We start from the raw sequence: 144,179 nt of genomic DNA on the forward strand, positions 1-144,179 counted from the left end.
TGTTTAATGTACAGCATTTATTCTCTGCACACACGCTGTTGCACTACCGCTCCCCCCGTCGCCATGAGACACTCCCTTGGCGGGAAGCTTCACCATTAATCAGCCTGAAGATAGCATAGCATGGGCTAGTTAGCATGCAGGCTAACAGGCTAGCAGGCTGAGTGACTCCATGGAAAGCTAACCTGAAACGGCTACCTGGCAGCTTTGAGGCTGGCCGTGTCAAAATGGGGCATTCAGAAGTGCTAGCTGTCATTGGGGTGGCGATGGGTAAACATGTTTTCGTACGAAAGGAGGGCGAGGCCACCGTTCCACTCATGTGGAAAGCAGCTCCGGTTTGTTTTCTCATGACCCTGCAACATATTGGCATGAAGTTTAGTCACCGCTGAGCCAGATGGCCAAGCATCATGGTGCATTGTAAATCGGGAGGTGGTGGAAAAAGGATGAAAACAGTGAAAAAGTCTCTTTCCTTTCAACATATTTTTTTTCCACCTTGTAATGTGATGGCCCTTGGTCAAAAGGAAATTATGTTTAGCACAAACACGAACATGGGATAATACGGCGACAAACTCAAATATCTACAAATGTCAACAGGAGTTGTGATTGTTAAACAACAATCCCTTTAACAAACAGCTTAGGAAATAAGACGTCTGAAAATGCCACTGTCTCTTTGTGTTTGACATTCCAGTATACATCATCTTTCTATTTATTTACAGATAAAAAAAGGAATACAAAATCTCGTCAAAGTGGCTTGCTAACGAGAGAGAGAGAGAGAGAAAGAGAAAAAGCTCACCTAAGCTCCTCTAATATATTTGACAGATAGTGGATCTCTGCTTTTGGCAGTCATCAATTGTCTGCCCGAGGGGAAGGTCAGTAACTCATCCCCCCTCTCTCCTCTCCTCACCGCCATTTTTCTCTCCACAAGTTACAATGAAACGCACACATGAATCCATTATACAAGGTAGACACATTCACAGACAAATATAGTTACACACTGCTTTATTTTCACAGCCTTAGTAGCAGAGATACTGTGAACGAGTCAGATCTGCGAGATAATGAGGCAATGCTTGAATCTCTGGTGCACTGTAGTATGTAAGTATAGTTTTCGTTTAGTTTGCATACAGAAGTATTGTAAACAAAACATTCTATCTAAATGTCATGGAAATGTAATGTCTGAATGTGCCCATCTTTCTCAGAAAGCAGTCCAATGACATTCAGAGAACATTTGGGATTCGGCCAAGGCCTTTTGACTGAATGAAAAGCTATGTTTCAGACGAGAATTAATTAAGTCTGGGGTTTTTTTTGTCAGTGAAGTTCAGGCCTTGAAAAACGAAAGACAGCTGATCTGCTGCAAAAGGCAAATATATTCCAAATGAATGCAACTGGAAATTTGAACTAATGTCACAGAAGAAACGAAGAAATTAACTGGAATTGCGGGAGCTTTGCATATATGATGCAATGTTGTGTCAGCCGAAAATAGAATGGGAAATTCTACTGTCCACACCTGATGAGCATTAACAGTAACGCACGTTACATGTCTTTGCGTGTTTGGATGCAATGTTCTCTCATGTTCTCTCAGGCCTATTTCTCCTCGAAGACAGTGCCCTACTTCTACCTACCCAAGTAGGGAAAAAAATAAATACCATTCGAAACCATCAGATTAAAAACAGGAGTCAATCCCAGGTTCAATCCCAGAGCCTTTGTCATCCCTACCCTCCTCTCGGTGTGCGGCTCCCCAGACAAGCCGCTGCAGCAGTGGCTGAGTCTCTGACTCAAGTATCATTAAGGTGGCCTGTTTTGCCCAGATAAGTGCGACAGCGCCCATTATATTAGCTGGCTCTCAGCGAAGCCGAATTATAATTACCGCTGGGTTCTCTCTGGCAGTGTTGTCACCCCCCACCATCCCTCCCTCCCTCCTGTCTCTCCTGCATGTCTCTCCTGGTTTAGGTTGGAGCCGCTAGCCTTGGAGTGGGTGGAGCTGGAGTGTGTGTGGGGGATATGGTGGTGGGGGGGTGGGGGGTGGGGGTGGGGGTGATATTCAATTAGTACACCTGCCCCCACTAAAGATCCAGCACTCACTCGCTAAATCACGAAATCTGACACCGTTGATGTCGATATTAATATTAATATTGCAATTAATAACGTTATTGTAAGAGCTTGTGTTAAGGCTGATGATGCATCCTGAATGATCAAATAGGCCTTCCTTCTACCGCACCTCCTGGGCCACCCAACACACACACACACACACCCAATGCTAGGGTGGTTAGTGTGCTAGCCCAGAGAGTAAATCTCTGGTGCCCTTCAGTGGGGCGATGGTGACATTGGATTGGAATACACCCTTTAGTCACAGATGCGTCCTGGCTATAGGGAACTGGACACTGGATTAATTACTATAAATCATCTCAAACAACGACTGCTCCGACTGTTCTGTCCCGCTCTCAGACGTTCTCACATTTTATAAGCCCTACGGCCAGTTGCAACTCGTCTGCTTCTACTGTACAGACGACAGCCCATATTTCTCTGAGGAAAGCTAAGATATCACTATCACATCTTTATGTTATGCTGTAAATCTCCAGATTAGTTGTTTGGGAAAAGAGATGGCACTCATCAAATTGGAGAGAGGGGGACGGAAAAATACGATTGTAAACTTGGTCAACGGCGACAATTGGAACATAAGTCATTGGTATATTATAGTTGAAGACGGTCTCTGTCATATAAATGTCCACCCCAGCTCTGGTGAAAGAAAAAGAATGTAATTTTGCTGGACAATGTATCCCCCCAGATGTGAAAGCATTTTATGGTTTAGTGAAAGAAAAGTCCATGATTTGCTATTTACAACAGAACATTTAACACGCAAAACCATGAATTCAATCTTGGGGATTTGGGGATACTTCGGTCATATTCTAAGATGAACCTTTCAGTTGGCCTACACAATGAAACAGACCTCCACTAATATGAAGTTGAGATTATTTAGAAAGGAATTGCAAATGTTAATATTTTGGGGGGAAATCCACTGGGTCGGAGACATGTTGAATTTTTTTTATCTCCTCACACGCAACGGCTTGTAAATAATTAAATGAATGAATAAATAAGCGTAGAAATATAATCGGTGCTTATGCTCATCGGGGGGTAGATGGGGTAGAGGGTGGATTTGCCGCATGCCGATTGGCAGGGGTGGGGGTGGGGGGGGGTGGGACATGGGTGGCGAAGGGGAGGGGCTGGAGCCTGAGTTGGAGTCATTTCGTTTATTATTATTATTATCTACTGGTGTAGGGATTTGTGGCATGGAATTCCGGACTGACTTTGACCTCCCCAGCCCTGGACCAGGGGTTCGTAAAGCCTGGATCATCCCCTCTAATCCGCTCTCATTAAGGATGAGCTGCATGATAGCGCCCCACCACCCTCCACTGGCCTCCCCACTGTGGATAAGTGGCAGCTTTGATGGCAAATTTAATAAATTACTGCTGATCATTGCGTGTGTGCCACTGCTTGGTAAATAAAGTCCCCCCCATGCACAAAAAACCTTGACAATAGCAGCGCCTTGATGTGGGACATTAGGTTGATCAAGAAAGTTTAAGCTCTGCACTTGGAAGTTAAGGAACGATACTGTACTGTACTGTTTTCAGAGATGAAGAAGATGAGTTGAGCTGGGTTCCTCTCTGTGTCAAGGTATGATGATAGTACCCAGGTGTTATGGTAAAAGTGACCTTTAATTGCCAAGTAAGTGTACACAAAGTAAATTCCTTGTTTGTGTACACTTACTTGGCGATTAAAATGTATTCGGGTTCGGATTCTGATGATGATAGTACCTAGGTTTTATGGTAAAAGTGACCTTTTTCTTGCTAAATGTACGTGGATTTGAATCCCAAATCGTAGTAGTAGAAGCAAATACCGTCTAGCAGGTCTTAGAACATAAATACAATGTACACAATGGGAAAACTTTCAGAGACAAGGTCGCTGGCTACTTACTAACATCAAACATATCCCCTGTGGTGAACAAAAACAATGCACCGGTACCTTTCCCTCAACTTCCTGTCTCTAAAATAACGTCCTCTCCGCGGGGTTCTTCTTAAATAAATTACAGCTATGCTATCCTCCAAAGATGTGATCTCCGTTCTTGAGCAAATTAAAAATTTAGGCCCATTTACCAAGGTGCCCAGCGTAACCTGAAACAATGTGGTGGAGAGGCGCAATATTTAATCAGCGCTGTGTCACATCATCCCTTTGAGTAATGGCGCTGGTCGCCCTGTGCCTGGCGAGTATTCTGCCCAGGGGGAAGATGCAAGAGTTTCCTCCAGGTGTAATTGATCTATGAGCCCGTTTTATTTTTAAACCCCATTCCGACGCCTCCACTTCTTGAAATGCAAGTCGCGTTTTTTCCATAAAGTTTCACCACGGGGCCCGTCATTTAGATGGAGATGAGTTAGGTCCTCGGTTAATTGTACTCGTTTCTTGTTGTGCCTGGAAGACATGATGGATTTAAATATCTCTCCTGAGAGAAGAGTGATCAGTGTTTTAAATGCTCGACTTCACTGGGAGGCTGGTGTTAAGAGACGGAGGACTGATTTGTAAAAATGGAGGCGATAGGTCAATAAAAAGCTGAGGATGTTTAGTTTGGGTAGAAGCTGGAATACGAAACAAACACTCTTTTCATTGTTTAACGCTCCTCTGAACAACAAATCGGGTGTTGCTTCAGCTAAAGCATACATACAAACTGACCCTCAATTTTTCACAGAATAATTTGTTCTTAAAAACCAAATGATGCAATGTCAGGCAGTCAGAAGCGGCAAGTTACCTACGATGTATAACACCTGCTTATTAACATTCAATAAAGCTTTAATTAGTGTACAAAATTGTCTCTGAAGTTTGCTCACACTCCATCAATGCAGTCTATTTACTGGTTTTTCATGGGATGAAAAAAAGTTAATTAGGTAGGAACTCATTACAAAAACATAATCCGAAAGAACAGACACAGTGTGGAGTAAATGTCTTCCGTTCATTAAACAGCCCGCTAAATAAATGAGATCAGGAGGATGCGGTTTAATAGACTCAACCTCACAATGAACCCGAGAAGGAGTGTATTGTCGTTTGACCTTCATTAACTGTGTCTATTCATCCCTTGCACTCCAGCGATAAATCAGGAAATGCATTCTATTGTTGCTTTGGCGAACAAGAAATAATGTTTCCCCAACCTACATTTTATTAGCTGTGGTCTTTGCCTTTTAACGGTGACCACATTCTGGAGGAAAAGGCTCGTCTAGAATCAATTAGGGTTGGGGAGCGAAGAGAGGAAAAAAAAAAAAAACGCTGTTAGCGGATATTTTTTTTTCTTTTCGGCATTCAACTCCCACAATGCACCTCCCAGGTGTGGCTGTGTGAGGTCACACCCCTCTCTCCTTACATCAGTTGGAGAGATAATGAGGGGGGGGCTAGCTGGGGTTGTGAAAGCAGTCCTCTGGTGTTTTCAGATTTCCTGAGGGGATGTGTTTTGCTTCATTGTTTTCGCTGCGGAGGCATAGCTGGATTAACCGAATCAGAAGCTTAATCAGACTTGAAACACCAGAGGCAGTGCCGGTGGCCTCATCATCCGGATCCAACAGGCATGGGAGGGTGGGTGTGTGGGTGTGTTGGGAGGGTTGGCAAGGAGATGCAGTTCCCACACCCTTTTGGAGTTTTTTTTTCCAGAGGGCTGGGAGGCAAGGGGATTTAGACGCTCCCAGTTGGCCCCAAGAGCTTTCAAGCGAGATTTCTACCAGCAAACGTCTCACTGTTGTTCAGATGAGCTCTTCAGAGGTTATCGCCGGTGCTTTCCGTGTGCCCACGTCGTGCCCGAGCTCCTTCGTGAGGTGGAGGGATCGGGTGTCGGTAGGTTACAAAATGTCGACCTGAACGAGGACATCTTGTACTGCATTGTTTGGCAGTCACTATCTAAAATATTTGGGCGACCTCACACAACACATTTGATCCATCCTCCCATTCACGTAGAGTACATAATTAAGTCCTAAATTCTTAGTCCTAAAGCAAGTCCAGCCCATGTTTCCCCAAACAAAAATCCCCACACACGAGCCACCTAAATCCTAAAATACACTCTCTCAGCAAGCCAGAACTTTACGTACTGTGCCCAACCCTGGCTTGGCCCAGCCTTAGTCTCTGTGACACCCTGCCTGCTTCTTGCCCCCACCAGCATTCTCGACAGCAAATCTCCGAGCCCTCGCTGCGCTCTGGCATCAGGGCATCAGCCCCCATTAAGGGCAATCCGGCTTCTCCTTGGGGACTTAGAGAAGCGATGAGCCGATTGCCCCCAAACCGGAGGAAATTAGCTTTCACAGGGCAATGTTAATATAAAAGGGGATCAAATTCGAAAAGAAAATGCTGTACAGTCTTTTTTCTAATCTCACCCCCCCCCCCCCGCCCCCCCCCCCCCCACATGGTTACAAGGGCCGATCCAAAGATGTTCAGGGAAGGAGAGAAGGAGATATCCGGCCTTAATCTGAGTGGAATAAACACATAAATAAAACACATAGGAGGAATAAACCCTCCCATCTGTCCACCCCTAAATGCTGACGCATCTAATCGTGGGATTGGAGCTCGCCAATGACAGAAAACAATCACAGGGCGTGTCAACGTTAAAACGTCAAGGGCAACCATCGGCGGTATACACACAGTAGTCCAACGTAAGTGTAGCTACTTTGTGAAGTATTACGCAGAGTATTGAGTATTACATTAGCAGAGGGTCTTTGATTAGAAATAAGATTCATCCATGTTTGGACTCAAAGCAACCGAGCTTGGGAAAAAAAATCCTCCATCCTGCTCTCCTCCACCCATTCGAAATGGTATGGGCTGTGCCGTGAGGGGGAATCATACGCTGTCTTTTTATGGAGGCTTAATTGTGTGGGGAACATCGTTTTTCAACCACAGCCTCACTCTGCCCATCCCCACGAGGTGCTCTTCTTTAAAAGTAATCATTATGTTTTCGAAAAAGGCCTCTGGGCACACTAAAAATGCAACCGCGTGTCCGCCAGCGAACAGCGGCACACTCCAGAGGTATAGCACACGTCAGAACACACCCAGACCAACACGGGATGAACCCAAGGAACCGGGCGAGGGGAAACTTGGAGCGGGCGGAACCGCTTTTTGATCTTGCAGAGTCCCTTGCGATTTATCGATCCTGGAATCTCATCAAGGCCTCTCTTGAAGGAGTAAGTAAAACGCAAACATGCAAAGATCAACTTGTTTTTACGGCTGAGTTTTTTTTTTTTTTTTTTTTCTCGCTCACCGCCCACAGCTCTATTTAAAGATGTGTATCTCTCAGCATTCAATCTGAACGCACTTAAGGAGAACAGAGAAGGCTAGGCAAAAAACACTTTAAAGACTAGCAGGGATGCAGCTAATAGCCTTCTGATCAGACATCTTTTCATCCCTGCCAGATTATCTACAAATTCAATAGCAGGTCTTCAAGCAGGAACAAAAGGGAACATTCTGCGTTAACCAACCCTCCCATTTGTAAAATCAAGGTTCATTAGATTTGTGTCTGTCCCCTATCATAAGTTGAAACGCAGGAACCCGATATAATGACGTAAACATGTTCCCGACTGCCTGGCACTGGTTCAATTGTTCAAAATGTGACTTGAACTCATTCTGAGGATGCCATTGACAATGCCTTGATAAATGGGCAGTCAGGTGGCTGAGCGGTTAGGGAATTGGGCTAGTATTCAGAAGGTTGCTAGTTCGATTCCCGGCCGTGCCAAATGACGTTGTGTCCTTGGGACACAACTTCACCCTACTTGCCTAGGGGGGAATGTCCCTGTACTTACTGTAAGTCGCTCTGGATAAGAGCGTCTGCTAAATGTCTAAATAAATAATAAATAAATGACCTTCACGCCAATTTCCCATAACCAATACCGTGTCTGGAAGTTTTGGATTATATTATACAGACTGTATCAACTCACAGTTAAGCACAAGATGTGTAAGGCATTGTGGGACACGTAGTATAAACTGTGGGAGATTGGAGGGTGGAGTCTCATCTGGAAACAGCCACTAATCCATAAGCCCTACAGTAGTTTAGATATGATAGGATTTAAATTGTGTATGTATATAAATGATAGAAATGATACGGGTGTACTTCCCAGAGCCCAATCAAATATATATTTTAAGGATCTAAATGCTGTATGTAGGTCAGAGAAATGCAAGATGAACCGGGATGAGCGACGAGCAGTTTGACGGGGGGCCTCGGGCTGTGTGGATCTTCCGCCCAACAGGACTAGTTATCACCTGTCAGAGCCTGCTGCATATCACGCGCTGCGACGTGGGCCCTGAGAGAGAGGCACACTCAGCCGACGGTGTTGAGCGTGGCTACGTCAGGGTGGCTGTCTCTCCCCGCCAGCCACGACCCTTCATCACACCAGGGCTGGTTTTTACCTCGCGACCTGTCATCACGGCGAGGTAATATAAACACGCGTTAGCGAAAGGGTTGGGGGGTGGGGTGGGGGGGCCTCCGGGCGAGCTGCGTGGGCGGGGGGGGGGGGGGGGGGGCAACCTCTCTCTTGCTGGGTTGGTTGGTCGAGAGAGACGTCGGCTCGCAGGGCCAACGAGGTTTTCGAGCAGAGGCCATGCTTCCTCTGAAGCTGCGAGGTTTTCTTGAGTCACGAGGGCCTCGATGGCACGGACATGACGATGACGTTGCGTTCGTGGATTATGCACGGGGGACAGGCCGGCATAAATGAGTTTGCGGGTTGTCATGTTACCAAAATGCGTTTGCCACGTACCGTAAGCGGAAGTGTATCTTCCGTCTCCACGCTTGCATCCGCGTGCTTGCATCCGCGTGCTTGCATCCGCATTAGTTACCCATGTTTCATTCATGGGTAACTAAGAGGCCCCATGCTTGGGGTACGGACATAGCTTGTCCACTAGCTACGGACCTGTTCGGCTACAGCAGCAGGAGCTGCCATGCTGATGTACAGTAGCGATAGCATCGCGGCTATTGTTAGCTCCAGCCTGACCCCCCCCCCCCCCCCCCCCCAATCATCATCATCATACACACCCCCGCTGCCTTGTGTTACACTATCCTATCCTCCAAGGTTGTGACGAGAGGCCATCTCTAGCAGGGCCTGTCTCTGTCCCTGGAGGAGGGTGGCAACAGAAATAGCCTGCCTCACCAGGAGGAGGGGGGGGGGGGGGGGGGATTGGTGTGGGGGGGGGGGGGGATTGGACACCTTTCCCAGAACCCAACTGAGAAACCCCTGGAGGGAGGCGCCACTGAGCACAGTGGGGAAAGAGGGGTTGGGGAGGGGGGTGTTGGGGGGGGGGGGGTGTTCGGTGGGTCAGGGCAGCAACAAGACCCAGATAAGAGGATTATAGCGTTATTATCCACCCTTGGGGAGGGGGGGGGCGGGAGGGGGGAAGCTGCTGGGGAGGGGCCCGGGGGAGGGGAGGGAGGTTTTTTGCTCCCCCTCAGGGGGCGGATGAGACAGGGTTTTGAAAGGGCGGGACCCCGTTGTTGTCTCTCGTCTGACGGAGGCCAACTGGCGACATGGTGCGAGGACGCCGGGGTCGAGGCTTTCACGCTACCCCCCCCCCCCCACCACCATCACCCCCCCCCCCCCCACCCCGCTAAATACAGGCTTGTGTGTTCTAACGCCGGCCTGTGAAGGAGGTGCGTGGTGGAGTGGTATGACCCCTGTGTCTGTTACCACCCCTCCGGGGAAAGGAGTAATGGAAGTGCCTTAAAAACCTCTGATGTGCTCGTATACCGATATCGATTGAGAAGCCACCAGAAATCACAGCCCAAGTGAGGTTTCTGTCACTTCTGGAAGGGTCAGATCATCGGACTATTTAGCAGATGCCATTAATGGGCACAGACACACGAAACATCCAAACCTTAGGAGATTAATCAGGAGAGGCAAAAATGCTCAATTTCCTCATGGGCTAACTCCATATCTCTTATCCCTAATCTAACCAATGCAACTGTCAACAGCGGGAGATTGGAGGCTTCACTCCGCTACCATCGAACAGGAAGTTCCAGTCGAGACATCAGAAGTGTTCGATAATTACAGCCATTCAAGCGGGCCGCTCACGTAACAGCCGACGAGCGTTTGCGTGTGAATGGCCGTGTGCTTAGGCGCCCCGCCCTGTGTCTGTATGAGAAGTGTCCCCGCACGCACACGTGAGTGTGAGCGTGTGCGTGCGTACTCTCTGCACACAGCAGCGCCCCTCCCACATGCCTCCACCGCTGTGCCGAGGCAGACCGGGTGGAGAGAGGCTCTTTCACGGCTGAGAGAGGGCAGGAAGTACCTCGCCGGCAGGGTAGCAACAGGCGATGAGAAGGCCAGCCACAGGGGAGATTCCCCAGAGCCACAACGGCAACCGTCGGGCTTAACCTGCCTCGGTTATTCTACCCCCAATTCAATAGACCAGGTTGCGTTCAGAGCCCGCAGCACTTTCCTGCCAAGGAATCAGGTGTGGGGGAAAACTTCAACCCTCTTTTTGTTTTCTCCCCTCCGGCCAAACTTCTCTCTAAAGGAACGGCCTTCGTTTATTCCACGACTCAAAAGGCTCACCGGCTAACGGGAAGTTGGAAGCAGAGTGAGGCAAGATAGTATCCAGAACAGCGGCAGCCAAGGTTATGGAGTGCGGGACTGTAAAAAAATGTATTAGTAGCTTGTGATCGAGGGCTGATGAGAAAGAGCTTTGGTTGAAAACGGAGAATGTGGCAGGTGAGATGTGAGTTCTGGTGGTTCCCACGTCTGGGTCAGTGCCGTCGATCTGCAGCGACCGGAGAGATATTACTGAGAACTGTGTCGAGAAAATGAAATTTCCTGTCTTGCTTTTACAAGACGTGTGACCTTTGCCCTCTGGGTGGCTCTCGTTCCATTAGTACACACACACAGGCATGCACACATACACACAGGCAGACATACACACACACACAAGCACTCACTGTCCAACAGTCAATATATTCTGAAGAATCACCTCCCCTGGGAACTAGTAGGCAATCTGCAGCGGTCTGTGGCCCAGTGCAATGAAAGAGCTTGTGATTGCATTCGACCGTGCCTTAAAAAGATGTCATACATCAAACAGCAACAGATAAAAAACCATCTCGGGCACGTTAATCAGTGTAGTGACTCTCATGGCCACACAACCATTTGTCTCAATATTATGAATAGGGCAGCCGACACTGTCTTTCATTAAAAAGCCCAGATGTAAATAAGTAGATAACAGTGTTGTGGCCACCCTGGCGAATATGCTCCCCCACATTAGAACCCACCGGATCGCCGGGTCCTGCCTGGTTTTTATCATGTTATGTGTAGATCAATGTGACCTTGAGAGACGAGGGTGTTTGATGCTTCGTGTAAATGTGCGTTTGAGAGGCACATTTATGAGTGTGTGTGTACCCGTGTGTGTGTGTGTGTGTGATGCGGTTGTGTGACGGCGTCCGCACACAACCCCTCTCCTCCCACGCCGCCGGGTGACTGTGTGGGCACCAAGCATTTGCATTCCCGGTCAACCGCGGCTGAGCGTCCCTGCTTTAGCTGACATTTCTGCTCGGATGTGCTCCGTCATCCAATGAGGCGCCTGAAAAAAAGCTAAATCACGATGACGCTGACCCTTCTCCTGACCTTTGCTACCCCCGTAACTGCCTCACGATCAATTTAGGAACACGGAGCACGATCACCACTTCAACGATCACCACAGATACAAGCGGAAAGATCAATAAAGGAACAAGCAATTTCACCTCACACACTCCCCGAAATGCTAAAAGCCACTCGAGAGCCACTTTGACGGGCCTGTGGCTACTTAGATAACAGCTCAGATCCTATCCTAAGGCTGGAGAGGTATTTTGTTTTCGTGCGTGCTGAACATTTCCATTTTGCCAATGCGTCGAAAACCCACTAAAGGCCGTGCGTGTTGAGATTGGCGTTTGTTATTAGCCTGTAGCTCTAGCAGCTGCTAGCTCAGTGCTCGTGGTTGTGTTTGTTTGTTCCATGTGACCAGACATTACACTTAGTCCATGGAGAACACAAGGTCGTGTGCAGCGCTTGTACGGTGGCTTGTCCAGTCTTTGTTCAGCGAAACGGCCCGAGGCATAAACATGCATAACATGCCATGACATATCAAGACCACCATCTGTTAAAATGCCCTCTACTGTATACCTAAGCGATGAGGTCAGTGCACAGTATGACTGCTATCAGTCAGGTCAATATAGACTCCCAAGGCCTCACCCTAACGCGAGATCTCAACCCATTCTCCTGGCCACAAGAACAAAAAAGTGTACCGCAAAGAGACAAGCGCATGAGCGGTGACGTCACGAACGGCCAACCCGCGCACAAAGAAACGGACACGCTCTTCCATTCCGTCGTTCCCAAAGGCACCACGTCCTTGGGAGATTCCTCGAGGCCCCTGCCGAATTCCCCCTCTCCAGCTCATCAAAGCACTGGAGAAGGCTTCCTTCTAATTGCTCGCCAACTGGCACCGCAGAGAAAAGCCTGCTGTCTTCCACCCAAGGTTGCCTGAATGACAGGAAAGAGCCTCTGAAAAGCTGGGGGAAGGAATGACAAGAGAGAAGAGGTGGAGAGGAAGGTGAGGACTCTCTCCTTCAGAAGTGTACTCCTTTCTTCTCGCGCGCTTACCTCCCCCCTTGCTCGTCCTTCCGGCACTCTCTCCGCGTCTCCCTCCGCCGTCGCTCTGCTCACCCTCTCGCTCAGTCAATCATTCATTGGGTCGCTCGCTCGCCTCCTCCATCTCCATCGCTCTACCTCTCCCTAATAGTCGGCTTCTTTCCCTTTGCTCCCTGACCCTCTCCCTACCTCTCTCGCTCTCGCCGTGTTCGCTCGCTGCCCCGTCGGAGAACAGAGGGAGCTAATGCTGTCTCTGAATTATTAATCATCCGACAACAAGGAGTCGGAGGAGGGAGGAACTATCTGACGGAAGGTCAACTCTGGGGCTCGGCGCACCAGAAACCAAACCCCGGCCTCGCTTTGCTCCCCTCCTCTCCCCTCCTCTCCCCTCCTCTCCTCTCCTCTCCCCTCGCTGGCACAGAACACAGCACGCAGAGAGCCCTCGGGCACCGAACTGCAACGAAATATGTGCTTATCAGCCAAGTCGAACGCCCACTGCGATCCGCAACGCGAAGAGGGGGAGAGGAGGAGCCGGGACTGTCTAATAGGACAGCGTCCTGTCGTTTTTATTGCAGTTAGCTGCAGGTCACACGGGGAACTGCCATTCCGGAAGTGAGTGAGAGAGAGAGAGGGGGAGAGAGAGAGAGAGAGAGAGAGAGAGGGGGAGAGAGAGAGAGAGAGAGAGAGAGAGAGAGAGAGAGAGAGAGAGAGAGAGAGAGAGAGAGAGAGAGAGAGAGAGAGAGAGAGAGAGAGAGAGAGAGAGAGAGAGAGAGAGAGAGAGAGAGAGAGAGAGAGAGAGAGAGAGAGAGAGGGAGAGGGGGAGAGAGAGAGAGAGCGCGAGCTGTCAGGGATGTTAGTTTTTAAGCACCTTGAGGATTATTCACGACGTGTTCTTTTTCGGAAATGGTGAAAACAAGCCACAATGAGAAGCTTTCTCGCTCTCGTAAGTCATTTCCATAGCAGGAGTTGAACCCGTCTCTAGGCCACGCCAAACTGAAAGTAGGGCAGACCATTAGTGATCACAGCTAAGGTAAACTCTGCGCTTTCTCCCGGGGCTGAACCTAAACACAACCCAGCCATCGTGGCCCCCTCGGCGCTCTCCCAGGGTACAGCCTGTGATTAAAGACCGACTGGGCACGGGCGGAGGGGGGAGTTCCATCTAACCCCTTCACCCTTCCATCACTCCCACCGCGGGCGACACACATCCATCATGATCAAGCAGAGATGGGAGACAAGGGGGGGGGGGGGTGGTGGGGGTCGAAAACACTCAATGCCAGACACGCATTAGGGACATAAAACCAACCTCTTTAAAGGGGGTATCTGTGGTGGTGATGGAGGGGGGGGAGGGTATGTGTAGCCCAGAGTTAGGAGACTTAATAAGGATGGGGGGGGGGGGTAGGTGGGGTTCCCATGGGAACGGGGGCTTGTCAATACACTCTCCTGTATCCCAGGGCAGCTCGAGACCAGCCATCCATCAGGCCTCAAAACACACCATGAGGCTGGGAGACCAAGCTGGATGATTAATGCTGCATGCGCATGGGTAGTCTTTGTCTTGAACATGTGCACGCACACACACACACACACCTAGATACCACACGCTATGAACTGGACTGGAGGCTAGCTGTGGCGAAGAAAATTGGCTGGCCTCCACCTCTTTCTTAGCTCACCTCTGGAACTGAAGGATATTGACAAATGAGAAACGACAGCAACACTTTGTCTACGCTTCAACTATAAAAGGCTTTGATCAGTTTCCAAGCAGTGTCGGTTGTGGGGAATGGTATGGAATCCTGTATATCTGTGTTACACTCACAGTCACAACCAAATAACAGCCCCACTTAACTATTGTGAGGAACTATAAAGCCATATTGTGAGGAACTATAAACCCAATCTGGCAGTTTTATGACAAAGTAAAATGATCAGCAGGAAATCATTAAGAAGCTTCAATATAGAACTCATAACTCACAAGACTCACACACTACAGAACCTAAGTAAGGTCTATAATCTTCTTTTTTTTTACCACATAACTGTCTAAAGCAATAACCTAACTTGATTGCCAATCATCCTGCCACTCGTCATACCGAAACATTATTTCAGCAGTCAAGCTGTGCACAGGCAACAGCTTCTTGGACAGGCCCCTAATGTTTTGCATGATTACTTCTTACCTAACGTTTACAATGGTGACTGTAGATTCGGCAAGACCATTAAAGGCCACTGAACCATGCCTTTGATCCTGAAAAACACCCCCACACACACACACATAATAGAAGTCTCCTCTGGCACAATTCCGTCTATCAATCTACCTTTAATTACAAATTTCAGAGGCACATTAGAAGGGTGCGTGCAGTCCAGTGCTTCATCATTCACTCAGCGAAGGGGTTCGTCATTTCCAGAAGCAGTTTCTGGGGGTTTATTTCCGCCCCCACCACCAATAAGGAAGTCAATAGGCTTTTTCTTAGAGGAGGGGCATTCATACAACCACAAATCAATGAGGCCAGCGTGGTGGATGTCTAAAAGGCACCGCTGGCAGATATAGACAGGTTAGATGAGGCTCCGGCTGCAGATGGGGTCATGTCGTAATGTAGAGGCACTCACTCTGGACAATGCCGCGAAGGATTATTATCGACTAATGTACGGGGGAGGATTATGAACCGTATAGGGGGAAGGAGACATCCATAATCTGGTGTCATGTGATTCCCTTCTTTATTGGGGGAGGATGAAGTACCATCATCTAACCTGGGAGAATACAGATCTATTTTGGTGTCTGCCTCACTTCGAATTCCCCTCCTGACCTTGAGTAGTCAGAAGTATGCTAACGATATCAAAGAATTCTGTATTCAGTCGCCAGATGCTTTTCGCCAGGCATGAGCGCAGATTTGATGACGTTGCACCGTAGTGTGGGGGGTAACAACCTATCACATACAGTTAAGATCTGTCATACCCCCCCCCTCCTCGCCGCCCAGGTCAGGAGGGAGGGAGGGAGGGAGGGAGGAGGAGGCAGAGTCTGGGCCCGGCGTCCATGTCTGTTAGGGGCTGAGGCCCCCCCGTCCCCCGGGCCCTGGGGGGGCCCGCGTTGGCCCCGCGCCGACGGCCCCCACGCTCAGCCTGATGCAGGGTACCAAGGGGGCATGCATGAAATCCTGTCGCAACAAGGGTAATGATGTCAGAGCCACTTTATCTCACCGTGGAGGGATGGGGGTGGGGGGGCGGGGGGGGCGGTTCTGGAGTGTGTGCTTCTGTGTGTGGGGGGGGGGTCTAGCCGAACCGCAAGTCGGCTCTGACCTTGGGTGGGGGATGGTTACGGGCATGTGTGTGTGTGTGTATGCGTATGATGGGTGTGTTGATAATCAGAGTGCGCTTAGGAAGGAATGCTGCTCCATATTCCTTTCTTAGCACCCATTTCTCTGTAGCTGTGGTCCTTTCTCTCTCTCCCTCCCTCCCTCCCTCTCTCTCCGTTTCTCTCTCTCTATGCATACATTGTTATCTTACAGACTCATCATCCATTATCATTGACATCATCCACTTCTATCTCTCCCGACTCCCATTCTGCTCCTGAGAACCTCTCTCTCCCTCTCCCTCCCTCCCTCCATCCCTCCCCCCCCTCTCTCTCTCTCTCTGGCCTATCTCTACCCATCTCCATCTCAAGACACATCCCTCTAATGGATTGAAAGTCTTGAGGAGAACCAACAGTCATTTAAAGATTAATGTCATCCCTGATATTTTGAAGGACAGTCTGACCAGGCCGCCGGTGCTGTGTGTCTGAGAGAAGGGGTGCGTGCCCGCATGTGTGTGTGTGTGAACGGCTGGGGCGTCTGACTAGAGAGATAGGACTTGCATGTGTCAGCTCTTCCGAAATGCCCTCCTCATTATCGGCCATTAGACGACGACAGAGGGAGGGAGGATGGGGGCAGAGGGGGCCAAGCCATGTAGTGGGGAAGAGGAGGAGGATAGGACTGGTGGCCCACATAGGAACATTCGACGCTCTCCCCTCTCTCCCACACCACCGCGGAGCACTTTTGTCAATTAGCCCTCCTCCCTCCTTCGAGGAAGTGGTTCGGCTCTTGAGTAAGCCTTCTCTCTTCCACTTCCTTATGAGACACAATTAGAAGAGAGATCTCGGCGCTGTAAATGAAGGAGAAAACAAGCTGTTCGCTGATGCCAGTAATACAAAGAAAGAATCCTGCTCCGGCTTCTTAAGCCAAGTATTAGAGAGAGAGAGGAAGGGAGAGGGAGAGAGAAAGAGAGAGGGAAAGAGAGAGAGGGGGATGGAGGGAGAGTAAGAGAGCCAGGGAGAGATATGGAACGCGAGCGAAAGTGAAGCAGAAGAAGAAGAAAGGGAGAGGGAGGGAGGGAGAAGAAGAGAGAGAGAGGGAGAGAGAGAGAGAGAGAGAGAGAGAGAGAGAGAGAGAGAGAGAGAGAGAGAGAGAGAGAGAGAGAGAGAGAGAGAGAGAGAGAGAGAGAGAGAGAGAGAGAGAGTTAAAGCCCACACAAGCGTGTTTGATCTATGGGCTTGCATCTGATCAGGGGAACACAGTTTGGAGAGGCGGGCCGCAGAATGGATGGCCTCCGTGCTTCTCCACACAACCATAAATTAGGGGCAAACTTGTCAAAGGCGAGAAAGAAAGACATGGGGTAGAGTATGACGTAGAGGCCCAGCAGGCTACAAATAAGACCTGTGGCACGATATACTGTGGGATCCATTATGCTGTCATAATACGTAGTAGGGGGGAGGCGACGTCCGTCACAATAACGTGCAAATGACAGTGGAAACAGCTGTACTCTGGAGTGGCGCGGTTCCCTTGTCGGAGGAATACGAGTTTGAATAATTAGCACCCTGTTTGTGAGTCGCTTTGGATAGGAGCCTCTGCTAAATGAATCCATGCGGATGTAATCAAGCTTCATCGCAGACGAAAACCTAAATGCTAGAAAAGCCGCCATGTGTAAAAGAAGACAATATACTGTATCTCACGTGAACTTGAATGTGTTTTTTTGTCTGTGTTGAATTTGCATAAGACGCGAAATAAATAAAGTTCAAATGCTGATTATTGCTTAAATGGTTTTAAGTGTGGGGTAAATGAAAAACTTCTCCCATGGATATCTTAACGTTCTTGGTTCCATAACAGAAGTAGCATGAAAAAACAAATACAAACCTGCTTTGAATTCGAATGGCACCGCTAGTTTTGAATGATCATGATAAGCTGGAATTGGACACAGGCAAAAAAAGAAAACAAAATGGCCATTCACATGGACAGCTAATATAATGATCATGTTTCACTGCATGACACATTAGGTAAGAAAAATTCTATATTGAGCATAGTCACAGAGCGGCAAGACTGGCACTTCACTGCTCTGTTAGGAGTAGTGTGGAGGTTATGCATGCCAGGCTGTCATGGATGAGGGTGGATGAAAGACTGGCATGTAGCCTTATTCTGTTTTTAAATAATGTGTATTCCTCACAGAAACCTGTCAGTTTGTATTTACAGCTATCACCTGCAAATGAGAGACATGTTTATAATACTAGACAGGCAATAAGTGGTCACTTTACTCTTCCTCTACCCAGAATCAATGCACTTAAGAAAACAGTAATGTACAGAGCCATTGCATACTGGAATGTGCTCCCCTCATATGTGACTCTAACACGAAATAAATGTGATTTCAAAAGGAAACTTAAGGCAGCTATAATTAGAAAGGAAATTATAGTAGATTAGATTATTATTTTAGGTATTTAAGGGATTTTAGGTATTATTTTACTTTTAATGTAAATGTTGTTTTCTAAGTCTGTGTTTTTGTGATAATTGATCATGCTGTACTGCATTTTATGTATTTATATTGTATTGTAATATTTTTTGCCTGGACCCCAGGAAGAATAGTCTCCACCATGGTGTAGACTAATGGGGATCCTTAACAAATAAATAAATAAGTCACGACAACCTTTTTTAACTCAGGTCTCATGGTGCCTTGTGGAAATGACATTGAGAAGATGGAAAAAACGAATTTTCTTCAATATCAAACACAAAACTACACTTCCATTTGCCACACAAAACGTATCTTTGTAAAAAAATTATAAGATGACCAAAATCATTTCGGCTTCTATAGCTGTTGAAAATTGTGACAGACCAACCTTCAGGGTTTCAGTTGAGAGTCCTTTCAATCCGTTCATTGGTACAAATGGAAGGATGCTTTGTATATCAATTTGCTAATACTGTACAGCCTAATCCTGGGTTTAGGCGCACGGCAGAGAATAATGATTATGCTTGTAAATACAGGTCACAGTGCAAGGATATGCTGACACACACACACACACACACACAAACACACACACATTTCCACGCACACATTCACATTCACCAGTGTACACAAATGCACGGTACATGCATGCACAAACACATCAAACAATCCCAAAAGCACACCTCTTCCGTGTGAATTGCATGCATTATGGTATGCAGATATACAGTATGTGCCCACACACAAACACAACTACACACAGACACACACACACACACACACACACACAGAGCAGAAGGCCAAACATTCCACACTTATATTCCTTCATGCTATTGATATGAAAGCATTAGAAGCTGAGAGCAGGGTCTGATAAATATTTAACAGGCTCTCTGATGTTGATAATTGCTTTCAGGTACAAAAGACAAAAACAAAGTTAACCGTTTAAGGACCATGAGGTTCAATCTGCAGGGTGCAAGTGCTTTTCAGGGTGGAGACCAAGGACACTCATGAAATATACATAGCAGGTGACTACTGCTTCAAACCAGGTTTGGCATTAATAGACAGTATAGATATTATGATGTATCATACTGCTGTACTGCATAGACCACTGACCATCATGCAGAAAGACAGCTACAGTAATGGAGGATGCAGTCAAGAAACAAAAATCAGCATTGTGTATTCTCGTGTGGAAAACACATTTGAATTGCGGTTGCATTCGCAACGTGACCCTCGACACCCAGTCTAGTGTCGTTTTAGAGATTTACAGATCCCCCATCGCCCCACTCGCCGAACGCTCTGCGAGCGGGACACAATTACTCTCTTTCAGTTCCAAACTTAGAGCTCGAGGCTTCGCCTGAACTTTAACAATATGCCCGTGTCACTCAACAGTGACAGTGTACGTGGAGAGACAAAGAAGGAAAAAAGGCGGAACGTATTGACCCCAGTTCTCTCTCCCTCACCTCGTCTCCCCATTGAACACATCAGCGACGAGAGCTTCTGAAGTGCAGCTCGGGAGATGACAAGTGGAGGAGCGAGACGGGAGAGGGGGAGAGTCGAAAGGGAGATGCAAATGGACGAGGAGAGGAAGACGGAGAAGAGAGCGAGAGGAAGGGAACCGACGAGGGAATGGACTGGAGGAGTGCACTGAGGGTTGAGGAGAGAGAGAGAGGGGGGGGGGGGGAGAGAGACAGGCAGGAAAACATTGCTGAAGAAAAGAGATTTCTCAGAAACGAATAAAATATTTGACTATATTAGATGCTATGCATGCGCCTGGCCGGAGAGCAAGAGTTGTCTTCGCCTTTCAATTAAAAAGTACAACTCGCTGACTTCACAAAGGTGTACAGAGTGGAGGGGTCTGCTATCCGCTCCCCACACGTGGTGACTCTGCCTACGTGCTGAGTCATGCGTCCACAGGCGACTGCTGAGGCGCGCAAGGCCTTCCTCTTTCCTGAAAAACCCTCCTCTCTCGTCTGAAACGTCCTCTTCTAAAAAAACGAAGCACTCGGATGAGGGCACCTGGTTGCCCTGCCGCTCTGCTGACAAACCATATCTCTGTGGAAAGATGAATCAACATGACGAACGGGCTGCTGCTGAGAAATTGACAGTCCGATTTGGGTTTTGTCAAAGGTCCATGTGATTTATTTTGGAGGGGGCCATATCTATTACCAACAAAGCAACAACAGCAAGTTGGGGCGATATGGGGATCCTAAAGAGTGTCTTGCATCACAGCACCCACCCCCTCACCTGCACACACACACACAGACACACACGTCCACACGCACAGCTAAAAAGAGAAAACCAGCTTCCCCTTTGGTTAACTCCACTACATTACCACAACTCAACGTAGCCAGAAAGATATGAATTAAACAGAGGCCACTTCCTCTTGGAAACCAACCGCCCAGCACTTAGCTGGGAGGTGGGTCATAAACAACCTCCCGCGTTTGTCACATCCTTTTCGCGCCAACAAAGCAACAGCAGAAATAAATTACTTTGAAGTTGAACTCGTTCCTCTGAAGCATCGTTCATGGTTTGAGTCAGCTGGCATGCAGCAACAACTAACCAACCGACCAACCAACCCTAAATAAACAGATTTTTTTTGTTGGGAAAGTACAAAACACTCCCAGGTTTGACTTCATTAACTTAACATAGAAATAAGAGATTCAAATGGGTGCCAGGAAACCATGTAGTCATGTCCAGAAAGAACCCAGAGACAATACATACCGTTTCTCTTGAGATATAGGTAGCGTGCTTCAATAATGTACAAGTGCCGGGTGTTTTTTGACAAATCCCTGGGTTTAGAAACCTTCCGGGTATGTAGTGAAGGGTATGTGGTGGCTTCTATTCTTTCAATCATCTTTGTCTCTCCTCTCTCCCCTCCGCTCTACCTCCCTCCTCCCTCTCCCAACTCCACACCTGGGAACCCCACCTTTGAATTCTCTCCATCTCCAGAATAACGAAATTCCTGAAGAAAAAAAAAAACGGTCAATTCCTCGCATGCCATGAATTACAGAGACGCATCCATCTCCCAGCAGTGGACAGATTGGACTGACTTCCCACACACAGAGTCTCATGCCTGACAGAAAGTCCCACCCACACCTCGATAAGAGAGGCAGCCATCTTGGATGTTTGACCATTAGCTGAACACTGTTATCCAAGGAAATTATAGTAGATTAGATAGCCTTGGTACCCTTTCTTCATGAGACTTGAGCTTTTCCTTTAAACAGGAGAAAACGAGAGAGAGACAGGAAGAGAGAGAGAGCTAGAGAGATAGAGAGGGAGATCCCTGCTTTTCTCCTTCATTCCATTCATTCCCTTCATCCTTTCATTTAACATTCCTCTCTACAAGAATCACCCCAGCTGGGAACTTGCAGTAAGAGCCTCTATTGAACCGGTTTCTGGACAAAACACAAGTTTGTTAATCAAGCAAAGGCACCACAATGACTAAAATCCTATAATCAATGGCTCTAGACAAACAATAAATCCTGTTTGGATTTAGCCACGTACGACAAGAGGGGGAAATCGTTCAATTCAACAGAACTCCCCCGATAGGAGATAATTTGCTAATAGGTACAATGGTGCACCATTAAACCAATCAGATTGAGTTGAGGCAGGAAAACAAGCTTGTTTCCAAGATGGCTGACAAAACAAAGGGACCCCATGACCTGCAATTATGTAGCAAGATAGCTTTTATCCACAACTCTCTGAGAGTTCCCTCAGTAGTATTAACAACTACAAAAACGGAACAGATATTCCAACTCGAGGTCGGATTGAGGAATTTGGATTCCCCCTCATGTATGGATCGAGGCTGAAAGCCTAATAGGACCTGGGAATTACATTTCCAAGGAGGTGAATCTAACAAATGATGGGAATGGGGTAGACAAATCCATTTGGGTTCTTGAAAGCTGTTTGAGGAGGTAATTGGAGAATATGGACTGGTACAACAAACGGAGCTCATTCAAGACAGCACTGAATCTCCACTCGGAAAATACTGTTTGCTGAAGCTTGTCACCATAGCTTTCTTTATCCGGCAAATTGGGCTGACATGTTTGAACTAAGCTCAATGGCAGACATGCGATCAATAGCTGGTGACGCTTCTTACAAAGAGCCTTCCCCTGCTTCCTTCCCTATATCCACCAGTACTCTTCATCCACCTCTCTCTCCTCCTCCTCCTCCTCCTCACCTCCCTCAGTCCCTCACTCCCAGGTTTCCAGGGGTGCCTTGTTGCATCCAGACGGAAGCTAGCACAGCACTCTGCTGTAAATTATTGACGAGGCCCACATGGCAGTCTAAATGGATTATTCTTGGAGAGATCAATGCAGGGCTATGAGGGTTTATCGGACCTGTAGATGAAATGTACAAGGACACCAATTCTCTATTCTCCTCGTGCCTTGGGAGTCGGCTCTCGCCTTACAGCCTTAGACCACACCAAGACAAAGTGAACGGCACACCTGAATACCACGTCAACGCACAGCGCAAGTCGCTCCAGGCCCCCTGAATTAAACATAAAGGAATTCGAGACAAATATGAATCATTCATAGATATTACACAGGTAAATAAAAGATGCTGGGGATGAGGAAGCTAGCTATAATAGCAAACAAACGAGATGAGACAACACAGTCGTTCCTCGTGTTGTCCAAGTACATCATCCTCACATGGCCATTGCCTGGCGCCAAGCGCGGCGGCCGACTGGGTTGTCATGACGAAACCCAGGGAGGTGAAATGTGACGGTGACCTTCAAGAGTTACGACCCGAGGGGCCATGTGGCGCTGGGCTGGCTAACAACCCTCCAGCCACTTCCTCCGAGACCCATGCCCGCCTCAACCAATCAGCAGGCACCTAATTGTCTCTGTTCCAGAAGATAATCAGCAAGGGGCTTTTTTTTCTTCTTCATTCAGCCTTTGTCATTTTGGTTGATTGGAGGAGAGGGAATGAGGGATAAAGGGAGGATAAGGAGATAGGAAATAATATGTGAGCTTAACGTCGTTGTGGTCTCAAAATGCTACAGTAAGTGGAGGAAAAATGGAACTGAAAAACATTTAATACAAAACAAAATGCAATCCATTACCCTTTTCCATTTCTCTTGTTACCTCCCACTCCTTACGGGCAAAAGGCCAAATTTTAAAAAGCTGAGTGCTCTGCGCCACACAGGATCTGTTTCTCTCTCCAACGGAAATCAAGTCTGGAATACAGTACTATGCACACACATAGTACACACGGTTTACTGTGTTCCTCCCTTGAAGCGTGTAACCTTCACGAGGGAGTAAGGCACATGCAATGGATACCGTTCCTACAAGCAGCAATCAGTTAGTTACTTCATCAAAGGAATGGCTGTTTGGCAAGTCTTTTCATCTCAAAGTGTAAAATCCCGTCAGTGTGATGTCACAGGGGTGTTGATTGGCGAGTAAATATGTCAGGTTCGAGGAAATGTGGGAGAATGGAATGATTTGGGTCTCAAAGGGTAGACCTGTTCCACTGGAACTGAGAAAAGTAGCCCCGTTGGAAAAGATGGACCTGTATACGATAAAAAGTGATGAGCAGGCTTGCATACTTCCACTGTAATTCTGACAAAGCATGCTGTATAAAACCAGGGCAGGTTAGGAAGCCTCGTCTCGGTAAAGATAATACACTCCGACAAGGCCGGCTTTTATTTCATTTATAAGCAGGAAGTCCTTCCAATGGAGTTGGCCTGCTAAGTGTACCTTTGAAAGCAGTGTCTTTAATCATTACACAAGGGGCTGGGATTTCTCTTCAGTGATGCCACCAATCCCCAAGCCAAGCCAGGTTGACCCTTCATCACTCCACGCATCCCCCTCGCCATTTGGAGCGACTGAGAGGGCCTCGAGGCGACGCCGATCCTTGCGAAGGGTGTTCTCCATCCCTCCCTCTCCTGGGAAAGTCTGAGACGTCTCCGCTTTGCTCCCGAGCACCCATCCACTCCTCCCGGCAGCTCGACTTGTACGAGGAAACGCGTACACGTCAAACCCATTAAAGTGTCAAGGCGCACGGGGGCGGGAGGGGGAAAAAAAAACGAGGCCAGAACATTTCATGGAAACTCGTGATTGGCGGCGTTTTCTTTTTTTTTTGCTCTTCGTTCCAGCGGCCGCGTACTCCGCGGAACGCCTCGAAGGTCCTCGGCGTCGGGGGGGCCGCAAGCGGTGGACGCTACTCCGGTGCGTTAGATTGCTTTCTCTGCTCCCCCCCCCCCCCCCCCCCCGAAAGTTCCGGAATACATTTGCATATGTGCTTTTCGGGACCATATGCTTCACGAGGAGATTTACAACGCAGTAGGACAATGTTTTGGCAGCTCCGCCATGTTGCACGTTCCCCCTTGCCTCCTCCAACTCGGTGACCTTGTCCAGATTACTCATACACGTCGAGCTCCACCGGGGCCAGGTTTTGGACATCAACCTTTTCCTTCAGCCTGGCTATTTACATTTCTTGGAAACAAACGAGTTGAGCAAATGTGTTTGCGTGAGGCTTGAGGGGATGTAAGGGAGAAGATGGTAAATGTGTGTGTAGGGGGGGATATATTCTGACATTGACATTTTCCTACTTAGAATTTCAAATTCTGTCACTAGCAGAACGGAGGGGGGGGGGGAAACTCGACTGTTTATCTTGAGGTGACAACTAACAAGCTCTCTCCTGGTAATTAGACTGCAGTGCCTGCACAAGGCGAGGCGCTCTGTAAAGCTTAAATCATCATATATTTCTGGCTTCATGCGCCCCGTTCCTCTACCGGCCGCATCCATTTCCATTTCGACTGCATTAATGACATGGCCACACGCATGTGTGGTGGCATGTGACAAGACTACAGAATGGGACTCATCTCATAGCTCATCTCAAGTGATGAAGTGTATCTCCGTGTGTGCGTGTGTGCGTGCTCCGGACACGGACACACACACACTGGTGCTTATGTATTCCATATGTCTGCGACTACTATGTGTGTCAAGTGTGCTTGTATGTAAATACTGGGTGTGATTGTGTGCGTGTGCGCGCGCGTGTGCCTAGAGCCATTTTCTAGCACCATCAATGACAAGGTGGTGTGATTTAAGTGCAGGTCTTGAACAGTAAATGAATGCCGCTCAGGCATATCCACAAGCCCTCTCTCTCATGCATAAGGAATCCTGCTTGAGTGATGCTGTGAGGCTTGCAGGCACCATACTTAACCTACCCGGCAAGCAGAGGCCTCGTGCAAGCCCAGTGTTTATGATTGACCAATAGCCTACCCAGATCATATCGAATCAAAGACGTTTCCCCCCGCGCAATGTCAAAAAGGGCTTTTAAAAATGCTCATAGATGTCAACATCCAATTACCACCCTAAACCCTTCAGAGAACCCAAGGAAAAAGAGCCGACACTGGCTGGGAGAAGAAAAAAAAAAAGAAGAAAAAAGATGTGCTTCTCCTCCAACCTATAACAGTGCTGATTGTCCATGGGCCTCTCAGTCCATGTCCAACACAGGTATTTGATTGTGTGTGAACACACATTTCACGAGGGCACGCTTCATAAAGCATGTTCAGGCTATTAAGTCTGGGAGAAGGGGCTGTCTCACGGCAAGCCAGTCAGAAAACTGAGCTTCCTGTCGGGATTTCTGTCTGTTCAACTTGGCACAGGCATACATCTTGAGACATACATCTTCACGTATAATGTTTTATTTGAAACCCACAAAAAATAACAGTGTAGGGCAAATGACCATCTCAATAGACATTTTAGGTCTCAAAAGCAACCTTCAGACACAGTTCAATCGAACTGTAAAGTGTGAAGTGGCCGAATACAGTCAAATGCGGTGCAAGATTTGGGGTTCCCTGAAGCCGCTGCAGATGAGAGGCAGGAACGCTCTATTCTCAGAGAGGCCGAGGGAGAACAAGAGGCGTGGTCTCAATCTCGGTTTTTTTTTTTTTAAGAAGAAAAAGAAAAAAACTACTCGGAGAGTACCCACCTGCTTCTTCCGTGCCCTGATGCTTAAGGCATTCGGAAGAAACGAGTCACTCCAAATTTCTCATGTGACGAGGCGTAATGGGAAATTGTAATACACAGCAACATCGTAAATTGCATTACATTACATTGCAAAGCAAACCCGTGAGCCATTTTCAGGCATCATAAAAAAGCTATAACGAAGTTACCACCTGTACAAAGAAATGAATAATGCCATTTTCTTTAACAGTCTAGGCCAAGGCGAGTCATCGTTCCCAGTTTGATTTTATATTTTGTAACCTTACAACAGAACCGTTCTGATCGAAGCAGCAATTACGCACAAGGAACATCGGATTTGGTGAAATAATGGCATATTGCGATGACTGAACGTGTAGCTCTATAATTATATTTAACAGGTTCCACTTTAAGTCTTTGTGTGTATGTCGACATTCTGGAATTGAACGTATGCTATTCGAGAGTGGTTGATTGGGGGAAATTATTCAGATGTTTTGTACACAGAAAAGTAGTCGTTAAAATGTTCACTATTGGAAAAACGAAATAGCTTTGAGGGGATAACCAAGTATATTTAGCTTATTGTTAACGTCGTATAGCCTAATGTAGGCTTATCGTTTTTAAAAGTGAAGATATTTACATGTGCGCAATGTGGTAATCTGGTGCATAGCCCAACTAAGATTTCTTAAATTTTCCGTGAAAAAGGCTCTCCCTCAAATTTAGATTAACACTTACGCTACTAAAGATATTTCAGAGGAAACTACTACTTGATTTGATCAATATCAAACATCATAGTGCCTTGAATAACCATACCTCTCGGTCTTCTGGTTGGAAGGGGTGGTACAAGCCCAGGGTGTCACCTGCAATCTCAAACTCAGAACCACCAGTCAAATCATGACTGACTCCACCTTTTATTGGATCCTTATCGAGAGCACCTCGAAAAATACACACCATGCGTAAAAACAAAATCCCAAAGCCGACACGAATGTCCGAAAGAACGACCAAGCATGGATAGCATCAATTATGACAAACTGCAAATGTCAAGTATTCAATACAGGCATTTTTCCAATCCCTACCAGATAAACTGACATCGATAGGCTGTTTGCCATTCAACCGCCATTCAAAGGAAATGTTGGCTACCAGGTGTAGAATTACAGTTTTAATCGATACTAAAACGTCCTGTCTTCCAAGGGGTAGCCTATACATATCTGCGGACAATATTGCAAAGCATTAGTATCTTATAGGACCATATCTACGTTAATGAACACTCCCATTAAGATTGCACCTGCTACACGGAGTACCCCCTTATAGAGATGATGGAGAAATGCATTATTGTCCAAGCCCGCAATCGGTTACTTTCCTCAATCTAACAAAACACTCGCGCTGTTCTTTCGATTTTTCTGTAGTGTTAGCAAATCAGGATAGATGTGTTAAATGGAAAAACTACCGATATATCCCTCAAATGCCAATAACAAAGTGCATGATTGGTTACTTACATCTTTGTTAGAATAGCTCTGTCGTCTAACGCACACGACCAAACAACCTAAGGCTATATTTGTATTTAATCATACATTTGGGATCTTTGTTAAACCCCGTACAGTGGCTTTTTATGATTTGGATATTGGACATATAGTTCAAAACACGCTCCTTTGCGGTGCGGCGCTCTTTTCCGATACCCTGCCTTGTCTTGTGTTGACAAGCATCTTCTTAAGAATTGTAATGCGTACTGTAGGAGACATTCTGTGGCAGCTTGGATAAGCTTCTTGCAGTATTCTTGAGAGGTGCTCTTCAGCTTGGCACCAGCCTGCGCGTAGCCTCTCTCTGCCTGCTACATTAACAAGTATGCAGTGAAGCCCTATCCAGCACGGATACACCACACATCCCACGGCAAAATAACCAGTTGAAATAAGTGTTTTTACTTACTTCAAAAAACATATCCAAGCATATATTTTTTTTTAACCCTGACACAAATGCAAGTGCTCTTACCTTTATAAGTGATGGAGTTGGTCTTTTTGTTATCATTCAGCATATAAAACCACTCACATCTTCTTGTTCAAAAAACAAATAAGCAGTAATCCCGTATGCCAGTGTCCTGCGACAGATCCAAGAGAAGCGCTTTACGTCTAGCGGTGAGTAATGTTTAAAATCCCCCCGATAGCGCAGGTTGCTCGGGCGCGTGTGATATCGCAGGACTGTTCCCTCAGCCGCGCTTGGAGAAACCACAGCTGTCCGCGTTTGGAGTCGCTGGGAGGGGGGCGGTGGTGGTGGTGGTGTGTGTGTGTGTGTGGGGGGGGTGATGTCATAGACACCCCCCTCCTTCTCCTCTCGTCCTACTCTCTTTCCACCCACCCCTTTACTCGCAGCTCCCTCCTCCCGGTCCCCCTCCCATGCGCTTCGGTCTCCCCCCTCCCTTCCTGTCGTCTCCTCTTGACGTGATGAAGTCATACAGTTACCCACGCCTATCTGGTGGAACCATCCAGTAGCATCTTGAGCATCCTTTCCCGGGATTAGAAATAGGAAAGGTAGCTCGTAAAACAGACCAATACACGAGAGAGGATTTGATGGCAACCGCCCATTCTGGTAGTGCGGACATTGCGGATTAAAGGGATATAACATAATATGATGTTACTCGCTATTATCTACCCGTCACTGAAAGGTAGAGAACATATTTTAATTAAAGGTGCAGATAACGTGAGGTTATCTTTTTTCCCTCTCCTTTTTTGTCTTGCAAGTGAAAACATTTATGAAACATCTTTTGTGTGGTTTATCTTCATTTTGGTTCATAACCAAATCTTTATGTAGCCTATACTTGAAACTAACACGAAAGCACACACAGACACACTCCATACACACAAACACACACACACGCCATACACACACACACACACACAGGGAATATATCATTGTGTCAGATGCCAACAACAGCTCCCTTCTCCTAAACTTAGTTGCTGATCCCAACAGCCTATGACTCCTGTGTGGCATTCCATCCAAGCACGAAGGACTGCTGCAGTAATGAACTTGGCCCAGTCACTGTAACTAGCCTACATACCTATCAGCCTTCTCCACAACACCGCACAGACCTGCGCCTTCTCTTTCCGTTGAATAGTTTCTGTTCAATATGGATGAGGGGACCGAGGGTCCTCATTAAGCCCACAGTGTAACCTCCTGAAGGGCCCGCCACTGAGTGACCTTCCCCTCAGCGTACTGGTGGGAAAGTAGCGGCTGCCTCAACACTCCAGTGCCCTCCGTTCCTCCCATCTCTTCTCCGTGCACTCGGTTCTCTCCCTCTCCAATACCCAATTATCCTCTCCCAATCTCCTCTCCTCCCGTTCGCCCCTTCTGATCCCTTACTCTCCTGCCTTCCTTCCTCCCTTCCTTTCCCACCTTCCCCAAACTATTCCCGGTTCTCCAACCTTCGGCTGACCCCCTTCCCGTTCGCCGGGCCCCGCAGCCTCCCCCTCGCCCAGCCGTCCTCGCTTCGCACCTCCAGCGCTGTGTGTGGGAAGCGCTCGTGTCAATCAGGACCCGCTCGATGAGAGCTTTAATTAGACAGGCGGAGAGATCGTCTGTCACCCTCGCGACGGTAGGAGAGAGAGAGAGAGAACGGAGCGCCAATCACGGGCGCCGTCGTCGTGACGGGAGGTGGCGAGGCCGCCCTGTTGATTGGCGATCGCGGAAAGTGTGATCTCGCCTTAACGCGACGTTACATGCTTTGATTGGGACCGGCGACAACACAGCTCTTAATATGGCGATGTTCAGATGAAAGCTGTCAAAACTTTTCTCTGGAGTGTTTTTCTCGTCGCCCGGGGTGGACTGGGGCAAACAGACAGCTAGCTAGCTAGCCCAGATGCACATGTTGGGTTAAATGTGAAGTCATTATCCGCTGAGATCGCCATGTGCGATAATAGACATTTGATTCATACCAACGTGGAGACTATAGTGGACTCTCACCTTCATATCACACGGTGTGGGTGTCACATTCAATAAAAATCTAAATGGCTGCATTTCCAAACCCTTTTCCATAATATTTTATCGGAACAGAAAAGCTAGTAACGGAAAATAGATATAGATTAAGGCACACAATGCACCATTTGTACATTTTGTGTGGTCTCACAATCAACTAATCAGGATAAGACTCAAAATAGGATGGAGATGTTTGATTGAAGTCTCTATCCAAATGTGACAAGGTTTTCACTACATAATCAGAGGGAACATCACAGATGTGGAGGAATAGGTTACCACCATGTCATCATCACCCCATCAAAGATAATACATCGAATCCCACACAGAAATCCATGCATTTTTGAATAATAATAGGCCCATGAATGACAGCAAACGTAATGAGACCAAACATATTTTCGTCCGGTTTCAAGAAAAATATCCATCCTCCTTACGGTGCCACCGTGCCAAAATAGTCTTTGATTATTTGATGCTAAGCATATTATGTAAACACCGTAGGATTCAACCAAAACGGGGAACGCTTCGCACATGTCACCTCTTTTAAAGGCACGTTCCAGTTTATTTGACGACCACCGGACACTTTTGGGACATCGTTTCGAAAGTGTCAAGTTTTTTTGTTGTTGTCACAAACCAATAGCAAAACTGAGATATGTCATCAGGTGCAGCTGGTACGCTACATTTAACTCAACACTTTAAATCATCATTTGACACGGAGCATGAAAAAAGGGGATATCTTTCTCGGTCTACCGGTCTCACAAAGCATAGCTGAAGCATACTTGTGACGTCGCCAAGTCTAGAAGTACATATTTCCGCCGCCGATAATCCGTCCCAGATTGAGTATACTGGATGGGGACGCAGTATTTAAGTGAATCTAGTCTCCAGACTGATCAGGAGCAGAGAGAGAGATGGCACAGGAGCCACTGGAGATGATGAAGGTGAGTTTTGAAGTGACATTAAGTACGGGAGGGATGCGAGAGGACAAATGGCCCAGAACGTGGGCCCCTATAACTGCTGTACGACTGCCACCGGGGGGGAGAAGAAACCATTGAGGGCTTCTCGGCTCATTAGGTTGAGGAGTTCTCAGAAGATGAGTCTCTGTGTGGGTGTACGCCAACGAGAGCACTTTGATGTCCCGACAGGTGGAATCCATTCTCTCTCTCGTTCTCTTCCCTCGCCGTCATAATCCCTCTCTCTCTTCCTCTACATTCCGCTCACTGTCACTCACGGTGCCTGATAAACTGAGTGGCGAAGGATATTACTTCTTTTTTTTTTCGCTCCTTTTCGCCGCTCTCTTTTTGCCTTTGCTGTGCGTTGCTCGCTCTCCCTCTCCACCTGCTGCCAGGGCTCTGTAAGGATATCTATAGCAACAGCCTGACACTGCACACGGGTGGGCGTATGTGTCAACACACCTCAGACAGAATAGGAAAGACGATTCCTGCACAACACAAAGGTATCTTCACTCCAGTCCATGTTTCCCCATTCATATTATAGCTCTAATTCCGATGTGATGCAGTATTGTTTTATAATACTGTATAATCCTCAAATTTGACAGGCAAATACCACAGGGAAACTAAGTGACAGCCCAGTTCCTAGTCCCCCCCCCACCGCCCCCTACACCACAAATAAAAACACCTACAATAAACCCGTGTCCAAGCCGATGCTGGTCCTGCAAACTGAAAGGATGATCACAGCTAGGTCATACTCAGCAGGTCCAACCAGCCCCCCCCCCCCCCCCCCCCCTTTGGAGCATGTGGCGATGATGCGATCCGACTTAACCTGGGTGAGGCGCGGCACCTGCGAAGGAGGAGGGGGCGGTGGGGGCGAACACCTCGGGAGGAGGCCTCTGGTGTCCCGGGTTCGCGGGCTGCGTTCACTCCCAGCCCACTTCAGCGTCATCAAGATCTCGCCAACTCCGAGGTTTCATAACGTCTCTGTTAAATCTCTCTCTCTCCCTTTTCTATCCTGAATTTTCGATCCCTGTCAGGTATTGACATCTCGGTGTTGCCTTGCCTTGTTCAGGAGCCAGTTGCTACGAAACGAACCCTGAAACAGTTGATTAATTGTATGTTAAATGCGAAGACAATTGGAGACAGCGAGATGGGGAAAGATTGTGTCCCCCTGGTTGCTTTTCTACGCAAGCCCCTGTCAGCTTTCATGTCGAACATGTGTTTGAGCCGTGTGCTAGCAGGCTACGTGTCAAGGCTTACCCACGTGTCTGAGCAGGCCAGATGCCCTCCAGTGCTCATATCCTCAGTTCCACCTGTCACCATCCTTCATACTGTGAAGTAGGGCAACAAGCTGCTGTGTGATTGGTGAATTCAACTGTCAGCCACAGCTCTCTACTCAAACAAGAAGAGAAACAGAGCACAGGTAAGTACATATACCTACTCTGACGTGCACATTTAAAAGGCGGTAAGTTCCGGCTGTTCCGGTGTGCAACCTAGAACAAGAAACAAGTTGAAAAGGAGACTAATGAGGATGGAGGGCATGCGTCAGGAGATGCACGTCAACAATAAAAGCGGCCTGTTAAGGATCTATGTCTCGCTGGCCTTTTCAGGGGCCAGCGAGCCAAATGGCCCAGCGCATCCCAGCTGCTGAGAGACAGAGATGGAGCCGAGAGATATCCATCAGAGGCTCACCGGTTGACGTGACGATAACATCTGCTGACTGGCTGTGCTGTTGACTCTCGGAGCTCGCAAAAACACGACACTCTCCTCGAGTGCGCCGCCGCCGCCGCGGAAACATTGCGAACGGTGAAAGAGGGGGTTCGTCTTCGGAGGTGTTTTGGTTTCTCGTGAGGCTAACAGTGCAGGGGGGTTGAAAATGGGAAGCAAGGATGCGAACTCACTAGACTCTCTCTCTCTCTCTCTCTCTCTCTGCACGCACGCACGTAATAGGCACACAGTACGCACGCACAAGCTGTCCACACACACACACAATTCCAATTCTCAGTTCCTGCCAAACCTTGTTTGTTCCTTTCCGTTTCCCATTGTTAGAGTCAATATTCCCGTGGATCCGTGAACACACAAACACACCAGCAGAGCTACAAGCTCGCTTCGGAAAACACGCATGCACCCACAAAAACCAACACACAATATGTACAGTAAAAATGTCCCCCACAAACACATACAATATCATCGTTCGACACTGGTCATAAGGTCTTTGCCATTCCCTCAAAGACAACCGCCAAGTAAGCGTGACCGCTCATCAGTGATGGGCCGTGACCCATCTCTGGAGAGTCCTGACAGCTGTGCTGTTGGCTGATATAGGCGCCTCTCCTCAGGTGATCCCAGGGACCTGCGCTATTACATGGCTGCCATGTTGGTGCCAATTGAAAGTGGCAGTGGGGGCTCGCCTAGGAATCCTAATCATGATGGGTAATTGGCAGCCGGTTCAGACACTTTGTGCATGGGAGAAAGAGGTGTGCGTGTGAGTGACTGTACGTGTGTGTGTGTGTGTGTGTGTGTGTGTGTGTGTGTGTGTGTGTGTGTGTGTGTGTGAAAAAAAAGGAAAGAGAGAACAGTGTTTGTAGTTTAACAGTTGTTGCTAGATGGGCCATGAAGAAAAGTAAATGAGAAAGTGAGAGAGTGGCAAAAGGTGAAGTGCACCAATTTGAATCCTGTTTCAATTTTCCTACAAATAAAACCCAAAAAACACCAAAACATTCACGTGGGGCTCTTATCCAACGCAAGTGAAGCACATTACCATTTTATATAACGCAATAACTTGGATCAAACAACTTCAATCCGGAGCTTTTAAAGAGGTCGCAAGATCTAGACCTACTTCATTCTTTGTCGAGTGCCAAGGTCGTTAAATACACACGCCTATGAGACAGAACCACGCAGGCGTGACCTCGAGGTTCAGCCAAAGATAACAATCATTGAAAACGCCAACAGGCAAAGCAAGCGCGAGGCACGGAGGGATACATCAGCGCTAACCAGACTGCCAAGAGAAACCTGGTCCTTCTCAAGATGCAGGCACTTCTAAACACTCACATGGAGAACAAACTGTATACACAGGCCCTCCTCCAGACCAACACCCTCGTGCCCCTCCATGTTGCTGTGGTATCTAGTAGGTGCTGGGCATTGCAGCCTCCACTGAGAGTTTGTTTTTCATCGCTTGCCCTAGCCTGGTGCGCAGCTAGGCAGACGGCTTTGCGTGAATGATGTGCATGGACGTGGGCGTATCACGTTGTCCTTATTGTGCTATCTCGTTCAGTTTGAGAAGTCCATACCGATGTTGCTAATCCATGAATGCCCTAGTGAACAGAATGACAAACTCACGCTGTGGGTGTGAATTGTTTTCCTATTGGAGGCGGGAATGTGAAGCTGCAATTACACAAAAGTATCTATCTCTAGGTAGGTATGATAGTTAGGAACAACGTGAAGGAGGAGACACATGATGGCGTATGAAACCCCTGACTAACTACTTCTCCAACAACATCGAACGCACTGACTTCCGCCTAAGGGCCTTCCGAAGGAGTTGTAAAGATCATGACCACACTGATGCTGGCTGCTTTTTTTTTTACGAGGAAGTCTAGACATGCCCTTTAGAATCAACGATTGAAGGGGGAAATTAAGTAACTTTTGGAAAGGCCCACTGTCATTGGGAATTAGAGTGAGAGTAAGAAAGAGAGAGAGAGATTGTAATACATTTGAGTTCAAGTAGGGTGAGGATGTAAAAAAGGCAATTTCTTAGATTTTAGTTTGCACTGCCCCTGAAAGACGTTCAACGTAGACAACTTTAAAGGCACTTTTTCAGCAGACACACACCCCCAACCCCCCCCCCCCCCCAAAAAAAAAAACCCCACTGGTGACCTAAATTGGGCCTCGTCCCACAGACAGGAAGAAGTTAAAGTACCACATCCTTACACCACCGAGGAATTAACCCCCCCCCCCCCCCGAATACCTGAGAGGAAAATCCCTGAAAGAACAACTTGACTTTTTCTCCTTAAGAGTCAGATATATCTGACATGTCGGCGGATTTTCTCTGCCTCTCCCTCAGGTGTCAGAGCCCTGCCACGAAGCCTTTTATCCACTTTGACGCTAAGGCGCATTATCATACTGCTGCTATTCCAGGGGAGAGGATGAGGTGTGTGTGTGTGTGGTGGTGGGGGGGGGGGGGGGGGAGCAGGGCCAGGGTGGGTGTCGGGACGGAGTCTGTCACACCAGGTGGAAACGTGTCTAATGGGGTGATGGCCTCACCAACGGCTGGGGATTCAGTCATTCACATGAGAGCATCGAGACTCACCTTTAATAAAAAGCATTTGTGGCCCACAGATCCTTCTATTGCTAAAAAAAAAAAAAACACTCCCAATTTTTTGCTTCAGCGAGGATTGTGAGAATGTCGGAGTCTAGAATTGGTACCCTGAGGACATTTATCATTTTTACGATGCAAAACATGTTTCACATATATGTAGGGCTGCCTTTAGTGTCTATTAAGAAGATTAATACGGAGCTTGTATCCAGCTCAGTACAGGCTTCAGTGGAGACACAAGTTTAGCGTGAGTGTGTTTGAGCTATCGCCACAGTCTATTTTACACACCACTAGCTTTCGATGAACTCATAAAATTACAATGCAGGGTCTTTCCCTCGATAACCCAGTCTTTCCACCTCTCCCCATACCTCCATTGCCTCTGAAACTCATTTGAATTCATGACTTCTTCTCCCCTCCTGTCACAACTCCAAAATAAAACAACTGTTCTGCTATAATACATTGTCAATATCACTGAGTACGTATGCTCATCAGGACTGAATATTGATCCGCGAACGGTTTGCTTGCACATTTTTCAAAAAGCAGTTTAAGAAGTCCCACAAAACGCTTATGATGATATTTGGTTAAAAAAAAAAAAAAAAATCTCCACAGGGGCATCTCAACACATCCATTTGAGATGACCTTATAAGCTTCAACATCAGAAAGCTTGATGGATCAGACATGATGCCCTACACTGTCAGGAGGTTGTGGATCAAACCACAAAACTGTCGCTGGCTTTGTCAGCCTAATGGCAAAATGGATGATGAGGCAATGTCAACAAAACAAAGACGAGAAGGCATATTGGAAGTGGTAGTTGGCAATCCTAGCCAGAATGAGAGTGACCAGACAGATCCAACAGCGTTTTCGGAAGTGAATGCATGCAAGGCTAATGAGCTTTCTTCATTGACTCACTGTCTGAAATGTCCTTGGGTGAGGGAAAATAAATAATTACGCTCAATCTCGCCCCTGACTCTGTCGAGCTTCCAGGTGAGTGGGCTGTGGGCTGTTTTGATCGTATTCTGATCATCTCAAGGCACTCATAAAATGAGTTACACTAATGCCTTACCACTGCGAGGTCAAAGAAATGTATACAAATAAACGGGAAAGGTATTTACCCCCAGTGCTGTGCTAATGACAAACAGTAGCTGTGTCTGGTCAGTTAAGGTCAAAATAGAACGTTAAAAGTAGTAGTAGTAGAAAAGTTGTAGAATCTACACCTATTTACATCTGCTACAGCTCATTTAGGCATGCTTCATAGTATCAATCATGCTTGGTTCACAATTTTTACGGATATTTGAAGGGAGCGGGTTGGATATTTTTAATCGAGTCAAACAGAAGCTAAAATAGCTAGCTTCGCAAAACTTGCCTAACCCAGCATTAACTTTTCAATGCAATCCTTATGTGCAACTGCATTAGCATCCGTATATTTTCAAAATGGCCGTTTGACGCTCCCTTCATCTTGCGATGCCCACAGATGTCGGATCGATTTCATATTATCGTCAAACCTTTTATATGTATCGGTTGCTATCGAGATGTGAAGTTTATTTAGGCAAACATGACCAAATATTCTCAAACACATGAGATACCCTGCCTTTAAGCACTAACCTTAAAAATATGCAGCAGTGTAGGCCTAAACCATGTGCTACAGAACTTTGATATTGGAGCAAAACCAACTCCTGGAAGGTTGATCCCAGGGGTAGGTTCAATCTGAAAAAGGTGTGCACCGTTTTGCTTCTGTTTACGGGTTGAACCACATGTTTCCTTCAAACCACGTGTGAAAAGGTGTGCAATGGGCTTCAATGCCCGTTTTCTCTCATTTGGTGTGTGAGCGTTACCCAATCAGCAGCACCGTATCGGCCATATAAACCCTGCCATATTAAAAAAGGCAGTTTGCAGCCGCCATATTTGCAACGCACGCCTTGAAGTTAACGTTTTGCATCATTTTGTCAGGGCTGAAAGTGCCCCGGGTGTCCACTGCATATAAACAACACAGGCAAGGTTTTATTCAAGTTATACATGCTTCCGACTTTGGCAAAATGTAGCCTAGCCTTAACACATCACGTTTTTACAACTCGATTCCAGCCAAATGCTTCAGCAATTTCTTTATGGAAAGCCAATGTTCTTAATGTTTCATCAAAGTGCATGCCAATGCACAGGATTGGAAATTCTTGTTCTGGAAACCGCCCACGGGATATTTCACACAAAGAGCTGGTGAGAAAAACAATGGTTACTGTTACTGATCAGTGGCAGTTCTATATCGAAACAAATGTCGGATTCAAAACGACTTAAAATAGACTTGTAAATAGGAGAATGACTTGAATTGTTATGCTGTGCGATACCTTATATTATCTCATATTCCACTTCTCTATCACCAGTTAGACCGAATAGAATGCAGGTCCATTTGAGTTGTTAGGCCTCTCTGTTCACTTGCAGAGTTTGACCCACCCTGTCTTGAAGGTGTCTGAAAGACATAAATCTCTCCAGAAAACATCTATCTATTGGTTCATGAACCAATAGATGATTCGTGAATCATCAATCCTTAACCACTGCTGATCCTCCCCTAGAACATGCCCAGTGACTGTAAACCTCTTTAATTACATTCATCAGGCTTCCGCTTCCTTCTCCTCCCACTCCTGTTTCGACAATGAAAACGCTATCAAACCCCACAGTGAAGCACAGAGAGAGCGGGAGGGGAGAGGCGGTACACACAGCAGCCATTTCCCATTCGTTCCAGTGGTGCTTTAGCCAGAAAGACGCTCCGCGACGCGTGCTCCGGGTAATTACCGCACCCTTGTTACCCAGCGTGATTCCGTCGACGGGGTCCTGACGGATCCCGCGCACACGCTCTCCCCAAACGCCTGCCCGCTCACGTGCTCACGCTGGCTCTCGGGCGCCCCTTTAGAGTTTGTTCATTATTCCGTTGATCAGTGCTTACATCCTGTCTCGCCTTGGGTCATAGGGGCCCCCCCTGTCTTTCTTTCAGGTGAGGGACTGTGTGAGTGTGAAATGAAAAATGAATGAAGGAGCATTGCTTGTTATTAAAACTGAGACTGCAAGTTATGAGCCGAGAGAGAGAGAGAGAGAGAGAGAGAGAGAGAGAGAGAGAGAGAGAGAGAGAGAGAGAGAGAGAGAGAGAGAGAGAGAGAGAGAGAGAGAGAGAGAGAGAGGAGGGAGGGAGGGAGAAGAAAAAGAAGATAGTGTACTTTGGGAGTGAAGCAGGGATAAAAAAAAGGGTTTGCAATGCTGGCTTTAGGTAAGTTACATCTCTTTACACAACCGGAAGGGGTTGTCAAAGTAACAAAACATGACCTGAGTCCTGACACATTGGCTGACTGAGAAAAGCTATTGAAACATTTCCTTTCTCTAGAATGTATTTGCCCAGAAAGATGACTGCCTGACACGAGTCCAAATGAAAGGTTTAAACATAAATATGTGGAATATCACTGTAACAACAGCACATGTACAAAAGATGAATTGCAATGGTATAAAACCGGAGAACAGAAAGGTTAGCACTCTGTTATACAGTAAACGAGTCATCTCATTTGTATGGGCCTGAAAATGAATATCTGAAATTTAGTTTAAGATGTGTAAACACTTGTGTGGGTGTGTTTTTAACTGGCAAGCTATGTCGTTCTTGAAGATAAACAAAAGCAAGAAGTTTCAATATTGCTTTAGTCCTTGAGAACTTCTGTGAGAGTTCAAACCAGCACAATTTCGTTAGCTACGACAGTCACACTAAAGCACCATCAGCGAACCACAGAAGATATCTCATCGACTCAAAAACGCCTGGCAGAAAACGTTGGTCTCTTGTAGTCATAAACTCCAGCTCTCAGACGAAGACGCCATTTCCATCCTGTGAAGTCCTGCTCTACTCAAAGGAAAGGGCGTTCCTCCGTAGCCATCGTTCAGAAGACACTTGATCCATTTGGAACGCCTTCCTCAAACTGAGTATGCACTGATACAAACAAGTATTTTGTCATAATGTGTACTTATGTCTTACTTTCAACTGATGACCTTGTCTTCAGTCCCAGATGCATGCAGTAAAGGCATATTGTCTCTTTGAATTTTCAAAATGGCCCTTGGGTTGAATTACAAGTTGTTTTGGTGGCCAAACACCAAAAGCAGGCCTAGTACTGCCATTAGGAGATGTATACATCTAGAAACATCTTTAGCAACATATCCCCAGGGGATCATTTAGTCATGTCATTGGCAGTGCAGGGAGACACTGCTCTGCCGGATTTGATGCTAATTCGTTTTTTGGCTACTATTCTTTGGCGTGAATACGGATGACGGATCGCTTTATGTACTTTTCGAAGCGTGCCCAGTTGGTGCTTGGATCATGTCAGTCGCAGTAAGTTCACACACGATAAAACGAGTGCAGATATTCGGCCATATGGTATATTACTATTTGTTGATAGACTACAAGGTAATTCCCACCAAAGTGGTCCAATCCATGCTACCCTCAATGAATCAATTTTACAAGGCAAAAAAGCTAAATGAATTTACCGCATGTATAGTGTATGATGTATTTGTAATTGGGTGATACAAGTCTTTTGGATTGCGTACAGATACAACTGGTATTGCATTTTCATAGTACACGTTCGGCCCGTGCTTGCTATTTGCGCTCAGTGCTTCAAACTAGGGCAAGGGTGTGTGTGCATGTAAGGATGCCCCTCAAGAAGAATGCTCCTCCATTCAGCTCTTAAAGAGTGAAAGGTTACGCCTCGAAGACGGAACGTAAGCTCGTTTACAGCCGTCTCAGCTTTGACTCAGTGCTTCTCTAGCTCGCTCGCGCTCTCGCTCTCTGGCTCTTATCACACTCTCTCTCTCTCTCTCTTCTGCTTTGTTCTGTACTCGGTCTCACCTTCTGGGCATCATCAGCCCTTCTAATCCATTCCCTCACATTAAGTGCTGCCTCCACCCCTATCTGGCCTGCAGCAAAGCACTCGCTATCAGTCGCCCTGTTCCCCCCCCCCCATGTCTTCACAGCCCCTTCTGGTGGCCAAGACAAGATGAAGGGGAAATCACCCCCTCCAGGGCCATCATGCTCATGCTAATTTGGTTTACTCCGTGATATGAATGGCGTCTTTTTTTGCCTTTTCTTCATGGATGTTACAACACAACAAAATAATACGATTCCCCTCCCAGCTTCGTCCCTACATAACATATAAGGAAAGTGGCTGATACAATTGTAGAGTTTTGTATTGATTTTAGGTTTGTTGCCATGAATTGATGTGTTCACTGAGATACAGCTGCACTGTAAAGTCATGAAAGCAACCCGTGGTTATTGGAATGGGTCTGTGTCGCAGTAACAAAAGTTCTCTTACATTAAGTGTTGCTTAATGTTCTTAGCCAGGGAACCTGATCATTTAATTTCAAAATACATGAATCTGTCATTTTCAATGAGTACATTTGAAGTTGACTTTAAGTATACCAATTGTGTAGATCCTGCACAGTGGAAAAATATATTATGTAAATGTATTCCGCTCGAATTTAAAGTATTTACATTTGATTTAAGTAACTCTTTCTCTGCTTGGGTACTGAAAGGAATTATTGCAGTGTGTCATGAACAGTGTGACAGGAATCAAAGAGAAAGGGCTTTACCTTTTACCAAAAGAAGACACTGGGGAACATGACTACCTGTATCCGTACTGTGCAAATATTTCAAGTAAAACTCTGCTTTCCTTTACGAAATAAAGCAATTATTGGAGTCCAGAACACCAAATGAAAAATCAATTCCCAGTCTACAAATAGGTCTTCAACAGCATACATCACAAGCAGAGGTGCCTGCTTGAATTCTTCCCTCCAACCTGAAAAGCAAAGGCAGTTTTTGGTAACGTGGATTCAGGACATAGACACGTGCTGCATCTGAAATGCCTTCGATATCAAATCACTGTTTCATAAGAGAGTTAACAGTGGTCGCGAAAGAGAAAGGAACGTTTTGACGTCCACACAACCCTCTGTCTTTCCCATTTAGGCATGGCAGGAAGAACTGATGAAATGAGAAAGAAACCATTTTTTTCAGTGATAAAGCAAACAGGCCAACGTTGAATCGCTTTGAAATGTATTGCATTCGTTCCATTGAGTGAGTCAAATTCACTCCACAACCTTCCTCTCCCTCACTCTTCTCTTCCTCATTCATGCGACAATGTGTCAGGTTTAGCGTAACCTTTGAGAATCAGGAACAATTAGGGCAGGTGGTAACTCTCTACAGAGCTCTAATGTTGCCTAAGTCTAATGGAGCTGTTCCTATTTCCAAATCAGAGAAAGGTTACAAGTTGGCCTAAAGAAATAAATTGCAGACTAACTGGAGTTTTATCTTGTGCTGAACCTTACAGTAGGCAAGAATACTGACTGGATTCCCTCTTTAAATCCCTGAACGATAAGAAGCCGGTCAATAAGTAGGGGAGAAATTGTCAAAATACAATGCCATACTGTGAATCCTTCAAAACTATTGTCAGCATCCTTACCAAGCATGTCAAACGTACAGACATCTACTTAATATTATAGCCACAGTTCACTCCTTCAACTGTGAAATCTATCATTAAGGTTTCCTCCGGAACAGTACTTCCTACTGGGACCCCCACAGTCCGGGATCCCCACAGTCCGGTGAGCAAAGTCAGTGAGTAGTTGCAATGAAGGAGTCTGTGTTGCCACATTTTTCGTTTCGGTGCTTACACATGTCTGTCATCATCTGCTGCGTTCTCAGGGGGCCATAAAAATCCTTTCTGAAGCGGAGACGTCTGCGCTTCAAGGTGAAACGTCTCTCCAAGCCGCCTCCGTGTATCATCCCTCGTCGGCGTTTCAAAATGGCCGCCTCTTCGGCTTCTGAGACGAGCTCCCCTATCGCCGCCTTTTCCCCTTTTTGTCTCTGAGGATTACAGAAGGCCGTCCACTTTCCACCTTCGCTGTCGCTGCCTGTCAGCCATCTTCAATCTCATCTGCTCGGCCATCTCCAGGCTGCTGATTTAAAGGAGACCTCCGCCCCACCCCCACCAGTGTCTCTTCTTGCTTCCTGACAGTTCCACTACACAGCCTTCCACACCTCCGCTGGAGGACGTGACGGATCACATCCTCCACAGGCCCGGGCCTCGACATGCAATGCAAACATGCATCCATCATATGTAGAGGTGTGACAGAACGGTGCAGGGGGAGGGGAGGAAGGGGGGCGGGCGGGCGTTTTCCCGGGGGTAAGGGGGTGCCATCGCTGGCGGGGACGGTACAATAGAGGTTTGGGAGGGGGGCACCGAGAAAATGGACGAGTCCTTTGGCGTTGGAAAACAAAACAGCTTAAATGTCATGTTCTTCCTTCTCGGTTTCTTATTTGACGTTCAGAGCCGGGGGGTCTGATTGAGGGTGGAAATGATTGCCCTTGAAAGCTGGAGAGCGTGTTCCATTTGAATGCAGGGCCCGCGCTGTTTGCTCAACCATGTAAGGATCCCGCCACCCTCCTTGACGGCTGCATTAAGATAATAATTACCCTCGGCTTTCATCGAGATATCGCACATTCGGGGAGAATGCAGCTGTGTGCGAGAGTCAACAATGAACACCAAGGTCCACAGATGGAGAAATAACTTCCCTCGGACAGATTGCAGCTGTAGCGAGTTCATGCATCAGTAGACTCAATTATAAACCACCCCACCGATTCCTACAACTTGATAAAAAAAAAGGGAACAAAACTGTTTACTTTCCCCCTGTCAAGCAAACAGCATTTAAAAGATGCCACTTATGTATTCAACATTCTGTCATGGACGCCTGCATGCACATAGGGTAATTATGTAAGTGGTTTTGAATCCTGTTTACCCAACTTTGATAGATTTGATCACATTCCGAACAGAAAGTTGAGGGGCTCCACCACGAGACTTGCCGCATGACCTTGCGACTGTCTCGTCTCGTTCTGAAGTCAGACACAAAATGAGAACGTTAATAACTGTTTATCTTTCGCTTTTTATCCCCCTCAGTGTTTTACCACAGTGAACATTTGAGTGTGTGAAACATTGAATTGCAGGGCTCAGGTAATACTAATGGAAATATAGACGATAATGCAAGATTTTAGTCGAGTGATGCTCGACTGAAAACCGGCGTTATGCTGCATCATGTCCATTCACCAACTGTATCTTGAAATAATTGTTGATGCACCATTTCCCAAGAAGAGCAACCTTGAGTGATATTTGTGTCGATCATATGTTTTGATAGAGTTGTGTCAGAGATGAAGGAAAGCAGTTTCCCTGCTCGAAGATGAAAGAAAAAAAGAGGTTAATAGAGACAGGAGAGGAGGAGAAAGATGGGAACGAGACATGGAAGATGAAAGCAGACTGGTGGTGCACCGGGTCAGGAAAGGGACTGGGTCGGTGATGAACGAGGGCATATGAGCAGGACACTGTCTAAGGCATAGGAGGAAGGCGATGGGTTCGCTTCCTTGCTCACTGGACGCACGAAAACTGTTAGCACATCTAGCCAAGCACAATATGCAGAGCAGCATGACTGCGTATAGCTCAGGGCTCGAGGACTCGACTGTAGATCAAGAGGTCGCTGGTTCGAATCCCCCTCTGTGTGTGGCTTTAGACTGAAGCGTCTGCTAAAGTAACACATTGTAGCATCAGCGACAGTGCTAGTAGTTCCTAACACAGCTATTAATAAACCTTGAATTGGCCCTTTCACTTATCTAAATATGATGAACACGTAAATTTCTCTAATCCAAGACGTTTCAATGACCTGTCTCCGTAGTGGGGTTTATGCAGTACAGCAGCCGACTTAATTTGTCATAAGCGGCTCTCAACCTGACAACAGAGCAGATGCATTGACGCACTGCAATTTAAGAGAATGATAATCGTCTGAACAATTAGCAGCCTCTCAGACAACGTAAGCATAATAATCTTTACTGTTCCAATTATTTTGTCACCGAGTGGTTTAAACGTCTAGGTCTAATTTCCTTTTTAGAGAGGGATTTTACTTAGCAATTAATTACCAAAAAATGACAGTTGAAAAAATAAATGTTAACGAATGTGGAAAGATAATAAAATACCTCTGCATTTCATATGGCTGCTGATTTAAATGTTCGGGATTCAAATTAATTTTCGGACATTCCTTCGTACTGACATGGAATAGGAGATATTTATGTTGATACGCAGCCCTATTGGGTACACTCAGGTTCACCGGATAGCCTTGACCAACAATAGTTCAGGTGACTTTCTTCTAGAAAAAGCAAAGCATGGTAACTAGGAAAGAAATGGAGATGGTTTGGAGTTTGAAATCAGGTTCACAACACAGGTTTATTGTCGCCCCAAATGTGCTGCACTAGGAAGAGTGTTTTAAACCAGTTTTCCCAAATTACTTTCAGTTACAATACGGGAAGTGTGTACTATACTGTAGGTCTAGGTCTCTCTACCTCCATATCTATTATATTAAGGCAATGTCTTTTTGTGGACATGAATATTGTTTATAACATAGCGAACGCGATACGAAAAAAAAAAAGACAGCGAAGATTCATACAAGAAATGAATGTTGACGAACTGATAACCAAGATAAGGATTTAATTGCAAATGGAGACATTGTCTTATCAATTAATTTGTATTCCCTTTTTTGGTAATCACACCCTTTGATGGTACATAGACGGTGTAGACAATACAGATGACCCTCGACAGTGAGGTGGTGCCAGTGCAATTACCTGCAGCTCGGAATCACCAGGACGACTGAGATGATTGTGAATTTCCAGAGGACTGAGGGCCCCTTGACTCCTGTTGTCGTCCAGGAAACGGAGACTGGGACCTGAGCGGGGACCCACAAGTATCGGGGAGTACGCTACAGGATGGAGTGGGCCGGTAACACCTACTACTAGCTACTTCGACGGAGGCTGACGTGAGCAGCTCACTGCTGCACAGGTTCTACCGGGCTGTGGTCACCATGCTCTGCGCTCTGGTGGGTTTGGATGCTGGCATTAAGGCGGGCGAGGCCAGCAGAGTGGAGAAAACGAATCAGGAGTGCAGGCTCTAGTCTGCGGGCCTAACCTCGGCACCCTGGCAAAGCAGTGGCAGAGGCAAGGACATTTTCCAAGCTGCCAGCCGTAACGGACAATGCCTCCTTCCCCCACCCCCTCCACGGCACGGTTGTCGAGAAATGAATGCTGTGAAGCAGGGCGCGAAACTGATCACACCCCGGTGTCACATGGAACTACTGGACGTCCGTCCTTCCAGCGACCATCAGACTGGAGAATGTCTCACTGTGGGCCAGAACACTGGCAGGGCTGAGGGAACACCCTCCACCAATCATCCCCTAACCTGGAATCTACCTCCGTGTTGCCATTCTTTTGTATTTACTTCTATCTCGACACTCATCTGTACGGTGCGCTGGTTCATGCTCTACGTTAGTGGTACTGTATGTATGGCGCCGGTATTGCATACAATGCTTATTATTAGTTATTGTATGTGTCACCTGTCTTAACCTTTTATGCATTTTCTGTGTTTTACCCGTGTCACCTGTGTCTCCCTGTGTGTCACCTGTGTGCAATATGTTTTTGTACATATGTGACTGTGTGTGTATTAAACCTGTACTTTTACATGTTTTGTATGCGATTCATGACCACTTTGCCCATTTCTATCTGTAATTAAGGGATCCAATTAAACTTGTTTTGGGGCCTCAAAGCACATTGCTTTGAAATGGCAGCACCAATTAAATGGCAAGCTAGATGCTAAACCTTTGAACAACAGCCCTACTTAGAGACTCAGATTACATTTTGCTTTCTTCCAGTCTGTCATTGAAATCATTTGCCAATTTCTTTTTCCATAATTTAAAGACTTATCATCAACATCAGTCCTTCCTTAGCTGTCTGGGTAAAGTCCTTTGTTTTGTTTGTATTTTTCACACAGAAGGGTTTAAAGAGTATTTCGAATGAAGTTATGGACATACACCATTAAAGAGTGTGTTTGATCAATCGAAGGAGATCATTAGCTTCCTTGACTGTCGGAGGCTGGGAGAATTTGAAGGATCCCACAAAATGGCTGATTGCATTATAGTACATCCTGCACAGCTGCCAGCTGCTTCCTGACAATGTGATGAAGAATTTTCCGAGCCCTACTCCAAACAGTCAATTAGAGAAAACATTATTGAGTGATTCAGCTTCTGCACAGATGTTGAACCAGCAAACCTGCACTGTGTTTAAGATGATGTACATGCATTTCATTATGTTTGGGTTTACAGTATGCATATTTGTCATCCAACTCTTGTTTACAATTTCTTTTTCTTGTATCTTTCAAACTGCATTCAAAACATGTGTCAAAGCAATTACACCTTTTGATGCAACCAACAGTAGTACATAAAGTACACATGCGTGTGACCAGCAAAAGACCAGTCACACTAGGATCTCATCTAATGAGCAGAGTGTGTGTGTGTGTGTGTGGGGGGGGTGTATGAGCAAGGTTCATTTTGAAAAATAAAACCAAATGAAGCTATAAACCGATGAACGACCATGTACTGATATGTACTTGGAGGACATTTGGTGAAAACAATTCACACAAGTTTACAATCATGGATCTGTCTTTTTACCCCCCCAAAATTCAATATCGTGTCAGCCATGCACAAGAGGTTCCCGATGTATAAACAAATTGGACAGCTGAGCTGAAGACACACATGCGCACACTTGGATGTATACACATTTCCCCTTGAGAGCTCTAATTGCCTCTAATGCTACCGCCCGCGTTTTCATGGTCAATCAGGCGATCTTAATCCTGCAGACAGGCTGGACCGCTTTAACAAGTGGACGGACGGAGAGACGGAGTGATAGAGGGCAAAGATTACAGTAAGTGAGGTGAAAACTGGAGTGTGGTAGAAATCAGTGTAGCGTGGCCTGGAAATGAAAAATGGAACCTGTTTTGTTACAGTCAATGGTGGTCAATGCCACCCATACTGCAAGGACATGCAGCATGTGGTTTTCAGTTTTTTTTTTCAGAAATATACAGCTGCGTTTACGTCGTTTGATCTGGTAGTATATATCTTGCACTTCACTCGCTTTATAGTTTGTGTACGCAAGTAAATAAACTTTAGGCAGGCATGATGGGATGCATCCATTTGAAGAGATTCACCATTGCCAGACCTCGCTGGGGTGGTAAACCAACCTTCAAACAACGGTACTTTTCCCTGAACGCCTCAAACAAATCCTATAGTTAACAGTCATAGGTCTATTCATCCAATCTAAAAGAGAGATTCTGGAGGAGAAGCGAGAGACTGCGAGCGTGCCAGGCTGGTGAGTCCCAGGGGCCGCTCTTTAAATGTGCAGCTGACATCGGGTGCAGTTCAGTGGGTCCGAGCCTCCATCTGCGCTGGCTCTCCCATTGGGTCTCTCTGCCCAGTAAAGCCCCCCCCCCCCCCCTCGCCTCCCACAACGCATCCCTGGCTGCTGTGTACGGCTGGACCCCAGCTCCCCAATGCCCTCCGCCCGCAAAACACACACGCATACAAACACACACACACACACACACATACCTACAAACAAACAGGCAAAGCACCCACAGACGCACACGTTTACATATGTATTCGCCCCCACGAATGGCTGCACGCGCATAAAATCGGTGGCTGCCATTCTGTCTCACTCTTTCTCCCTCCATCTCTATCTTTCTCTCACCCCCCCCCCCCCCCCCACACACACACACACTCCCATCCACCAGGGGATCCTTCTATGTATTCCACGCCCTCCTTTAGACGAGCTCTTGGGGTACGGTTGAGAATAATTTGACCCTTTGAAGATGTACTAGAAGAGCCCCCGAAATATCACAAATTCACATCACTTATAAGTCTGCAGTACCGAGCGGCAATCCCTCAATCGCATCAGCACAAACGCACGCCCCCCACCTCCCTACCCGAGCCCATTTCCATTTTCTCACTGACGGTACACGACGATCTCAACGTGACAAACTTGAACAACACTCGTACGGGTTCCTTGTTTGTTGTAACTCTCGCCCCCACCCCCGGTCTATAAATAGATCGTCGGGGGTTAACTGCAGCGACGGCATCTGATACACTCTGAAAGTGAGTCATCTAAACTGCGAAGACGCACACACGTTGTGTCTGCCAGATGAACAGATGTTGCTGCTTATTCGGCGGGCCCTTACGTAAGAGACACCCCACCGTAGATCGGCACGGGGAGAGAGAGAGAGGAGGGGGGGGGGGCGCACAGGGGACTCTTTGAACGTGGATGGTGCCTCGGCGAGAGGGTGATATATGGAGAGGAATGCGCGAGGAGGAAGGGAGGTTTGTGCGCTCATCCGCGGCAGGAGTTCCCTCTCCTTTCTCTTTCCCCCTGAGATGTCGTTGGTTCTGTGTAGGTGCCCATCAGCCTTTTACGACAGAAAGTAGGCGCGGAACGATGGTCGTGTTTTTGAGGGCGGGCCGTCCTGGTTTGAAATCTTCTGAAAAGACGCGCTTTTTAACTGCACCAACCAAGGTCCCCCGGGACGGAAATATGAACAAGATTCTTTCCTAATATCGAGACTTACAAACGCGAGAAAGATGCTGTCGATCCCATGGTCCTCTGTGACTGAGTAGCAGCTGGGGTCGGTTGACAGCTGTGAACTCTCCTGTCTCCAACAAACCCCAGCTGTTCCTCTCTCTCTTTCTCTCTCTCTCTCTCTCTCTCTCCCTCTTTCCCTCTGTCTCTCTCTATCTCTCTCTCTCTCTCTGTTCCTCTTTCCCTCTGTCTCCCTCTCTTTCTCTCTCCTATCTCCACTCTTACCGTATCCCAAAGGATACACAACGAACTGTTCAACATTTTCATCACAGTTTCAATTTTGATGGCTTTTGTGCAATCAGCATGCAAGACTATATCCGCATGGCAAACAAACTCTGATTGAGTGCCATTCATACAAGGATTCAAACATAATCTAACCTGGGAATACTTGGGGTACTTAGGGTCCTCCTCATTAAAGGGCCTCGTATTATAATGCACCAAAGAAAAAATGTCTACCACTGGTTCACCGAGAGTATCACATCCAGTCCAATTACAGTTGATGGGAAGTTCCAGGACAGAACATGTACTCCTTCACGGAGGTGGAAGTCAGTCAAACGGAACTTGATGCGATTTGATTGGCGATCTATGGCGAGGCCCTGACACGGTAGACCCCCTTGTGCCTGCGCTGCCCTTGGGCACGGCGGTGTGTCTGGTGCCCATGCTGGGCCAAGGTAGGGCGCTGTCTGGGTGTCTGGGTCTGGAGACAGACCCACCGGAGTGATGGATCCATTAGATGGAGGAGAGGAAGAATGCTGAAGGGGGGAGAGAGGGGGGGGGCACACACGGGGGAGGGGGTTGGGGAGGGGGAGAGACTGACATGAGCATGTGTGCTGGGCAGTCAATCACGCGAAGCAATACGCTCACCCTCCCTCCCTCCCTCTCTCTCTTTCCGTCTCTCTCTCTCTCTCTTGCCAGTTCCCGCCCTTCATCCCATCCTTCACGAGCACCCCACCCCCCCTCTCTGCCTCCCTCCGCCTCGTCTCTCACCTTCTCCATCTTCCCCCCCTCCTTCTCCGGAGGATGGCAGTCCATTTGTCGAGGCACTTGCTGACCCCCCCCCCCCCCCCAACCCCCGGCCCCGACCGCCCACCTACCCCCTCCCACCCCGAGAGCGCGCCCGTCTTCACCTCACCGTCTCCCGGACGCTGATGACCTTCCCTCCCCTCCCCCCGCCTCCCTGCCTTCCCTACCCCCCCGGACCCTCCCTCCCTCCACTGCCACCGTAGAGGTCCCCCCCCCACCCCCTCCACGATGGGGTGGGTCTCGTCGGGAAAACGCTCAGTGGGAGCGATCGGCAGGTTGAACTTGACGTGGGGGGGGGGGGGAAGGCTTTTCTCCAATCAGTCCGAAATTCACAGTCGATGACTGAGACACCCAGTTCCATGCAGTTCTCCTTATCATTTGTACGTGTGTGTGTGTGTAAAGGAGTCTGTCTGTGTAAAGGTACTGGGGAAAGGGTTGAATGTTCCCGTATATATATACACGGGAATGTTTGTGTGCATTTTGGTGATAAAGACTGTGCAGGGTTGAGTTGGTATGGGGGGGGGTGGTAGATATTCCATATTGAGGGTTGTCAGCTCTCCTGACGGACTGGGACGAACGAGAGACACCACTCCCTCGCTGGCAGTTTCCAATGGCAACCAATATGATTCACCTGCCCCCCCCCCCCCCAACCCCCCAACCCCCGCCCACCCCACCCTCTCTTTCTCATACTGTTTCGTGCTGGCTCTTCCTTTTGGCCTCACTCCCTGTCTGGGAGTACTCGCTTCCCCGGCGTTAAGAGAGCAAACCTTCGACGCAGACGCAGCCGTGTTGGAGGACATCAAAGCGACCATATGCGCTCTTCTTGTATACTTCTACCTGGTGACAGAATGACAAGTCCCCCGATGGCCAAAGTCATCCTCTGGATCTGATTGTAACCATTAAGGACACACGAGAGCTAAGCACAGCTCAAAGCAGCTTCATTGGGCGTTCCGACGTGACACAAACTTTGATGTCAATTCCCGCGCACCAGTGAAGTCGAGGCACAGCACACAATGGGTCCCGTACCTCGATGTCCCGAAAGCTTCTCGCAAAGACAAATGAAAAGCACCCGAAGGGACACCTGGTCCGAACCCCAGAAACAGAGCAGCGTTGTGTGGAGAACTCTTTTTTCATCTCGCAGGAGGGAGAAATAGAAGAAGACAAAAAAATATATAATCTTTGTAAGGTCCACAAGCTGCCAGGAGTGCCATTGAGTCGTTGTGTTCCTGTAAACCCCCCCCCCCCCCGCCCTCTCTTAGATGATGCAACAACAACAAAAAACACCCCCCCAACTCAATCCAAAAATACAGACTGGTTGGATGTAATTGCTCTGAAAAGTCGAACATTTGGAGATGTGTTTTGACAGCGGGCTCAGGTCTAGGGACTAGAAATCCCATTTCAATCCGACGACTTTAGCAGCAATATAAACCGCCACACTGTTCACCCACTTTGCACGCCAAAGTCAAAAGGCCTTGAAGACATGTGGTGGCCTTTAAGAGCTCTTTGACATCGTTGTTTCAACAACGTCGTTTCAACTGACCCCAATCGTAGATGTCATATACTGTAGATCCAGTAAATAAGACTTCTGAATCTGATAACACTCCCCTCTCTCTCTCTCTCTCTCTCTCTCTCACACACACACACACACACACACAAGAAACAGATGTGTACACAGACAATGCCTTAAAACAGAATCTCAGCTTGCCTCAAAGTCTTTGCCGTCTCACACATTAGTCATAATTAATGTAATTGTGCAGGAGGAAATCAAAACATCAAATTATGTGAAGGGATAATTCCATGCAACTTTTTGGATGAGTGGGAAATGATGCATTCTCGACTGGAGAGTGCAAACACTGGATCCCTCCCACAACATGCTGAGAGAGAACAAGAGCTGCGAAGAGAATCGACGCCTGACTGTTTTCCGAGAAGATATCTTGAGAAAGAGGGAGAGCGGGATGGAGGGGAGAGAGGAAGGAAGGACGGATGGGAGTGAACAGATGAAAGAGGTCAGGATAAAGTGTGTGTGTGTGTGTAGGGGGGGGGGGGTAAAATAACATAAGGGGGAATAGAATAAATTGACGTGTGAATAAAGGTGATGGAGAGAAGGAGATAAGGGAGGGCAGATGGATGGAAGCAATTGGACTGGACGGAAAGGCTGTGAAGGATTGGACGAGAGGAGGAGGATGGCAGACGGGGGGGGGGGGGGACAAGAAGAAATATGATGGACAGATGGGGAGAGGGAGGACGGGTATGGGATGGAAGACTGGTTTATGAGGACAGGAGTATCTGTATGTTCGATATAACATGTCGCTTACGATACACCAGAGACCAAGACTCACAAACTCCACAACAGATGTGTCTGGCTCTGTGAAACATCTGGCACGTTCGGCTGTCTGTCGGATTTGTGTCAAAGTATTCGAAAACAATAAAAAAATAATAAAAAAAATAAAAATAAATAAGGCCTGGTTAAAAGTTTGAATAGACAATAGATTCAAACCAGCGCCACAACCTACATGACACCGTAACTGTAACTACTCATTCATTGAGATGTTCCACAGCATACAGATTTGACCCACATAAACTGTAGTGTATGTTTGTTTACTTTGATTCCACGAGCATGCAGGTTACCGATCAGGTTCCTTAGGAGTGCTTCATTTCACGACTGAACACCATGATATTTTTGATTGGGAGTTTTCTAAAATACCATGGGTTTCTAAAATAATTAATAATTCAAAAATGATAGCGTCAACCTTGATTGACTTCAAATCATCTCTAATCACCTCAGTCTCTCTCCAAAACAACACACTAACCAAGTCAGAGGAATGATCAAATTACTCATGATTTCTGAAAGGACTTAACATGATCTTTAAATATGCAATCCATATGGTCTGCAGGCACCATTTAGGATTAGACCGTTTTCTTTAAGGCTATTATTTGAAATGTAGTACATTTCTTCCATCTGCAGTTCCTTTCCCCCCTTGCATTTGGGTTAGCGTTAGATCATATTGAACCCTGTTGCAGAAGTTCACCTTCTCCAGGGCCCCTTATTGGGTGTTTACCTAGTTGAAGGGGACTACAATGCTTTCAGCAGGGAGTCTGTCCACTTTGATATCCATCAGTAGCCCATACGGCAGACCAGGAGACATCTTGTGGGAACCCTCAGGTGGGTAGAAATACAAATTCTTCTTGTCAGGAGGACATAAATATTTCCTTTTGTGTTTATGGTCCATTGTGTGAGGGGTGTGACATGTGTTAGGTTATATTTTCCTGTACTGGCGGGCAATGTGACAGGGAGGATTGCTACTGTAAAAGGGGAGAATGTTTGGTCAGGGTTTTTCTCGAGTTCACTGAAGGGGGACTGACATGAATGAGTTTGAAGAGGCCGTTGGGAAGAAACTAAAGCGAGGGCTTTTCTGTAAACAGGAACATTGCAATTACCGTAGGTAAGAGTGCAGAAAATGACATGACAGTTTTCTTGATATAATTCCGATCATTGTCATTTACCAATTTTCTTGCGATCAGCTAGAACCGAAAATGCTCTGATTGTGTAATCATCTCACAGTTACTTTGAGTTCAATCAGATATTCCATTCTTTGGAAAACAGACGTTTTCAAAACTGCACATGTCGACTGCTGACTTCCATAGTTGCCTGTGAGCAAACGAACTTGCAGGCTGTACTGCATTTTTGGGTTGCAACTGTCTGGGGCCGGGTAAATATGATATGACCTGACACAAAGACCTTGGCAGTGCCTACTGGCACCACTACCTGCTGTGCCCTTTCTGCCTCTCATTGCCTCCTGTGGAGGCAGAGTGAGCTATCAGCACCGGCGCCCGCCAGCCCAGCGCGGCCTTGACAGACAGGGTGTCAGATTTGCCCCTGGACTGGTGTTAGGAGACCCTGTGCATCATTACCTTGTGTCTCTACTGTATCTGCCACTGTCTGCTACTGCTGGCGTCTCAGCTGGAGAGACAGGATAGAGTGCGGCAGAAGGCTATTTTAACCAAAGGGGATAGTTGGAGACTACAGGTGCAATGAAGGTGTAATTCTTGGCAAAAATACATATTTGAAAAAGGTTTATAGTAGAAGCTGGATCAAGTCATTTGACCATTAATTATATTAGTTAGAATATTGTCAGGTCAGAAAATGACATCAGACTCCATTCAAGTGTAAGAGAGCGACATTTGACCTCAACACGACTGCTGCAACCCACAAAATAATTAAAACACTCTCTGCTCTGAGAATAGCCCCCCCCCCTCTCCCCATGCCCTTCCTGGACAATGTATTCTGGGGAGACTGTTCCATGCCCCTCCCCAGAGAGAGCTCCTGCTCCAGTCCTAACCCCATCAGGAACTTTGTAGGAAAGTAGACACGCCTTAATCGTGATGAAGGGGGACGTCCCAGGGGAGCAAAAAAAAAAGGAGGGGGGGGGGTCTGCTGACTAGGTGCTGTGGTTTCTGTCACGGACCTCTCTTTCTATCCCTTTCCTCTCTCTCTCTTTTCTCTCTCTCTGTCTACCCTCAACTCTCCGCTCTGGCCGACTGGTGGGTGATTCATGGCGGACCCCGGGGGCCCACCGCCATCCGTGAGACAGGAACAGGAACAGGAAGCTTTATTTCCTGCTTGTCAGGATCAGGGGGGACAGCTACCCGATGCCCACTGCAGTGTGCTGGAAGAACCGTTTGGAGGTGGTGGGTGAAAGTGGTTTAAAAATAGTGGACTTCCTGTCCCCTGACAATGACACAGCAACTGCCCTCTAAACACCTGGTGCTTGGTGGCGTATTCATGGCTTGGGGTTAGTACAATCCTTTACACTGGAGCATTTTCATAACAAAACGTTGCTGTTAACGTAAGGTCTTACTACAGGATTAAAAAAAAAATCTGTACTATCAAGGGCCCTTGAAAACACTCAGAGATTTGAGCTAATTTTCTGTCCTGAACTTCATCTAAGGAACCACAGGTTCATAGATCGGCATGCCAGAGAGGTCCCCAACATACCTTTGTGACAAGATTCAACACAGTTGTCAGCAGAGAGGACAGCGGTGCTGGCCCAGTCCCTTTCTCTTGTAGCCCTCCCGCTCCTCCTCTCAGGAGAGAAAGAGAGAGATATCTGTTCCTGAGAGAGGTTTAACTGACATCCCCGAGAGAACCGGCAATTGTGCTGAATGAGAAATCAATAGCGTTGTTCTATATTAATTACCTGCCCAAGGCTGCTGGTGAGACGGGAATGGAAAACGAAGAACGTTGTCGTAGTGCGCGCGCGTGTGGTCGTCGTCGGAGCAATCTGTACCCTAAACACCAAACTCATTATGGCTTCAATCAATAAACAGGACTAACGGATGGCTGATCTGTCGTCCATTTTTAGAGATCTCTTCTTCTTTCTCTCTCTCTCCTCTGCCTCCCTCCTTTGTGGTAGTGAGGGTTTTAAAGGAATTTCCTTTCAGGGAAAACCTGATGAAGTAACCCTCGGATCACAAAAGAGAGGATTTCACAACATTTTCATTTGGGTGGACCTCATAAGATCTGCTTTGGGAATCCAGTCAAGTGTATGTGAAAACTGCTGGTAGTAGTATTTTGACTAAAACCAGATTCAATAAATAACCTTGGTGCCATGCTGTTGTTTGTGCACATACACTATGACACTCAAAAGCAACACTACTATACAATCACTGGATGCTCCATGCAAAACAAACACCTCACGTGTTGGCAAATGTAGACTGACTGGGACAATGAAACACTAATCAACTAACTGTGTGTTTCCAATAGGTAATCAACGCTGCATGCTGACACACCCCTGTGTTTAAAACACTTCATACTGTACACTCAAAATGTATGAATCAGCCAATTCAATGCACGGTGTTTTGAACGCCCGTCATGAGTGAATCCATTTTCTCCTTTGCTCTCTACTGCAGTACGGTTTTGACACTTGACAACCCCAACTGTATTTGCATAAAACACTGAAAGTGGATAAATGAACAAATCAATTCTGATTTAATTCCACACAGGGAGCTATTGTTTCGTCTTGTATTGTACGATAAAAGCAAAAGTCAAAGAAGCACGCAGAGATTATTCAAAGGAGGAAAGTACTCTGTTCCACCGTTCAGTCAGTGCTTACTCATAAGGCTCTCACACACACACACACACACACACACACACACACACACACACACACACACACACACACACACACACAGTACCAAGGGCATTCCGTTCACCACTTCAGAGTTGTACGCTTGTACACTTCGGAGAGCATAGTACCCTATCCTATCTCCATGCTAAATCATGCTGAAAATGAGTGTGTGTGTGTTTGTGGGGGGGGGGGGGGGGGGGGGGTGTCCCAGATGTGTCTCAGTACATCTACTATACAGGTCTGGTGACTACCAAAGCCTTGTTTCGTGGAACAGAGCACTCAAACCGTCTACATCAGTTTACCTGTAATACAGCAACATGTGAAAAAGCCTCCCACTGTTGATTTGAAGATGGTTGCGACTCACTGGTCGTGGGTTTTGCATAAGAATACAACGCCATATAAATAATACCAATGGATACATACATGTTGGCTATACATAGAGGCCTATACTAATGGATTCAACATAAATCTGCTATTGGCACCAGTATCACCACCATAACATGTGTTTTCAACAACATACAGGTTTGAGCATCACTTCCAGTCTCACGTATCTCCTTCATTCCCCCCCTCTCCCCCTCTCCCCCTCTCCCCCTCTCCCCCTCTCCCCCTCTCCCTCTCTCTCTCTCTCTCTCTCTCTCTCTCTCTCTCTCTCTCTCTCTCTCCCTCTCTCTCTCTCCCTCTCTCCCTCTCTCTCTCTCTCTCTCTCTCTCTCTCTCTCTCTCTCTCTCTCTCTCTCCCTCTCGCGCCCCCATTAAAAACCGAGACAGAGCAGAAGAGGGAGGGATATCGCTAAAAGGCTGACTTTAATGACACATGAGAGGGTGACGTCGTAAAACAGCCCCGTGCTGTGCGGCGTGCACACACGCCCATGCAGTGCCTGGTATGGCCTCCCCTGCCTAAACCAGACCTCCATTCCGTTGAATATTTCATGGAATGTAATTGAATGGAGCGACGGAGGATCATTAAAATGAATGTCGTGTTTGCGTCCGCCGCATCCTTTCGCCCCGGCTGATTGTAATGGAAATGATCACATGCGTGAGCCTGCGTGTGAGAGCAGAGGACGAATCATTTTGCTCGCCGTCTGCGGTGCTAATGGGGAATGTTTTATCGTGCAGCCGTCAGAGAGAGAGAGAGAGAGAGAGAGAGAGAGAGAGAGAGAGAGAGAGAGAGAGAGAGAGAGAGAGAGAGAGAGAGAGAATGAGGCTTAGCGATGAAATGAACCCCTTTGAGGTAGATAGACCAGACTAGATATGCATTTGCGGCTCCACGTGGATTTTCTACCTGATCAAACCTAATCTCGGTTAGAGTTTCACGCTAGCTGTAGACAATCGGTAGCAGAAAAGGGGACGCAAAGGGATAAAGGGAACGGCACAAAGACTTGTTGCAGCACTTGGATCAATACATTTGAATGGCTACATTGCATTTGTTCATAAAGGCTACTCAATGTCAGTATCTCTAAACGACAGGTGTGACGATTCACTAATGGCTTTCCTTGCCCATAATGAAAACCCCATGCAAACACACAATTGTATTCAAGAAACGGTGTTGACGTCGAAACCCTTCAGGCCGCACGTAAAATAATAAACCCATTGCCAAGGTTCTCTGCACCTAACCTAAGATATGATTTGACCTCAATATCGACATTGATCGCGCCGTGATCATTCTAAGATGTCCGAAAGACCAACTGCAACACGTTCTTATCAGTTCTTATGACAGAAGTTCGAATGCCCTCCGTCGATCGCTCACTCTCTCCAACCGTGTAAATGGGCTTTCCTCTGAGACGTGTGTAGTGGTAGAGGCAAACTGCGAGGCGTGTTCGGGCGACGGCAACCGCATGCCTTTTCCTTAAAAAATGAACACTCGGAGGCGGCACATTAAGCACAGAAGCGACCGTTTGCTTTGTCACCGACGCTAACAGGCTACCAGGCCTTCTCCTGCAGAAGGCACCCCTTGGCAGGGTGCTCCATCAAGCAGGCTGTACCCAGATGGGGAGCGGTGGAGTGCAGAGGCCACGCTGACACACATTCTACACACACACACGCACACGCACGCGCATGCCTTCACACAAAGCTGATCCGTGCAAACATATGCACACATACTCTACTAACATACCCCAGGGGGTTCTCCCCAGTATATTTGATGAAGGTTTAGCGATGTCAGACCCATTCATACAAAAGGCATCAATACACACACACACACATACTCACAAACCTGCTATATAAGGACATAGGTCATAAAGGACCATCTAAAGGGAATAGTGATGTGGTATGTCACGAGAGAAGGTCCACGCGTACAAGCGTCTGGCATGATAAGAAACAAATGGCAAGGCAACCCAAGTTGTTAGTGGAAAGAGTGGGAAGGAATAGAACGGAGGAAAACAAAGGAATAGAGAGTTCAAAGTTTTAAAAAAAGAGGCAGAAACTTGAGGAAACACAGCCGTCCCTGGCATGTGAGGAGCCGCGGTCCTGGCTGGGTGGCGAGTATGACAGATGCAGCCAGTGAGCCAGCTTTCCCGGAGTGTACAGCACCGTATATAGCCCTCTGTGTCGTTTGTAAGTCTACACACAGCCATACAGCCCAGACAGATGCTTCCTTCGCCGTGCCATTGGTGAATAAAACAGAAAACACTGGGCATTTTGATGATTTTTTTCCCCAGACAGTATTGAAAGGTGAGGAAGTCCGAGTCTGGCGTTGAATCTAATCAAATGTATTTGTGGGCGCGTTCCCCTTTTTCGAAGCAACGTCACAGAAAACTTAACATACGCCCATAGAACTCCCAACTTAACCAACCTAAAACCACCAGAAAGGACAATGAAATACTCCCAGGGAAAAAATGGAAGAAAATCTTGGAGTTAAGGAAAGCCAAGATAGCGAGTGCAAAGTCGGACATATTTGTTTATTTTTCAGCCTGTATGTGTGGGCTAGGGTAGTTCTCCCACTCTCTCTTTGCCTGTGCATGTATTCCAAATGACGCTGACCCATAAACGCCCAAAACTTGGAATGACTAATTAAAGATGTTGTTCGTATTTGAAATGCATCTGGGTTAACTGACAGGGTGCAGGAAGTAGATAAAATGTTTCTTTTAATCAGCAGGATACAAATATTCCCCTCAACAGTGGACTTGCTTTGATCACCAATGAGGTACCGACTGTGATTATTTCCACACGTTTGTTGACCAGCATCCTCTCGACTCATTTTAATCACGTTCTCCTAATAATGTAAGCAAACCTTTAGATGGTATGATTCAATTTCAAACACATGGTTTAAGAACTTTATATTATTCTTCTGGCAAACCAGATCACAATACTTCATAACAAATAAATGGTAGATTTTTTTTTATAATTTGGGGAGAATTCTTATATCTTCTCTATATCATGATTTAGGTTTTGTTACATTGTGTCAAGACAAAAGCAGATTTCTCAAAAGCTTCTTCTCAGCAGAGAGTTCACTTCTTTTGGCAGGTAATTCAAGAACTGTCTTGGCTCCATACCTGAGATTTTGATCATTACTCTTTTCTTCTGCTCATGCAATAGAGCAGATGCCTACCATTTCACTAACAATCAGCCTGGTAATTACTGAATTGACATTTCAATTCTGGGCAAATGAGGAAGGTCATTACTTTGTTCTGTCCCTAGCCTGCTCGGGGTTATTAACACTCACCTAGTGGTCTGCACAAGATACCAACCTTGGAGTGAGTGTGGTTGAAGATTCAGGTGTAAAATCGGACAGGGTTGGTACCCACATACTCCTTAAGGCAGAGCCAATTGCTGACACTCTTTAAAATCCCACTTTTTATTACCTTTGACCTCACTGTATGATTGGTCTGTGTCTACGTTTGTCATTTTTGGCATGCTATGTGTAATGACCTTTAAGAAGGGTTCAATAGCCTGCGATAAAATCCGACAATTTGACTGTGGACCCATTAAAAGTATGTTGAAAGAATTAGACTCTTTCATTTATGGAAATATTCTGAGGATTCCGTTTTCTCAGGTCATTTTTACTCTGGTTGCTTTTGAAGCAAGGTCAAGAAAAAAGGTTGCAAGGTAGAAAGAGGTGAAAAGCGGAAAGTAAAGTCTAATTTGCCAGTCCATTCGGAAAAGTAGAGATGAGTTGGATATAAACGACTTGTCTTTGGTCAGACAAGGTTTCTCTTTTCACACATAGCTACACATTAGATGTGATTTTAGAAGGTGCGAAGGCGACCGTGTATGCGTGACTATCGACTCCAGCTCGGTTTGCTTCAAGTGGAAAAAACCCCCAAAATGCTCTACCCTCTGGTTACAGGACAAGATGTTAAAGAGAAGACTGTGGTGTCACTATTATAGAAGGAGAACATTGTTATGTCAGCTTGTTTGAAAAAGATGTGTAATATTGAACTACAGTCAGTGCATGGTGTTGAAGAAGCACTGACTGTCGTGTACTGTGCCGGCATATAGGCCTATGTACACTTCATACCCAATGAACAGTTGGCAATGAAACCCATTGATCAAGATCCAAAGGAGTTCTTCGTTTTATCCATTGTCTTAATAATAATATACTGCTAAGGTCATGTGACAGTCAAAGAAAACAGAGGCTCAGATTCCAAAGCCCCCCCCCCCCCCCCCCGTTTGGAGCGGACGCTTTCAGGTGCAAAGTGAGCAAACGCTCCGTGCTGAGTGAGAGGAGAGGAGCTCGAAGCCCAAATAATCATCAACTCGTTTGGATTCAGGAGCCAGCCGAACCCACCCCACTGCTGCGGGGGTTTACACAGAGCAAGTGCCACGCTTCGAACAACATGTTCGTCTTGTACGACGGTGCTGGACGTGGGGGGGGGGGGGGGGGGGGTTTCTTTTTTTCTCGTTGCTCAAAATGTGGAGGCGGGTTGCCGATCCCTAATGTTTGTTTTTTGGGTTTGGGTGGAATGCAAATGCGTGCGTCCTTACTTTGGGACTCCCTCCAGTTCAATCCCTCTACCGTGGATGTCCGTGTGTGTGTGTGCGCGTGTGTGTGTGTGTGTGTGCGCGCGTGTGTGTGTGTGTGTGTGTGCGTGCCTGTGTCTGCATGCCCGTGGGGAGGGCCATTTGCAAGCTCCCTAATCTGCCCTGAAGCCACTACCGAAAGGCAGAGAGGGAGAGAGACTCAGAGCCGGGGGGGGAGAGAGAGAGAGATATAGAGATAAAGAGACAGAGTAAGGGGAAAAGATTAGGGGGAAAAAAAGAGGGAGATAGAGAAGATAAACAGAGAGGGAGAGAGAGGGGGTGGAGAGATGCAGCAAGAGAGCGTTCGCTGTTGGTCGGCGGGCGGTGTCCAAGAGGTGGCTGCCTAGCGTACAAGCAATGGGATGTAAAGTGACGACATCCCCCACGGTGGAAATATATTCCTTCCAAATGAGTTTGTTGGCGGAGACACAAGTGCTGGCTAGGGGAGAGGATGAGACGGACGATTCATTTTCTATGTCTCTCGTCATTCGCTGGAGCACTGCCCCAGACGGCTCTCTATCTCTCATGTAAATGAGGGAAAGGCAGAAAAACGAAAACACGGCTGAAAAGAAGAAACAAAAATTGGGAGCCTAGTTTGTACAAGTTTGTCTCTGCGCCCCGCATGAGGCGACAGATTTGCCAGGGTCCTCCGGGCACTAAGGACCATCGTCTTGGGATTATGTAAACATCTCGGAAGCCGGGAATTAACATAAGGGAGATTGCCAGCACGATTTTGTACATTGTTGTGCGTTTACTGTATAAGGGACTCAGATAAATCCCTTCTCGATTGCTAAACCTTGAAAAGACGCCATATTGAAGTTAGGCTTATTCTTAGGCAGAGACATGAGAGGTTAAGTAGGAGTTACACAGTTAAACTTGCACGCTATAGTCATTATGTATCACTACAGATGCCGAATCCTGTTCTGAGTGAAGATATTTACTGTGTGGATTATGTTCTTACACTGTCAATGTGCTGGGGCAAAGGCTGCAGTAACACAGTTTACTACTGGGTGGGACTGTAGGTAGGATTCTACTATTAGCAGTCAAACACACAACTTCAATCTGTGGCATTTTCAAATTTCAAGATCAACTCGGCTCTGTAAATAGCCTCCTTGATTCCGAAGCGGAATGAATGCTAATTATGGAAGCAAAACTTAGGAGTATTCTCAACTATTCAGTTCAATCGATTCCAAGGCCTAAACATTAATTAGTCCATTTCACCATCATTGGGGTTGCAGAACTGAGTTCCCGAGCTGCAACCGTCTCCCTCACATCAAACCTTGCGTGACAGGCTGCCATTGTGCATCACTCGCCCTCCCAACAGCCAGACATCAAAACCAAGAGTTGTAGGGCCCATGTCTTGGCCAGGGCTTCCTTCAGGTTAATAGAATTACATCCTGTCAACATATTAATGCTGGGAGGGCTAAAAAAAAATGCGCACATGGATTTTCTATTTCTGGTGGGAGTTTATTTTTATTTGTATCCTTGCTTGCTCTCTCCCTCTTTCTCTCGCCCTCTCTTTCCTCTTTCTGCCTTTCTTGTCAACACACAGACACAGTATATACTTATACTTTTTCCCCTCTAACTCACCCCCCCCCCCCTCCCCACCAACACACACTATCCCTCCCTCCCTCCGTGCAGGACCGGTGCTGTGTCCCGTGTCCAGTGATTCTGGTTCAGGATGGAGCCGGCCCAGGGCTCCTCGGAGACGGCGGCCCGTCGCGGATGATGGACGGAACTGAGCGTGGCTGCTGACATCCCTTCTGTTCCGCCGCGCAGGTCGCCCTCGTGTACAGTACACCCCCCCCCCCCTGCCCACGCTGCCAAGCCTCAGACACAAGGCAGAGGAGAAACACACACACACACACACACACAGGCACATGCAGCGCGCAGACACACGTGCGCATAGAAAGATACACACACACAAGCATGTACCGTACAGTGCGCAGTCACACACGCACAGATACAGATATACGCACACACATTTAGGCGCACAGACCCATATCTGCCAGCTTACGAATAGAGAGACAAATAGACACACACACACACACAAGTATGTGTGTGTGTGCTTTCACAAGTGCTTTCACATGCGCATGTGAAAGCACATGCATGGACGTCAAGAGGACCATGTCCTTGTGCATGTTTTGCCGTTTTATCATTGAAAGTTATACTTGGGGTCGTGCGCTACACAATTAGTCCCCCATCTGCAGCAAGCAGCAGGAACGAGCAATGGATTTCTAGCTTAACTATTTCTTTCAAGAGCTGTCAATAGAAATGGAGTGTGCTCCAAGCTCATCGTTGGTGTTTCTTATTCTACTCATCCATGTCTCTAAAAAGGAAAGACTAAATAAGAGACTTCGTATTCATGTCCGTGAGCTTACAGTTTGTCAGGTGAGACAAGGGCACACAGATCATCTGAAAAGAGTCAATATAAAAAATCGATATCCATATCTGTCAAATCTATGCATTTTACCTCCAACGGCCCACTTGTTTGGGCATGTTTGGCTCTCGCTGTCCTCTAATTGGCCCAGTTGGGACACTTCTTGGGTTGTGGACTCACAATTTTCCAAGTTAGGCCTTTGCCGGCTCTTGACTGACTCGATCAGGTCCTGTTTGACAGCGATGACCGTCCATGGCGTGGGTGTGGTTCTTCGGGTTCTGCCCGGCAGCCCATTGGTGCGTGGATGCTCAGCGCTCATGCCAGCTCGCGGCTGCACGCTCTCAGACCGTGTCACGGGAGTGTCACAGCATGCCACCTGTCATTAAAATCGCCAGAGTGCACACAGCATGGAGCCTGGGGCCCCTCATTTTGTGTTGGCTCTATATTCTTCTCACTGTTGTTTCTTTGTCCTTTCAGTTTGCTCAGCTCAAAGTTGCCAGAGTGGATGTAAAAAGGCAATATCTGTCTGATAACAGGTCTGGCCCTGCTAGAAAACAAATGACAGGCGGAATACAATTCCGTCCAGAAATACAGACTCTAATAATATGGATTCAATGTTATTGTGCATGCAGTGTATTTGGATGTGTGCTGTTGTCTGAAATAAACCAAACTTTCAAACGTTCCACGCGGGCAGACATTAAGGATGGTGGGTATTTTGAGATAAGACTTCTTCTGTGTTTTAAATGACACGCCTACCGTCTTTTCCTTCGGATCTTCCCGCGTTCGAACCAAGCTGCGGACAAGACTGCACCTGCTAGCAACGTGTCTTCTCATACTCAGAAGGCACTGGAGCTTTTTCGAGAACAAGGGAGAGAAGAAAGATCAAATGCGAAACAAAAGAAAACTAAAGGCCCTTGTGCTGGACGGAATCCCCTACAGCGCGACCCAATCTCCTGACTGACTCTCTTAATGTAGATTTGGAGTACTATCATCTGTGCCTAGAGCACTTCTTCCTTTAATAGCTGGCAGTGTCATTTAATCTAATTACTGATAAGGTGGTGTGGCAAGCCGTACTGTGCAGACAGGGAGCGATAACTGGGGAAACCTAGATAACCTGAGAAATTATTATTGTTTTCCTCCACGGCGAACTTTCCACATAAACAAGATGTCTGATATGGGGGCAGAAAAGGGGCTGCCTTAAACCCATTCAAGTTGTGTCCTGTTGTACTTCAATAACCTTATGTACACTCAAATGACATCTCTATGTGTCATTTGCCCATGATTGTCATGAATCCGTGTGCTATCATTCCTAATTTAGTTCCCTGGTGCTATTCTGCTAAGATATAGACAGAAAGCCTATGACAAGTTGATACGTGACGAATCTCGTTATGTTTCGATTAGGACAAACCTTCTCTGGAGAGAACAGGTTCTCTCTGAGGCCATGTCGTTCCCCATTAAGCCACATTAGAATACTCGTGGTAAAAGACAATCCTCGTTACGCCAAAGATCTCCGGCGTTCCACGATAATTAATGGTTCTTAGCGTAGCGCAGCATGGCTAATTGATGGGTTTCACGTTCAGAGACACTTTGTGTGCGCGAGGGCGCATGCGGTTGACGTCGTTTGAGAATCTCCAGTGGGTTGAACTTATGTAACTGTGATCGTTGCACTGTTTGGAGTTCTATTTTTCCTCATAAATAATTATTTGAATTTATTATTACCCTGGAAGCAATGAAGTGTGATTTATATCAGAAAGAAACTCAAGAAAGGGCAACATTTTTGTCGATTCACAACAATCCCCTCACACATGCTGGTGTAAACACCTGGTATTTCTTCAAAGGTATTTCTTTCTTGCCGCTGGACCGGAGACTCCATTAGAAGGCCACGGAAGGCTTCTGGGTCGCATCGAGCCTGTCTATGAGGCATTGCGGTCGCAACAATGCCCGCCAAGCAATATATTTCCCCTTCGGCCCTCGCCGATTTTCTACCACGGAACATCGACCTCCGGAACCAGCAGAATGAGGACATGCCGCCTTCTCCTTTTCATGAATGCGGAGGAATAACATGATGACAGGGCAGTCCTCTGGGAACAGCTAATTAGTTCCACTAGGGGCGAGCAGCAGAAGCACAGCGTCACCTGATATGTGGCTTGTGCACACAGCGGAAAGATGGCCGGGGGGCTGGCTTTAATTGCAAAACACCACTGGGATGTGTCGCAACTTCACCTGCCCCTCATCCTACCAGGGACCAATCGCAGGCCCAATAGGGTGTTGGTGTGTGGCGGGGGCAAGTCTGATGGGAGTGGGGGGGGGGGCATTAAGTTATTAAATGTGCAATTGGTTATGACTTCAGGGGTGGTGTAATGTAAGGTAGGGGATGGGGAAATCTCCCCCACAAAGGCCGGACGTCATTGATAAGCTGTTGAAAAGGAAATGTTTGCTGGTACATCTGTTTGTGCTCTTTCGTGCGTGTGTGTGTGTGTGCGTGTGTGTGTGGTGGTGGTGGTGGGGGTGGTGTGAAGGGGCCGAACATTCCTTGACTGCATGAGAAAAACATGTTCCCGAAGACTTGAGAGTTGTGAATTATTTAGGAGGCAGTAACGAGGCCAAGGCAGGGGCCAGGTGTGGAGTTTCAGAGGAACCTCAGAGAGAGGGGGGGGGGAGAGGGGGAGAGAGAAGGAGAGCGGCAGAGAGAGAAAGACTCGGATTACTGGGCATCAGGGTGGACTTGGTCAACACAGCCTTCTGGCAAACACTGCAGAAATATTTCGACAAGTAAAAATAGCCCTCTGTAAAGACTTTGTACGCACGCACAGCTCTGAGAATCCGAGAGAGAGAGAGAGAGAGAGAGAGAGAGAGAGAGAGAGAGAAAGAGAGCGAGCAAAAGGGAGTTGCTCAAGGGATCTTGAACTCTGGGACTGAGGTTCTGAAGGCATGGGGAACGGAGCGCTCCAAGGCACCTCTGTAGCTCTAGCACTAATTCTAAACCCAGACTGTATGTGAAGTGATTATTCCAGACGCTGAATTAACAGTGACCTCTATTAATAGAGCTGGTGGTTTACATAGTCACAGGAGGCTTTCTGAGCTGTTGCTTTGGGGACCCGCAACACTAAAAAGGCGCCATGGCAACTGACAGCTGTGGAGAGGAGAAGATTTTCTGTGTGTGCTTCCTAAAGGACCAAAAAAAAAACGAAAATAAATTTCCCAGTTCTGGACTTTAACTCAATGGCAAACTCACCCAGATCAATTCCAGGGCCCATTTTCAAATATGAAGATTACAACCCTTTACTAGGGGGAGTCAATCGGTTTTATTGGGGCTCTCGATCACAACAGCTGAGTTGTGTGTTTGTGAGTGAGTGAGTGTGTGTGTGTGGTGGTGGGTGGATGGGTAGAGGACGGGGGGGGGGGGGGGGGTTGTAATGAAGGACGGTTGATTTATGAATCTGTTGATTTATGAATCTGTTGGTCTGGCCACATCTGTAGAAATCCCAAGCGGCTTAACTACAAAGACAGAGTCGGCAGGAGAGTGACTCTTTCCCAGAAGGTAACATGAAACAGGAATATTTATCCCAACGCCGTAAGGGAACCCCAGTGGCAGCTGGCAAAGTCAAACAGCTCACCTGAAGGGCCGGTTCACTGTGAGTTCAACAAGAGCGACACAGCTCCCTCATGAGCGCCACTGTCGTTCTGCGGCCTCTAACGAGGGGCGAGAGCGAGGAGGTCGCCGCGGCGTCGGTTGTTCGACAACCGTCGCGTCGGGACGCGGGTCGTCTCTCACGTGACAGAGCTTGAGCTCGTCCGCAATTGCCTGCTGACTGACTATCGGCCGAACGCGGCCGTTCTGTTCTCGCAATTGTTTGCCCAGGAGAAAGAAAACATCCCTGGTGCGGATGTTGCCTTGGAGCATGTTGCTGCTGTCGTTGCCCCCCCCCGCTCCCCCCCCCCCCCTCGGACGCTCCACGTTCTGGGCAGGTGGGATCTGTTTTTCTGGGGCGCGTGGCGGCTTGCCAAGGCCGCGCGCATTAATACAGTTAAAGTTTGATGTGTTAATGCGCTCCAGTGCCAACATCAACACCACTGCAGGCGGGCCCAGAGAGAGGGAGGAAGAGGGGCGGGGGGGGGGGGGTGGACGCTGTGTTGAATCATCTGCAACGATAGCCCATATTTTCTCGAAAGGATAGATAAGGACCAGATTAGGCTGTAAAAAGAAGTGTGTGCTGCACACCTGCTCACACAAACACACACACACCTCACACAAACACAGATGAAAGGGTCCACTTGCTTGTTTTTCCATGCTGGGCTGTGATTAGTCCAACTTTGACAGCGGAAAAACCTGACATCTATTCCAGCATGACCTTCAAGTTATATAACGACTGGTAGACTGGACTGGTGTGTGTTGTGCCTCATGCCATGTGTTTATATTATTAAGTAAACCACACAGTTCCCTCCCTTAAAAAAAAACAGTGATTTGAAATAGCAAAACTCTTGACAGAGATTTCAATTTGCCTTGTTGCGGATAAATACTGACTGTATTAAACACTTTGCAAGGCAGTGGTGTACTGAAAGATGCCACTTTTTAAAGCAATTAATTTTCTAGTTTATGCCTCTATTGTCCCCAACTCTGTTAATTAAAAAACACATGCTGTTGAGAATTAAACTAATTTGGCCTTTCACAAAGCGATCCAGTACATATTTAAAACGAGTGTCACTTCACAGAGGTGTTGTCGTCATGTCAATGCACTGAGATGTGTCAATCGACATCCATCTTGGCATCCTCACTGGTGCCGATCGACTCTAAGTTTAGAGCAACGCAAATGCATCGCAACTTCATAGATTCGTTGGGTGTTAATTTGAATTTCTTCGCTTCCCTCGCTAATTTGTCTTTCATGTTCTAATCGGCTAGTGGCAGGCAATGCCTTCTGTCACTGGGGGGGGGGGGGGGGGGGTGGGAGGGTGAGAAGGGGGAATGTTTATTATTGTCTGCTGTTGGTCGCACACAGCTCTCCTGAGGATTGCGTAGTTGTAGGTTTTGATAGCTCCCGGACGACATCCTTTGACGCCTTTTCATCTCGAGACGAGGAGACCACAAGGAGTCGAAACAAGACAACGAAGGTGCAACTCTACCTGAGACCCTCCCATTAGCTCTTTCGTTTTCTCTGGCTCTCCCCCCCATGCCACTCTCTGCCTCTCTCTTTGGGAATGCCGGCTTTTAAGAAGTTCCAGCTGACACGAGCCAGAATGAATATGCCAGAGCTCCAACACCCCCATCTCCTCCTCCCCTCACTGGACCCCCGCCACTGGTGCTGTAGGGTCCAATACAGCCACACCAACGATTCCCCCGTTTGATATGCACACACACACACACACACACATCTATGTGGTGCCCAGCTAGCACACACATACACAAACACACACACACATGCTGGAAACGGTGCATGAAAACACAGATGTGCCCACACACACACACACACACACACTCCCTGGCTATCTCTCGCTTGTCCTGTGTGAATCCACACACAGCAGTGCTTATCAGTGTGTACAGCTTAGAGACACACTGCTCTGCTGGACGTTCCTGTCCGTCTCTCTCCTTGGTTTGGAGCTGCTAAATTCCCCCCCCCCCCCCCCTCCCCCAACTGTCCTGGTTTAGCCCCACTCTCTCTACCCCTCCTTCTTAGTGGCGCCCTGTTTTCCATTTCTAGGGGGTACCTGCCGTAAGTAATCCTTCATACGTGAAAGTCATGGGTGAACTGCAGTATACAAATGTGTTTTTTTTGGTAAGAAACAGATTTTTCAGTAGGGTTTGTTTTGGGGCGGCAGAGGGTGCGGAGGGCACTTGGCTTGTGATTGAAGGGTTGTCGTTTTGAAAGCACGCATGGCCAACTCCTTTGTTTGCGACATTCCTTTTTTCTCCTACCTACTTGAAGTGGATTTGCACACTGAACGTCGCTGCATGAAAATTGCCATAGGGAAACGTCATCACATTGTGATATATTTTGAACGTGCCAAATTTGTTGTTTTTGGTGTGAGGGGGGGGAACCTTCATGAGAAATGCGATGTTGCAGGATATGGGGAAAGCGTGCAGCATCGACACACTGGAGGTAAAACTGTGTTCCTTAGCAGGCGTAAAAGGGGAAGAGATCAATCCATATCGAGGAAGGACAGAAATGATGATGTCACTGCTTGACGGAGACCGATAGAGGAGGCTTTGGAACATTGGCGTCACAGTCCCCTGGTGTTAGCATGAGCAGAACTGGTTACAGACCTTGGGTCAGATCTATTCCTATATCACCATACATAGGAATGTACCCACAGGACCAAGCTATAGTAGCTGGCGCACCACCAACACCTTGACCTGCTACTGGACATTACTAGTTTGGATATGCAGAAACAAGATTAGAAAATGGTCCCAAAATGACAGTTCAGGCCAGAGGAAGCATCCATTATGACCTTTCAAGAGAACAGATAAAGAAAGGAAACTAGTGGCAATGATCACAGATGTGAACAGGGACTTGTGTATTCCAAATAAATTATGCATTTTGGATGACCTTTTCCGGCTCAGATAATAGAATGTAGAGAAGTGAAATCGCTAGCGACAGAGTCAAGGATTACAGCAACTATAAAGCTGCATTTACATCAGATATGTGTTGGAACGATTCAAATTTGGCATTTGAGGCTTCACATTTCGCAGAGGGCCTTAATGCTTTGGTGTGGCGATTATGGACTGAATGTATAATGAGAGACAAGTGCAGGCTTGTTAAACATCTCAAAATGGCTGCCAATATCAACATTTTGAAATTGAACCAATATGCAACATTGTGAGATAATTCGTTCCTCCATGTCCTTATTCAAAAACAACTTCAGTAAAAACTGTAGCAACAGAGGCCAAATCCTGTTAGGCAGGAAATCTCAGTGAATCATGACCGTTTCTGAATTGGTATGAAACAAATTCGATTTGCTTGGCTTGAGAACTGTTGTTTCAGCTAGGATGGAGTGCGTGTGTCATTTCTTTGTCAGGACGTTCGACAGTTAATGCCCCAAAGTATGGTAATCCAACAAAAACACAGTGCCTGGTGATACAGTATATGTCCGAAGAGTCAATCCCTCAGCGCATCTCGCCAGACCTCCTATTCATGAGTTAGGCATACTGTACTAAATTGTTTTGCTACCAGTGGTGTGTACAAGAACTAAATAGGAATGGCCAAATAAAAAGTCTTTACTGTTTCATAGTTTATGTCTGAAGAACACTTTTGAATAGCCCCCAGGACTGTTCCTCCAGAAAGTTTGTTTCCTAAGTCAAATGATAACTCATTTAATGACTCAACATTTCTTTTGACCCATTCCAGGAAACATAGTTGGATTTGCCTTTGGGCATAACAAAATTAGCTGATGGCTAGTGTTAGCAAGTGACTCAGCAAACATCAGCCTTATGCTAACTATTTAATCTCTCAGGTAGTAGCTCTGGCAGGCAAAAGCAAACAAATAAAATGAGCTGAATGGCTCATAAAAACCGTGCTTGCGGATGATGTTGCTTATTGAATTGAAGCATGCCGAAAGTATGGACTCAAGACAAATCTATTTCACACAAACAACGCATAAAGGTTATGAGGAATCGATAGCGAAATAGATTATGCATGCACATTCGTATAGCGCTCTGTTGCCTGGCAACTTTTGATTCCCTTCAAAGTTAAGACGGGGAATTAGAAGCCAGATATTTAAGGCGATAACTCCCACTTCTTGTCAGAAATATCCATGTTAATGATGATTTCATTACATGCATCAAAGATGTACACGGTACAAAAAGTTCCGACACTGTGAGTACTTCTCATCACATATGTGTGTCACTGTGTCATCTCGACACAACTACAACAAAAGGCGACGCACACACGCACGCCATCTCCATCAAGACCTTTTCAGACCGCTCTTGCGTGTGATAGTACCTTTTCATCTGCCGCCAACTCATAGGTCTCTTCGTATGGTGAGCCAAAGACGCTAGGATGAAAGGCATGGGCATTCGCGTTCTCCTTGTTCCCTGCGCTCTCCCTCTCTTCCCTCTGTCTCTCTCTCTCTTTAACTATCTCTCCCTTTTTTCGGCATTCCTCTCTCACTGTCTCTCCCTCACGATCCCTCCCTCTCCCTGTTTAACCATCTCTCCCTTTTCTTCGGTATTCCTCTCTCACTATCTCTCTCTCTCTCTCCCTGTTATTTGAGCCTTTCAGGATAGCACTGCCAAATAGCATTCCTTGGTTCCGAGACTCTTCTCTGTTCCTTGCTCTCTCTCCCACCTCTTCGCTGATGGCTCTTTTAAAAGCAGACACAACAAAACCTGCACCCAAGCGCTCCCAAGAACCAAGAGGTCTATCTTTTGAAGAGCAAGCGATGCATGATGGGAAGGCAGATGGCCTCTTCGCGCCCAGACAAGATATCAAGATATTCATGTGTGTATGGGCACCCTACCTTGCACCTCACGAGCAAATAGCGATAATCTCTCTGTGAACTATAGAGGTTGTGCTGCCACAATTATGTCATTATAGTATTGTGGCATTGCCTGTGCGTTTGTGTGGGCTTGGATGTGGGTGGTGATTAGCTATGGAAATCCAAGGAAGGGTTTATTGTTCCTTATATGATTCTTGTCTCTGAGCAACACTAAAGTTGACTGTAATCCTGACCGTACACAACTCAATCAGCGAGCCCCTCTGCATATTTGTAATCAGCAATCATCTGTAGGTCACGACGTGGCATACAATTACACACAACCCAATTCTTTCCTCTGCGCAGTCTGACCCGTGTGGACATAGGCGGAAATCCCGGGGGGGACACAACCCCCCCATCCTGGGAAAAATATGATCTGCCCCCCCCCCAATAAATCACTGTAAACATAAGGACATTTCAATTATGTTAATAACTTACATTTAACATATAAAAAATTTAGGCTATGTGTTACAGCAGTAATGTTGGTGTCCCCCTCAGGAATTGCTCTTGAGAAAATGTCATGTAATTGTCCCCCCAAAAATGTATAGCAGATTTTCGCCACTGCGTGTGGACTTTGCTTCCACGGTTTCTGTGAGAGGAAAGGAGGCTGTTTGAATCCGATGTATGTCACAGAAGGGCAAGGAGTGTTGACACAAAAGGAAATACATCACGTTTGAAACAATGGACACCTCTGTAACATGTAACCAAATGCTACAACTAGTGGCTATTTTGACCCTAGCCAAGTGGAAGACATTCAGTTATGATCCTGAGGTTATTTCCCAACCCTAACCCTAACCACATAGATGTATTACCTAAATTTAACCATATAGGAATCAATTTATCAACATGTTCCCTACTTACATGTTCAGTCTCAGAAAGTGAGGCAGGAGCTAAAACATAAAGCTCTACCGGGGCACAGGCCCCTCATTACTCATAGAACTTTTTTTACTTCCAAGCGTGCTGCGTTCAAGAAGTGTGCAACAAAATGCACTATTGAAACTTCCCTTGCTTAACCCAGAATAGGCTACTGTTTTTTGAGCTTCATGTAACATAATACGTTGGACTTGTGTTGTTGTTATGTTCGAGTCAAAATAAGATGAACGGTAAGCCTGTTATTTAGAAACGTTCTTTAGTTTAGGAATGTTTTCTTCGCCTACCTCGATTCTGACTTGCGTGCCCGACACCTGGACTTGTGTTCTCGCTGCAGTGGCTATTATAGCAAGCACAGAAGTGCGCGGACATGGAATTCTGCGTGCATGGATCTATTTGTGTTTGGTTAAACTACGTTGATTTTACAAGTGTTGATTTATACTGCATTTCTTTTTTCCGGGATTATCAATCGACATGAATGCACGGACTAAAAGTAAATTGTTAAAACTCAAACTTTAGATTTTACTGGGACACAGCAGATTTTTACTGGGGCACGTGCCCCAGTAAAATGGAATGTTTGGAATGGAAGTTTGCTTCTAGCGACACCTCTGAAGTGAAGGTATTTCTGTTGTCTGAAGAATAAAACCAGTTCACTGTTCGAGACAGCTGAAACTGTCAGTTCCAATTCTGGTCATATTGTACAACATGAATTATTGTAAATGACGCTAAATTACATTGATGTGAAACCAAATCTAACATTGACCTTGGTCTACGTACCAGTGCTAGTTTTGAGGTAAGAGTGAAGGGTTGGACACGGTTGGAGGCTGGAGGGCAAGCTAGCGACTCTTGCTCCACTGCGTTTGAACACAAAGTACTGCCGGAGGATAGACACTAGCTATAAAAAGCTCCTCTCTCTCATCTTCCTTTACCTGGCTTAGAGGTGCAGTCACACCAGTGCATCAGGAGAGCATGAGTGAATACCCACAGAACAGTGTAAAAGGTGTGTGTTTGTGTCCGTGTGTGTGTGTGGACGCATTACTGTAGAGTGCATTGAACCGAACCGGCCTTTTCTGCCTCCAGGGTGAAGGTTCTAATAAGGGAGAAGAGATGAGAGCAGGTGACCTCGATGGAACTCCAGTGGGAAATCAAGCCGTGCACAGCACCAATAGAGATACATAGTCGACACATATCAACATGAAACACCCAAACTAACTCGTTGTTTAGTTTAACATTTTATTTTTTAGTATCATTATCCGAAATACTGTAACCCTCTGAGGTTGTTGGTTCTGTACCCTGTGCGGTGCGGTGCCATCATGCCTTGTTCTTATGCCTCATGGCATGAAGGGCCTGGGTTTGATTCCCGCTTAGCCCACCTGAGCACCGCACAGCGCCCCATCTTCCGGGTCTTTCTGTGTGGAGTTTGCATGTTCTCCCCATGTTCACAATATAAAATATTATATAAAATAATATAAAAACATGAAAAATGCCAAATCAGACCACTCTCGTTCCCTGGCCCGTCCCTGGCCGGACGTGAGGTGGCCTTCATATGGCTGATCACTGCTCCTGGCTGCCCTCGGAAGGACAACAGGGTGGGAGAAATGCCCAGGATGAATGTCATCGGTGGACACTTGAGCGGGTGTGTGGGGGCGGGGGGGAGACTCGCTGCACGCGTGTCTTTCACTTCGCGTCGTGAAGAAAGGTTCCCTCTTCGTCTGTTTTCATAAATACCGTACTCCTCGAGTGGCACATTGGATCTTATCAATAAACATATGTAAGCATTCAGTGCTTACCTTCTTCGGCCTTGTCCCCTACCTCGAAAGCAAGCTGCAGTTTCCACTTATTGTTAGTGAGGAATAACTGTGACGATTCATGTTACAATAACTACCATGAAAATTTATAACAATACCTATCGTAAAACCCTGTAGATATGAAGGCATTACCGTGTAATGAAATGGTATTAAGTGTTATAGTGTACTGTAGGTTATTTCAAAAGTGTAAGAAGGCACATTATGGGAGAGGTTTGTTACGGGTGAGGGGAAGTTAAAAAAGCACTGTTGTAGCTTGTGTTACCTAAAAAAAGATAAACATTCACATTCAGAAAGCCCCAACTCCTCCATACCAAGTCATACTTACTACAACAACTTCCTGTAATAACCGCTAAACTCTAATGAAGTGTAACTGCATAGCAGATACTACATCACCAACATGTTGTTCCCATAGGTATTTCTGTGTAATTACCTGGTACTTATTATAACCTTAATGTAAAGTGTTGCTGATTATTGTTTTAAAAGTTCTGGAAATTAGAGCCATAGTTCATTGTAAGCACCTGAAGTCATTGAAAAAAGACGCTTACAACATAATTACAGTTTGTAATTAGGCAACGTTTGTGCTCGGGCGCGACGGACGCGATTTAACAAAGGCAAAAAGACGGCATTAGGTGGAGGCAGCGGGATATTTTGATCTAATTAAGAAGTACTTTAGAGGCAACTTCTGATGAGATAATGAGGAGTGGACTGCAGACCAAAGGATGGGCGGCAGTTAAAACCACGTAAAAAAGAATCCTCGTCCAGGACCTGCAAGTTACTTGGTATGTCGTGTCAAAATTGCGTCTCAAATCAAACGAAATGAGCCTTCCATCCTTCCAGTCCATTCCACTGTGATTTTAACTGCAGGGAAGAGGGCAGTGTGTTTTAACAAGAGCACTGGAGAAACCACTGATTGCCTAGGGTGATCTTTAAGCCCACAATCCCCCCCCCCCACACACACACACAATTACACACCCAACAACATTTACGACTACATTATCAGAAGGAAAAGTGGACGTTCGGAGCATGGAATCACCCCCCCCCCCCCCACACACACACAAAAAAACAGTGTACACACAGTATGTTCCTCAGCTAGGTCTGCTAGCATAGCTTTTTGGAGTCAGCACCACACCACCTTACTTGGTCCCCTCAAATGTCCCTTTCCAGTGTCCTTCCCTCTGTTGATGGGGGGCCCGCCCGTTCAGAAGAGCCCACTGACTAAAATTGCTGCAGCCTTGCTCATCGATTCCCCCCCCCCCCCCCCCGTGTTTACCTACACGATTGGACAGCAGATAGGCCTCCTTATCTGAGCAGATGAAAGAGCATGCAGATAAGAAAGCAAGATGAGAGGAGGAGGAGGGGGACGGGGGTAGCAGGGTCTGGAAAATGTGCAAGGGTGGTCGGGGGGGGGGGCAGTGGGATAGGAGCTCCACAAGCCTCCTTGGTGCCGCGGCGCGCGATCGGTACGTAGATACGTCAACCGAGAAAAGACGGACGGACGGGGGGAAATGGTTGCGCCGAAGGTGCAGAGCCAACACCGACATTTGTAACAGCTGCGCTCCGGAATCTTCCGAACGAGCAGTATAATGAGGTTGCCACTGTCCTTGGAAGGACATTTTAATGACACCGAGTATATACCGTCATTGTGTGACGGCCCAGTTATCTGTAAATGTCTGCAAAGAGAAGAGACGGCACTGGTGAGTGAAAAGAACCATGTCAGTAGACGTCCTTTGTGACTAGCAAGCTGTCATTAAAAACCTATGGTGATAAGCATCTCATTTCAGCTGCTCTCAGAGACAGTGTATTTGTATGGATCTTTGTGTTCTATCAATAGAAAGCTAACAATACCTTGACAGAGACTAGAGGGGAAAGGAAAAAATGAAAGGCTTAACTTGATGCGAAAACACTCAGATATGATACAGTTTTTTCTGGATTAAAGTTCAAAGATTTAGTACAATAGATTTTTTTTTTTTTGTGGGGGCGTCGAATTATAATGACGATGAGCTCAGTCACCAAGTGATGTTCCAAGGAAGACATCAGCATTGGAAACCAAACTTACTGTGAAAGCGCACTGTAAAACGTTGGTTTGCCATCCAGGTCAAACCAAGCGAAACGCCAGTTCCACTGCACACACACACACGTACACGGAGAAAGGCACGTGTGCCGTCACAGCGTGAGATTCCTGGCAACGTTCGTGACACCTGCACGCCACCTGACCCAACCCCCACAAACCCCTCCGATATCTCTGCCGCCAACCCCCCCCCCCTTTCCGTCTGTCTCTTTCCCTGTGGCCCCCACTGAGGCTCTGTGTGTATCGACTGCCCCCTCCCCCTTCCCCCCTCCCCCTGTCTGAGTGCTGCGCTGTCCCGGGGCGACTGGGCACCTGTCTGCCGGCGTGAACACAATTCGAGATGACAGGTTAAGTGGCTTACCTCCCCTCTGGGCCCTCTAATACAAGCGGCAGGACCATGCCGGCATCTCAAGCGTCTTCTTCTGCTAGTGGGGGGGGGGGGGGGGGGGGAGAGAATGGCGGCGGACCGGGTGAGTTTGAGTTGATGCAGACATGAAGATGGAGGGTGGTGGTGAAGGGGATATGCTGTCGGGGAGGCGGGTAGACAGGGTAGACGGGAAACCTGAGAGAGGGGGGTGGGGTTGCCGTGGTGATGAGGAGGTAGTGTCGGGGAGGGGGGGGGGGAACCTGGCGGCGTCGACGAGAGGTTGTCAGGAGGCACCGCGTGACCTTTTCGAACGCCTTCGAAATGGCAGTCGGGCACCTTCTCGCTCACCACAGCCTGTGGGCACACAAGCCATCAGGCTATCACAAAGAATCCCTGCTCCCTCAAATGGGCAAAACCCAGTGCCATTTTTTCCAACCCCCCCCCCCCCCCATTCCATCTGTGGCAATTGGTATTTATTTAGGGGTGTGCGAGTTGGTGTGGCCTTTTGAGTTTGTCGCTTTTTTCAGGGCCGAGCTGAAGCACTGATGACTTCTGCAGCACCTTGGAGGTCTTGCTTGATGTTTTTTATCGCTTGCGGGTCAAACACCAAAGCAAACACACAGACGAAGCATTTGTCTGGAGCCCTCCTGGACTCTGTGACAGGCAAGGCAGTGGGGAGATTCCATCAATCTGACAGCGGTCTTCCGCAGGAGAAGAGTTAATTGCTGTGGGACTGGAGTGCTTTCACCATCCATCAACAAAACACCCTCTAGCTCAAAAGGGGTTGGATGGGGTCTGGAATGGAAGCGAGAGAAGTAGGGGGGAAAAAAATTCAGATTCCCTTTGACGTCTCAGCCAAATAATCTTCCAAACAAAAGATGGATTGGATTTTCCATCTCCCACAAGCAGACCAAGTTACAGTTGAACAGCACAAGGGTCAACGTTTGAAAAAGACACAAATGGCATCTTGGTGCACAGATACTTTTTCTTTACATTGACTATCTCATTGGAATATATCAACATATATATGAAACCTTTACATAGTCTGGCAGAAACCCCTATCGTGACACACCTGCTGTGCGAGGCAGACTTTAATGAATCGCCGCTGGAAAAAAGGTGTTGTTGGAACTGTGAGATGAATCATCTTCCATCCATGGGCGGCGTGTGCAAATGTTTAAGTGCTACATCCTCCCTTTTATAAGTATGCTTCTATGCATGAAAATCCGCCTAATTCACATCGCAGCACTGTGTAAATCTCTCAGGACACGTGTTGTTTATTATTAAAAGAGACTGGATACCTGGGAATGGAGAATGAAACCAGTCTTTGCTGAGGTAATCTCCTTTGATATGAGACACTCCCCGCTGTGTGCTTAACGCATGCTGTGCCGAGGCAGTTTTTCAGAGTTTTTCTTTTGAGTCGAGGGTTTATGGTATGGCGCGTGGACATGAAAGACAACTTTCTACATGAAATGTTTTGGATGCTGAAAACAAACAAGCGCCCGTTGAGTGCTTTGACATACTTGGTCAACATATTCCAACCAGCAACAGTTAGAAAATACATTTCACAAAAACTTGTCAAAGTTTTGGCAAGCACAATAACAAACACAAAAGGTAAAGTTTTAGTCATCCATAAGTAGCAATCTCAGAGGGATTGGGATTGTATACCACGGTACTCTCAGATATCGACAGTGACCATTCACCCTTTTTCACAAAAAGAAGAAACACCAATTTCATCAATGATTCATTCTCCTGCTGCGATCACTGATTGTGGGATCACACTTTAATGGAATTTTCCACACCACAAAAGGGGTTCTCACAGCAAGCAACAGACAAACAACTGCTAACAGGAGGTTGATTCCCACAACCACAGTGTAGTAAGAAGGGGGGGGGGGGAGAGTTTCTTTGAAGAGGCGGCCTTCTCATTTTAAGGGTTTGTGAGGAGTGTTGTTGTTACATACACAATTGTAGGAATTGTGTTTGAGCTGTTTGCTAAGTTATTGTTAGGAGATGCAAAAATCAATGATGCGCGGGAACACAGGTTTGGTCTGGTCAAGGAGAAAGAAGTGTCGAGTAAAACACTGGACTGAGTGTACGGTATAACCAGCTAGGTGCAACTCCTTTAGTATTTCATGTTATTGTACATCCTCTTACACTTTTTTGGGTTGCCCTAACCATAACCTTTACACATTACTGCCTTATCAGAGTAAATAGTTTTATCAAAACTACTGATTGTCTTAATACATGGATATGTTTCCTGTTCTAAAACCCTTGACACCGTAGGTGAAAGATCCCTAAGAATAGAACGTTTCGGAGGGAAAACAACCCCAAACAGGAAGAAGCTGCTTCTTTCTTTCTTTTTTTTTAAACGCAGTGAAAATGAGGGACAGGAAAGGAGGAAGGAGGAAGAGAGAGGAAACGAGAAGAACACAGGCTGTCCTGTGACATGAGAGGAGAGGAAGGAGGGAGAGGATGGAGGGGAGGACATGCCAATGTGAGAATGGTGGGAGAGAGAGAGAGAGCGAGAGAGAGATGAGGAGGTGGCTGAAGTCTCTCATTGAGGATGGTGCCCACGCACCACCCTGTCTGCCCAGCCACAGCATGTGGCATGTGCCTGTCAGACTGTCCCCCTGCTGGCACCAAGTCAGTCCGGCTTCTGGGAGACCGTCCCCCGGCTTATCTCAACAGACACCCAAGGAGACCGCCCAGGTGCAAATCTTTACCCCCCCGCCCTCCCTCTCACAAACACACTCTCCCTGTCATGTGAAGATACAGCAACTCTCTATGCAATTATAATTGGTTTTTGTACAGGAATAGTCTGCATTCATTATTGTTTGACTCAGCTCAGCACTCACCTGACATGTTTTGCTATAATTCAGTTTGCATTCAGATATTGCCCCTGTGTAAATGGTTGGCGAATGCATGCTACAGTGTGTATAATTCCACTGCAGGCTAAACTTTGCTGACATTAACAATACAAATATATATTTTTCCTCAGTATGACAGTACCACATCTTTTACAGTGCCCAGATTATCTAGGGACTAAACCGTGTTGGAAACTTCCCACAGTAATGACTTGACATCTGACAAACATTCTTCTTCCTGGACTGACATTTGAGCAGTTTTTTGAGTGAATTCTCCCGTCATGAATGGAATTTGGGTGGTGAACTCAAATATTGTGTCGAAAAGGCCTAGAAGTGAGGGCCAGCTCGTAGGAAGATCTGTCTGTATAAAGAGCCTGAAGCCTCTGATTGCTGTCGTCATCCAAATTAATCCTTTCACACTCTCTCTCTCTCACAAACACACCATTTCTCAGGCTAATTGACGCAGCGCAGCTTTTTTTCCTGGGGGAAACCAAGGGCAACTCTACGGATTTATCTTCCTCTATGACTCGTATCCATGTGACCGTCTGAGCAAAGTGGTGAGCCCATGAATATCAATGACGGGGCATATGGGCTTGTCACTACCTTGCCTGAGCTGAAAGGCTTAGGCAGTAGCCATGGCAGAATGTCCATGATGAAAACTTAGAAGCCGTAGAAGGACCCTGGTTCTTAGTCCTCAGTCCTCAGTCCCCCTTGTATTTGACATGTGCTTTCATTCGTCAGAAACCTTCACTCTGATAGCTGACAGGCTGTCGGTTCTACTGTCATCCCTCTTCTGAATGCTAACCTCACAAACGCGCACCACATGCAAACAGACCGCCCTGGGATTTGCATGCAAATGCGCGCATTTGCATACAGCCACGCACACATGCACACACTCCGCAACGCATGCGCGCGCGCACACACACACACTCACTTGTATTCACATGCACAAAACGCACACAAGCCTGAGAAATGATATTCATGAGAAATGTAATTAGACGGACACAAATATTGCATGGATGTATTCTACGCTGGCTCGGGGACACTGTTTAATGCACACACATGCTCTCTTTGGCTCAGCCTGAGCATCTCTCTTGTTCACACACACACACATCCACACACACATCCACACACTGTCTGTGGACTGAATCGGAGCCCATGAACCAAGACTTAACCGACTCAGACGTCAGGCTGTTAGTTCACAGGTCCACTGATGAGATCAAAGTCAAGTTATTCCTTTATCAAACGTGCAAAACATCCGAATTTTTACCTCGTTATTTTTTTCCCCCGGCATCCCCGATAGGCCTGAGAGAGAGGCTTAATCGCTTGTCCTTATGTCTTTAGCTGAGATGAGTTTGCCCCTCCACAGTGATTTTATTAGAGACCTATTCAGCCACCCTGTGAAGCGAGCCAGTAGGCACAGTAAAAGGTGGTGCAAGTTGTAATAGAATTCCCCCAGACTTTAAAAGACATTATCCGGGTTCATCTGATCTACATGTTAATTAACAAATTTCTCTTATCCTCACATCTGATGAAACATGTTTCATTTTTCCAATTATGGAGACCTTTTTTTGGTAGGGGAGGGTTTCAATTAGCCTGGCTTTGCCCTCCTACGTACTTCCGCTCAATTTGGATTTTGCTTCTGTACTAGGTCTGGGATTTCAGTGCAGCAGTCGGTTTTCAGAAACAATTTTCTTGTAGGTCCAATCAGCGAACAGAGGGAGTGGCTGAGAACGATGACGTCGTGCACTAGTTTGAGTTGTAGTTCAGTAATGGCGGCGGAGAAAGATGCGAGCTAAGCTGTTCTGCGGTTGTGGCAACGCTGCCGAATATCCATAAATTAAAGCCGGAGCAAAAACAATCCTTGCTGAGTTTTGTTGGTGGTCATGATGTTGTGGCCCTCCTCCCCACGGGGTTCGGGAAAAGATTGATTTTCCAGCTACAGGAGCTAGCTCCATGGTGAAGGAGTTGGCTAAGGCGAATGCTAGCGATTGGTTATGGCAGATCAGAGTGGCTCTGGGCAGATCCAATAGTTTTAAACTTCAACAGAGTACCCGCCTTCAAGGAAGTTAACGCTTGTCAATGGAGCGATCCCAAACCCTCTGTACAAATGAAATGTATGAGGGTCTGGTTAGGACCAGGCTAGGTTTCAATAGGCTGCAGACAAAAATGGCTCCATGTGATTGGCTGCATCCCCTCCCTGCACTCCAGCAACATCCATCCAGTTTCTATCAGGGCACATTGCTTCTCAGATACTGACGCAGGCACAAAATAAACAAGTAGCTTTTAGTAGACGTAATCAGGGGAAGATGTAGTGGACCCGATGGGTTTGATAAGGTGGGTCAAGGAAGGTGGATAGACCAGACTGTTGGCTTGCTTTCAGACGGAGGTGAATTAAAGGTGTACACTTCCTGTACACCACTAACCCCCTGACCCGTCTCCCGTTCGCTCTCGCACACCCACTACCTGACACACACGCAGACTTTCTCACATTCTCTCAATTTCTGTTCTTCTCTCAGACTGTTTTGCTCACGCTCTCAGTCTCTCTCTGTCTCTTTCTCTCTGTCTTTCTCTCTCTCTCACACACACACACACACACAAAAACACAGACAGTAACACTCTCACAGGCTTTATGTCTCCCACCGTGTCTCTCCCCATCTCTTTGTCTCTGTCTATCTCCGGCTCTCACTCTCTTTCTCCCAATCCCTTGGTCTCTTCCATCGCTCTCCACTCCTCATCTGTCGCACGGTGGAGTCGGAGAGGACGGCGGCTTGTCACAGAACAGGCAGGGCGAGGGCCTGCGTGGCAGCTGGTTGTGGTGAGATCAGAGAGGAGAGGCACACCTCGGACATGACACTTTCCAGCCCCTAGTACACTTTCTGTACCAGCACTTGGAGAGATACCCTGAAAGGCAGGCTAAATGGACCTGGATAAATACACTCCAGGCCAAGGGGGAGAGGGGCACATCTGGGTTTGAGGGATGGGTTTGTAATGTCTGCGCGGGAACCGCTCCTGCTGTCGTGATGGCGTTAGGGTGTTATGACAATCGGCCGTCACCGACTTTTTCGAAAGTAATTCAATGATTAGTCATCAGTCATAACCAAGAGATCTTCACTTCACCCCCCCCCCCCCGACTATCTCTCCTGAATTCTGCCGGTGGCGTCCCATTTAACATTCCAAAGAAACCTGGCATTTAGTTTGATTGAGAGCCTGCTCAACCCAGTTAATCTGTCTGCTAGCTTTCGAGCTGCCAAGGTGCTACCGACGCTAATCATGGTGACGTGGTTAACCGTTTCAAACAATGCCGCCCCCCCCACCAGCACCCCCCCCCCCCCCCCCTCCACCACCACCCTCTTCTTCCCTTCACCCTTCCCCCTCCACGCCTGCCCGGCCCGGACTCCTTAATGCGATTAATTGTTGAACCTCAAAATATTAATTGGATTTCATTATGTGTAATTTACATTGTTTCGGCTGAAGGATTCGTTAATGCCGTGCTAATGTGAGTGGCACGGCCAGGGCCGGCCTCTGATTCTGGTGTCTGCTCCTGTGGTTGATCTGTCAATTAGGGACCCAGATGATAGACAGGTTCTGTTTAACGTAGCTGTCTGTTCTTCAAGTGCATGGATATACTGTATGTTCTATAAAAAAAGATATATATATATATATATACTCAGGATATACTATTATTATTATACCACTCATTTTATTGTTGTTTTCTTTGACCCTAAAACCTTTTAATAGAAGCTAAAAGCAGAGAGAGAACTTGACAGAAGAGCGACTTCAAACTGAATTGATGCCCGAGTGTACAGTGAGAGGCCTTGTTTGAAGCCCCAGTGCAGTTCACTGTGACGTGTCCGCGGCAGAGGAGTGGAGAGAAAAAAGCCTCCATTTTTCAACATTAAACATTCCATCGAGAGTGGGGAATTTTTCAATTAAATCCGAAGCAGGCAACAGTTCGCCCCACCCGTGTCACCCACTGGTGATCAAATGTCACCACGGCTGGCAGGGAGATCGTGAAGATGTTATCCCCCATCTCCGATGACCCGTCAAGTGTCTCTTTCGCTCCTTTCGTTAATTGCTATATTTAATATTTCAACCCCCCCACTTCTTTCATCGGAATGGATAAGTTCATCATCGAAAGTCTCAAAGGGCTTTTGAAATATATAAAACAGAATCGCAAGGTGAGGAACAATGATTTCTCCCAGTGTAAGCACTCACGGTTTAGAGGCCTCACGACTTATTAATCATATCTTCAAAGTGAATTTACTTGAACTCTCAAGGCCAAAAATAGGAATGACACCCGATCCTTCACTTCAAATCTCGACTAAAATGCCATCCCTTTCTTAGTTCCTTCTCCTACGGAATCCCATTGAACGAATGAATGAATGCACACGGTGTTTGAGCTAATTAAGAAGTGAGTGAAATGTGACAGGTGTTCCTAAGCCACACTGTATAAGAGAGGACTTCCACAGTTAATCCTCTCTGGATTTGAATACGTGTGGATCATTTACGTTTACATTTATTCATTTAGCAGACGCTTTTATCCAAAGCGACTTCCAAGAGAGAGCTTTACAAAGTGCATAGGTCACTGATTATAACAACAAGATAGCCACAAAAACATTGCGAGTAGCCAAAACATGAAGCACACATTGTGAACAACCAAAGTAAGTGCCAAAGGGAAGAACCATAAGAGCATGTAGTTAAACAAGTTACAATTAAACAACATGAACCGCTATAAGTACAAGTGTACCTGTGGAAAAAACAAGCAACAATAATAAAAACAATATATCACAGCGAGTACAAAAATTTAAAATCAGTTACCACTAACCACAAGAGCAACAAGTCTCTAAGCAAGAGTCATTGTGATCCTTGAGGAAACTAACATCGGGTCAAGCGAACCATTCCTAAGTACCGTTGTACTCCCGGAACAAGTGTGTCTTGAGCCTTTTCTTGAAGGTGGAGAGACAGTCAGTGTCTCTGATGGAGGTGGGGAGTTGATTCCACCACTGGGGGGCCAGACAGGAGAAGAGCTTGTGTTGGGACCGGGCGGTCTTGAGCGGTGGGACCACCAGGCGGTTGTCTGAAGACGACCGTAGGTGACGGGTGGGGGTGTAAGGCTGCAGGAGAGACTTGATGTAGACGGGTGCAGTCCCGTTCACTGCTCGGAAGGTCAGTACCAGGGTCTTGAATCTGATACGGGCCATAATAGGTAGCCAGTGGAGAGAGATGAGGAGCGGGGTAACATGGGAGCGTCTGGGTAGATTGTAGACCAGGCGGGCCGCTGCGTTCTGAATCCTCTGAAGAGGGCGGGGGGTTGCACATGCTGGGAGACCAGCGAGCAGCGAGTTGCAATAGTCCAACTTGGAGAGGACAAGTGCTTGGACTAGCAGCTGGGTGGAGTGCTCAGACAGGTATCTCCTGATCTTCCGGATGTTGTAGAGGGTGAATCTACACGACCGGGAGACTGCAGCAATGTGGGCCGTGAGGGAGAGCTCATCGTCCATGGTAACCCCAAGGTTCCTGGCAGAGGATGAAGGGGTCACCGTCGCAGATCCCAGGGTGATTGAGAGATCGTGGGAGATGGAGGGTTTAGCCGGGATGATGAGAAGTTCTGTTTTGGCGAGGTTCAGCTGGAGGTGGTGCTCGGTCATCCAGGCGGAGATGTCTGTGAGTCAGGCCTCAATCCTAGCTGAGATCCCCGGATCGGTCGGGGGGAACGACAGGTACAGCTGCGTGTCGTCAGCGTAGCAGTGGTAGGAGAAGCCATGGGAGGTGATGATTGGTCCATTTGAAGGAGCTCATGCACAAGAGTCCATACATCACGACGCCTGTTCTCTTGCACGATAGTTTAACTCACATGGAAGACTGCCTTACCGTATGGTAAAACGGGATCCACTAGAAGCTAATAGGTTGCTTTTAATGGATCCCAAATTCGTGTACAGCTTTCCACGCTTGAAATCCATCTTTTCGTCGTTTTTTTCTTCCACGATTTATTACAAGAGATTATTGGATTTGGCAAGTCCCATATTATTCCACTCCAATTAGGTCTATAGATCATTAATCTGATCATTGGCTCAGTCAGTATTGTAGTAAGTAAAGTCTATCTAGCCTACTGTGTACCCGTTACAAGGACTTCAAGGAGAAAACACATTTGACTTGTTTTTCTTAAGTACGTTTGGCATTCCGGAAAGAGTTCCTTTCTCATCATTGCCACATTCAGATGCAGCGTAGCAGATATTATTTCGTGTTCTCCCCTTTGGTATGAAATGTAACAAGTCCCATTAAAAAAAGCCTCCGCTTCCTCCACAGACGCGTGTTCCGAGGAGTGCGCGCGCGGGGAAAGGCAAATGGCATGACAACTGGAGTGACAGAGGCAGACAAGCTCCCCAACAGAGTGCGGATCCTTTGAAAGAGACCGCGGGCCCCTTCATCTTCTCATGTGTGCTTTCAACTGTGCAGTCCGTGCATGTGCACATGTAGGGGCCGCGCGAATGAGGGGAGGGGGGGAAGGGGGGCAGGAGAAAAAGTGAAGAAGAGAGAGAGTGAGAGGGGGGGGTGGGGGGGGGGCAGGAGAAAAAGTGAAGAAGAGAGAGAGTGAGAGGGGGGGGGCAAGAGAAAAAGTGAAGAAGAGAGAGAGTGAGAGGGGGGGGTGGTAGAAATAATAAAGAGAAACGTGAGGGAAAAAACAAATGGTGGTGATAGAGGGGAGAGAAAAGGCTGGAGAGGAATGAGGGGGGGGGAGAGAAAGGAGGATGATGGGAAAAGGGCGGATGGACACGAGCAGAAAGAGGAACAAAGTGTCTGTGTGTGTGGCTGCAGTTAGGGGTGCCACTGTCCTCTCCCTCTTCAAAGAGGCCGCGACGCTCTAAAAATATCTTCCCCTCTGCAGCGAGCCGGGAGAGGGCCAGAAACTGCAGAGATGTTTGTTGTTGTGCTCTTTGGCTCGACACGCAGCGGCACAGGCACTGGGGGACCCTGGTGAGCGGCGGCAGGGGGGGTGGTAGTGGGGGGGGGGGGTAGAAGCCCTTTGATCAATGGGGCTCCATTCCCTCTGAAATCGGCGTCGCTGGATCGCTGGGAGATGGGGTTTTGGCTGGGCTGGAGAGACGAGGACAGAAGGCTCTTGGCAACCAATGGGACGGACTGGGAAGGTCGACGTTTTCCGAACGGGGCGGTGGAGGCTGACGGGTTTGATTCCCAAGGACGGTGTGCCTCGCGTTGCCTCAGTGCGTGTCTGCTGTGGATTGGCTAGCAGTGAGTGGAAGGCGTCAGCGTTGTCTTCAGTTGAAGCGTCTTGACAATGGAGAACGCCACAGTTTCGACCCCGTCTACAGCATTCCTACGAGAGCAGGGATTGTACTAATGGGTACTGAAGAACAATAAACAAACACCATGGCAAGTGAACTTGAAACCACCCAGGTGTCAAAGGTACCTACCCCAAAAACCATTAGTAACATTTTCTGCCCCTTTGCCCCTATCTTCCTCCTTTTCAGGTCGAACCGAAAGTCCATTACTGCCTTGTAAGAGGCATCCAGAGAACCAAAGTGAGAAGTGAGGAGAGAGTGCACTTAATATCCACTGACTAATGGCCCGCATAGCCTTCCTGACTCCATTACAGGCCTACTGTAGCCTGGGCCTCAAAAGCTCCCATGCAGGCTTGTCTAACAACCCCTGTGCCTTCTGCTGATCCAGCCTCAGGTACATCCAAGTGTAAGTAGCAGGAAGAGGGAAAGAGAAGGGACTTTCCATGGCTATTGTGGCACTTGCTCCAGCAAGACATACTCCTTTCCCCCACGTGGGGTTCCAGCAATGAGCAAGACTGCAGAGTTTCTTGGCGGTGTGGATTTGAGGAATCCAGTCCCTCCAAGTCCCTCCAGCCAGTCTTTTCCGCCTCAGCAGTTAGCAGTGTCTATTGTAAGTTGCTTCATGTAATATTCAGCGTTGTGTTCAATCTCGGATTAAGACACACCACGCGCAGACTTCGGCGGAGGGGAACCGCAGTGGAAGCGCGGATACGGGAAGCAGGGAGGAAAACAAGACCTATATACAGGTGTGTATGTCTGTGCAGTGTATGCATGCGTGTGGGTATATGTTATGTGAGTGTGTGTGTGTGTGTGTGTTGCATCTGCTATAAGTGTCCTCCGCTTTTGACCTGCAAATAAGGGACCGTGTTTCTGTAACATATACAGGCCTATATCACCAGGCTGACTCCCTGCTCAATTTGATGCACTCGTCGGGTAATTGGATGCAGTGGATCGGGCCGATAAGAGATTGAGCCACGGGAGAGGAGAGGGGCTTATGAAGAGGTTTGACCTACCCCACTGGCAGGCTCTTCCATATCCGTGCATGCATATTTTTTTTTACCAACCTGTGCGAGGTTATCAACAGGCATCGTTTTAATGAGGAAGACATTCTCAGAGCGCCATGGAAACGCGTATCTTGGAGATGTGGCGGGGAAGAAATAGACCTATATCCTACGCAGCGATTGCGCTTAATGGGAGCCAGTGTGGATGTCTTCGTCGTGGTGCTTTGGTGTGGAAGCAAAGGCTTCATTCGAACAACGGAGATTTTTACGGCGCGCTTTGTCGAACAACTGTTTGCTCAACAAGACATCTTCCTCTTTGTACAGTGGGCCTTCACACACTGCTTGAGCGTCCTGTACTGTAGGTTTTTATCCCCTGAATGCTCAAACTTTCAGCACACTACGAGTTGAAGGCAAGTTCATTCCCTCTAAAAAATACCTTGGGAGCAACTCCATAATGAGGCACAGTCATGAGAGAGTCAGAGCCTGTGTTTTCCAACCCGAGGCAAATTATCCCCAGCCCATTGGTGGAAGCGCATATAGACTGAATCCCATACTCCGTCATTGCTAATTGTAATCATCTTCATTAATGGCTGCCGTGTGCACGTAGAGCTGCATATTGGTGCAATGAGTGATTGTCGTAACTGGGTCTGCCCCATGGTGTACTGTACCAGTGCTGCTAATCTTTCCCCATCTCATTATTCTGGGGGGTTATAGAGTCTCTAATGACTTAGCTTGTTGCCTGTTTCTTAAGAGACTCAAGATAAAACGCGAGGACAAAATGATGGAAAGCGCATTATCACTGGCTATGGGCTCCTGGCGGCATTCCTTTAAATAGAGAGTCTGATTCCTCCCTTTGTAGCCTCGCTTCTTTGTGAGATATGAGAACTGCACTAATGAGAACCCACACACTTTGGTTTGGAAAGTGCCCAGCCGTATTTTCTTAGCGAGAAGCTCATCAAACGTTGACGAAATTCCCACTTTTAGTTTACTGTTAGTCCGGTGAAGTGATTTGTGTTGTGTCCTTGAACTGTATTTGGAGTGTGAACGGACAATCTATTTTATCAGGTCTTTGTTTGATTAAAACACACAATTAGTAAAATCGGAGTTTGTGATTTTTCTGATAGTTAAGTATATTCTGATGTTGTACCCAGATGGTGTTTTTTGAGTTTGCCCATGAACGCACTTAGCTTGCCAGTGGTAAATTAAGACCTGAAAACCCACCACTTTTCGACATAATTGACAACAAAAGGAAAAAATGACATTTAGCTTTCAATTACAGACAACAGCAAATGTGAGCTTGTCAAACTTTTCAAAGTCCTCCTCTTGTTGCTCTCCTCCTCAGCCTTGTACGGCCAGACACTCTTGGCTGATCCACGTGTGATTGCAGTGGAAAGGCCAAAGCTGTCGATTGCCTGAGAAATGGACTGCATCAAGAGGCTCTAATTTATGACCCGCTATCGCACCAATTAGTGCTGCAAGGATAGGGCTGAGACCCTACAGGTGGCCAGGGCTTTGCCGAGAAGACAGGACATGCTCGCGGCTGGTCTTGGCGGCAGTTGTGGTGACAACTCCATGTCGTCACTGAGATGTAGGAGGAAAGAAGAAGAAAAACAAGCCGATGACACACGGAATGTGTATGTTTAGTACGTACTGGACTTGGAGGAGGAGGATTGTGTTGGCGTTTTGGAGGGATTCATCGAGGTTTTGCACTTCACAAATGATAAAACGTGATGTATGATAGCTGTCATGTTATTATATTACAATAGATGGTGTTTGGTTGTCAGTGGTAAATTAGGAACGAAGGTAGGAGAGGGTCTTTAATCTCCTGCCTGTGGAGAATAACTGAGTAATCGATTCCTTGTTGGCGCTCCATCATTTGAACACCAGAATAGGGTTAGGGTTAACCCTAGGGCTAACCCTAACCCTAACCCTTATAACACCAGAATGTGGGAAATATACATTTGTATTGTCTCAGGTGTCCAGCTTTAAACATTGACTGTAAGCAAGGCCACACAAACACACACACGCGACGTCTGGGTTGTCTGTAATACCAAGTAGGATCAAATGCTTAGTCTCAAACAAACCTACCAGTAGGGATACATCACAAATCTAAGTGAGCACGCGCACACGTACCGAGTTCATAAGTGTGACTCAACAAAGACCGATTTGATGTCCTTGTCTTCAAGTCCTGCTGGTGGAGGATAAAAGCGTTGTCGTCACCACATCATAGACTGCAGCCAGCGATTAGGCTGATGACGCACTTGACCGGGCCTCGTGGAAGACAACCACAAAAGGGGCCGTTAGCTCAGTAACTGAAATGAGTCTCAATAGCTCCAAAAAGGAGTCATATCTATTGATGCTACTAAAATGGATTTCCAAATGATTCGCTTTCTCGGAATATGCTGATACGGAGTGTGTGTGTGTGTGTGGGAGGGGATACTGTGCGAAGCTCTCATCTTTGCGCGTTGTCGTTCCCATTTGTCTGTGTGTGTGTCTGTGTGTGTGTTTGTGCAGTCGTGTGCATCGTGGCAGGTACTTTGTGCGCTGATTTATGGCCCGTGTTCCCGGCCCCAGGTGGTGTTCCTCCTGGTAACGCTGGACAGATCACAGGCAACATGCTCTTCGCTGGCAATTACAGCCCAGACTCCCACTGTGAGGATCACAACAAGTGAGGCCAAACCACAGGCCTTCACACGCCGAGGCCTACGTGGGAAGAGCATCTGACCTTTGGGGGGGGGTTGAAGGTCACAAAGAGGTTGGATGCTCCGACGGAGACACGCTATGGTGAAGCTGCCATCAACCACCAGTAAGTCTTACTATCTATATATCTGTCCTCACATTACCCAGGTTACCACACAAGCCAAACTTCTCCCTGACTTTCTTTGTCCAAGAAATATCAACAGCTGCCTCATTGCCGCAGTGTTGCTGGAGGCGATGAGGCACAATGCTAAATACCACAGAAGCAAAGTCCTAATGATCCATTAGGGATGATATCGATTGGGTGTGAACTGAATTATGCTTTGAGTCTTTGATTTATCTTTTTGAAAGACTCGAAGTATTTTAATTGTATTTCGCGAGAGAAGCTCTTTTTTTCCCCCTCGCGTTTCAGAAAATCCTTAAGGGCAACTCCGAAACAAAGATTAGTTATGGGGTGCTTGTCGCTCTCATCAAATATTAATTACCGAATAAATCCTGTTGAGTCCATGCTGAATGTGAATCACAAACACAAGGGTAAAACAGTGCTATAAATCACTGGTTTAAGGATGGTAAACAAATCCCCAAACATTTCTTTTCACAATTAAGAGCACATATGTCAAAATGACTGATCTAAATAGATCAAATAAAATGCATAAAAGCTTAAATAGCATCGCCTAAGGATCTGACAGACAGACGAACTGTGAGTATCTTCCAAAGTGCTATAAATAGGACAGACACCGCAGAGCTTGCGGAAAAGCGGGAATGAAGTACCGCACTTGGGGAAGATGGCAGGTAGCGTGCGTGGCGGAGGGTAAATCAGACCCTTGCGCAACAGGTCAAGGGAAGCTGTGTGGACCGGCCGATACCTTATCTCCCTCTCTCAGCGGGTCTCCACTGTCTCTGGGATTAATTGTGTCTGTCTGCACGAGACGGGGCTGTCACACTGCGGCTGTTTTCCCCGGCCTGGTCATCGGGCCTGGTCACAAATGAGTGTGTGTGTGTGTGTGTGTGCGTGAGTGAGTGAGAGAACACGGATTCTGGAAATGCCCAGCTTCCTCATGCATCATGTTATCATATCCAAATATGTTAAAGGTAGCACATGTATGTCATGAACTGCAGTAGGTTCACGGATTGCAGTGATTCCTTCAACGTACCAAATCCTCGAGCTGATTATGATGTCAGACTGGAGAGTCAGGTTGAATGTGGTTTCATCGAGTGACCTCACCGCGAGCCTGCGGAGAACTGCTCGACAGCGTGGGAGTCATGATGCCATATCAGTGGTAACAGATGTGTTTGGCAGTCCCCTTAGCCTTAAAGAGGCTGTCTGTCTTGCTTGTTCCCACACACACACGCACACGCACCCACACACGGCCACACAGCATCCTTTGTGATAACGGACAGACCCTGGCCTTAGTGCCAATGTGGATGATGTCACACACACACACACACACAGACACACTGAGCTGACTGACACCCCCACCTGCTGCCAAAGGGGTTGTGTCTGTGTGTGTGTGTGTGGGGGGGGGTGCTTGTGTGTGATGCAGTGTGTGTGTTCGGGGGGGGTGGGGAGTGGGGGGGTGAGAAGGGCGAGGGGGTACCATCCACCACGACAGAGCCATCTGAGGGTGTGAACAGCTGGCTGATAATTGCAGCTTGCAGTAATTAAGCCCTGAACAAATGAGCCGCCAGCTCCGCAGCTTAGGCCCAGCCCCTAACACACTCGACAACACACACTCACATACACACGCACACAAACACAACCCCCCTTTTTGGAGCTCAGGGGGGGTCACAAGGAAACACAGACAAATCCAATCTCCGCCGTGTCTACTGCTCTATTGTGCCGTGTAAGGGGATGTGTGAAATACTGTTTACCTTCAGGGAGGCAGACAAAGGTACCATGGCGTGCTCCATTTGTTCCTTCCTTGACAACAGCGGCCATTTTGTCAACTGCTACAGTGGTGCCAAACAGAGACGTCTAATTACGCGTTGAATGGCTCGCGTCAAAACATAACCACAGGTTTTTACCTGAGAGATAAATACCGTTGCCCACGAGAGTACTGTGGGGTCTTTGGGAAAAGCACTTTGTTTGGAGTCGGGGAAAGTTGGGCTGCCAGTCAGTGAGACTGACTCAAACACACTTCCACCCGACTCAGCAAACGGCCAACCACCCGGGCAATAACTGGCAGTTTGGCTTTTAATTATTTACATATCGCAACTCTGTAAATTCAATCAAATGTTTATACCTCTCCAGGCTTCCTAATGGATCGCTCCGGTATCCGTGTCTGTTTGTTATTAAGTTGTAGATCAATAGGTGGTGGTTTCTACTTGTGTAGAGGAGATCATGATTCATTTTCACTCGTGGCAGTATTCAAGGCCACAGGTGACAAGCAGTTTGAATAAAATATACACACACGGCCTGGGCCGCAGGTCACACCCTCGTCCCTCCTGACAGACCCTCACTTTTGTTGTTGTTTTGGTCTTTCTCTGATTCGATGCGAGGCCCTACATCTTTTGAAGTGTGCTCCAGACTGCAGAAAAAGAGGCCCCCGCCAGACAGCGACCGCAGGGCCACGTGGGACTACGAGGAGTTTCCAATGCAGTCGTTTACCGCCGATGACGTCGCCGGCGGAGGCGAATCTTCCTACGGACCTGCCGAGGGGACAACACTGAGGCATGAGGGGCACCTCGGATCTGACGAGAACGTACGTCGGCGTCTCCGGCTTCCCGCTCCATCCCAGCCCGCGGTGCTGTCGGAGGGCGGCGGGCGCTGAGCGTCCGCGAGCTGCCTTTTGTTTGCTACACCCCCGAAGCTCCCTGGTACGCAATTGAAGTCATTATTTGCTCCGCTGAGCAAATTTGTCCTTCTTTCAGCGTCTGAAGCGAAAGATGATTTAAAGACACCTACAGAAGCGATTGGAGCTTTAATTTGTCCAATTAGGCAGCTAATGAGGTAATTTAGAGCTCAAGTGAACCACAACTCAGAAGGCACTGGCATTGTGGGGAGGAAGGCCTTGGAGGAAAGCCTGGGGCAATGTTTACCTTAGGGTTTAAATAAGATGGTCCACCCATATGCTTCTGAGTAGGCCTACTTATTAACTAAACACGTTAAAATCCAGAAAATCTCTGATTTAAATTACCTTGGAAACATTCAGATACAAATGTAGAATGACATTGAATTGAATGACGGTTGATGAATGAGAAAATCTATCGATCAATTAGTCAGTCTTAGTTGACTGATTATTGCTCAAATGTATCATTAACAGGCAGTCTGGCTATTTTTCGAAACAGAATTGACAGCTCTGGCATTAAAAGTACATCCTTTACTTGGCCTGGTCAAAAGCTATTGGACAGCTTGATTTAAGTGGAGAGAAGAAATTCAAGGACACTCTTAATTTAAATTGAATTTTTCCTTACAGGTAACATTAGGGATAAGTTACAGATGAGCCAACCTAATCACGAGAGGAATGGTCTGTTTCCATGGTGATCATTTGCTTTTAAAAACCCTTGTTGGACGTGTGCTAACAGTACATGTAAATAATGAATGTTGCCCAGACAGGGAGAAAGCTGGAAAAAAAAGAATAATCTCCCATTATGCAAATTGAATACTGCTGCTTTCTCAAGTAAATAATGTCTTCATCATTTGTCAAACCAGACATTTATGTGGACAGCAAATGTTCTTTTAGTCTGGCATCAGAATGGATCTCAGCGACTTTCTTAACCTTCCGATACATTCAAGCAATCACAGTTTCAGTCTAATGGAAGAAGTCTAGTGAGGGAAAAGCAGACAGCCACAGAGTTACACTGTTAGCTGTTGGCATGTCTCTGTCATTGTGACAGTCTTTGACTCTTGACAGGCAAAACACAGTGCAGTATATGCAGAACGTCACCAATGGTACAAGGCATTTCAAACATGGCGGAACCTGACAAACAAAACCTGTCATCCAAAGGACCCAAACATTTTCAAGGTGGCCCCTGCCAGTACTGTAATGGTTCTCTCTCTTGCATCTCTTGGCCCTCTGTGACAAGGTTAAACTGAAGAACACTCCCCCAGTACGTGTCTATTCTGCCAATTGAGAGCCGCCCGGCCCTGCTCATGCCACCAATGCATTAATGTGCAACGCCTGCGTGCTAAAGCCATCTCGAAGCCCATGACTCATTTGCTTTCCCCCTCCCTCCCTCCCTCCCTCCGCGCTTTGCTCACCCCTCCCTCAGTCTCGCTCCTACTCGCTCACACACACACACACTCCTTCCAGCTTGTCCTCCCTCGACCCTTCCCCGTCCTTCCTCTCTCTCCCCTCCCTTGCTTTCGATCTCTCCCCAGCAGATGAAAAAAAATACACATTTGAAGACCAGAAGCAAATGTACAGACGGCATCGCCACATTGGCAGTCAATTCAGGTTGGAACTTCGGATATGACTACCACAAACTTGGCAGGTGACAACATAACAGGCACCAAACACCGATCTTCAGTCCTTTATCTACAAATGGTCCCCATGTCCTCACCTTCGAGGTAGACATCCATGTCAGCCTCATAAACCAACCATACCAGTGGACGGCCAGCGAGATCACTGTTGGCTACCCTGGTCTGGAAGAATCTCCACACATCCCATATTGGCAGTTAACTACAGCTGACGCCTGTGCCACTAAGAGCTCCCGACGCAGAGAAAAGTGGAGAGAGCACAGCAGATGGGACGACGGCGGGGCTTTGATCTCGCTTCTGAAAAACAAGTCTTGCCGAGTTGGAGAGGAGCAAGGAGCAGTGTGAGTGGCTGAAGGCGCTCGAGTCTCCACGGAGACGCCTCGGAGACCTGCTCTCTTTCTCCGGAAAAAAAAGAGGGGGCCCGGAGATAAATGCCTCATTTCCAGTTTTTTTTTTTTTTTTTTAGCTCTTTGAAAGTCACAGAAAAAAGTTCCAAGTCTAGGGAGACTCAACAGGGGACCCAAGGAGCCTTGTAAATTGGCGGATTGCTTGAATCGCGTGGTTGCTGACCGTGACGAACTCGACGCACCTCCACTGTGACCTTTTGCCGCGAGTTGTAAAACCGACGGATGCACACTAGCGACAAAGCAGAGTGTTGTCAGACAGTCACGCCTGATGGTTTACAGTTTTGCTGGCAGAGGGTAACGATACTGTACAGTCATTACTCTAAGCAGATAAAAACCTTTCGGCAATCTGCAATGCGGCCCAGTACATTTCCGTTCACTTATCAATTCTGTCTTTACGGTATGAAAACCGGACTGCTGATCATGGCTTGAGGACTGTTCACGTTTCCGTGGAGATCATGCCTACTGTACACAGGCTGTGTAATCACAGCACTAACGGCACCAGTAATGGTCGGTTGCCCCTCGCTGAGACGCAGTGTTGAATCGCCGTCGATACAAATTGCGTGAGAAGGGAGCGCGCGCTGCCATCTGAGGTGTCGTCTTACGTTTCATCCGCAACAGCTCAATATCCCGCGTTGTGTTAGGGTGCGGGATACCAACTCCAAACCTCATAAGAAAACAGATTGGTATTGTGATATGACAAACGACCCAGCCATTATTGTGTTTCGTCTCTGATAGTGTCGTGACCTGGCCTATTCTGCACCTGTCGCACCGTCTTGGAATATATGAGCAATCCTTGTTTCGATTTATGTATGACCACGATGGGATTTATTGTGCTGTAGCTGGTGAGAGTGGATGGCTACCATGTCACTTGGGGGAATCACCTTGAGTGAGTCTCCTGACATCAGTGATTCAATACCAAGGGACTTGAGGTTCTTGCTGGTTGGGGAAGGCCTGTCAAATAGTCAACCACTAATAACATAAGAGTTCAAACTAAAACACTAATAAACATTCCTGAGCAATGATTCTAATCAACGGAGGCTATGGAGAGTACAGCACTGTAGGTCGTTTGGAACTGGGAAGACTAGTAGGAATGCTGGCGTTTGAATGCTGACCATGTTTAGCAAGAGTTGTATAGATATTGGCTAATACATGACCTCACTCCCCTGTCTTTATTTGGTGAATCCCAAAGTATTAAAAAAAACCTCAGTACAACAGTTCACTTTGCACTTGGCATATGTCAAGTCTGGAGGAGAAACCTTGTAACACGCATCGCACCAACAACACTTGCGCAAATCTCGAACCTCGCGCCTCCGTTACCCTGCTGTGAGAAACGCTCCATTAAAGGCCCTTCTTCACGCACACACACACACACACACACACAGTACACAGAGGCAAATGTCTTTCACACACACGCAAGCCGTCAAAACAATGCGCAGCCTCTTCACCCCTGTCTGAAACTCGCTCTGACAAACTGTGGAGGGAGATCGGGGGCAAGTTGCCCGCAGACATGGCACCTATGCAGGCTTCCTGACAGAGAGGGTGAGGGTCACGGCGAGGGCGAGAGCCATGCTGGTGTTGACTGGCTGGCTGGCTGGCTGGTTGACTGGCTGGCTGGCTGGGGGGATGGTTGGCTGGCTGGTTGACTAGCTGGCTGGCTGACTAGCTGATTGGCTGGCTGGGTCACCTTCACCCAGATGGAAATTGGGTCCAGGAGAGAGTCACTGTCAGGGGTAGAGGAGGTAAATCAATAAGCAATATATACAGAATGGGCTTTGGATTCGAAAAGCATGTTAAACATGCTGGTGTACCGTCCACCCCACCACACACAGATGACTTCAAGAGTACACATAAGCTATCTCTGCCAACACACAACCCTACACACACACACACACAGCAACAAATATTTTTCTCACGCACACACTTCTCATCCTCCTCGCTCCCCTGCGTACACAACCCTCTACTTTTCTCACACACACACACACACACACACACACACACACACACACACACACAGTCAGCAAAGCCTTAACCTTTGTCATCTCAGAAGCCCTGCTCCAACCAGAGAGTCTGCTGTTTTGCACTTCTTTAAAGTGGTTGACCCCCTGTAATGCTACTGTTGTCACTGGCGCGCTACGGCACTGAAGTCAGTTAGCAAAGCCACAGTCCCCAGACAGGGGTCAGTGACCTCTGTCATGCCTCCCACACATTCCAACCCCCCCTCCACCCAGAAAGGAGGGATGGTCCTTCAGGTGGATAGAGGTGAGCAAAGGGGATACGTGGGTGTTTTGGCGCATTGGAGCGGTGTGCTGTGTTATCTTTTCCATGACAACACACCAATACGACAGAGCCTCCATGAATCACTTCACCTGAGGGGGTGCCTGTGTGTTGACGACAGCAGGTTTTCCCCACTACCTTCCACTGCCCATGGCGCGCTACATCTGCCCTTACCCCTGATGTGAATCAATACAAGGGGGGGGGAGGAGTTCACTCAACCCCCCTCCCCCCCCTTCGAAACGGGAGGAGAGCTAGAGGCTTTACAATCGACCTGGAAGCGGAGAGAGCAGGCCACGTTGAACAAGGCACTTCTGCGCTCCATTACTGCACACACACACACACACAAACATCTACACGACACACATGCCGTCGGCACACGTCCACGAAGACGCACAAGTAAACGCAGGCGCGCAGACAGACACGGCGCGTACATGTCATGTATACTGTACCTACACAGACCACACAGGCGCACACAGCCAGCCGGGATCCATAGATGCGTTTCAGATGCCGATCTAGATCTCACTTCCAGGTACTCGTGTCGGCGGGATGGCCCTGGAGAACGTCGAGCACTCTCTCGGAGGCGAGTCGGGGCAGACCGCTCTTCCTCGCCACTCAGTACCGGCCTGCCCGGGTTCGGCGGGAGGGCAGCGAAACGAGAGTCTCGCGTCCGAGGTAAATATAGCAACAGGGGGCAGAGAGGGGAGGCGAAATTTACATCTTCGAGTGACACGGAGTGAGCGCACCAACGTTGGGGAGAGAGAGAGAGCTAGCGTGGGAGAAAGAGAGAGTAACGGAGGGAGAGGAGCGGACCTGAAAACGCCGCCGAGTGCCCTGCCTCTTCAACAGAGAGGGAGTTCTGCCGCACACTGGGCCTCTGCTGCCCTGTGTTGGCACGAGTGGGGATCGCGGTAGCCATTAATGGGTTTTCCAGCCCAGTTGGCATACAGTAGCTCTCTGGGCCCTGCACTCTGGGGTTGAGAGACTCGGCAAGAATCTCCCACACGGGAGGTCGAGTAACAGATCTGTTATTATGTAACATGTCTTGAACGATGTGTGTGACCCAAATCTCAATGAGGGCTCTGTGCCCCAAATCACAGTTCCTGACAGTGGACTGTAGATGGGAAGAGATACAGGATAAGAATACCCAGCAACTGCTACTAGTGGGTGCCAGGTATTTGTCGGTGTACACCTGTGTACACCAAGGAAGAGGATTGATTCGGTTCAATTCGATATGGACACAATGATACGCATCCGCCGAGCCGATTGTTCAGAAGCTGCCTTGATGCATCTTTTTAAAGCGTCGTGCGATTCCACTCTCCATCTGGATAAACCCTGAAAGAAATGATGGTCCCCGACACCTGCATCACATCTCACCATCGCCACTGGAGCTGAGATTGAGCAAGGCTCTGTGATTCGCCCTCGAATTAAGCGGCGGCGGCTGCCGCGACAACACCTGGGGACTCTGAGTCCGAGACAAACTCGTCTTAGGTGGCCCCAAGGTGTTTGGGATATTCGGTGACGCACAGGCACCTTGCTGTGCGAGAATAGGCCGGAATCAAAGCAGGGGGCTCGCATGCCAGGTTTGCCCAGTGGGGAGGCTTCTGCCTGGGCTTTGATCAGCTGGACTGGGGTGGCAGGCTGGAAAGTGGGAGCCAGGGGACAGCTGTCTGCCTGGTTCCTTGGGGGGGCCAAGTGTTTGATGTGGAGATTCAAATCACCAGGAGGGATGAGAAAAGGTCAATACTCTTAAAATAATACAGGCTACTGTCTGTCAGTGAGGAAAAGGAAGGTTAACTCCCTCCAAACAGTGTGGATTTAGTATCTTCCACCACTCACTACAACAACGGCAATCAGGAAATGCGTTTTTTTCTCTCCCTTAATTTTTTACTTATTTAACTTTCGAAAGGTCGACTTCACAGAAGACTTTACAGATGACTTACAGCATGAAATGTTACATTTGGAGAATGGAGACCAATCAGAAAGTTGTGACGGTTGCGGTGGAGAGGGCTGGGACTGAGAGTCCAAGGGTTGTTCTTTATCCACTCCATGGTCACCTGCCTCTCTCTCTCTCTCTCTCTCCTTCCTCATATGCATACGGGACGTGAGTAATGGTCCAGGGCCAGCACAGCTGGATAAATCAAACTGGGCAGTTCACTCCAGGAAGTAGAGCTACACACAGCACTTAACCAAAATGGCTGAATGAGTCAGCAAAACCTGACGGAATAAAGGCCCATGATTCTGTGTATGGGCTGGGATCTTTTGGCTCAAGTGCTACTTAGCATGCCCAATGATCTTGGGCAAAAGGGCAAGGAAGGAAAAATGAGCACGGGCAAGCCACAAAAGCCAGCTGCCACAATGCCTGAATGTGCACACGTATGTGTCTGTGTGTGCATGTAGGTCGGTTCGAGCTTTTGGCAGAAGGGGGCCTACATTCATTCACAAAATGAATAGCTCTCGGACTAAATTAAATTTCTTCTGGAATTAAATGATGGGAAGCAGTCTGGGCTACCAGATCGCGGTGGGAGGGCAATATCGCTAAAAGGCTTTTAGTGGATTAATTTAATGTTTGTTTTTCCCCCTCTCCTGCTCTCCCCCTGACTGTTTCATTCCTTTGTTCCCCGTCCAGGTGCACATAAAATACAGTACAGCATTCCTGTCCGATGACATTTAGTGGCCGGGACATGGACAAATGCCAACAGTGAGGGCACAGTGTTGGTTGTGTGTGTGTGTGTGTGCTGCGAGTGTGTGTGTCAGAGGTTTTCTGTGTGTACATGTGTGTTAGGGTGTCTGCTGTGTGTGTGTGTGTGTGTGTTTGTCTGCAGTATGTACGTTTGTGTGAAGGTGTCTGCAGTGTGTGTGTTTGTCTTCAAGGTCTACCACCCTGCCGGTCCCTATTCACAGCATATACTGCAATTAAAATTCCGAATGAATGAAACAGAACAAAATCCATTACATTTCGCCCCAACAATAAGAGAAGGTGATGAGATGGAAATCCATCACACAGGCTTCCCAAGAATCGTATATACCAACAGACTGGCCGACCGCCGGAAGACTCAAATCACGTGACTTTGCGAGGCCTGATGACGTTGGACTGCTCGTGGACTAAAACTGCTTTCCTTGTTGTTAACACTGTCCTCTTTGCACAACAGAACTACCGGAACACCTGAACATACTGTGGCTCGCCAGTGATCCTGGACTTTCTGTTGACTTCCAGGTCTGATCGCTTTGCTCTTCGCACACTGTGGCGTTAACAACGAACTGTGTCCGAATGGTTGTCTGTGTGTGTTTATGTGCATGTTGTCTTCTGTAGATGTATGTATCCCCTCTCCCCCCCCCCGCCCCCCCCCCCCCCAGGATGAATAAAGTAAACCAACTAACTAAACTAGCTGTATGTAGTCTCTGCCTGCTGTAATCTCCACACGGAGCCAGACAGAAACAAACGATTGTCCTACTCCTTGGAATCAAGGTTGAAGACACACCGGGAGCACAGATGTATCGATCCACTGAGATCGATCCGACACCGAGGGATGATAAAAAAAAAAAAGAAAAAGAAAGGAAGCTAGAAAGGTAAAACGCTTCGTGTTGTGATTGTGGGTATCTATGTGATTAAGGGAGCATTCCGGAAGGCGCCACGCCAAGCAGCGGCCTGGAAGAGAGATCCGAATCAAACTCTTCGCTCCTGGTCTGCACAGTTCTTCTCAGTGTCCAACCTCAACAACCGAGTTATTGTTCTCTTCGTCAACTCGCGTTAATCGAACGATCCTTTTTTTCATGACTGTAACCATAAACGGGTAACGCTCACATTCATTTGAATCAATGACCATCACATCAACCTTAACCAGTTGGCGCATATTAACAGTTGTAACAGATTATTGGAGCATCTGTCCTGTAGATAACCTGCTCCGATTCAGCGTGGTAAAGACTGTGCAGTGAATCTGAAACGTAAACAAATTAACCGGGCCCTTCACAATGAGTTAAGGAGATGACAAAAACGTTTTGAGCTGATGAATTGTTTGGAGCTGGTCATTTTTGGTTACAATGACCCGTGTACATGGGAACAATGCCCGTAATGACGAGAGGACATTGATGGATCGCTCCGTTACACTTACACAGTCTGCGTCAATAATTACTTTTTCCGAAATGGCCTCCGTCTAGTGTCCAAATGGGATGGACCTCTTCAGGCTGATCATTAAAAGAATAACATCTGTGTGTAACACTGAATGGGTGATTCACAAAGGTCAGAGTTCACCAGCAGCCTGTTAGAGCTCTCTTCATCAAATCAAATCAAATTTATTTGTATAGCCCTTTTTACACGCAAGCATGTCACAGAGGGCTTCACATATGCCCATAGAACTGCCCCTCAACCAACCTAAACCCTCAAGGAAGACAAGGAAAAACTCCCAAAAAACTCTCAACAGGAGAAAAAAATGGAAGTAACCTTGGGAGGAGCAATTCAGAGAGGGATCCCCTCCTCCTTCTTCATCCGTAATTGCACGCTTCCTATGGCCCCGATAGCAGGACCAATGGCATCGATGACAAAGCAGGAAAGGGAGAGACCTTCTATCATAGACAATCAGTGTTAATTGTTTGCACTTTGGAGAAGTTTGAAGATGGATCGCGTGATTGCTTGATGTTGGTCTCTTCCATGCAGGGAGGGGTAATCAGAGATAATTAGGCTTAATCATTGCAACGTTTCTACAAAATGTGCACCTGCATTTCCTATTTATATTGAACTTTGTCGTGTTAGACTAAGATTTTTTATTGATTTTTAATTTTCTTTAAAAAAAAAGTATCTGACCCAATCGCCCCAGGAGAGGGTTTTGTATACATTAATTGGAATTACATTATTACATTAATAGCGACCTGTCCATCAACAACAATCAACAACAGTCATGCAGCCATTCAAGTAAAATAATCACACTTAGCCGACAGTAATTGTCCTGCAATTAAACCTTCATCACATAGCAAAAGATAAATGCAAGCGAGAGCACTTTCTCCACATGAAGCAAATCTTATCGAATTAGTTTACTACTTTCTGTTTTACTTTGTGCCGTCCTAATCACAGGTTTCGTTAGCAATTTAATGAAATTATCGAACAGCAAAGTGCCCAAACAATCATAATCGGTTCAGAGGCGTGCGATGACGTCAATAAATGAAGGGGCTTGATTGTACGCTGGAAAACGAGTAAAACCGTCCACTTATTGTAGCAATAGCACTGTACTGTAGAGAGGAGTTACTACTGTACTGGTCTGCTTCGCGACAGGCTATTCTCCACTGTCATATTCTAGAATTCTCAACCGTCATTTCCTCACAGAGACTGAAACACGGTCTTAGATTTCCCTGTGGAATGTATCTACGAGAGAGAATCCAGTCAGCACTGCAACGCCTTGGCCAGACTCTTGTGCCCTCAGCAACGTATGCGAATCTTAACACCTCGGGCTACGTTTTTGTGGTGTCCAGACAAACAACATTTTATGTCACATTACGAAAATAATCAAGTGGCGTTTGTGCAGTGACTGTTTTAATTGCCATATGTCTTATCTACATTAACCTCCCTCCAAAGTGCCGTGCATATTCATAACCTGTTAGAGGTTTAATGAGCTCCATTTTAACAGCATTTCACCACAGACAGTAACCAACCACACACACCTCATATACAAGTACCAGCACAACATCCAAACACATCAACATACACACCCACACCAACATGTACTGTACACATTGTGGTGTAGGGGTCGGATTGGAATGAAAAGATTCTCGTTAATGCCATTTCAGTAGCCATTAGTCATTGTGTTCATATCCTCGAAGCGATCCTTTCCATCGTGGGCTGGTGAAATGGTGAATGCTAGCCACCGAGGCCTGGAAGAAGCATATTAGTCCACAGCACCACTGATCATCTCTTCGGAAGAACGTGCGATTCAAATAACGTCACCGATGTATTATACTGCTTCTCTACCAATCGATGCGTTCGATTATGTTGCCCGACAGGACGCCAAGGCTCATGGGAGGCTATTGAAGTCCCCCAATTTGTCTCCCATTCATTCCTCTGAAAAAGGCCTTGTTTTGCATGCGGGCTGCAGTCTATAAGCCAGCATACATCACAGGAATAAATGTATGCGCATACGGCTTTCGAACAAAGCCATTCCGACGCACAGCAGTGCCTTTTCAGACCCATAGCCGCCTCGCGTCACGCTGGTTGCTGTGAGCAGGCCCGTGTAAGCTGAATGATCAAAGGGGGTCAAGAGCCGAGATGTGAAGGTCTGCCATTGTTTCCAGAGCTGCATTCAAGAACGCAAAGCCATTCTTTTGTCAGCCCTGGCGTTCGTTTGAATTCATACATGTCGTGCCTTTTGCCCTTATTTTAGTCTCATTTCTGCAGAGGCGGGTGTGGGACCAGCCGTCTATCTCAGGGCAGAGAGAGGGGAGAAGAGATTGGGGAAACACACCTGTGGTAAAGATGACTTTGTACGGCTGCTTAACAGGTCCCGGGGTGAGGGTGGAAGGCAGTTGTTAGAAAAGAGAGAGAGAGGAATTAGGGGAGGGGAGTTGAAAGGAGAGATGCAGCAGTTAGAGAACGTGAAATTAAAAGGGAGAGAGAGGCGCGTGTGAGTGTCAGAGAGAGAGAGAAGAAAAGAGCAGGAGAGAGATCAAGAGGCAACAAGGTCGGGGTGGGGGGGGGGGGGGGAGGTGATCCAAGGAGCGCAAAGACGGACCGTTTTGTACAGCCCGAGCCCGTCGACTCTGACCTTCGGATTTCGTCCTCCCAATTTCTCTGTTCTTTCAAGGAAGCCTGAATCTAATTTGGGCCTGGAAGCTTCGCTGCTCCTGGCTTTGATCTCCTGCTCTTGTCGAGTACAAAGAGAGGGGTGAGAGAGATGGATGGAACCGGGCGAGAGAGGGAGACAGAGACAGAGCAAGAGAGGAGAGAATGAATAAAGAGAGAGGAGGAATGGAAGCAAGGTTCTAAGACACGGCTGGGAAAGCGAGGGAGAGAGAGCTCGACCCGAGAGATGTCGAGGGTGGGGGGGGGGGGGGGGGGTGGGGGAGGATGAAGGACCGGTAAAGCTTACTGATAAGCTCCCAAAGTTATGTATACACGCTGCAGTTGCGAGGCACACCATGCGTGGATTCCGAGGCCCTAACGACCAGAAGAAATAGGCGCGAGGCGCAAACAGTGGCGACACTGCTGGGGTGGCGACGGGGGGGGGGGGGGGTGGAGGCAAATCATGCTGCCGCTTTAAACTTCAATAGAGCAGGAGGAGGGAGAGGAGGAGGAGGAGAGGGGCGAGCGGGGCCTACTGCGGTCTCACACCCAGCTCATGCCGTTTCTCCCCGGTGTAATCAAAAACCGTGCTCTGAAGGCCACCGCCGTAGCCCGGTTAGCTGGCGTGCCGCACCATTTTCATTCTGTCTGAAGCTTTTTTGTCAACTTTAAGTGGAGAATGTTGGACTTGTGTCCAACTGGAAGAGAGAGAGAGAGAGAGAAAGAGAAAAAAAGAGAGACTATTGAGATGTGAGAGAAAGAGACAGATAAATAAGCCTATTGCATGGCAGATGGCACCAAATGCTCTCTTTGCAGTGTGAAGTACTACAAAAAAAAAAAACATGTTGAGAGGAAGTTCTCTCATGTACCTGAAAGATATCTGTATATATACTGTATATTAAAATAGTGTTGTCCAGACTTTCTTGAGATACTGCCAAAGCTACACAACCCAACGGCTCTCGGCGTAAAGGTTTTAGAGCTCCTCGGCGGAGCCCAAACACCATCCCATGACCTCGCCTCCATCCCTGGAGGCGAGTCTCCCCTGCCACTCCATCCCCTCTCAGCACTGCTCCTTGCCCACTTCTGCACCCCCCCCCCCCACCCCCGCGCCTCCCCCCTCCCTCGGGGTCGACTGGAGTCTGCCAGTCTCGATTGACATGTCTGTCTCCGTGACAGGTCTCCGTGACAGCAACTCCCCCGAGGTAGGCTACCCCCCCACCCCCCACCCCCTCGCTCACCCGCTCGACGGGTGAAAAACAAGGATGGATGGTTGGATGGAAGGGGGAGACGGTGATTGAGGGATGGGAGGGGGGGGTGGTTCTCGATGTTGATAGAAGATGGGCGAGAACCGGGGGGGGGGGAGGTGAGGGGGCGGGCGGGCGGAGGGGGGGGCCGGGGCTGTGCAGCAGACAGGAAATCATTCAGGGGGGCTTTTGGAGTGGAGACAAGCATGGGAGGCAGGTCCACGGAGGAGAATCAAGGATGTACTACTGTAACACACACACACACACACAAACACAACCTCTAGCTGCCTGCCCCTGCCCCGCTGGGCTTGCAGGCTTCAAACAGAGAGCGAGCTTTTGGGTATTGTACTGACCTCGATGACCCTCAGGACATCAACCCCATTGACCCTTACGACATCGACAGTGGGCGTGGACTATTCTGGAAATGTCTGCGGCGCCATGCATTAAAGATACCGCCGCAGCACGGTTGTGAGTGCTCAGGAATTTGCACTGATGACTGACATTTTCTCTCCTGTTCCACGGTTAATAACCGACGACATTTCGCAGGCATTTATCTGGACCTCTCTTCCACCGAGGCGGGCCCTCCATCAGAGCTCGAGCTCGGCCTCGGTCACATGCAGCTCATGAATTGAACACGTGTGCCAGGTGGGACCGGGTCAGCCGGGAATGCTGGGAAACATGCAAATGAGCGGGCCCCTGGATTGGCTGAGCCGTCGCGCAAGCCGTTTCGCCGTGGATTGTCGGCCTGCAGCTTGTTGTACGCTCCCCCCACCCCCCCCACCCCCCGACGCCGACTGGCACATCCCCACTATAAATATTACATGAAGAGCAGGGGGTGTGTTTAAGATTTACTGTCCCTGCACTGCTGTGGGGCACTGTCCTGTTGCCAAAGACGTTTAATTTTTGAACAGATGGAAAATTGCGAAGGAGAAAGGATGAGAGATGGGGGTGAGAGGGGGGGAAGAAGGAGACAGGAGGGGAGGGAGGGATGGGGGGGGGGGGTATTCGAGTTTCTTGTGGTTGTGTGCATGTTTTGCATGTCCTTTCTGTGTGTGTGTGTGTGTGTGTGTGTGTTTGAGCGGGTGCTTGTGTACGTTTGTATAGTACGTGCGTGTGTTGACAGTATGTACGTGTGTGTGGGTGGGGGGGGGGGTGCAGATGTGTGTGCGCGCATGAGGGCATCGTATGTGTTTACAGTTTTGGGTTTATTTGTGTGTGTGTGTGTGTGTGTGTGTGAGTAACCACATCCTTCTAATGAGTAAACCGGAGTGAACTCCCAGGGGTATGGCTGTTCCCTCAGCTCACGTAGAGGAGACTTCCTGCCAGCCTCCAACAGAGGGACTGTCAGAGCTTTTCACCCAGCGAGGGAGTGTTACGGAGATAGTTTCCCTTTTCCATCCTCCAGTCCCCCTTCTCTGGACCTCGCTTCTTACCAAAAATGTTTACTTTCTGTGGGTGTCCTTCTTTTTTTTTTTTACATGGGTGAAGATTCAGCTGTGGAAGTACAATCTCTGTGTGTTTCGTACACCCTTCCTTCCTTGCAGCAACACGCGGCAACAATCCAAATCATCAGATATTTGTAAACTGCAAACCCAGTAAATGATTTGAACTTTGGACTTCAACAGAACTGAAGAGATGGCATACACATAAAGTCACGGCTCTGGAATTGACAATGTTCAAAAGCTCACGTCCGGCCTCATGTCTGACAGGGATGTGCAGGAGAAGGTGACTCTCCATGAGTCACCGAGAGAAACTAATTTCATCCTCCCTCCCTCCCTCTCCCTCTCTCGGGGCTATGAGGTGAGAGTGTTGTAGGTGTCACTTAGATTCAGGCGAGTTGGGCTTCGTTAAGGAGCTTGTCATGGTGGACTGCTGTGTCCAACTAGTGAGCGACAAACTCCCACAAGCACAGACACCCCCACACAGACATACTATACATACAAACACCCCCGCACATACATACAATGACACACACACACACAAACACACTCCTCCTATACTTATAAACCTCACTAATAATGACCATCTTCCACTTTCAACGACTCTAGAAAACTGGGAGGCCATCTCAGCATCCACAGTCCGATAGGATACTTTCACAAATACCTTGTCTACTTGTTCACGACACTCCGGTAGGACAAACCTCATCATCCTCCCTCAGCCCCACAGTAAAAGCACTCCAGACCCCAGATTACATTGGCTGGATTCTACAATGGCTCCGGTGCTCCCCAGCTCCTACAATGGAAGGCGGAAAGAGGTAGAGAGAGGTAGAGAGAGAGAGAGAGAGAGAGAGAGAGAGAGAGAGAGAGAGAGAGAGAGAGAGAGAGAGAGAGAGAGAGAGAGAGAGAGAGAGAGAGAGAGAGAGCAAATGAGGAGGACTGAGTCATCAAATGACATTTGTGTCTGTGTAGATTGCAGGTGAAATAGCTGAGAGGAGGCCGCGACAGTAATCCACTTTCGATTTTGAGTGCTCCATCAAAACATTAAGATTACGAAGAATAGCCGGTCTTGTCCTGGCTGCCGTAGGAGGTGCACGGCGATCAAACAATGGATCGCCCCCCCCCCCCCCCCCCCCCCCAAAAAAAAAATATGGGCCGTACAATTTAATCGGTGTAGAAAGACAACTCATGGATTCGACCGAGGAAGGGCTTCTGGAAAGGATTTCTCCTGTTGCTGTGAAAGGATGCTGACTAACACCGCATAGACCTTATCGTGTTTCCTGAACAGAAATGACTGTTGGTTATATCCACGGTGAACAGGGTGTCAGCAGACATTTGGAGTCATGTCCGAGCAAAGAAAAATGGCAGTGAATGAAAAACGTAAAAAAAAAAAAATGCGCCCAAACGATGATAAATGTACAGTACAACAACACGCCCAGAGACACACTTGACTCTTTGTTTATTGAGATAATGCATCTCACGGATGCTGTAAAAGCAAAACACCATGTCGGACGCATTCCTTCCTCACGCTCCTGGGGTTACAGGCGCACAGTGACAGCTTCGATAATGAGACGTCAAAATCCTGGTTCACTTCCAAACAAACTCACCCTCTCTCCTCCCGTCTGATTGGACATGTGGCTCCATCCATCAAGCAGGGCCTTCATAACATCTAGCCAATCTTATTTCTTAAAAATGAAGAATTCACACTTATTTGTCACTTCACTTCTCGCCCACAGGCTTGTAGACATTATACATCTTATTAACAAACTTGCTTGGGAAGAGAATCAAATGGGTCCAGGGTAATGTCTACAGCCTGACTTTAATTCATTGCTCACTGAGAACAGTAGTCTGGAACACAATGGGCCAGGCATAGTTACAGATGAGCCGTCACCAAAATTTAGGAGGGCTGCATCTCACAATAACAGCTTTAATAACGTATGCAGGTGATAAAACAACCGCGCCTGTGATTTATAGCCACCTCAAGGTATGGTTCTGGGCGTAATCCGCCCGATTGATTTGGGGATCTTTTTTTTCGGGTCAAAAGTAATGGCCGCTGGTACAGAGATGAGTCGGGATTGTTTGGGACCTGTTGCTGCGGAATAATAGCTCGGGCCAATCCTAGCGCTGTAAATCACCTTCCCCTGAAGACCAACGTCTGCCTTCAGCATTTCTATCATGAACATTTCTACTCAAAAAGGAGACAGATTTATACCTGATGTTCTCATTGCCTGGAAATGCAATGGTTTTCGTGCTTCCCCCCCCCCCCCCCCTCCTTGCAATTAACATTTATAGTGCCTCGATGATGACATTCGGAGGGTGTGCGAGTTCTGTTTGTTGTCATGACAGCAGTAATGAGGAAGTAGGAGTTCTAATTGCGGAGACAGGCTCTGCCGTGAATACTTGACCCACAGTTTTCTTGTGATCTTATGCATTTATACAGAAGTAAAACCTGGGCCAAACATACCCCTGATAGTATTCAAATATGTATTTGTTTCAAATATTTTGATATTTAGATACATATATTGATGTATGTGGAGCACTTTACACGAGTGTTCTTTAAATAAGCAAAGTACTTAGTGTGTATTAGACAATTAAAATGAGTAACATGTAGGCCTACTTAATATATAATTACATTCTGGAAGAGTCTGTAATTACTCACTGTATTAAAACCAGGATACCTATTTAAAAAGTGTTAGGCCTACCTATATGCCAATTATAAATCTAGAGTCGAAAAAAGACTGACATTCAAAGGAACGCTGTTTGGAGATTTCCGAAGCAAAGACCCGGGGACTTTCCCTTCTCCTACAGCAGCAGGTGTCGGGCGAACTTGTTGGTCTGACAGCTCGGCCGACACGCCCGTGTCAAAGTGTCTTCTCTGGGCATGTGCGAGGCCGAGCAGACCGCAGACTCCGGGAGAAGATCCAGCCCGGTGTTTTTAAAAAGGTGTCGCTGCTGTAACGAGCACAAGTAGGCTAGGTACGTTTGCGGGAGAAAACCGCCCACTGGCGTGAAATCATGCAGAAGACTTTGACTCCAGACTTCCTGTTCCCAGGGTGATTGAGCACTGCCTGGTAACTGTGCATTATTCATGGCAGGAAACATGTCTCGGGCTCCATTTTTTTCCGGCAACCTTGATAGAAGTCCCCATGACAGACAATTTTTGCGTGCAGAATCGCAAATTACCCAGCATTATGTTCCCATTGGTTGCATGAATATTTAATTTAGCTGTGGTGGTGTATAAGGTACATTTAGGAATGACTACTCTGCATACTGTTTATCTTTACTAGTGTAGCAATTAACATAAATGTTAGCAACAGTAGCACCATGACAACCAAATAAGACAAGTGTTTCAGTACCTGGCATCAGTCCCTGCATAACTGCATTTTGTAGTCTAATATCTGGACATAATCAGTGTTGGTCTATGTAGTGTTAAGATGTCATTTACATTTTCATAACAGAGTAATCATTCAATACTCTGGATGAAAGATTATTCAGAATAAGTAATGTGCTCCATTTATAACGGCGACCATAATCCCTCTATTATCCATGACTCATCGCAAACACTCACTTTTCTGCATGCAGACTGTTGCCCTTGGAAAATACTGGAGATATGCACCTCATTTCATCAAACGCAATCATATCCTTTACCCTTTGGGTGACACCAATACAACTGTAATATCAAGCTGCCGCCACCAGGGAAGAATCCAGTATTCATAAGCAACTCCAGTGTACACAAAAGGGAAGACATCTCTGTTCCCAGCGCTCTCCTCCCAGTTTACCACAGAACAGCCTTCCCCTGTTTAATAAACACACATAGAAGGTAGATATTCATAGCTTTTGGTAGCTCGTTTGTGTGTTGAGGGAAGATAAGCCTGTATCGTGTAAACCTCCTTTATCGCTGTTCTCCCTCTGCACTGTCTGGCGTGTGTGTGTGTGTGTGTGTGTGTGTGGAGGGAAAGAAGCTACACCAGGTCCAACAAAGCCATAAGGAGAGGAGAATGAATTTCTAAGTACCTGGGAGGATTGAACCCATCGCACACAACAAGAGCCTGGGATTGCCACCTGGAAGGAAGGGAGACCTTTGGGGACTCCTATCACCAGTACCTTCTCTGGCTTTACAGAGAGAGAGAGGGAGAGACAGTGAGAGAGAGAGAGACATAAAGAGGGCCGAGAGACAGAGACAGACATAAAGAGGGCTGAGAGACAGTGTGAGAGAGAGAGAGAGAGAGAGAGAGAGAGAGAGAGAGAGAGAGAGAGAGAGAGAGAGAGAGAGAGAGAGAGAGAGAGACATAAAAAGTGCAGAGAGACAGTGAGAGAGAGAGAGGGACGAACGAGAAAGACACAGTAAAAGTTCTTCCCAAGAGAGACATAAAAAGGGCCGAGAGAGAGAGAGAGACAGAGAGAGAGAGACAGACAGAGAGAGAGAGAGAGAGAGAGAGAGAGAGGGAGAGAGACGAACGAGAAAGACCCAGTAAAAGTTCCTCCCAGGTTGAGGGATAAGCTCCTCTGCAGAGCCACAGACAGCGCCAGCATGACACGCCTATTAGTCAGGCAGCATTTGCAAGGTGAGTGCCATGTGCTGCACCTCCTGATACACAGGCCCGTTGTTCCCGTGTGGTCATGTGGTGATTGGCGGCCGCAGTCACTCGCCTTTGTTGTCCTACGCGGTGGGGGGGGGAGGGGGGGGGGGGGGGGCTCTCCATGATCCGACCGAAATCGACACATGTAAGCAGCTTTGTAATTGGCTACGTAATTACTGAGGATAGGAAATGACCTCACTTACACTCTGGCTTACAACAACGCAGAAACACTGTAGGTTGTGTGGTTGAGAGAAAAAGATGGCTGAGGGGGGTTGGTGTGAGAGAATATTTACCAGAAGGTCCTATTCAAATGACGTGAATTATTCATGTGCCAATAAAAGGAGATGTATTGTAACAATATAGCTGTCCATCTCGGCTATGGCGACATAAACCAGGAAGTGCAACCTTTGACCTTTGCAGAGGGCCACAGCAATGTGTATGAGAGATGCTTCCCGCAAAGTCACATGACCAAACATCATTAAATACAGGGGCGATTTGTGGGCGATATTAAGTTGGAAAAGGAAGGTGATTTATCCTGGTCATAACATCGTCCCATTTATGTTTCCCCTCGAGGGGGAAAATTGGACCTTTAGGGGAGACTGCAATAAAAAAAGTTGTCCTCTCCACCCCATCACCCCTCCCTTTATCGTCATACACCCCCTCCCTTTATCGTCATACACCCCCCCCCTAACCATTCACACAATTCCACTGACACAGAACACCCAAGCTCCACCAAGACATCTTCAGCCAATGGTATATATGATGTTTAAAAAACATTAACACAATAAGTACCGAAGGGGGAAGTGATTCACCTGTCAAAACGCACCAGTAATCACATCATTTAGTAACAGTGAAGCGAGAGGGATTCTTCCCGGCGACAAAAGGAAAGACGAAGAGCGCTGTCTGACAGCCCGTGGCATGAATCACAGACCACTCTCTCTAATTAACGTCGAACTTGACAGCGCCGTGCCCTTGTGCTCTGTCGGAGGAGGAGGCAGGGAACCGCTTTACGCTAGTATCTAGCGGCTGGTTGGTTGTGAGGAAGCGTAAGAATCGGAGACACACAAGTGGGATGATGAGTATATCCAAATATAATTACTTCTCCAAAGCACCCAGGCCACAGTACACCACCGGTTGAGCGAGCACTTCTTTTATGTCCACCGTTTACATTGTGAGTGAACGAGCACCACTTGAAACAAACAGAGACAGATTTCAGTTGAATGCAACGGCATGAGGCCCAGCCTTTCTTCTGAAATTGCATTTTTTTGGGAGGGGGGGGAAAAGCTGTCTGTAACTGTGGATAGCATGGTTTAGCTCAACGCGGATATCCGTGGATCACGTAGGCCTACGGGCCCTGCAAATGTCACGTAGGCCTAACAAAAGTGAGAGGGCTACAAAAATGCGTTTACCGAGGAAGAAAAATGTGTTTTTCGAAATAAGTAAATAATGCTTTGTCACCGTGGCCAATGAACACACCGTGAGATGAACTGGAGGAGGTGAGCGCATGCAGAGACAAAGATATCAGGCAAATGGAGATGGAGGCTGCGCTATTAGCATCTGCCGGCCTCCCCAGCTGGGATATAAATCTGGAGGCAGCAGCAGCAGTCACTGGTGGATGTTATGGCCCGCCACTAAACATGGAACATAATTTATCGGTTAAGTAACCTTGAAACAGTCATCATTGTGATGCAGTGGCGGTTTTACTGGCCTGCTCTCTTGTCAAGGAACCTGTAAATGAAGGCCCGGGGTGTTTATTTTATGTAAGTGTAACTGAAGGTGTGGGGCCCTCTGGTGTTGTTGTGCTTGTTGACTAATGTACCAGCTAATGCTAACAACTGGCGCTGTTTACATATGGACAGTGGGTCACCTTATACTGTTTTGCATTGTATGGATGAATTCGAACAAAGCCAGTTTTAACAACACGGAAACGTGTCTGTGACCAGTCTAAATGGTCCAGCAGAGCTTTAAACAATGTCCATTAGCGGACCCCCCTTATTTTGAATCACAGACAGCGAGCATAATTCACGCCGACAGACCTGGTCGGATGAGGGGCGGGTTTTAAACCCGTGGAAAGAGCTGCTGATCCTTCGTCAGCCTCTTTAGGCAGTTTATTCAGGTCACTCGGACCCTCAGGGCATGCGTCTGGGTGGTTTGTGGTAATATTCTGGCCCGAGGGCACACACACACACACAACACAAGCGGTGCATTCCCCCCCCCCCCCACACACAAAAAAATATTAGCTTTGTGCATTTACAAGACCAATAAAGTACCCATCATTACTTCATGGGCTATCGCTACATATAAGTGTCAACTGAGGCGTTTGGGATGTTCCCTCAGCTGGCCCTCCGTCGTAGTTTGGTTTCAAGCCTGAGGCAATGCTGGATGACTGATGCGAACAAAAAGAGAGACGACTTGTCCTCTCCGCCTTCATGCCGTGTAATGTTTGTCAACTGGCAGCTGCCCAAATGTGTGTCCATTAGGTCCAGGTAAAATGCCATTGAAACACATTGCGGTGTAGAGTTGAAGTGGTCCACCCATTTCTTCTCCTTGTGAGTACTGTCACATTACACCCTAACCTGCAAAACAATGACAAATACTATAATTTCTTCGAAAACCAACTGCAACTCTTGACAAATCCTGTGCTGACGACTGGAAAACCTTGCTCATTGGACCATTACAGTTGCAGAGGAGACATTGAGCACATAATAGAACTTAATGTCTAGAAACAGCAGGCTTTGGCCAAAAACAACAATTCCCTCTTGATGGATCTAAAGACATTATAATGGCACAAAGCTCTGTATCTCTAAGCCTGTGGGGACAGAAGCGCTGGCCAAAGCTTCCTGGATTTCGGGGCCAAGCACACACCGGGCGGACATCCCCACCTGGCCGGCTCATCACGGCCGAGGAGTCCCAGTCCCCTGTGCTGGCTAGCCACAACGCTCAGAGCTAGCATGGAGAACCACCATCAGAGCGATCCACGACAATGGGAGCGAGTCTTTTGTTGTTGTCCTGATTACTATGGGGGTTCGCTTCTCTTGTTCGCCTTCATCTTGTACGCAAGCTGAGAGGGGGTGAAATCAGACGTACCAACAAAAGAAAGGCACACAGTCTCGATGCACAGGATCTCGCCAAGGTTTTTTGGTGCCAGTATTTGAGGTGTAAATCCAAAATGGGCAACGGTCGCAGTGAAGCTTTTCATTTCATGTCGTTCCATACAATGGCAAGCTCGAATGCAATCCTGCAGCTGGGGCATGAGCATTGTCCGAAGGCCAGGGGTAGTATCAGGATGGCTGGGGCTGGTGGAACAAAAAGCATGCAGGCAGTGCTTCGCTAGAGGTAACACGCTCTGCAGAACCAGAGAGCAAAGGCTTCAATAATGCATAACAGTGGGGGTTGTGGTTGTGTGTGTGTGGGTGTGTGTGTGTGTGTACGTGCGTGTGATGCAGTGGAGAAAGCATCATTCACAGACTGCTTATGTACAGCCACGGTGAGGTAGCAGCGGGTTAAATCGTATGAAAAATATTGATGAAGTGCACCCAGAGGGCCAGTAGTCCTGTCATGTCCAGATCAATAATTTAAGCATCTTTTATTATTCTGTTCTCTCCATCACTAGCCCCCACGTTCGGGAATGTGGGATTTGGCAGGCGTTTAATCGTTTTTTTGTTGTTGTGTATGTTTATGTTTCCGTTATAGAGAATGGAAAACTTAAAACGAATTAAAAGACATGTACAATCTACCGTGATTTCACAGGAAAGATTTCATTCCAACCCGATACACATGAAGATTGCTCTTGGAAAAAAAAGAAAGAAAGCTCAACAGGAGGAAATGTTGTTTACCACCATTTGTTGGGGGGAGGGGAGGGGGGGGTACTTTTTTCAATTTCACAGACTTCGGCTCTCTGGACATCTCCCTGCTTGACAATAACATAATGATTATGTTTTTAATCTTCTGACGCGGAAAATGAGAAGACAATAAAATATCCATTAACTGTGGAAACAGGAGACGCGGGGCTTTGGTTAAACACAACATGTATCGAGTCTCAGATCCTCAGAGAAAATGACAGATCCACCTGAAGGACCCTTCAAGCTCTCCCGTTTTCCCTTCACTTGACGTTATTCGTTAATTGTTCCTCGATCTTACAAGCGTTCGATGATTGAGGCACATCCCTCAATGCCAACAAGTAAATGTTGAGTCCTCACGGAGCAGGGGGATCCTGAAATGCGAGCAGGGAAAATATCTCTGTTCGGTAACCCTTCTGTTTTCTGACTGGTTGAAGACAAAATGTAGAGTACATCGTCTTAAGGTAGGGCAGTGGAGAAATTACGACATGAGAAGAGCCCATGGCAAATCCGGCATGTCCGACTTGGGGGTTACTCAGGTCAGTCAACGAATCTACGAAAACTCATTACTGAAGAATTTAATCGATGGCCATCTCTTGAGACCTACCTCACTCACCACTCGTCTGACAGCCGCTCACATCAAAGGTGGAGGGAAATGTATCCCAGCATGCCTCTGAAGAGCCTCTGAGCGCTCGAGGAAGGGAAAACCTCCCAAAAGGGGGGGGTCCTTCTCACCATCTTCCCAAAACACGCACGTCCTCGACCCTCGATCTCCAGGAGAACGGCACGCACTGTAAGCGGTCGTGAACCGTGTCTCTCGCCCCGGATCCTGATCGAACACATCCATTTCTCCTCGCCCCGCAAACACATTCTAAATGGCGCGGTGCGAAAAGAACCCGCGGCCTTCGCAAAGCGGCGCGCGCCGCACCCTATGGGGCCCAGGTTGCTTCTCCGTTTGTCTCGAGAGCAGCCGCAGCAGCAGCAGAGACGTCGCTGGGCTCTCCTCGACGGAGAGACGTTTTCAACTAAAGGCCGACAGCTCAACGGAGGGAAGATTATCACCTGCAAGTGTCATTTTCTTTCTGGTGAGCCACATCCCCCGTTTATGGAGTCCTATCACGTTCAGCCCCCGAGCGCCCCTGCTTAGGATGCCACTCCCAGTCCCCTCTGGGTGTCGTGGAACCAGGGTAGCAGGTGGCGTGGCTGCGTGCCATGTGGTAGACATGCTCCTGTCACTAGAGGCTGGGGAGTGGTAAGATCGAACCATCGGAGCAGTGTGCGTGCGCGGAAACCCCTGGATATCACTTTGATTCAACCCAATGTAGAGGCAGAGTTACCGCAAACCCGAGACCAAATTAATTAGTCCTTTAATGATTTTCAATCGTGGCCGCTACGTGTCAGTACATCTTCCTCATAAATAAATGGAAAAGATAAAGAGATAAGACACTCGTTAAAACTGGATATGTTCTCTGTGGTCATCTCCCACACTGGCCAATTGAAGTTTGTCCCTGCCGCGCCCACTTCCTGTCAATGGAGCTAGCCTCTCCTCCTCTCAAACAAAAACCAAAGAACCACATCAAATGAGAATTCCCATGCATGTGTTAATTATACATTTTCCAAAACCAGAGGGCCCATAGTGGTAAGTACATTGTACAGACAAAGTGCCCATAGTGGTTTGTCTGTACATTGTCAGACAAACTCAAGACCGTGGACCCACTACATTGTTTGTTGTTATGACATCAATCAAAGCCAAACTTAACTCTTCCAAAGTCCAGATGATGGACCATATGGCTGAGAGCCACCCTTTGCTATTGTTCTGCAATCAATTTAGCTTCCTCTTTTCTCTGGTCCTGCAATGATTGATTCAGTGTGGTGAGTCGGTCTTGGTTGGGTCAGTGGGTCAGGGATGAGAGGGTCTCCCCCCACTTTGAGTGACAGCCTGTAATTCCGTGTTCCAGACGAAAATGGCACAAACAGGCCTTTAGCGCTCGGGCTACAATATGAGCGCTTCAAATCCCAGAACTAAAAAGTGGTTCACTGGCCCATGCTCTGATTGGCCCATGTCGGTGAAAACATGGGAGTTGTGGTGAAACGGAGGAGTGACTTCTCGCTGCTCATGAGCAGGCTTGGGAACTTGCATTAAGGTTGCTGGATTGGCCGTGACCATGCACACGGCAGTTAAAAGCAGAGGAAGTTGTGAAGGCCTGATTAGCTCACCGTCTGAGCAGTTGAACTTCACAGCGGAGAGAGGTTTGGTGGTTCAACAGGGCACGGCTGCGTCTGGATAGAAGAGTTGTGTGCTCGTCGGAGGGAGGGCGGAGTGATACAAACACCGCACTCTCAAAGTTCACTGACAAGACAGAGGAAGTAGGGCAGAACAGCAGAGTATAAAATGGAATTACAGAACATATGGTACACATAATATACCGCCATGTCCAGTGTTCCTAGATGTATGCCAGTGTCGATAGAGAAGCAATATTTGACCACTATAATGCATTTTCCATCTGCTTATCAAGGTCAAACATAAGATGTAGACTCAATGACTATACCGGTCCTACACAGTGCAGTCGCTGTTGAATGCTTTATCAAAAAGTATTTTTCACGTGACTGACAAGCACTGAACCACAGTCGTTGCAACTGTCAATTTCATTTCAAGCATCAAGTACAGCGTGTAGCATCAAGTAGGCTACAGCATTTAACGAACTGGGACCTTCAAAAAAATAATGGCAGCTATTTTAATTTACCACTCAGGGTGATATTTTGCTGCTGGTCTTGTTTAAGGCAGCTGTCAAACAGGTAACACAGGGAATGTGATATTTTTCATGTCAACCAAGGTGCCTTTGCAAATGTTGTCATGGAGTAGGTGTTGCCAGCTATATGGATGATTCCAAATAACCTCTTCATCAGCGATTTCTCACGTCATCAAGCACATTTCTTTATAAAGCTTTATGGATTATGCCGTCAAAGTTTTTCATTGCATAAATGTCATGATTTCACATGACATTTTGTACCATCGGACAACTGATTGTCCGATGGTACAAAGGCTGGTTATAGGCACCAGCCACTCACCAACTTCCGGATTAATTGCGCGAGGAAGATACCAAATTCTTGTAATTTGGCGAGCAGTAAACAATAGTCTTATACTACTACACACCAGTGCTTTAGCTGGAATCACAATGCCTTGTGGCATCAATGAATCACTATTGTGTCCTTCTGCAGCTCACTAAAATGCAATTTTTGTCTTCAATTCGAATGAAATATGAAACATACAGAAGAGCAGACCTTCAATCTCTGAGGACACTGCGTGTTGTTTGTGTCATTACAACAGATGAAGTACTCCGTCTTTGTGAAACCCCCCCGCATGTTCATCTCTAACCTCATGAGCGCCAGTGACGGCTTATCATGAGAGCGGTCCGCACTGTAATTATCCCCCAAAGAGCCACGGCGGAGAATGGCGGTCAAATAACCAGGCTTGTCATTTGCATGTCAGACGCGATGTCAGAGAAACGAAAAGGCATCGCACACAGCACGGGCGACGGCCGACTTTGTCATTACTGCTCCGTATGGTTGATGGGAAGAATCCGGAATGGTGGACGGCCTCGGCTCGCGCCGTGACACTTTCATCACGCCAATGACCATCCTGCAGTATGGTATTAGCTGCCCGCACACACACACACACACACAAGCACTGCAGGCTATCTGCTGTAATCCCTGTTTTGTACTCCATTTCCTCTCTACCCCAAACATATTTCCATGACAAAGTATGTTTGACATGTCCTATTTGAAGGTTTGGAAGCTGTAGCAGATTGCGAGTAGTAAAATCATTCGAAAAGCAATGTCACTTTTCACTTCAGGTTTTCCTGTTCTGTAACCCTCAAGCTCACATTTACCATGAACTTTTCATGCCTGGGCGTGACCCTATCAATTCAGTATGGGGACCTAAATTGAAAGCATTTAGCTTTCTTATTTGAAGAGGTTAGCAAATCATATCAAATCCGAATGCATTTGTATGGCCCTTCTTACAAGCCATGTCACAGAGGGCTTAACATAAACTCATCGAACTGCCCCTCAGCCAACCTAAACACTCAACGAATACAAGGAAAAACTCACTGAGCAAAAGTGAGCAGAATCCTAATTGTCATGCAAGATCGCTCGGAACATCCACCATGGGTAACTAATGGTCCTTGTTGCCAACTTGAGTCCCCAATTATGGTATATGGTGACATGCAATGTATTCACAATTGCATGATGTTTTAACACCAGACTTAATAGTGGATCATTTTTGGTAAAAGTGGTTTTTAAATATCTTTGTCATGCCCATATTTATACGTAGATCCTACTTAGTCTTCAAAACGATTTATTCGCGATAGAATCCAATAACTCATTAGCATTGTCATGGATAGGTGCCACCACCATGAAAATCTCTGCCAAACTGTCAAGCATCTCTTCTCTCCAAATACAGGAAGGTGCAACCAACTTTTTGGTCCCCATCCAAATTCGAGACCTCATATTCCAGGGAGTTTAACGAGATTAAAAGTCGAGATTTATGTCTCGCCAATCAGCTCTCCGTGTTTATGAGCAACCATCAAGAATGATAAGCCATCTTGGTAATGGGCCCAACTGCCTGTTGTGCCTAACAAGATTTGATTGGTCCGAATCGGTCTCTTGATACAAATGTATTGGCCGAGGCGCCTGTCAGTGCCCTTGAGTCGAGGCCCAAATCACCTGCTTAATCCTCTCTTTCCCCCTCCATCCCTCCATTTTCGCCATCCCTTTCGCCTATTAGACAGGGTGGAGGAGTAATCATTTCTCGGCCGTTCCATTTGCCTCGCAGTGGGACGCGGACGCAATCGAGGACGTTTCCCCTCAGAAGTGTCTGAGACGTGGCACAGGTGAGGGTGTGCAGGGCCTGGTTTCAACTCTTCAGCTGATCAATCCCCCCCCAATCCCCCCCCCCCCCCCCAATCCTCTTCTCCTCCCTCTGTTCCCCTCTCCCCCTCTCCGCCCTGGGGCCCGGTGTCTGCAGGCTCCATCTGTCCTGACCATGAAGGACGTTCTGCCCGCCACCCTGACCCGGCCTGCCTGCGGCATGCTGTGGTCAGTGGAGTGAGGGCACTGGCATCTGTGTGATCAGAGAAGAGCATGGGGGGGCAAATACGCAGCACTTGACTCCCCCCCACGCCCCAACACAAACACAGCACACAGACGTACACACATTTCCGGACACACAGCACACATCATAAACAGCACACACACACACACAAACACAAGCACAGAACATACAAACACAGCATGCACACCAACACAGAGCGCACTTACAAACTAGCAGACACACACACAAAATAGCACAAACAACTAAAACATGGCAAACACACGTCAATAAAGTATTAAGCCACAAAAGCCTGCAAGTAAACATCCACAAACTTTACTTTGAACAGCGTTGTATTATTTGTTTTAGGCTGTGGTTGGGAATGCGTGCAAGAGAGAGAAAGAGGATGTGTGTGTGTGTATCTATCTACACCACCAAGAATCCCCTGTGTGTGCAAGTTTAGCTTCACCTTCCTGATCGATACTCAGGCTTTCTTAATTGAGCGCTTACCCTGGCTATTCTTGAAACCCAATAGGTACTACAGGGGAAACCTGGGCTCCCAAAGGCAGCCCCAGATAAAGCATTTGGGCAGACACTAAACACACACACACAAGGAAAGACAATCCTGATCTAAATAGCACCAGGAATGTCAGAGCATCTGTGGCAGCCAACCATGTGACCTTGAGCTGGTTCAACTTCACTCTGAGAGACAGGGCCAGGGTGAGGCAGTGTGTGTGTGTGTGTGTGCCAGCATGCACGCGTGTGTGTGTTCTCCAAATTCTCAGCGTTTGTTCCTCTTTGACGTTAATATTATTGGTGATTGAGCAGTTTTGAGGGGCACTTTTCGAAGGAGGAACACCAGTGCCGCCGGAGGAGAATCGGGTTCACGGGGAGCCGTACGCAAACGGACGCTCGCCGGCGAGGCGTGCGGTCCAGTCCCGGCGTGGTGGAGGGGGAGGCACGCTCGCTACAACCTCCGGGGCTATCCTCATCTCCGCATTGCCTCTCTAGTGGTATTAAGGTGCTTCACTGGTAGATCCTTCTCAAGACTACACCAGAATACAATACCAGGACAAACACATACATATACAGAGAGGCCCGAAGGAATATTGCGCACATCCATTTTAAGTTGTTTGCTCCTATACCCCCCCTCCACCCACACACGCAAGCACGAAATCATATAAACACATGCTTGGTGCCGTGCAACTACAACACATGCACACCCTTGGCTTTGAGAAATCGAATGCTTCTCTTCCTTCACCGCCAGCTGTTTCTGAGAACCTAAGGAATGCATGTGGCAAACCTGTAATCGTCGACAACCACTTCCAACAAGCGCTTGTATACCTGCCGTACAGTACGTTTCTCCGAGGCGGTGATCAGAGGTGGGTGCTATTTAGACCATATGCCTGTAATCTGCTTCAACATAAATAATGTCAGAGCAGTGTAATTGCAGTGGGAATGCCATTGACGGGTACTTTACAGTGAATAACAGGTTAGGCTCAGAGGGAATACAAGTAGATAAATAACACAAAAAGATACTGCTGCAGTGCAGTGCACACCAAAATAAACCATTCAAAGGATGAAGTGAAGACAGAAGTGTGTTTGTTATCTCAAAGTTGTCCCAAAATGCTACAAACCTTGCATTTTCCTTTTATTTCAAAACGGTGTCATCGAGTTCAGTAGAAAACAACCTCACCCCCCTCCTCCATTTTCTTATGATAACAAACCTCACCGCTATGCAAAATCGCCTCACAGCTAGGCAAAAATCACCCCGTCATCCTTTCCCCAGTCTCTAATGAGTTAAAATATTCATATTTTTCCTGGAAAGAAAGACACGAATGGATCCAACCTCATTAGTTTGTTTGCTTAATGAGCTGCCGGCAACCCCCCTCCCCCCCTGCAGGTGTCGTCTCCTTCAGGAGGAGACGAAGCTGCGCCGCGAAAAGGACCCGAAGACGCCCGTCGTGTCTGGAGCTTCGAGCGGGATGACAGTCACTTCTCCTTCCATGGGTGGACGGGTAGAGGTGTCAAAAAGGAGGAGGAGAGGGCGAGAAGAGCGAAAGGATGAGGAGGATGAGGACAGAGGAGCATGGCCCCTCCATTCCGGAAGGTTCACCTGCCCCCCTGACTTCTCTTGTCACTTCATAAATGGGAGTGACAAGTGATGGGAGAAGGAGAGACGGATGTATTGTATGGACATCTCGGTTGCAGCGGCTCCCAATCTTAGCCACTCCTGCCTGCCGGTGTTCCTCTCTTACTTAACTCTCTCTGCTCTCTTTCACTCCCTCCTTTCAAAAGCTCTCGACTATTTTCTCACTGGCCCCTACGTCACCCTATTTCTATCGTGTCTTGCTTCTTTTCTTGCTTTCGCCCTTGCTTTCGTTCCCGCTTCCTTCGCGTCCATCAATCTCCTCCTTCTCGCCTTCCCTCCCTCTCCCTCGTCCTCCATTCTCGGCTCATAGCCATTTCTGCCGGGAGATGCTCTTGGCGAGGGGCTCTCTGGCTCTGTCTCATTTCCATTTTGATTTCTCTTTCCCTTTGTAGTCATTCATCATCACCCCGTCCTATGGCCTTAGCCTCCTCGGCCCGTTTGTTCCCATTGGCTACCTGCATTCATCCCTCGCTTCCTTCCTTCCCCCTCCCTCCCTCCGTCATTGTTTGTTTGTCTGCGTGTTGACACGGTGGCAGCTGCATTAACATTGTGAACTCTTCAGCCGCTCCTCTCCTTTGCAAAGATTGCTTGGCCGAGACCAGACTTCCATATGATTTTCTATTCGTCTGTCTCTCCCTTTCTCTCCCCCCCCCCCCCCCCCCCCCCCAAATATGCAAGCTGGGTGTTCAGCCACACGCTCGATTTCAGTCGGAAGGGCGACGGCCTCAGACTCGGACGTTCATCCCCTCTCCTCTGAGAGGGTGGAAAAGAAACCCGCGCCCCCGAAAGTTTGAGGAAGCCGAGGGGGGCCGCGGGACAGCATTGAGGGAATAGCGGAACGTAGAATCGAAATGTAGACTTGAAAAGGCTCGGCGCGACACCGAGAGGAGCTCCGAAGCTCTCGCTCAGAGAGCCGCGCTCTCGTGGGGCTTCCTCAGAACGCTATTCTGAGAAGAAGAAGGAAGAAGGATGTAGAGAGGATGTGTCGCCGAACAGGTTTCGGATCCTCCAAGTGTCATGCCTCAGTGAGAGGCTAAGGACACGGGGTGTTGATTAGCGTGCTGTCGAGTTTGCCCTCCTTGTTGTACGCCAAACACTGCAGCGCTGTAACACTTTTGGGGTGCTTTCCAATTATCTCTGTCAGCATGTTTGAAGAACCTCCCTTGCCTTACAGAGAAGTTTTACCTATGACCGATCTGGTCCTGCGAATCTGTAAATGAGTGATTATCCCAGCAGTCACTGGGCGATGTCTGGTAAACTGTCACTGTCGTGGAGATTGGATGAGGGAAGACTTGGTCAATTTTGTGGCCTCCAACTAAGAAGGCCCTGAAAGTAGAGCATTACAGTCCTCTTTTTTTCCCCTCTCCAGCATTCTCAGTTCACTGAAAAAGGCAAGAAAATAAAAAAACGGGTTGGAAATTGAAGGGTAAAAAGCGAAAATGCCCGGGAGAAGATGTAACCGAACCCGAAAAACAGAAGCCTTCCTCGTTTCTGGGGCGCAGAGGACAAGATGGATTTCAGTTCAGGAATCATAAGCCATAATAGCAGAAGTCAGGGGGCATTACGCACAAAAGAACAAGGAATTGTGTCTGAAAAAGCCAAATGATAAAAAATGGTGCCGCGGGTCTGGGAGACTCTGAAATAAATCCTCAAGCAGTGAAGCACTGATGAGCTGTGACTCCTCAGAAAAGCAAGAGCAGGAGGCCAGGAGAAAAGAGAAAGAGGGAGGGAGGGGTGAAGGGAGGGATGGAAGAGTGTTCGACTGTAAATGGCCCGGAAACAAATCAGTTATTCTTACAGTCCTGGAGGTACGACGACTAAAGGATAGGGAAACATTAGCCTGCGTAACAATACATCTTTAATGACACCACAGACTCCTCGGCTGGAACAATAGAACTATTCCAGAGGCCTGGATTGATTGACCAAAATGAGGGGAGCACAAAGGAGAGGAGAGAGAGAGGCTTAACAAAATAGGAAGGAAAAGACATTTGCTTGTAGATGTAAATTGGAATGAAAAGGTTTTCCTGTTGCGGGAAAGACACAGTTAAGTGGCCATCAGTAACAGGAGCCCAAACAGATTGCTCGGTTATGAACTGGTTTCGAACAGTTTAAAGCGGGGGGAGGGGAGAAGGAAAGAATGATGGTACGAGTCAAGGAACGATGCACAGGAAATGTTGAAACACTCAACATGAATTATACATTAAGGACAAAGGGGATTTTACTGTTGAGATCCATTCCGACATGATTTGGCCCTTAACACATCGAGACATACATCTGGGAGATAATATGGAAGACACCTCTCTGCGAAGCCTGTGGGAGCTTCATTCAGTCCCCCTTCCCCTCCATATCCACCCACAAGACACCAGGGGTCTCTTTCACTCCAAAGCCAAGTAGAGGGGCCTCGTGTCAGGTACAAGAACATGGGCTGAGCCTCTGTTCTTCCAGGAGAGGAGATCAATGCCATTAAACGAGCCAGGGACAGGAGAGAGCATGACTGGGAAGGGAGAGGGGGAGAGGGTGGAGGGAGGGGGGGTAGAGGTTGTCATTAACCAACAGGACAAGGGTGGATGCTGGGGGGCATTCGATTGGCCGGGAGGTGATCAATATCGGCTCGATGCGGTTCCCCCACCGGGGTGATTGTGGGTGGCGGCTAGAGTGTGCGAGCGAGTGTGTGTGTGTGTGTGGTGGGGTGGGCATGGGGGGGGTGAAAGAAGATAGGGAAGTGAGAGGGAAGAGAGGGAAGGGTAGACTGTGCCCCGAGAGGCCAAATGGAGGAAGGATAGGTTTGGTACCGTAGGTTGGGGAAACTGAAGACTGCTGAATTGAGATGTAGAGAGTGAGAAACGAGGAGACGAGGATTGAAGAGAAGTGGAGAGCGAGCGAGAGAAAATGGGATGTCAGGGAAAGGACTAAAAGCACTTTTTGTAAAGCCTAAAAGAAGCTTTTCCACCGCTCTAAAACGGTCTGATCAAGGACTCGCCAAGGAGGGGGCTCAGCCTGCTTTTCAGGATATTTGGGTTTCTGCAAAGACGCAGTAACAACCTCCAATCAGAAGAAAAACAAACAAAGGGCAACACTTTACATGACAGTCACATGACCTCATTGTATTTTCTTGGGAACTGCCATGTAGTTCGACTTTAAGGTTTAGCAATACAAGTTATGACAAGTGATGTTTGGAAAAAGGGGAAAATATTTATGCTATTTTATTTATGTTGTTTTGGTGGGGGAGGGGGTTTACAAGATCTAGATCTGCTCTTTCGGGAAAAAAAAAACAAACATAATAAATAAAAAAAATAGCTGCCGTTGTATTTCCGATGTTGAAGTGGATTAGTACAGTAGCTGCACGCCATAGGACAACAATCCTGCACCCTGTACAGACACTCTATAACCCGCAACTACTCTATATTTGTACGCAGTACTCCATATCTGTGCCAATTGCTGCCACATCTCTGTGGCACTGTTTATTTCTGTCTCCTGTCGTTTGGTTACAGTCAAAAAAGGGATGGAAACGACTTGTCATTGACAACACATCTGCAAAAAGGAAATAAGGGGGGGGGGGGGTGCAATTGCTTGCTTCCTTTGAATTTGAACTCAAGTGTCTTATTTTCTCCAGCCACCTGAGCCTTGTAAGTGGTGCACACATATACAAAACACACACACACACACACTCACACAAACAAACAAATGCATACGGCCAAAACCAAAGGATTTCTAACCCTGGGAGCCAGAGGAGAAACTGGGTCAGAGGGGAGACCAGAACAGTTGAGCAACCATGCTGGATAAAGACTGGACCAATCAAGTCTGAGTGGCGGGTGGGGGAAGGAGGGAGGGGGGCGGGTGGATGGCCAAGACTTGAAGGGGAGTTGGAAGGGAACGGGGAAGACCAGAGGGAGGGGAAGGTTGCCAAGAGGAACTGGGATGCCCCTGGGATGCACCGGGAAGCACCCATCCATCCATCCACCCATCCCGCCTCCCCATCTCCTCTCCAGCTTTCCCCAATCACACACGAGCCGCGCAAGACAAATGGAAAGAAAGCAAGAGACGAAATGTGGAGAGAGCGGTAGACAGGAGGGGGAGGGGGGAGGGGCGTAGGAAGAGGAGGTTGAAAAGAAGAGAAACGCATTCCAAAACAGTGGAGGGGACGTGAGGTTCAGGCAGAAGGCACGCGCGTTCGCGAGGCCGCGCGTGTTCAGAGCGAAAATATCAGATCCAGGTATCGGGCGCGCAGCTCGCCGGCGACGTAATGCGAGGTCGACAACGACCCGCGAAATGGTCATGGAGCAAAACAGCAGGGGAGGTGGAAGTGTACGCAAACTATGGCAGGGGGGAGCCGCCGGAGAACGGAGGGGGGGGGGGGGGGGGAGGCAAAACGGAGGGAGGGGATGTGTGTTTACCTGCCAGCGGGACTCGCTGGGGCTCAATCTCCTCTGCCCGGCTCCCACAGGCCAGGGAAACGGGCACCACGCTGATAGCACTCAGCCTTGCCTCTCGCCGCAGACGCCCTCCCACAGAGGAAGCCGGGAGAGAGAGAGAGAGAGAGAGAGAGAGAGAGAGAGAGAGAGAGAGAGAGAGAGAGAGAGAGAGAGAGAGAGAGAGAGAGAGAGAGAGAGAGAGAGAGAGAGAGAGAGAGAGAGAGAGAGAAATAGGGGCAGAGGAAAAAGAGGGGGGAGAGAGGAGGGTGGAGATGGGGAAAGAGAGGGGGGGAGACAGAGAAAAAGAGGGAAGGATAGGGAGGAAGAGAAATGGGGGCCAGGAAAAGAGGGGGAGGACGGCGATGGGGAAAGAGAGAGAGAGGGAAGTAGAGGGAGGGGAAGACGGAGGGGGGAGAAGGATGTAGCAGAGGAAAAGGGGAGAGAGGGGGAGGATGGACATGGGGAAAAGAGAGAGAGAGGGGGGACAGGGAGAAAGAGAAGGAGGGGGAGGAAGAAAAAAAGGGGGGTAAAGATGGAGGGGTGGAGGAGGTAGCAGAGGAAAAGGGGTGGGAAGGAGGGAAAGAGGGGAGGAAGGAGAGAGGAAAATGAATGTAGAAAAGGGAGTGGAAGGGGGGGAAGAAAGGGAGAAAGGGAGAGTGGAGGGAAAAGAAGAAGATAGAGAGAAAGAGAACGAGGGAAGAAGGATGTGGAAGAAAGCAAACAAAGGAGTTTGAGGAATGAAGAGAAATGAAGAAACACAGAAGGGAACACGACATCAAGGTGACCGTTAGACTCAGCACTTTGAAAAGGCGTTCTCTTCTGCAAAACATGGGTTTTCCGTCTACAAAACCTGACCCTTGACAACGGCAAATGCAGAAATGCATCACTGAACAAAGTACCCACCATTATCTTTCTTTCCACGTAACACAAGATGACTTCTTTTCTCAACACTGTACGAGCAATGCCTACTCACAAGCAACATATTACAGCGCCAGGGGGAACATAAGACAACAAACGACATGTTACTGAGGGCAACAGACTTCCCTCAAGTCAGCCAGCAGATGAAACACTTAAACAAGGAAGCGTCAAACATTTTCTCTCGACTTTCTCAAATATGGCGTAACAGACGTGAATTCACATACTGCAGATCACATGCATGCTGTCCTGTACACACACACACAGTAGTTTGTGTGTTCAGTACATCTGTTCAGTTTAAATCTGCAAGGCTAAAAGACACGGCTTGTAACTCGTTTCTATACATGGAGAAGATGATCTGTGTCTCTAAGGACACAGGAGGAAACGATGTTTGCTCCCATTGCCCGACAGTAGGATGTCATTACCTTCCCATTTCCCCAGGTCTTGTCCACAATTACTGACGTCTGAGTGGTCGGAGATGGAAGCTAATGTCATGCCGATATGATAATCGTTGGCTCGTCGGCTGATTTGTTCGATGAGAGTGGGGAGGGTTGGTGAGGAATTAGACACTGGAGCGCACACACACACACACACACACAACACAGTACAAACAGGTGCATTTCCAGAGAGAGAGAAAAGAAGAGGGTCATTAGCAAGCGTGAAGACTACAGCATGGTCGGCAGCGCATTTTTATCGTCAGAGTGCACCGAGTCTCTTTTCTCACGGCGTAGGGGGGAAAAACGTGTTTGTGTGCTGCGCGCGAGTCGGCGTCGCACGCGCGTACACGACGGCGGGAGGACCGCGCTAACAAGCTTAGCCTGTAAAACGGTCACACTCCGTTTATTAGTTGATGGATTTCATTCTCATTTGGGGGCTCTGCGGGGAGACCGAGAACAGCTGCTTTAATGAGTTAAACAGTCGGATTCCGAACAACCCTCATCAGCCATTGTGCAAGCTGTGTGCCCCCTCATGGGACTGGATAGAGGGCCACACACTAACCCAGACCCCTCAGTTCCTGGCTGCAGTACTGTGTCAAATAAAGCCTTAACCTAGCACACGATGCCCCCAGCCTGCTCGCTGAGGCTGCTCTAGCCCAATTTCGGGTTGTCAGGTCCAGGCTGTCGAGCTTAACCTCTCCTGGATCTTGTTGTCTGTGTGGCCTTTGGCGAGAGGGAATATCGTCTTGCCAACGCTCCCAACCTGCCAAACATGAGCTTGTCCCCCAGTTTTCCAGGAACCCCTAAAACGATGCTAGCGGTGGTGACAAAGAGTGGGTTTAATCCCAGCCTCAAACTCTCTCTCTCTCTTACTCTCTCAGCTCAAGTCAAGCCCAGCTCCAAGTCTCTACTAGCACTTGGTGTAATGCCCAAATGGACGTCCCCAAATCCACACTCAAGCGTGTGCGCGTGCTTGTCTGTGGCTTTCGAACACGAGTGTCACTTCCCCTCACTTACTAAATCAAGTCAATTATGATCCATTGTCAATCGGTTAACTGGGTACGTGCGAGGGCATGGGTGACGGCACGGGAAGCCGTCAGACAGGGTGACCAGATGGCTCTGGATGTCAAGCGATGTGTTGACGCACTGGTACCGAATCGTTGGGACTAGCTACAGGCAGTCATGCACCATTTTTTACAGAACATCCTTTGTCCTCAGAAGAGTTAACATGCTTTTGGAGCATCTGCTTGTTTGTTTGTGTCAGTGAATGTGGTTTAGTTCTCACTGTGGCATCTCTGGTGAGAGCGAACACGACAGCACCTGCAAGTTTTCTAAAATGCTTGAATAAGTAATTGGGAATGCTTTAAATATCGAACCACACGGACCAGTTAGCGTGACAAATTGTTAAATTGCTGCACCAGGGCCAAATACCGTTTGGCAGAATATTGCAGGATGTTATAAAAAGCACTTTGTGCGTCATAGACACCATTACCCAACGAATCCAGGAGAAAACCCAGGTGTTTGTATCTTGTGTGAAGTTTCCCTTCTCTCAAATCTCGGTCCCAGTCTAAATGTTTGTCTCAGTTAAAAAGTGACCTGAAGGGAGGTAACTAGGGTCAACTGTGAAACAGTCATGTGACCACCTAGGACCCGGACGTCTTGATTGAGTTCAGCAGAAAAGACACCAGACACAGACTCATTATTAAACCGTTAGTGACAGGATGAAGATGACATGGCCATCCTGTGAGGGCCACAACGGCTTCTCAACATGGTAGAGGGACATTGGGGAGTGGAGACGGAAAGAGGCAAAGAGAGGGAGAGCGAAAGAGAGCAAAAAGAGAGAAGAAAGAGCCATTCCTGAGCTGTTATAAGTTCATTACTTGATTCCACCCTCCTCGCCCACCCCCCACCCTCTCCCTCCTTCCATCCCCTCACCTCATTTGGATTTTATAGTTTTTCTTTCTCTCCCGATCATTCTCTCAGCGATTCCTTTGTGTTCTCTATCTTATCAGCGCCGTGCAGGTGTTCCTGGCCACTCGGGGAACGTAATTTGATTATCAAGTATTCAAATCCAAGGCGTATTCGCCGCTCTACTACCTCAATCCCCCCCCCTCCCCCTCCCCCCACCCACTCCTCCTCCTCCTCTTCCCTTTCCATTCCCAGCAGGTCCCTTTTGTGGAAAAATGCCACGGCTGCCTGTGAAACGACCTGAGGAAAAATCAATTCCCCCCCCTCCCCGTGGCTCCAGGCTACCTTTCAAAATCGCTCCAGTTTGCTTTTACAGCTCAGCCGCGCTGAAAGTAAATACTGTTTTAACAGCGGCACAGGTTAGTGTAGAAAGGCGGTTTGACGGTTTTCGGGGGCTGAGAAAAGAACGAGGGAAAACGGACAGACAGAAAAAAGGAAGACGCGACCAAAGGAAGAAGGAGATCGTGTTCAAAATGGAGCGTCTGTATGGCAGAAAGTGGGCATCCAATTAGGAAAAATGCCAACTTGCAATGCAAACTTTCAAGGTTGCATTTTGTCAAGATGCTTTTGGTCAGATGGAGAAAAAACAGAGTGGAAATGTTGAAAGAGTGAGAGAGAGAAAGAGCTAGTCATGTTGGGCGGCAGATGGTCTTAGACATAATCAAAACAAGCAGCCCTTAATTGCCATTCAATAATATATCACATGGCATCCTTAAAATCCTTTCTTTCCCTCTCAGACAATGACACAGAATTCAGATTCATAATTGGACTCCAACCGAAGCGCCTGACAATGCAGCAAATATTAGTAATTATGGAAATACGCTGAATGCCATTCTTCACTTTTGAGATAGGAACAGGAGCGCGCTGAGCTTCAGTAAGTCTATGACAAACCGACGTGAAGTAGGTCCTTGAGCACCAAGGGGGCTTTGTGCCAGTAGGATTGTAAAGAAAGTTTTAACTTCAGTACGTCAGGGTGTTCTCTTCAACGGGGCTCTCAATAAACATGCTTAGGGCACTCGAGGGATGACGCACGAAAAGAACAGGAACACCACAAACATCCACACGAAGAACATTCTCACTGATACAAGGGTTCACCTGTTCGCCATCATTTAAGCCAAAGAAAAAGTTGAACGGTGATCATTTCAAACGGCAATGTTTGAAATGATCGCCAACGCCAAGCAGCAAGCAGAGCACATCTTACAACCGACAGTGCTTAAACAAGGCGTATCAGGCCTAAAGCTTATTGCCAGGAAACCTCAACACTAACTTTCCATCTTTCTCACTTCTGGAGGTCGGAGAGTGGCAGTGGCAGACCCAAGGCGCAGTGAAAAGGGAGGATTTCATTGCTTCCACACAGCCCAGGTCCAAAATTGGCAGGCAGGCCCAGGAGTAAAGGGCCAGGTAGGAGATAAAGAAGAAAAAATAAATAAAAAAGGATACAAAATGTCAGGCTAAGACAGGGTCTAAACAAGAATCAAACCAGTAGCAAAACACGGCAAAGACAGGAATACGGGGAGGAAGAAAAATAAAATAAAAACTGGTGGGATCTGGCAGGACCAAGGACCAGACAGGGTAAACAGATAACTGGCAGAGCACTGGTGAAGCTAATTGCACAATAGACCGGCTCTCAGATTGAGGGGACAGAGTTTGAGTGCAACTGACCTACAAGACACTCGACGCTGCTCCATCGTCATCGTTAACGCCGGATTGGATGAAGGGCTAAACAGGCCTTGGGGTCTCTGAGGCGTTTCTCCCTTGGGCGTTCCTGTGAGCAGAGAATAAGTTTCGAACGTCACCGTCCGTAGTCTTATCCGAAGCTAATCTTAGGCAAACAACACCTATAGATGAACTGAGAATCTCATTTTCTCACATCCACATTCTCAGCCTTGTCGTCACCCATGAGACTCATCAAACAATGATTACTTCCTGTGGCATTATCTTTTCAGCGATTCCGTTCTCGTGTCATACCTCTCTATATACCCACCTCGGATCTTCTCAGGCCCTGTTTACACAGAGGAGAAACGCATATATTTTCATGCGGTTTGGCCTTTCATTTACACGAAAACAGAGGTTTTATCACGGAAAACGATCATTTCTAAAAACTCCGGCCAAAGTGGAGATTTCTGAAAACTCTGTTTTTGTGTTGGCGTGTGCACTAGGTTAAACTGAGTTTTAGGTTCTCAAACGTCACAGTATGCGACTAAAAATGCATCACATCATGAGCGTCCTATGTTTGTAGTAATGTAATGGGGTCATTTATTTGTGAATCGCGTTACATTTGTGAATCACAAAATACATTTGTGCAAAGCGTTACATTTATTTGTGAATCATCCAAACAAATGAACCTCGTGCCATATTTACTATTGAAAGGAAAAGGAAGTTGATCGTGTTATTCGTAGTTGTTGTTGATTTTGAGAATTCTGATTGGTTTGCATGGCTTTATCCTTCTCGTTACACTGCCGCCTACAGGTTTGGCATAGTTATAATAGCGCTCGGGGCTAAACAGAAACATTTTTGAAAACGATCTTGTGTGTACAACGTTATTTTTGAAAACAGAGGGGCAGAAATATTTGTTTCTGTAAATACCCGGCTATGTGTAAACGTGGCCTCAATATGTTCACTGAAGGGTAGGTATTGGACGTGGGGTGCCATCTTGAGAATGTTCACCTCACTTTTCGAGTAAACATTGTAAACAAACGTTATCTATTCATGAGATACGACTCTCGTGGTGCCACCGTGTGTTCCATCTTTTCCTCTTTCTTTAGGTGAAACGCGATGAGATCGTATGAGGGGCCATGAGGGACATTATTCAGAATACCCTCTCACACACACAACTGAAATGCTCTCACACACACACTACTGAAAAACTATACGCTCACACACACCACTGAAATGCTCTTACACACAATACTGAAAAGCTCTCACACAGTACTGAAAAGCTCTCACACACATATATGAAAAGCTCTCATACACACATGAAAATTTCAGTTAAAACGGAAGTTGTTTCAGTTGAAATGGAAGGTATTTCAGTTGAAACGGAAGGTATTTCAGTTGAAACGGAAGGTGTTTCAGTTGAAACGGATGGTGTTTCAGATTTAACGGAAGGTGGATAAGGATGTCAGCTCAACCATGTGCTGTTGAATCAACCAATTTAGCCGAAGCAACGGCGTTACTCAACAACATGTTGGCCTCATCTGTCTAATGCCTCAACTGTTCGGCAGTAGCCGGTTGTTGCAGCAGCTTCAGGTGTGGATACACTGGACAGCCACCTAGCAGCTCTCTCTCCGTCCCGGTGTCGTGCGACCCGATGCATGACTCTCCGAGCGCGCGCGAACCACTCGGAATCAAAAAGTGAAAGATTTCGTCTTGATATCGCAACCAAACGAAGGGGAGACAGAAGTCTCAGATTATACCTTCTTTGTTATAGAAATCAAGAGAAGTATGTCGGTTATCTGTGTAAATATCAGATGCTATTTTCAACACAAAATCCTTAAAATTTGTCACTCAAACTGTATACTAATGAACACGAACCAACATTCTTGCTCCACGACATCGCATTCTGAGGAAATATAACCCAGCTATGATTACCAAAGGAAATGTATTTTGTGTAGCAGGTTCTTAAGTATTTCACATGGCTCTTCATACTAATGTATAGATTCAAAGGCATGCGATTTTAATGCAGTTAGCCAGGTCGAAAACAACAGCCTTCTGATCCAAAATAGGCTCTCAGCTGTCCTGAAAACGGACCAAAGGTTCACATGCCTATAGCCTACAAAAGACAAGTACTAAAAACGATGTATCAACATCAAAAGAAATGTTCTCACCATAATTTTTTTTTTAAATCTTTTTTAAGATAGGATATATTACTCTTATTGTTTAAGTCAATTAAATAAATTAAAAAATAAAACATAATAATCCCCCACCTACCATGGACTATTCTGTTTTCAGACATGTCCAACCTATACATACACATGTATTGGTTATAAATTTATGCTATTAAATGTACATAATGCTGGGGTGGAAGGGAAGAAACGTATGCGGGAGGACAGCATTTCATGGCAGGCCTTGTTTTCCATTTGATGTAAATACAATGCACCCCTGCTAACTCTGACTAGGAAAGTGTCACATGCCTGAACCTTACTCTGTTTACTTATACTAGGCCCCTCAGTGTACAGTAAGAATCATTTGATGCTGGGATACACAGAACAGGCAATAGAGGGGGGTGCATTTCATGACAGGCTTGTTGTATTCCTTCTTGCCATGAAATGCACCCCCTGCTAACTCTGACTAGGAAAGTGTCACATGCCTGAAACTTACTCTCGTTACTCATACTAGTCCCATCAGTGAACAGTAAGAATCATTTGATGCTGGGATATACAGAACAGACAATAGAGAGGGGTGCATACCATGTTCCTCCATGAAGTCAAACATATTAATAAAGTGTCTAGATACAAATCTATCAATTCTGCCCATAGTCTCTCAATCCTTTGGTTGTGTACTGAAACACCTGTAATAACACTACGACTGTTCAGTCCTCTTCTTTCCTACATAAAATGGGCAACACATATATTTTCCATACCATGATCACATCTGACCCGTAAGGGCAAACCAAAGTTCTCTACTCCTCCCAAAAATAATGACAAGACACTTGAGGCTCTGTTGTTAGATAAGCACCGTAAGTATATAATGGTCCAGCTGAAGCCATCAACACAGCCATGAAAGACCATCCGCCATCTAATCAGCTTGTGGTTGCCGTCAAAATGCCTGTTGGATCATAGCCTCATTATCATATCTGGACACAGCAAGAAATGCAGATAGAGTTTGTGTATGATCACCAAGCTCTCTATAAAGCCTCTCCTGACCAAAATTGTTGGACTCCTCACTTTGCAATGACTCAATGCATTGCAGAGCACTAGTAAAAAAAAACTTACAATATCCTCTTCATTGCCTCTCACCTCAAAAAATAAAGTTTGGACGTGAAAAACGAAGAGGATCAGGTGAACATGCATTGTGGTTGAAGTACTACTCCAAATCCAGTAAAAGCACATGCACTTCCTAGTGTGGACTTCCTGTTTCCTTCAGTTGAAAGGAAGGCCTTCCTTTTTAATTGTAATGCTCGTATTCACCACTGAACTGTTATATTGCACAATATTATGCAAGATCATTTCAGTTGTGTATATGAGCACATTTAACTAGTATGTGTGAGAGATTTTCAGTAGTGTGTGTGAGAGATTTTCAGTAGTGTGTGTGAGAGCATTTCAGTAGTGTGTGTGAGAGCATTTCAGTAGTGTGTGTGAGCGTATAGTTTTTCAGTAGTGTGTGTGAAAGCATTACAGTAGTGTGTGTAAAAGCATTTCAGTGGTGTGTGTGAGAGCATTTCAGTTGTGTGTGTGAGCGTATAGTTTTTCATATGTGTGTGTGCCAGCATTTCAGTTGTGTGTGTGAGAGGGTATTCTGAATAATGTCCCTCACGGCCCCTCATAAGATCGCACCACCACGCGATTTGCCTTCAGTGATCCCCGCGCACCTGCAAACTCTGCGTTTAGAACGTAAACCGCTAACCACAGCACTGTGGCACATCGGTCGCTATCGGCAACCCTGACAGATGGCTCGTTCCCGGAGCAGCAGTTGGGTGACGGTGTGCCGCGGAAGCGCCGAGGCTGTGTGCCACCGTTACATTGCACATGTGACCCCGGCGATCTTCGCAAACGGTTTTCTTACGGACAAATGGTCTAACGCGAGACCACAACAGATTCGAGGATGGCTACGTAACTGTCGGAAGTGCAAGGGCAGCATTGACAGGTGTGAACAGCTTATGCTGTAGAAGCTGTCGGGGCATGTTGGAACGATCAGGACACCTGATTAGCCCTTGAGCTTTCAGACTCATGCCGTCACATCCTTCGCACGCCCACTTCGCAAACCAAGCAGACACTTACACTCTCACACGCACACACAAAATGTCCATCTGTGTCAGATCTGGTGCCACGCTCATTCCTCTTCCCTCTGCCTGGAAGAATTAACTATACTATTAAATCTCCTTATCAGAGATAGCCAGTACTAACAAGACCCCCGAGTTCTGTCAAAGACTGGTCCAATGCACACTAATTGTTTTGAAGAAAAAAAAAACAATGTTCTTGAGAGAAAACAACCAAAAGCAACTATTAAAAGATGGTTTGTTTCTCCTTGAACTATTCTCTAGACTTGCTACCAATTGGCCCACAGCTTAAACAGTAAGTGTTAGGTTTTGGTAGCAGGTAGGCAAACAGTAGACACAATGCAACAGTGCAATAGGCTGTGATTCCATCTTAAGAAATCTAAATGTCTCGAACAAATGAGTACTGCACTGAGATCCAAATAAAAAACTTGAATGAATCCACACATACTGTGTATCTCCACACCACACAGATTACCACAGTAAACAGCGCCGTCAGTGCCTTCCTCAGACTTTGATTAACACACAAAACATACTAATTTGCATCAGACTTTGGTACAGTTTTTTTTAAGGGATTAAAAAATCATTAATATCAAAATGCCCGCTGAACTAGGAAGATGGAAAGAAAAGAGTGATTGTGACAACTGGCATGTCATATGGAGGTTTTGTTCCGTGTCAACGCTTCTCCAATGCCTTTTTGAAAGCCGGACCACGACACTTCACTCAAGTCCATGTCCACGTTTTGCTAACGTCCTTGGTTTCTGACAGGACATCCAAGAGCATGCCTGACATACCCATCAAACATGCAAAAAGGACTTGGGCACAGCTGTGCTTGAATAGCTCTACGTTCTTTTACATTGAACGCTAGCCACTGATTTGCATGAAGCTTAAGAAACAAGAATGTTCCAATTTCACATTTTCTATCAAGTCAAGCTGTCATCAAAATGATTAACTCATTAGAGGACAGGGGGGAATAATTCATTCAAAGAAATCCGATGCTCCCCAACAAACAAGTGATTATTTTTCTATTCCTGAGGTAAACTCAGCCTCAGGCTTCAATTATTAATGTAAAAGTAACACAATATCGCTCGGTACATTCAGTGTCAAAGTAAGGGGTGATAGAAAGAATCTCCTGCTTCTAAATCTGAGGGAAGAAAACGCCTCCCCTGACCTAATTCTGACTTTGCCAACTTCCACAAATTGTTTTATTAATTGAGGTCGCTCTCAACCTCCGACGTCTAGACGAGAGAGATAGAGATGCAGGGTGTTGAAAAGTCCCTGTCACTTTCAGAAGTGCCTCTGTTACACCGTCTCCAGGTAGGCAGCCTAATTCTGCACTCCCCAATAGAGAAGAACCCGAAAATGAAAAGAAAAAAAAGAGTCCTCGCAAAACTTGAACACACTGCCGTCAAGATGGCATCTGTCCGTTGAAAAGCCGGTAAGCGCCGCAATCTGCATGCAAGACGAAAAAATGCTCTGCGGGCAAGCTGGCACTCTGTTTCCTCAGATCCATGTTCTTTGAATACTCAACGCCATATGGGACGAATTGTTCCAGTCAGAACGTCCTGCGTCAACAGACAACCCTTATTCTGAGTTGACAGAGCGATAGGGGAAAGTCGGAAGAAGCAGAATGCCAGTACTCAAAGTTCCTATCTTAACACTTCACGCTATGGTAAACCACTTGATAAAACACAATACTATGGTAAATAAACGTTACTATACTATAAAAATTTCATATCTGTCAGTTAACATAGGTGGTGGTACAATACTTACGGCCTTGTCAGAGACAAAATGTATTGTGAGGGTGGTGACGTGTGCATGTGCGCCCAAGTGTACTGTGTCTAATTTGGTTTGGGCACATGCCAGTAGGTAGTGATAAGGGGCCCCCTCGATCCCCTCATTGACATGCCACCCCAGATTCATCATTGCTAACGATAAAATAAATAAATTGGTGTTTGTTTGTTTTTGGCCCCCTCATTTTATAATGCCCCCCCCCAAAAAAAAAAAAAAAAAACTTTTTATTCCAGCTACACTACTAGCACATGCATGTTAATGACACATCTAAAGACAACACTGACATGCTCTTTAAAGCTTGGTTGTGGCAATAGAAATCAAATAAAAATAGGTTAGATATCCACATCATTATTGTAATTATCTATTAATAATCCTGCATTTTTAGTAGTCAACAGTGATCGAATTCATTCATCACTTATGACAGTAAATATTAGGTACACAATAGTACAGAAAAGGAAAATGTGCATCATTAAATCATGATATTCATTAAAAATAACATTAATATGCATTTTTATATACAGTTTATAATACCCATGACATTAGCTGTACCTAGAATTAGGCTGGATCCTGTAACCCGGTGGTCTTCAATCCTGGTCCTTAGGGCCCACTGTCTATGTTTTTTACTTTTCCTTGCTCCAACACACCTGATTCTAATAAAGATACAGTTAGGTCCATAAATATTTGGACATTGACACAATTTATCATTTTGGCTCTGTATACCACCACAATGGATTTGAAATGAAACAATCAAAATGTGCTTTAAGTGCAGACTTTCAGCTTTAATTTCAGGGTATTTACATCCAAATCAGGTGAACGGTGTAGGAATTACAACACATTTTATATGTGGCCCCCCCCCTTTTTAAGGGACCAAAAATAATTGGACAAACTAACATAATCATAAATCTAATTGTCACTTTTAATACTTGGTTGCAAATCCTTTGCAGTCAATGACAGCCTGAAGTCTGGAACCCATAGACATCACCAGACGCTGGGTTTCGTCCCTGGTGATGCTCTGCCAGGCCTCTACTGCAACTGTCTTCAGTTCCTGCTTGTTCTTGGGGCATTTTCCCTTCAGTTTTGTCTTTAGCAAGTGAAATGCATGCTCAATTGGATTTAGGTCAGGTGATTGACTTGGCCATTGCAGAACATTCCACTTATTTGCCTTAAAAAACTCTTTGGTTGCTTTTGCAGTATGCTTCGGGTCATTGTCCATCTGCACTGTGAAGCGCCGTCCTATGAGTTCTGAAGCATTTGGCTGAATCTGAGCAGATAATATTGCCCGAAACACTTCAGAATTCATCCTACTGCTTTTGTCAGCAGTCACATCATCGATAAATACAAGGGAACCAGTTCCATTGGCAGCCATACATGCCCACGCCATAACACTACCTCCACCATGCTTCACTGATGAGGTGGCATGCTTTGGATCATGAGCAGTTCTTTCCCTTCTCCATACTCCTCTCTTCCCATCATTCAGGTACAAGTTGATCTTGGTCTCATCTGTACATAGGATGTTGTTCCAGAACTGTACAGGGTCTTTTAGATGTTTTTTGGCAAACTCTAATCTGGTCGTCCTGTTTTTGAGACTCACCAATGGTTTACATCTTGTGGTGAACCCTCTGTATTTACTCTGGTGAAGTCTTCTCTTAATTTTTGACTTTGACACAGATACGCCTACCTCCTGGAGAGTGTTCTTGATCTGGCCAACTGTTGTGAAGGGGTTTTTCTTCACCAGGGAAAGAATTCTTCTGTCATCCACCACAGTTGTTTTCCGTGGTCTTCCGGGTCTTTTGGTGTTGCTGAGCTCACCAGTGCGTTCTTTCTTTTTAAGAATGTACCAAACAGTTGATTTGGCCACACCTAATGTTTTTGCTATCTCTCTGATAGGTTTGTTTTGATTTTTCAGCCTAACGATGGCTTGCTTCACTGATGGTGACAGCTCTTTGGACTTCATATTGAGAGTTGACAGCAACAGATTCCAAACACAAATACCATACTTGAAATGAACTCTAGACCTTTTATCTGCTCCTTGTCAATGAAATAACGAACTCCCATGAGGGAATAACATACACCTGGCCATGGAACAGCTGAGCAGCCAATTGTCCAATTACTTTTGGTCCCTTAAAAAGGGGGGGGGGCACATTTAAAATGTATTGTAATTCCTACACCGTTCACCTGATTTGGATGTAAATACCCTGAAATTAAAGCTGAAAGTCTGCACTTAAAGCACATCTTGATTGTTTCATTTCAAATCCATTGTGGTGGTATACAGAGCCAAAATGATGAAAATTGTGTCAATGTCCAAATATTTATGGACCTAACTGTAGTTACCAGGCCTCTGCTAGCTTGATAACGACCCATTCATTTGAATCAGGTGTGTTGGAGCAGGGAACCATCTAAAACATGCAGGAAGTGGGCCCTGGGGACCAGGGTTGAAGACCACCGCTGTAATCCATGTGTTGCAGATGTGATTCTGCCACTTTGATTGTCCCTGATAAACTCTTCCTTTCTTGTGTGACAAGATCATGTTTGTTAATAACAAAGCACAGATGAAGGCAACAGATAAAGGGAAAGACAAAAGGATGTCAATGGATGACAACAGTTTAAAATAGAATGTTATCTGTCATACCCTGTCATACTACCAGAGACACATAGTGTAAAGTGGAGCCTATTGCACTCACACACACACACACAAAGATACCGCTTACAGTGAGTGACCAAATAATCCCTCAGAGAAAATGTTATTGCTATCCTCAGAAAGCAACATCTAGCCAATAATTGCTCATTCTGGCATAAAGAAGATACTGTAGTCGGTAAAAAAAAATGCAAATGTATCAAATTGTGCATTTTATTAGCAGAAAGTGACAGCTCTTTAATATTATGATAACAGCAAAATGACTTTTTCCACCCTAAACCACAGGAATAGGAATAGCAGAAAAGCAATTTGCATGCTGAATGTTCCTGCGCAATGCCCGCAGTGTTTCTAATCAGGCACAGCATTAACAAATCTTTTAATTACCGTTTGTCAACAACTGTGGCTGCTTAATTTTGTAGGGATTTTTAAGATGTGGTTTGAATCCGTTTTTCCTTTATTTAGGATTCCCAATGGAAAGAAGCATTTTAATAAGTGCCCTTTGTAAAACACACTTTTAAAATCATTACCTGCAATTCATGCAATATCTATGTTTCCCTCCTTATATCTTATGTTATGCCAGGTTGCTTGCGTTGTCTTGTCCCAAGAATTTCAGTGCCCAGTCTGACCTTGTGGTGTTCTGTGCACCTGACAATAAAACTTGAAAACCTGTTTGTAACGTCATTTCATCTTGAAGAATATTCCTCCGGTCGGAATGTCACATTCGGAATTGAATCGGAAAAACTAAAGCTAATTTGCCGAAAGAAAGGATGGCTCAGTGAAAGAGATTTCCAGACGTGTGGCAGTCGGTGAAGAACGCAACACATTACGTGATTGGTTGATGGAGAAAGAGAAAAAGAACGTTGCAAAGTTCGGATTTCATGGAAATCCGCATGTACCGTACAGTGTGTACACGCATGTATGTCGTTACGTACGTTGTTAGTATTTGTGTGTGCAGTACATGCCCCCCTGGCCTTGTCTGCATGCTGTGAGTGAGTGTTGGTGCATCCAGGCCAGAGTTGCACCTTACCCCCAGCTTCATTTATCACTCCGCTGCTTTGAAGACTTGGCCTCCTTTAGCCTGTGTCTATCTGTCAGCGTCCTGTCAGATCCCATTCCAGGACCCCGCGAGCTGTCAGAACATATGCTACCCCACCACCCCTCCCCACCCCAGCAGAGGCAGAGTTTACCTCCACCTCCATCCAGGGAGAGCGAGGCGGGGGGAGGGGTGGGAAAGGCGTGCCGCCTCGAAACCAGATTGCTGGGGCTCCGAAGGCGCCCCGTGTTTGTTTTCAACTCCGTCTGTTTGCACTGTGCTTCGACCTGGGGGAGAGAGAGAGGGAGAGAGAGAGAGAGAGAGAGAGAGAGTGTGTGTGAGAGAGAGAGAGAGAGAGAGAGAGAGAGAGAGAGAGAGAGAGAGAGAGAGAGAGAGAGAGAGAGAGAGAGAGAGAGAGAGAGAGAGAGAGAGAGAGAGAGAGAGAGCGAGAGAAATAGAAATTAAGAAAGAAAAAAGAAGGATGAGAGCAAAAGCTTCCTTAAAAGCGAATGCCCTCAAACACAGATTTTTCCAAACAGGCCCTATTTAGCTCCAGAGACAGATAGAAATGCCTAGAGAAAAGTCGACCAGGACCTCATCCTATTTCCTCTTGAAAAAGCCTAGCCCTCATTAAACATTGATGCCTTTAGCGCTGGTTTCAAACATCCTCTGCAGTCACTGATATTTGCAATTGTTCTGGTTTGGTGTGGATCGCCATGCTGGGAGTGGGAATGACAGTGGAGGAATACCGTTTTTCGTCCATTTTTTTTTTTGGGGGGGGCAAAAACAGAAATAAAAAGTACATTAATAAATAATCCAGCACTCTCACCCATTTGGGTTCGTCTCGTATAATATGACAGCACTAGAGCTTTCAGAGCCCTTACAGAAAAAGACAGCAATTTGGCTGGGGGCTAAGATAACATGAGCTCAATACTCCCCTGAATACACCCTTATTAATCATCACATGGAATTCACAATTGGCTCAGCTGGGAGACACTGACACCGGCCTCATCTACTGTACAGTTGGTTCCAACAGAATAACACTTCCAGGTGTCTGAAAAACAGTGCCACGCACAAGTAGCTGGCATGACGACGCTAAACCGAGTAGCTCGTGTAGCTTTAAATCTGGAAGACATCAACCGTCTCACGCACCGCCCAGACAATCATTGAGGGTTTCGGTTGGTTGAGGGACAGTTCTGTGGGTGTATGTGAAGCCCTCTGTGACATGCTTGCGTGTAAAAAGGGCTATACAAATACGTTTTGATTTGATTTGATTTGATCATTACGTGACTGGATTTACGGATTTATACCCCAGAAATCACTGACTTTTTCAACAATGTGATTTGACATTTGACTTTTGACTTAGGACTAAGAGTTTGGGTTATTCATCCGTGTACCTTATCTTTTCCAATGTTTTAGTCGCCGGAAATATGACATTTGAAAAATAAATCATGAACAGTAAAGTTAGGTCCAGTCTTTTCCTAAAGTAACAAGGACATGTCAGTCCTGTGAGTGAGGGTGACAGTTGGCAAATATTTTGGCAACCTACAAGGAGCTACCAAAAAAACCACGCACACACATACACGCACACACACAGACAGAGAAACACACAAAGTTCGGAAAGTGAGGGGGAGCTGCTGCTCTGTGTCAGGTCGGTGTGTGTGTGTGTGAGTGTGTGTGTGTGTCCGGACTCACACTCATTCCCACGTCACATCTGCTGAAGTGCCACTCTTGACTATGTGGGGGGACAGCCAGGCCCCTGGTCTGACTAAGTGCCAATTCCTGCCACACAGACAGACTGTTCTGACTCACTCATCTCTGAATGGGCCTGGCTGCATTGGCCAAGCTCTGAAGATAACAAGTGCATTCCAAAGCACTGTTTCCTAATTAGCACTATGCAAAAACAATTGTCCACATTTTTCCCCTGTACTTACTTACAGTAATGTCCCT

Source organism: Osmerus eperlanus, chromosome 24 (assembly GCF_963692335.1).
Source record: "Osmerus eperlanus chromosome 24, fOsmEpe2.1, whole genome shotgun sequence".
Taxonomy (NCBI): Eukaryota; Metazoa; Chordata; class Actinopteri; order Osmeriformes; family Osmeridae; genus Osmerus; species Osmerus eperlanus.